This window comes from Pholis gunnellus (genome assembly GCF_910591455.1).
Source record: "Pholis gunnellus genome assembly, chromosome: 21".
NCBI lineage: Eukaryota > Metazoa > Chordata > Actinopteri > Perciformes > Pholidae > Pholis > Pholis gunnellus.
The window spans coordinates 15,266,684-15,410,862 of record NC_136548.1 but is presented as its reverse complement, the minus strand read 5'-3'; the positions used below and the strand labels follow the sequence as shown (position 1 = coordinate 15,410,862).

The 144,179-nt window shown below is 43.2% G+C and overlaps 4 protein-coding genes across 4 annotated transcripts; all 4 read left to right on the top strand.

The window, feature by feature from the left end:
* Nucleotides 1-48,688: 48,688 nt before the first annotated feature.
* On the top strand, nt 48,689-52,513 carry rpl38 (ribosomal protein L38). Its single transcript, XM_079182689.1, has 5 exons — nt 48,689-48,743; nt 48,951-48,977; nt 49,658-49,718; nt 50,267-50,389; nt 51,962-52,513. The coding sequence occupies exons 2-5, from the start codon at nt 48,975-48,977 to the stop codon at nt 51,985-51,987; spliced, it is 213 nt and encodes a 70-aa protein (XP_079038815.1). The 5' UTR covers nt 48,689-48,743; nt 48,951-48,974; the 3' UTR covers nt 51,988-52,513.
* A 783-nt stretch (nt 52,514-53,296) lies between these two features.
* On the top strand, nt 53,297-105,589 carry ttyh2 (tweety family member 2; the record flags this gene model as incomplete). The annotated part of the gene is made up of 14 exons (XM_079182687.1): nt 53,297-53,425; nt 66,217-66,389; nt 74,967-75,078; nt 81,849-82,069; nt 86,845-86,940; nt 93,649-93,721; nt 98,086-98,155; nt 98,281-98,336; nt 100,927-101,019; nt 101,111-101,203; nt 101,456-101,598; nt 102,544-102,729; nt 102,818-102,896; nt 105,509-105,589. The coding sequence occupies 14 exons, from the start codon at nt 53,297-53,299 to the stop codon at nt 105,587-105,589; spliced, it is 1,605 nt and encodes a 534-aa protein (XP_079038813.1).
* Nucleotides 105,590-108,177: 2,588 nt separating this feature from the next.
* On the top strand, nt 108,178-138,124 carry kif19 (kinesin family member 19; the record flags this gene model as incomplete). The annotated part of the gene is made up of 20 exons (XM_079182686.1): nt 108,178-108,300; nt 110,574-110,654; nt 126,573-126,683; nt 126,805-126,892; nt 127,596-127,732; nt 131,009-131,134; nt 131,259-131,453; nt 133,224-133,367; nt 133,471-133,593; nt 133,781-133,937; nt 134,070-134,244; nt 134,431-134,629; nt 134,727-134,997; nt 135,671-135,795; nt 135,898-136,061; nt 136,195-136,300; nt 136,769-136,892; nt 137,085-137,473; nt 137,732-137,900; nt 137,997-138,124. Exons 1-20 carry the CDS (start codon nt 108,262-108,264, stop codon nt 138,122-138,124), a joined length of 3,051 nt encoding a protein of 1,016 aa, XP_079038812.1. The 5' UTR covers nt 108,178-108,261.
* A 1,736-nt stretch (nt 138,125-139,860) lies between these two features.
* On the top strand, nt 139,861-143,944 carry LOC306713109 (uncharacterized protein). Its single transcript, XM_079182688.1, has 5 exons — nt 139,861-139,957; nt 141,136-141,752; nt 141,840-142,040; nt 142,146-142,275; nt 142,376-143,944. Exons 2-5 carry the CDS (start codon nt 141,356-141,358, stop codon nt 142,845-142,847), a joined length of 1,200 nt encoding a protein of 399 aa, XP_079038814.1. The 5' UTR covers nt 139,861-139,957; nt 141,136-141,355; the 3' UTR covers nt 142,848-143,944.
* The last annotated feature ends 235 nt before the right edge of the window (nt 143,945-144,179 follow it).

Below are 144,179 nucleotides of genomic sequence, written 5' to 3'. Positions count from 1 at the left end.
TTTGGATGCTCACATGCATGAACATGCACTACAAGCGTGCACGGCCGACACGGCTGTGTGAACAAAGCAAGGAGAAGCTCGGATGAAAACACACAAAGAGGGGGAGCGACTTCATTCTCTGCTCAGGTAGACATTACATATTCACATAAATAATAGTTGTAGCTATACTATATTAATGTTTAGAATGTTACATAAAGCTCCTTTAAGGACGTAAAAATGTGTTGGTGCTACTTAATCGAACTGATTGACCGGTTATCTTATAATAAATTGTATATTGTTGCTACCAGGGTAGCAGCAGGGTAGTTACATTAATCTCTATACACAGATTCTGCATGTACAGGGAACAGGACAAGATTTTGGTATCGAAAGCGTTCTGGTTATTCTTTTGTGATCCCAGTAGTTTTGTCCAATAAGAGCAGATTTGAGTTGAATGCAGGTAAATCTTGCCGTACAGGTCGTCTCTTAATTACAGTCTCACATCTCAAGTTGCTCATCGGTCAGCTGTCTAAGAATGCCAATTAATTATCATTCTGTAACTTTTTACCGCCACCAGCGACCCTACAGTGTGATGGAAAGCTGTACAGCTGTCCTCAACGTGATAAACTGGTCCGGACATGTCCCGTCTACCGATGATGAGGCACATTTCACTGTTCACACATTGTCACCAGAAGGACCAGAGACACACCAGCGGGCTGTACACAAACCATTATAAGTATCGGTTCATCAAGGAGGAAGAAATTAAAGACAACAATCTTACTCAAACTGAGCCACATGGATATCCAAACAGTCACAGCTGAAATATCAAAGCAGCTGCTTCTGCAAAATTGATGTATATTCTGCATATGCTGTTGCTTTGAGTGTGAAAATGATACGTTGTGTCTTGTGGGCTCATCCGTGAGGGATGTGCAAGAGCTGCAGCGAATAGTAATTGCTGTAGGTGATGTATGGCAGAGTTTAGCATTCCTCTGCTGTTTGATATGTGCACGGCATAGAGGCACGCTGGTTCATAGTTGACTGACAGCATACGACGATCTCATGTTTGCAGAACATGTCAGACTGCAGCTGTGGATCCCCCCCCCCCCCCATGTGTGCGCTGCATTGCTTCTGTTCTAGTCAATAGAAGAAAGGTTCAGTCAATCACATGTAAACTGTCAGAGGGGTCCCTCCAGAGCTCTTCTCGTGCTCCTTGCCTTGCTGATTGGATCAATTAAGCAAGCGTATAGGATTTCTACACTGGAAAGCAAATCTAGGAGGTGCATTAACATCTTATGGGACAGCAATACATGCCACATCAGTGGAACCTCGGTTATACCTCAGAGGCATGGATAAAACTCCTCATAAAATCAAGTGACTGTTTAATGAGAGTTGTATGGCAAGCTAGCTGCTGTAAAAACCAGGGGGTTTTACAACATATATTTTTATAACTTTTTATTTTATTTTTATTCATACCACAGTAACACATCTCAAAGAGATCTATACATCTACCTCTTCATTTATTTTATTTCCTCCCCCCCTCGCTCAAAAATGAGAAATCATAAAACTAGTTTTATCAGCTCAACAGTCTTTTCACTTACACGGCGGTAAAGCCTGCCAGCCCGGCACGAGGCTGTTTGCTCTGCTCCGCAGGTCTAGACAGTTGTGAAGCAGCTACATCTTTAATGCTAATCACTGGTGTTTGTTCGCCGTCTCCCAAGTGTCCCCTAGCTACAGCGCAGGTGACAGCCCCCGTTTGAACAGCGTGACTCATCGGCATACCATAATAGCAGCTTCAATGCAAGACGCTCGGCCGGCTCTGACGCGGACGCTGTGTGATGTATGCAGAAAGTCCCCCGGAGCTGTTGCACCCGTGTCATCGCACTTTGGTGGACTGAGCTGCTTTTCACCTTTTCCAGCAGGTACCTGTCTCATTCCCACCTCCGACGCCTTCGTCCCTGGGCTGCCGCCCCGAACCCTTCAGAGACCAAGAGAAAAAAAGACATCGGTCCAAAGTGTTAATTAATAGAATCATCTCATGTGTCAGTGAGGTGGCAGACTTGGCAATCTTCTGCTGCAAGAAAGGATGGGAGAGTGTGGCGGAGGGAGGGTATAGCTGAACAACTGAGACTCATCTCTCCTCATTCCCTGTACTGTAGACATCCTCTTTCTTCACAATTCATTGTTTGTCATTTCCCAGCACATGAACGCACAGTTGCTCATCCATTCCCAGCTGTCACCTCACATGCCCTTATGCTAACGCAGCCCCCCCCCTTCTTCCGCCATTACCTGATGTGTTGTGGTGACAGCGCCACAGCGGGAGTGGTGTGATAGATGCAGGGCCACGCTTTGAATATCATCCATAAAGCACGGTAACTGAAGACATCAGTCTTCTTGTTTGTTCATTCCCTTACTCATGCGCAGTCAGGCGCAGTCTCCCCCCCCCCCATCCTCTTGTTCTGGCGGTGCCACGCTCGCTCCTCTGTCATCATTTTCAACCTGCTTGCTTCCTTTGCTGTCGCCATCCCAATTATTTATGGGGTCCCCAGTTGTCCAGGCTCCGGAGGTGGCGGGCGAGACTGCATCTTTAAGAGCAGCACTGTCGACTCTCTAAAACGGCTGAAGACTGATTTAATCTTTCCCTTGCTGATATATCTAAATCATACCATGTCACTATAGATACACCACTGTATATATACACTGTTACCACTGTTGCATGTTTACATCATAAAGTTGCATGATAGGGGTTAATTAACTATATTTTGCACTTGCTGTTTATTTAACATTCATGGGGTAGTATTTACAGTTGCCATATGAATGCATAAAAACACACACACACACACACACACACACACACACACACACACACACACACACACACACACACACACACACACACACACACACACACACACACACATATATATATAGACATGTACAAGGTAGTTTATCCTACCTAGCTTTACCAAAGTCCTGTACATGCTTTGCAGTACAACACTATCTTCACCTTGCAAGACTGCAAATTGATTCAAATGACAAACAACTTAGTTGCAGCGTTGTCTGGTTCCGGTTCTGTCTTTAAAAGCAATATTTAAATATCCCTAATGCCAAAAAAAGTGTTACAAGAAACTATCTTGGGGGCCAGGTTTTGCTGTCTGGTTAAACAGTGCTTGCCATCGATGGCAACCAAAGACCAAGAATTGGTTGCCAATTTCCCATTGGCAACCTGGCAACCCTTACTGTGGAGCCCTGCGTGTTGCCTCTCATTCATCAATGTAAAAGAAACCATTTATTTCTTAGCCTTAACTCCAATCATCTGAGTGCTGAGGGGTTTGTTTTTTTCAGCATAAAGCCCCATTTACCCCCCGAGCCAATTCCCTGAAAGCATTCAACATCAATTAATCAGAGTAATGGAATTGTTTTGTTGGTCTGTTTAATTCTTCCTTCCTAAAGGTCAGCAATGCCCTGGAGACTGTAGACGATGTGTTATAAACTGTGCAGCCAACTTCTTGACTGACCAGTGATAAAAACAAAAAACTCTCAATGGTCAAGTCACACAGTAATGTACTTTCTGTGTCTACCATTGGAGTGCATTCAGAGGTCCAAAGGTCCATAGAACTCTGTCCGGATGGAAATGTGGCCTTCGGCTGCGATGTGGACTTGCAGAACAAAGGTTTAGCAAGTGAATAAAAGTCCACAAGCACAGAGAAAAGATGTAAAGAGCAGGAGATAGGAAGGACACTGAAAGAGCAAAGCCTGAGCAACGAGGGAGCCAAACATTATGCACAGCAGCCACCGCTTTATTCAAAATCAGGCTTTTAGTGTTTAAACGGGTAGTTAAGCAGATAGCAGGTAGTGACAACAGAGTCTCTCTCTCTCTGAAGACGTCCAGCGGCAAATGCCTTTTTCGGTTTCAGAATGTCAAAACTGTCTGCACACAAGTGGAGAAAAAGTGGAAGAAGGAGAGGCAGCATTAGGTTAACTGTGCAGCATTGGCCTTGAATAGGCACAGCAGTTGCTTACATTTAACATGCCTGCACTTTCAACTAACGAGTTATGTATTTTGGTGCATTTTGCAGTATTGATTAGGAGAAATCAAACGACTCTAGTGGCAATACTAATAATGAACTCTTGCTAGCAGGTCTGTGTGTGTGCATACGCAAGGATTTCTTTTCACCTCTCTCAATGTACTTACACAGAAATACAAATAACTAAGAGAGATAGAGAGTTACAAAAATGTACTACAGGAATGCACTTCTGTTTTGTTTAGTCACGTTTGTTTTGTGCTGAAACTGCATTTCTTTGTGCAACCCTGTGTGTGCGAAGTTATCCTTGAACATAAAGTGTTCTTTCATAAAATTACTTTACACACACACACACACACACACACACACACACACACACACACACACACACACACACACACACACACACACACACACACACACACACACACACACACACACACACACACACACACACACACACGTGTGTATCATCAGCATGCTTAAAATTACAATGCTAATGCGTATGCCGATGCTTTATGCAGTGATAATGATTAACATGCTTGCCACTTTAAGCATGCTAACATTTCCTAATGAGCATTAAACAACAAATACAGCTGAGGCTGATGGGGATGTCATTAGTTCTGCAGGTGTTTGGTCATAAACCAAAGTTTTTTATTGATCCTGAGGGGGACATAAACGTCGGAACCGCATCGCAGGACAATCCATCTAGTTGTCGAGACATTTGCTTCATGGTGGCGCGAGAGGAAAAGTCAGGGGATCATGAAACTCAGCTGGCTTCGTCCACTGGGAACCATGAATGTTTGTCCAAAATATCATAGCCATGTATGTAATACTTGCTCATATATTTCACTGTGTACTAAAGTAGTTGACCTAACAACAGACAGACATTGCCATCCCTATGAGCCATGCAGCTATGATGGCTAAAAAGGCAACTAACCGTGCTCCAATTTCTTTAATAGCCATCGCATCTATTTTTAGATGCATTTTTCATGCACTATTATTCTGCACAAATATATTTAAATATACGAAAGCTGATCTGAGTGCGGCGAGCCTTCAGCCCGGTTCTTTCTCTTCCACTCTCCCAGTCGGACAGACTCGTGATGAACTCTCATGCTGAATTGATTACAGCAGCTGTTTGATTGCTGGCCATCCATCTGCTCCGCCCTCTAAATTGTAACCCCTCCAAGAAACGGCGGCTGCCCGCTCTCACATCCTCGTCCCCCTTCTGTGCCACTTCCATCAACAGCCTTATTCAATTCCCCTGGAGCACATGAAATCAAATTTGCACACAGTTCTGAGCTTTGCCCCCGTTGATTTTTAGTGCGGGACAAATTATGTCTGCTTTTCGGAGAATAATGTAAACCCAATTACTTTTTGTGCTTGTGAGTGATTGCAAAAGAAAGAAAAAAAGAAACACACACACACACTCACTCTTTCCTTTTTGTTTTCATGATTCAACATAGTTGCTTGTTTGGTTGTAGCATTTGTGTTCACTGTTACTCTCTGCAATGTGCTATTTTCCAGCTGTTATACAGTATGTGTCTACTGAGAATAAAGAGATAACAAGGCGGGTGGTTTCAGTATTTAAAGGCAAAGCTGAGGGTTTTGTTTATCAAACAGTGTGTACACGCTAGTTATGAAAATACTCTCCTGCAGATATTTACATGTATATCCCCCCATTAGTCTCTGCTCTCAAAAAGCTTTTTGTTTATCTTTTCATGTGGTCAGGTTGCTAGAATATATCACGTTGTTCTCGTTACGGTCTCGAGCAGATCTTTCAGCCACACAAAGAAGTGACCTCCTCTGAACTTTTTTGCATGGTAATAGCGTCAATTTGTGTTGCCCCGTCATGTGTGTAATGTTTATATTGTTCAGTAATGGCCTACCATTTGCTGCCTGCATCCCACAATGCCAAAGCTATGGCTTTGTGAAACGAAAAAGAACAAAGAGATAAAAAAGAAAGATACACACAGAAAAAGTTTTTATGCCATACACATTGGTATGAATCAGAGAGAAAATGGCAGATAGTGCTACCCGTGTCATACCTAGAAGAGCCATTAATTTGACGACCGTACCTTGTTAGAAACTGCTGCTGGAGGCATTTGTCAGTCTCTTTGTAAAGACTGTGTTCGTCTCTTTCAATGGATTGATGCCTGTTTTTTTTTTTTTTGCTGCTTGTTCCAGGTGCTCATGCAGGGCTCCACCTGCTGTTTGCCGACGTTGGGTGGCAGCCACCCACGCTGCACAACTACAGCCGCGGACATCAGAACACACCGACAGGAATGGGCGATACAGTACAGCATACCAATCATTATTTTGTGGCAAGTGCAATGGAAGTCTCACACCTTTCAGAACATGTCAGAACGTGCCTTTAGAGCCGAATAAAGGAGAGACAGAAAGGTCTCTATATCTAGTAGCACTATATTCATGCCTTTGAATGCAATTGTGTCACCTGGGTCGCTTTGAGATCGTCTGCCCTGCGACAGTGGAAGTCACCTACTAGAGAATTGTATGGTCAGGGCTGAAAAAACAACAACAAGCTTGTTACTTTGTCTCCAACATCAATTTTCAACATGCATAAGCTGGGCGCTAGCTGTCAGGCTGCGTGTTTCCATATCAATCAAATCAGTCACAGCTGAAGGAATACTTTGACATTTAAGAAACTCATTAACAGGGGCGACACTTTCATGTCCGTACGGTAAATATTAAGCTTCCGCGATTTGCCAGTTCGCTTAGCTTAGCACAAATCATGAAAACGGGGAAAAATACTTAGCCTGGTTGGTTCTCTCCAACAGCGATACAATCTACCTGCACTAGACTCAACTGGTTATTTTTTTTATTAAAATGATGACTCATATGGTAAATTCGAGCCAAAGGAGCAAACTATAATGATGCCTGCATCTAAGTCAGTGGTGAATCTTGTTAGCACAGTAAGCTACAATACGGTGCGTGAGAACAGGATGTGGGCAAGAGTGCCTCAGTGAGAGTAGAGCCTGTGTCATCTGTAACTCCACGCAACAGTAACAGCCAGCTGTAGTCCACTCGGTTACACACTCCCTGGGGCGAGAACTCCTTAGAGAGAGAAAATTGGGAGGATAGCTATGACTGAACTGCATAGCGGCAGCTCCACCTCAAACATCCCATTCCAAACTCAATTACCACACATCTGCACCCCCACCGACATCCCTGGCAATCTCAGGAAACTTTGGGACGGTTGGCCAAAAAAGAGAAACTTTATCTTTGGCTGCTCAAGTGGCAGAACTCCTAAGGCTTGGAGTCTGTTGAGCACTGGGACTAAGACTGCAAATGAGGTCTGTCACATCAGTATTTGCAGCTTTTCATAGCTCTAAAATGTCATAAATCCCGGGAGAATAGGGAAAACGCGAGTTGATTTGAGGGGGAAATGCAGTTTAAGAATGGAGACATGGAGTCCAGCAGGACTGTGCTGAATCCTGACATTTTCTCATCGGGTATAGGATGAGGAAAAATACTTGACACCGACTCGTTTAAGAGCAATACCTCGCCTCTCTACGGGCTGCAGAGAAAGCAAACATGCAGCTCTGAGACACCATTGAAGATGCCGTGCTGCTGGACTAAACACTTTCCACCCAACTGAATGGCTCTGTGATGGAGTTGTGTGGGAGGCGGGGGTCCCATGAAAGTCAGAACATCATGGCGCCAGCCAGGGCCCCGTTTAATTACCTTCTCTCTTTCTGCCCCATTGATTTACATTGTGAGCCCTTTAATTATACAATTCATCACCTTTTAAACATGAAAAACGGTGTAAAACGCACACTAATGAGCCTCGTGGAAAGGATTTCTGCAAGGGCCCCGGTAAATCATGCAAATGTCCTGTGAGGACTGCATGTATGTTTTGTTGTATATATTTTTTTTCACTTAATCGTCAGTGGCAAGCCGCCGGAGGCTCGATATCTTAGGAAGCAGGTGCCATGAATTCTTTTGAATTACTTTGCTTGCAATGTCTTGTGTGTGCGTGCGTGCGTGCGTGCGTGCGTGTGTCATTTTTTGGGTTCTGTGTCATAATGAGAAGAAAGCTAATAAGGAGACCAAATCTCATTTTCATCCAACATAGATGGAGAAGAAGCACTGATGGCTGGAAAAGTTCCATCATTCAGGACGGCTCATGGCTAGCTGGTTAGCATGCTCTTTTCAGTAGATATCTCTGCAACACAACACATAGCAACTTCTTCACAGTCTGTTGATAAAGTTTGTTCCCTTTTTGAATGTTTTAAACTAAAATTCTGGTCGGATCTCACCTTTAAAACTTCCCTTTTGTTTTTGAGAGCACTGCAAGAGAGTATTGAGGACACGCCGTCTTCTACCCTCGTTCATATTGCCGATACATTATGCAATTTCACAAAACGCATGGTCTGTGGAGGCCCTAATAAAATGCTGTCTCTAATATCCAGACGTCAGATAGTGTGAAATACTTTGTCTCTCAGATTCAGTCACTGGTGCGAGGATGATGAAAGGTTTGGGGGGAGAACTCGCCTCCCCTGTTGGAAATGATGGCTCTCTCTCCTTCCCGACTGTCACCGGCTGTCACCGGCGCGGCGCACAGAAATGAAATGGTCACGGCAACGACAAACAGTACAAAACTCATAACAACAGCAGCTCATGCAATTTTGTTAAGGCCGCTCGGCATACAGGCTTCCTCGCAAAAAAGGTTTCGAGCGTCTCTGAGCTTCGACATTGAGAAGCAGAGGTCAGCTGCTCAGCTGGGAACACGGCTCAAAATGAGATCTCAAACTCTATATTCTTTCTATCACATACGAGGACATAAGGTATGCTCACCATGGATGAGGTATAGCTGAATACATTGTTTAATGTAGGTGAGAGGTCTAAGATCAGTGATGTGCCACTGTATAGAGAATGTCAATCAAGCTTGATTCCACAAGGACACACACACACACACACTAATATCAACCACTGCAGTGTCGTTTTGAAGTCTTTCGTTTCAGCCAAGGAAAACAGAAGCCGACGGTGCTTCTCCGTAACCTTGCCTGGTGTGTCATAATTTTCAGAAAATTCCTCCCGTATTGTTATGTTGTGCGGCTCGTATCCAAAGGCAAGTCATCAGTGGATTAATTTGAGCAACTGGCGAAATATTTGGCGTCGACGGGAGAACATGGGGGCTTTTTAAATGTCACCTTCTCTATATTCTGGGGATACGGAGGCTTTTTAAATGGCACCGCATTAATGATCTGCGATTAAATGCTCAATATCAAATAGAGGCTGCTCCAATTACGGTTTGCTCAGTTTTGCTGTTGTGTGGCCTTCAGTTTCCCTGAATGGAAAAACATCTCATAAAGACGCACGCTGCTGTGGCGCACGTTGGCAGCTGTGAAATTCTCCCAAGATGATGTGTGCCATTTCCAGTGAACCCCTTTGCTGGAACAAAGACTTCTTTTGTGTCTTCCCTCTCTTGATCCAACATCAGTGACCAAATTGAAATCCTCTCCTCTGTAGTGACCTGCAAATATCTGGGGACACAAGATAGGAGCGCTCACTGCCTTGAACAATGCCACAGAGTTAGGCTCCGATTCATGCTGAAAACGGATTAATTTCTCCACAAATTAACTGCTAATTCCCCTTATCTTTGCCCCAGACTCTCATTGAGTGAGTCGCCTTTCTCTCTCCCGCTCTCCCGTTTCCCCTCTCCCGCTCGTGGCTTTGACTTTGTGTGACTGGGCTCTGCCATGACTGGCACTACTACCCTTTTGGCAGTCTTTCCCGCGACTCTGTTCTGCGGAGCACAGAGACATGTCCCATATGTCCTCATTCCCCTTTTTTTTCCGAGAGATGTCTACGAGCTAATTTGCCCCCTTGAGCTGCTTAAGTATTTAATGACAGTGACCAATGCAATTAGATGTGTGAAGTGCATGCACGGCAACAAACGGGTGCAATGCACTTAAATGTAGAACTCGGTACATGCAATAGCCTGACGCGATTTACAACTTGGCGAGAAATGGGAGAGACTGTGACCTTTTGTTTTGTAAAGATGACCACATTATTCTTTCATGTTGCAGGGTGGCATTTCTTCTTATATCACAGAACGAGAGAACGCCACAAATCAAATTCCGGCGAGCAGAAAGCGAGGAGCAGCGGCTACCATGTAGCACTACAATTTATACTGGCTGCCGTACCTTCCAAGCCCCGTTTGATACGGTACCTTTTAGGCTATCTGCAGCCTCCATCCGAGGAAGCCCACGTAACAAGGGGATACAGAGAATAGCCCGTTCTCGTAACGCCCCACCATCAGATTAGCAGCACCTAGCTCGTACCGCCGTGTCTGCCATTTAGCGAACTTTAGAAAGGACACCAAGAAAGGACACGGATTCATTCAAACGCACCTCATCATTTATTCATGAAAAGTGCGCAGGGAATTGAAAGCTTTCTTCCTTTTATTTAAAGCGGTCTTATAGAGAATAATATATTTCTCGCCGGGCGATCGCGGTTTATCTACCTACCGCTCCTCATCTGACAGCCCTAATGGGCTGGCGGGTGAAATTAGAATGTGCCAAAAGAAATGTGTGCATGTGCGCGCACGCAAGAGCATTAATATGCACACGTGCCCTCCTCCCACCCTCCCCACACGCAGGTGACGGGTAATAGACTGACAGGTGAACTGCTGGGGAGTGCACTTCGCCACACGAGCGTCACACTCACACACACATTCAGAATAAGTGGGCTCATTGTGTTCGGGAGATGTTGACGTTTCCATGCACAATCTAGCAAATTTCTAAAGAAAAATCTCAGGGGTTACGAGTCCCATTGCGACGCTGGCGTCTCCATAAATACTGTGACACGATTCAGGTGAAATGTCCTTTGAAGTCAAAAGTGACTCATGCGGAGATTGACAGCGGCATTTAACTTCACTCGGCTGCTCCTTACCCTTATACCCTCCCTACCCCATACTTTGATTAATAAGCCAAAGTTATTATTCCCTCAAACTCCCTTAATATTGAGATAATGTGTCACATCGGGTTTTTTCAGGAGTCATTTTTCATAATCGTTGCGATAACCCTCCTTGAAAGGGTTGGCTGGGCGCGTGGGTCGGCGAGGTAGCAGCCAGGGACAGCTGTAGCACTCTATAAATGAGTATGCTAATGCTGACTGACATTTCCTTGAACAGCGGAGAGGGAGGAAATGCTTGCTCCCAATTATCCTAAACGTCAGTGTGAAATAAGAGTCTGTACCCATCGGGGAATAATTCAAACAAACAGGTATGAGGAAATGGTGAAACAATTGCAAAAAACAATATGTACATTTTAGAATAAATGCTCTATTACCTGGCTTTTCCTTATAATTTTCCACGATGGACAACTAATATAAACTCTCCCACATACTTTATATATAAATAGAGCAGTTGATATTTGTTAATGTTATTGTGTCTTTTATGTATTCAAATGCTGAATGCCAACACTTACCAGTTGTATCACAAGTCACTAAGATGTTAAATAACATCCAATTATTGCTTGTTGCTCTGTTCACAAGGACCCCTGTGAGAACTGCAAGAGGTGAGAACTGTGCGGTGACAAGAAGGTGATGTACTGTATACAGTCTATGTGCCAGCATGATTAGGTGGGTGTCAAAGAAATTATTCATTATGCCAGAGTGAATATACGTATATCAGTGTGACTGTCACCTATGGGGAGAGTAATTGCAATACTTCACGGACACAGGACTCGAATGAGTATAAAAGGTTAAGAGTGAGTTATTTTCCGGAAGCAGGTTTGTATATTATATGTGTATGTGTATTACTTACAATGCTAGCTTTTAAATGAACTTTTCAGGCAAATCCACAGAGCTACTAAGACTTTAAACACTCTCTGTGGTTTTGGGCTTTTGAGTCAATGAATGCCATCGGATTTCATCCTTGACATTGAGCCAAAAGCGTCTCAAATTGTGCGCACGTGTTGGATGCGCTGTATGGCAGAGTCTCAAATAAATTAGGTTCTAAGACAGCCGACCTTTGAGCATTGTATTTCTCTAGCTTAGATATGTTGAATGGGTGTGTTGTGCTGGCTGTGCAACTGAACTTCAATCTTTGGTTTGAAGTGTCTTTATCTCCATCAGAGCCTGAAGGGCAGCTCCATGTGAGAAAGGTACCGTGGCACACAGCCTTCCACCAAACCGACGATGTGAATGAACACCAGAGGCTCGGGGCTTTTAATAGGAGCTGTCCGCTAGATGTGGTGCTGAACTGCTGACGGGAAAGCAGCATTTCAGTCATAAGACTATTTCAGTGTGCACTTTAAGCGCACACACTATCGGTTGACATTGGGCGGCCTTTGCTGTACACGGAGCTGCACTAATCAATATTTCTTTTATATTTACCTTGGTTCAAGTGTTTGTGTCTAATGGAGAAACGGCCGCTCCTAGAAGCCACAGAGAATTATCAGCCAAGCTCAGCTCTACACCACCTTTTTAGTTTATTTTCAATCATTGTTTTGGTTTTGTGGCCCGCAAATCTGCTCTAACAAGCCGTCTTAATATATGAATATTGTATAGGAGTATCTGTAAAATACAAAACTTTTGCATAATAGCAAACTTTTCCTAAACTACTGCTCGCTCTGCGATGTTGGCGTTTCATATCTGATGCCTGCAGTGCGCCTCAGGAGCAACAGTCGGTACGCGTCAAATGAGGCGCGCCGCTTGTCGTGTTCGGTGCATTTGGGCCTTTAAGCATATTTGCCTAAATGATATGAAACGTTGATTGCTTATCAACAGAAGTGACAATTCATTTTCTGTTGATTTACTGATTGATGGAAGGACCATTTCAGCCCAGCAGCACATCACAACAGATAGACAAGGCTAGCGACTTGCTAGTGAACACGGTGAGATAGTGTTTATAAATAGAGCTAGAAAGCGAGCGAATACTGGACTTGTGATCTGTTCACAGAGAGTTTGGCACCATGAGTCATCCTAACAAATACTGCATCAAATGTTTAATTATGTTACGGTTTTCCTTCTTTTCTCATTCTGTTTGGAGGAGCGCTCGTCTCTTTCGTGACTCGAGCGGAGCGGGGAGATTTTCTCCCCTTGACCCGATGATTAAAGAGCTCCACATACGTTATTTCAGTTGGACTGCAGCCTATTCATCTGGCTGACAGAAAGTTGTGCATATTCCACATCAGGCAAGTTATTAATCCTCGTGTCATGCTCGTAGATTAGGGTCAGCAGAATTGATTTGGTCTGTGCAGGTTAGCGGGAGAAACAAGAAACAGAAAGGATGAAAGTGCACAGCTATCATTTCTCATCGTCACATATCTGGGAAATTCACACATATACATATATTCATACACATGCATTTATGCATATATTATATGCATATATGCAATGAGGTCATCACTCACTACATGAAAAACAATTATTGGCTCTTTTAACGTTTGGAATCAATCCACAGGTACCTGTGAAAGACACCCTGTTTGGAATAGAGGGCCATGTCGGCGTGGGTGCTCATTTCTCCTGCTGTTCCCAATATGTTGTCTTTGTCTTGCAGATGGAAGAGAATTTACTCCTCCTGCATTTCCCTTTGTCTTCGTCTCTAATTCATGGAGAGTGTTTCACGCCAACGAGTGGCCACGCTTGTAGATTTTCCAGATTGCGGTGCAGAGAGCTGTTGTAAATGGTTCAGACTTTAAGAGTAACTAGACCCCAGAGTTTTGGCTGAAGTGCCTTTAGACTAGAAATTCAATTGGTTTGTGCGGTAAAGGGTCTGTTATAGTGACACAATACAGTATGAACCCTACAGTGGTTTCTATCAAAAATATTTTGAAATTTCCTCTATCATCCTGTTGGTGTTTGAGCATGTAGGTCTAACTATTGACCAGAGAGACAAAAGAAAAGGGAATAGCTGTTTCATACCTCATTTCTAAACAGAATCAGCAGACACTATCTAACTAAAGTATGGCAGTTGGAGAGGGATGTATGTAACATGTGGTCCTGTGGTCCTTTGCCTGCAGGAAGGGGTTTATCGATCAGAACAGACTTTGCACCTGATTAAACAAGACAAGACGCGTTAACTCATGGACGTGACATGTAGCTGCAGCCTTTGTGGCTTTGTTTCTCTCCCTGTCTTTGTCTCCGATAATGGATTTATTTATTAGTTGTGGAGAAGGTCATTACAGGAAGTCACTTTTTTTTTCCCCCGCGGTGAAAAGAGCCTTCTTGAATTACACCTGTGAGACTCGTGGCAGCACACAAGGCAGTCACTCTGTGTAACAAGCAGTTGAGCCCAACTGTTTCGAAAATTGGCATTGCAATGATTCATTGCTTCATGAGCGACTGTCACTCGAATTCCCTCATTAGGAGCTCAAGTCTCAGCAAAGAGATCTGCAAGTGTTTTACTCGTGAGAGCTGTAGTGATTGTGTGAAACGTCCTGTTGTTGATTGGTTCTGTGTTTGTCTCTATTTTTGTCATCGCGACATCGGAAAACCAAATGAAAGAGGACATGAAAACTCTTTGACGCCATTAGGCTGCATCCCTCATGGTGCCAGTTATATCATTTGGACTCGAGCAGTATCAGCATATGAAAAATATATTACATTTGCTTTTATTGAATTCAAGGCAGCTGAGCTCTGTTTTGTCACAATTCTCCCACAGTGAATGATTCAGTTAGAGCGTACACCGGATTGCTTGCTGGCTGCCTGGCTATCGGGGCGCGGTTTTATTCAGGTATGTTAAAAAAAATACTCTGTGGCGCTTTCAAGCTGAAATTCTTGTTTAAAGAGATTTTTCTGCTGCATGCGCTCCATTCTGTATCTTTGATGGAGCAGGAGAGGAAGGAGGGGGATGTCTGAAGCGGAGTGGGATGGGGGGGGGTTTTAGGGAAAAGACAAATGGGAGTGAGAAATGGGCCGTCGAGCCCTGTGCTCAGCTAATGGATCATGCGCCTTCCCCTGGAGTGGTTGGCCTCGCCTTTTACTGACCACGGTGCCGCTGCACTGTAATTACCTGCAGCGGAGGGATAGCTTTTGAGAGAGGGGCCGGCGAAAACAGCGGATAGCGAGGATGTGAGTAAAGACCGACGGGATGGAGGACCACTTGTCAAGCCATTCTCACCTGCTGGAGGACTTTCTACAGAAATGGTCCGATTCATCCGATGCGGGTTCGCGACCTTTTAGATTATTCATATGAAAATGGGGAGGGTTACATGTCAAGGGCTCTTACTGGATAACTTCCTGTTTTTTTTCGGAGGCAAATCATGACTTCTTTTCACATCACCACTCAAACCTCGTCCGCATTTTGTAATCTCTCATGATGATACAAGTTGACCTGGTTCGCTCCGTCCACAAAGTAAAGTTTCTCTTTGAAAGGCTGGTCACAAAAGAAAGTGGTACAGCGAAATGACTCTGCGCCCCTTGCAAAATAGTTGGTTCTAGAAGCTTTGCCATATATTTGCACAGCGCTGAGCCGCTGTAGCTGGCTAACTCATTACCTGGTTAGCTTAGCTCAGTGGCCAACAGGACATTCAAGTTCACACAGTTCACTGAAAAGACGTCTTTGGACCAAGGAGTCCTGTTTCGTAGCCGTCTGCAAACCATTGCTCTTTTGTGGAGCAGTTAATACGCCAACAAAGGACGGTAGAAAACGGGAACGATGTAACACAGCTAATGAGCTACGATGGCTTCCTGTACTTTAGGCTGAGGTTTGCATCATCAATGGCATAAATTCGGGGGTCAAAAATCTAATTTTACTTCCCGATTCCATGAGAACAAAATTTGAAATTTTGCAGTTTTAAATGGTGGTATGACCTTCAGTTTCTGTCCAATTTTATTAGTAATTGGCTCGTCTGCTGCATGAGCAGAGTGATCTTTTAGCTCATAATTTTCTTCTTTTTTTTGTAGCAGTGAATTAGGCTGTTCATATTATCTACAAAAGGTTGCAAGAATGATATTTCGACCCAGTAGCCCTCGTGCTTTTCCGTGACCTCTGCAGCTCTAACAGTCTATCTTTGGGGCACACAGCAACTCATTCTCAGCCTTTGTTCCAAAATGTCTCCCTACAGCCAGCTGTAACTCACTGTTGAAAGTGAACAATACTCCAGAGTTTCTTTAGAAAAAGAAATAAAATACATCAGAATAGGCCATTTGATAACCTTCCCTGACATGCCGTTTTATTTTTCTATAGGAGACTGGAGATAACAATCCCGAGACAAAATAAAACTGAGCTAAGAAAAGACAAGAGCAGAGAATAATAAAAACCCAACTGTACAGACTTGCGCTCGCCCTCCGACACTTTCTTTCTGCTCCTAATGAAGGCGAAGGGAGACGGCTTCTTGGTATTCACAGAGAAAGGAGAATGCTCGGACAGGCAGGCTTGCCGTGGGCTCAGGGTTAGCTCAATTAAACGGCTGTCTTGTTGGATTATTGTGAAGGTTACCTGGGCAAAATTAATAGCAGCCAATCCTTTTGTGCTCCCTGATCTCTTCCAACACACGGGGGTCGTGGCTGCCTAAGTGACCAAAGGAGCGATACGAAGGGCAGGGCAGAGGGAGGGAGAGAGAGACGACCAATGAGCCAGAGGAAGGAGAATATTGAGGCGGACACGCTGAAAAGAAAGAGTAACCCTCCCATTTTAATAGACAGACACACACACACACACACACACACACACAGCAGCTACATAAGCAGCAATGTTGTTAAGCCTGAAGATGCTTTCCCATGCCATGTCTCAAAGGGCTCAGCTTTAGAGATTGTTTTTTCGCTTCTGTGTGCATGTGATAAGAGTTCAAGTTAAAAAGGTGCTAAATTCGAAATTTAGAGCATGTCTAATTGCCTCCACGAGGCTCTCAGCACGGAGACGGCTGAGCTGGCGGCTTGCAGCTAACGGTGCTACAGTGTGTCCCGCAGGATATTGTGAGACTGTGGTAGCTGGACTGATGGACCCTCTGCAAAAAGTTTCAATTCTTAAGTTAAATGCATCAATCTGTTGCACTTTGAGAGAAAAAACTAAGTGGCTTGATCTATGAGAAAACTATGTGCTCTTCTGAACAATTTACCGCTCAAGCGGTGGTGGAATGCAACTAAGTACATTCTGGCTACGAGGGGGCCTTCTCCATTGCTGCTCCCTCCCTCTGGAACGCTCCACCTCCGGCACCTCAGACATTCTCCGTCACTCTCTACTTTCAAAAACTGCACTTAAGACTTGTAGTTTACTTGAGTATTTCCATTTGATGTGACTTTATCATTATTTATCAAAATAGCTACACCTGGCTTACATGGTGTTACATCAACACTCAAGAGGATCTAAGGGATTGATATTGGGGCGGCTGTGGCTCAGAGGTAAAGTGGGCAGTTCCATCCCCGGATCAAGTCCATGTCAATGTCTCCTGGGGGTAAGACACTTAACCCCAAATTGAAATATGAATGGGTTACTTAGTCCTGATGGGCAGGTGGCACCTTGCATGTTTGGTTGTGAATGGGTGAATGACATGTAGTGTTAAAGCGCTTTGAGTGGTCGGAAAAGTTTTATCTGCAGTACAAAGTGTCTCTTCCTTTGTAACCAGAGCCGCTCAAAGAAGCCTATGTCGCATAAAAGAGACTCATATTAGTAAATCAGGATTAAGCTATTCTTAATTGGTAATTGAAATGCCAGAAGTGAATTATCTCAGATTTTGGTTCACATTAAAATGGATATAGTCGCGTGTATTTTACATTGTACGATTTCACTCCCTTTGCCATGAATTCTGAAAGTTGTGAAAATGAGTCAGTCACAATACCGGCATGGTGCTGTATCACATGTTGGCCGTTCACCTTTTAATGGGCTCTGGAGATCGTTCGACCAGTGGCCGTGCCAGGATGGTCTCCATTACTCCACTCCTTGCAGTGTAGGTTGGAGTCAAAATTGATCTTTAGGTCATAAAAGTAACCTTTTAAATATTTGTGGACTGGAACAGTAGTGCATTAGGTGGTGCAGGAGACATGCAAGTACCTCAGTAATGGGTTTTTATAGGCAGTAATACACTCGGGAGATGTATTGTCATTTAAAAGGCCGAATCGATACCTGAAATCTGGCGCCATGTGACACCAATAAAAGTTGTGCTTGTGTCCTAACTTAAAAGACATTTTGACAATTTTACAAAGTTATCCATTCAACTGAGCAGAGCAGAGAGTATACTGACATTGTCACTTCATAAAAAAACTTTGGCATAAAAAGCCTGAAATTCTATTCTATCAAGAAGTTTTTCTGTATATACTTAGCCAATGTACCTGCAGTGATATGACGGATAAACTTTCCAATCAAGAAGCTGTAGTAATTATGACGGGAGCAAAAAAGAAGTCAGGTCATGTAATTATAGATTGTCGGTTCATTAATGTAACCAAAACCAAAATGTCCCTATCCTTAAACATATTTTACCGACAACTCGATCTTTCCCTGAACCTAACCAAACCTTAACATACTCACATCGTAAAAATGATGCAGTTGTCAACAGTATTATGGATTTTGTTGGTTAATTTGGAAATAAATAAGATTTAAATGTAATTTCACCCTGCTTTTTATTAGTTTGCAATGTTTATTTATTCCGTTCTACAGCTGGTCGATAAGGCCAACTATCACATTAAAAGTAATTTAATATCTCGATAATGACATATATCAAGATTAAGCATGTTTTCTGGTAATAAATAAACCGTCTACATTAAACAACCACAGAGTAAAGCCTTCTTTGTCTACTCCTGTGTGAGCATTTTCTCATCAGAAACTTGATTTGGTTTGTGTTTATTGTTATCAATTGCTGTTGTCTATCACGATATCACCAGATATGATTTAATCACGATACGATTCCATTGAAAGACAATAAATTCTTATCATATTGAATTATGGCCCAACCATACAAAGTCCCTGTTCATGCAGCGTTAATGTTATTGTGTCCCGCTACCTGCTCGTCTTCATTTTCTCGAGTGTGTTCAGGTCGTTGCATTATTTGTCGAACACAACAGAGTGAAACATTTGTGTTGCTCCTTTCACATTAAAGCAAGAGCGGCACAGTGGAAGGAAGGTGGTTTTGGAGGAGCAGTGGCTTATTTATGTATTTTTTATCTTTTTATTAAATCAATTTTAATCTTCCTTCCTTGTTTTCTGTTTAAAAAAAAGAATAGGAATCAATGCAATAATCCATATCTGTATGATTTTCCCATCAGAGTTGGGAGATAGCGCGTCGCATTCAGAGTTTATTTTCCAGGCCTATTTGATTATGACGGACTTGTCTTTTTGCTCAGACAGATATTGTCTTGAACTCTGTCAGAGTGGATAGATGGAATGAAAGCAGGCCTCTTCCTGAGAGAATAAGTAAAAGGTTCAACAAAGGTCAATGCCGTGAATTATTAAATCTCTTTATTTCGGGAACGCAGTCCATCATTTGAGAGACGAGGGTTGCGCAACCTACACGATGATTAATTTGCCAATTTTGATGGAAAGCCTGCGGGATGAAACTTGAATCAATTGTTTTATATGTTTGCAGTGTTTTCTCTCACTTTTGATGTCTTCAGAGACTCATTATAAGCTCCGAATTTCCCTCAGATTCCACTTTCACAGCTGCAATGAATTTTTTACAAGGCCGGCAGATCTTCAGGTGGTACCAGCATCTTTAAATCCATTGAGCATGCATTGCTCCGTGTCTCTGGTATGTCTATACATATTAAATGGAGTGAGACTGAGAGTGACGTGCCCTGCAGCAGAGTACTTATGGTAGTGCTAAAGTGCTTATGACAAAAAAATACTGAAGTGTTACCCTATATCAAAACTGTTGTTTTTTGGTTTTACTTTTATAATAATTGTTAAAATATTTTTTAAGAGGTCTGAATACCAAAACGCATTATTACATTACATTACAGTCATTTAGCAGACGCTTTTCTCCAAAGCGACTTACAATAAGTGTATTCAACATAGGTATTCAAGAGAACTACTAGTCACCAGAAGTCCTGAGTACATCTCCTTTTTTAAACAAGCATCTAATAGCATAAACCAGAGAAAACGTACAGTGCAGAAACGAACCAGTAGGAATAGAATGCAACAAACTAGTATGAATAGAATGCACCAAACTAGTATGAATACAATAAATGCTGAGTGGAAGGCTCAAGGTAGTACTTCTTGAAGAGGTGAGTTTCTCAGCCTGCACCAAAAGATGGGCAGCGCCTCACTGTGCCGTCCTGACGTCAGTGGGGAGTTCATTCCACCACTGTGGGGCCAGGAGAGAAAACAGCCGGCCGCGACCGGGTCGATCGGCCGCAGGGACCTCTGAGCGACGGGGGAACCAGTCGCCCCGAGGCAGCAGAGGGAAGAGGTCAGGCGTGGGGTGTAGGGCTTGACCATGGCCTGAAATGCATTTTAAGTTTTCATCCTTTCACTGTTTTAATACTGGTTGCTTCTCTGGCTGCAGGAGAAAAATGTTGATTTCTATATTTATTCAACAAATGGTGTTTAATTAATTGCTCGAATAAATGTAGTCTTCAAGGATCTCAAGTTTCTCCTCTCTCAACCCCAGGCTTCTGCAACCCTTCACCCATTAACACACACACACACACACACACACACACACACACACACACACACACACACACACACACAAACACACACACCAACGGGCACATGCGAATCTCTATGAGCATAATTTAAAGAGTGCTTGTTAGGAGAAGTTCAATCCACTCCGTCAGTGTTTACACTCTCCAGGCGGGAGCGAAAAAGCCATTGAGCCGGAGAGGATTCGCTGTGAAGGACTAGAACGGCTACCAGCGGAGGTGCTGTAGTGGTCCGAGTGCGCCAGTCAGACGTCAGCGCAAACACCGCTCTGTTTACGTCTGGAGTTCAGTGTCTAACAGGCCATGAAATTACATTTCCACTCTGCGAGTTGAGGTCATCTCTTCAGTGCTACACCTGAAGACAGCAAGCCAATACGGCGTCAAACTGTCATTTTAATTAGTGTCTCCTGTCTTGTATTAAAACACCTATCTCAGATCATACACGCACCCACTGATCTGTCCCCGAAGGGTTTTTTTTTTAGGAGGTATGGCAACGGGAGTAATTGACACACTGAGGCAGTGTTCACAAATGTTCTGAGAGGATTCTTTAAAAGATAAACTGATAACGCCGTGTGACCCTCTGTAATTTTTAATCTGGTCACTTTAAAGAACAACCTACAAAAATGCCGTTATATTGCCAATCTCAACCGCTTATATTAAGACATAAACAGCAGTGGTATAGCTCTTAGAAGCTTAGTTCGTCAACTGCCACACGCACACCCAAAAATCTTAACCCCTCTCCTCGCTGATAATGCACACCCAGAAAAAAAAACCCATCATGAGGATAAACCGGTGAGTAATTGCTTAATAAATCAAAACTGTCAAGCCAGTCAGATCCTGTCACACTCAGGCCAGGTTGCAGACCTGTAGCCCGGCCAGCAAATTCCACTACCTCATCTTTGGAATGATTTATTTGAGTTCTTACATGAAGCCGTAGATTGACAGAAACTCAAGTGTCTGTTCGACCACCAGGGCTCCCAATGTACGATGCTGTCAATGCTGCGAATGCTGCAAACACAGACACAATACGTTGATGCAAGCCGAGTGCTCAACAGGGCTATACACGCTTGGCATTTTAGACACCAGCGTCTTTTCTAGGGAATTATTTGGTGACAAGTGAAACTCTTTGCACATTACCAGTTCTGAGCCTGGTGTGCACCGCTGGAAACCCCAAAGAAATGCAAGCGTTATCCTCCTGCTAACAGGCCCTGTATGTAAAAGATATGCACAATAATGACGAGGATGAACGTATATTTAACAACCAAAACACAGAATGTTATTCATAACTGAACTTTCATCTGTATTCACTTTGTCTGTAGGCAACAACACTACAAAGTAAGAAATAACAACAATAAACACAGTTAAAACAGACAAAAAAACAACTAGCAACTAGTAGACAACTACGTAGCCTAACTACTTAAACTACTTATGGAAGGAAAAATGACCAAGTGAACAAAATCTGAAAGTCATTCAAATTGGGATGGCAAAACACTCAAAAAAATCGATTATATTTTAAAATAAATAGCATATATATTTATTCATTTCACCAATAGTTGTACTATGTATTCAAACTAAAATCATCCTCCAGCCTTAAGTTGAATGATTCATTTCCGTGGGCTTGCTGTCCTGACATTTGGCCTTCGTGCCCTCAAGAAATTGACAACACCAAAGGCCGTGTGTCCGTGCCTCTGCAGGGATGGGATTCTAGGCCTGCTCGCTGTGATCTTTCACGGACATCTGAGGCTACATTCTGTCTCTCGTCTGCACAGTGAAAATGTGGGTTGCGTGTACTCCCAGCACATCCTTTCGCCTGCAATACATTAGATCCGTTATACATACATGGTTCCCTTTCATGCATTCCACACATTGTGTTTATGCGTTTGTGCCTAGATACAAATGCGGCCTCTTCACCCTTTGAGCGCTTGAAGGAAATAGCTGATTTCAGTTAAAAATCCGACAGAGGACGCCAGCCGTCGCTGATCAAATATTCATTGATCGGTTCCACAATCTGTTGGATGCGTCGTGTCTGTGTTTCTCCGTTGCATTCCGTTCACAGCCAAAGTGGCCTTTGCTATTCAGATCAATGCACGCAGGCCCGACGCATGCTTTTAATATTTCCAACCACATCATTCAAGCTGCCAAGCGCTAATGAAATACACATACTGTAATATTCAACACTTGCGCTTCAACTCCCCCGGTGGGTCTCACAATCTCCTTATATATTCAGGTTTCAGGGAAATGGCGATATTCACCTCTGAAGATTACCGGAGGTCATTCTGAGCCGAGGCAAAAATAAGACGGAATAGGAATGAGAAGAGGAGGCTCTTAAAAATTCATCCTGTGTTTATCCCTGACGTGATTTCACCCGATCACAATGGAAGACAAGACAATGCATAGGCGATAAGATCTATTGGGTTTATTTTCATTGTCTCTGAACTCACGGTCTCCTCTGAGGCGCCGCCCGCCCCCAGCCATGACCTTCTCTTCACTTACATCACAAGTTTTCACTTCACTTGTATTCCTTCCGTTTTTCACTTTCTTTTATTAATTATACGGAGCGATAACTTGACAATTCCCTCGTTGCCTTCAGGTTCGAGGAGCAACGCTGGGGGAATGCAGGTTGAACCCGAGGTACCAATCAAGAAAGCTGCGCGTGAGATTTCGATTCAACGTTGGCGTGCAGCGGCTGATGAAATATTAAAGATAATGCAGCTCATGTAAAGTGGGCTTCATTGCCCTTGTTGTCCGACTGCAACAGTGCAAGCGGAGCAATTAAGACAAGCTCCCCTTGAAATCGGCATTATGTTTTTAAGAAGTGCACTGGTTTGAATCCACCATCCTACATAACTTTTGTATTAATTTTCCCGTGCACAAGCCTTGATTTAAAAAGTCCAATCGACGTGATACACCAAGCATTTCACTGCTGGTATTTTAAGCAAATAATTGCCAAGTAAACCACACCCCCACAGATACGACTACTGTTTTAAAACAAGGAAGTAATTGACTCTCAAAAGTTCACAGCGGCATCTTCTGCTGTGTGTGTGTGTGCTGGATTTGAAAGCAAGCGGTCCTGATTTGGTGTTTGACTTCACACACACTTGCAGAATCCCACGATAGAGGAGCTTTGTTAGCGGCTGTTCCTCAATAAAAACAAGTCTAATACCGCAGCGAGGAAGAGTAAGCGGTAAACACAACGGGGGACTTCTATCGTGACGTATTTATAAGAAACGAAACGCGTTCATCAAACCGTTTTACAGTCTTTTGACCACGAAATATATCCGATCACAATCCGATCAGGCAGGTCGCATTGTGGATACACACCATGCGGACACGGCTGAGTTACAATCTGGTATATTCGATCACAAAAGTTGCATTGAAAAGACAAGCGACTTAGACTTCCAAACAACTAACCGTAAAATAAAAAGGTAAAAAAGATTAACGACATTTCTTGCAGTTGCAGTAATTACTGAACCCAGAGCCACTTCCTCTTCCTGTATATGCTCAAGCCATCACCTCCGCCTACAACTCCTCTCCTTCATACTAAATATTGGTCTTTATCACATGTTTTAGTTTTCTTGTATTGAGTTATGTACTGAGAGCACTCTGTGTGTAATTAGTAGTTGTACTTAAATAACAGCTTCCACATTCCACTTAGGGCTGAACTCCTGACCATAGTTATTTTAAGGACAGTGCCAGTGGCTCACATTCAGGGGGACGGCTTGTGATGAGGAGGGATCCACATCCGTTTTGAGCAGATACTTGAGACCAATCTTTGCTCCCAGTCAAGATAATAAGAAGTTCTTTTCCTTATCACCAAAGAAATGCTCCTCTTATTTAAATGGAGGGGCAATTTCCCCTAATAACTCTTATACTATTGTTATCTTAATCTCCATTAGCAGAGAGGAGAGACCACGTCTAATCAAGACCAGGACCAAAACCAGAAGAAATGTTAAGATCTTCCGTCTTTGAGGGAGCGAGCAGCAGGACAGCGAGTGAACCTGGCTCTCACTTCATTCTAATCTCTCAGTCAAATTGTTTAAGAAAGGACACAAAATTACTTTCCAAATGAAAAATAGGGAAAACTTTCATGCTACTTTATGAATACTATTCCATTTTCAGCGTGACTTCACCCTTAAAAATGTCACCCAAATTGAAAGAGAGCTTGGCGAAAAGTAAAATAGTGCAAACTGAAAAATTGGGGAATAAGTAATGAAGGTTCAGCAAAGAGTAAGTTATGATCCCTTGCTGAATTCTAAGACCATTAATTATCAGGGCTCCATTAATAATACAAATCTATCCTTATAGTGAGTCAGCTACAGCACTTGAACACCACAAGTTGAGAGTGTCCTGAAAGCGAGAATTTGAAACCATTGTTAATGGATAAATGATGAAAATAGTTGCTAAAAGTACTCACAAATGTTCGATCTAAATGTCAGTGTTGATGAATGGTGCTGGTTGATCTGACAGCACTGCAGGGGTCCATCAGGGAAAAGAATAAAGGTTGAGAACCACTGCTTTATAGAGAACGAAATAAAAACAGAAACTTTTGGACTTAAGCAAACACGTCAAACAGCCAATACGACGTCTTCCTCACGCTGCCTTTTCCACCCCCGTCTGCCTCGCACAGACACATTGTTTTCCGCGCTTTCATTTTTGACATTTCGGTTTGACGCACACGTGCAGTGATTCACCTCAGCTGTAGACAAGCGTGATGCCAGGTGTTTACTCCAGCACTGCAATCAGCTGTCTAGCTTGACACTGAGTCTCCATGATCTTGTCAACAGGCGCACATATTGCACGCTACATCGAAACGCGCACAGACACACGCGCGCACACACACACACACACACAACCGTACCGGTTGTTAGGCTCGCGGCTTGAATCAGTGGGATGGATCTGTTCGGCATCGGGCCTCGTCATTGCTGTCATCTTAATTTGGGGCTTGGCGCATTCCCCAAGTCGCCCCCACCCTCTGCCACCGCGCACCACAACCACAACTAGCTTCCTCATGTGCCATCTTCATCGGAGTGGAAAATGGATGGGACACCCGACCACAGACACTTCTACATGGTTGTGCCTCCCTCTCCCAATCAACACAGAGCAAACTTCTTATGACTCCCCGGCAAAAATGTCTAGGGGGGAAAAGGGGAAAAAAACCCAGCACGTTTTATCTCACTTTTGCAAATGCTCGGCCCTCGTTTCATCGAGCTCCCCTCTGTGAAATATATCCCTCCCTACTCAAGCCAAAGCCCACAGGGGCCAAAAAGCCAGCGAAGCCTCTTATTGAAATTGCCATCTTATCAGACAAAATATCGCCGAGACATCGCTTCACAAATAGAGTGGCCTCGGTCAAGTGAGGTGTCGTTTTATATCCCCCCCCCCCCCCACACACACACACCCTCAGCATACAGTGACGCAGTCTGTATATTACTCAGATGTTTGGAGGATAAAGTGGCATAGCAGCGGTGGACGACTCTCCGGGCTGCTTCAGGGACCAGCTGAGAGGGGAAGAGAGCGAGAACACACACACACACACACACACACACACACACACACACACACACACACACACACACACACACACACACACACACACACACACACACACAGTCCGTCAAAAGTTATGCTATTATACAGTATATTGGATTGTCTTTTCTTTTCTTTTTCCTCTCCAACTGAATAGAGCCGATACGAGAATAGAGCAGGAAATTAGTCTCGATGGAAAACTTGTGTCCACACAAAGTGGAAAGCAAGTCATACTCCTGTCAAGAAATGTATCTAAATTTCACAGAGAGCCGAAGGAGGGAAGGCTCGCTGTTACACTTTTTCCGCATCATCTTTATTGAATTCCAGTCACTTCTTGAAAACATCTCTGCTCCGATCCCTCGACGACGCCGCCGATCGAAATCTAAACAGGTCTATACGCATTTTCTGCTGTGTGCTTTGAAACAGTTGCATGAAGATTTTTTGCCTTTTTCCCCCTCGGCCTCTCACCAACGTGCTCGCTCGCTCAGGCCCCTCTCAATGCTCTCTGATTCGGGCTATGCTCAAATCTCAAACCCCTATCTTCAAAAGGCCATATGCCATTGCCTCTCTTTTGGGGGCTGCCTTAGATTGCCTCCTGGTAAGCACTTTCTGGGGAGCTCTGTGGGGATTGCTCTGTTTGATCTATGCTACCTGAACTACAATGGAGCCGCCGAGGAGGATCCCCTCGCTCTGATCTCTTCAACGCGCCGGCAGCACGTCTCTGTCTCCCTGTGGGCTGCAGGCTAGTGCCTTCTGAGAAATACAAGCCATTTCATAGGCGCTCAATTCCAGCTATTTCAATTCCAATAGCTCACTGTCTTTAATCCAATTGGAGAGCTTTGAGATATCTGTGGCTCCGGCTAAAGTCAAGCAGTCGTTCTTCAGGGTCAGTTCACAGGCGATAAGAAAACCCCCGTCCTGATGAAATACTGGTCTTGCGCTCACTTTTCTTCTTCAAAATCTAGGAGTTTTATTTTAACAAATGAGTGGTGGGAAAGTGCAGCGCATGGGACTTTGTGGTCATTTTGTGGCCAGCTTTGCTTGCTATGTAATCACAGGTAAAAAAAAAAAGATGAGATGATATCAGAGGCTTCAGGCTGCAGGAGGCATATGAGAAATGTGTGTGATTTTACTGCAGCGTTTGGTTTGGCGTCATTCATGACCGATCTAATCATCTTTACCTTTCCTTTAGAAACATCAATGGAGCTCTGACAATTTTGTGACACAAACAGTTTATCCCAACAGTATACTAACGTATACATTGAGCAACTTAAATTAGCTTGGAGGGAGATTACACATTGGATTTCTCGGCAGTTCTGTTTCTGAAAGAACTTTTGCCCAGCGTAGGAAGTTGTTCACTGTTAAGAGTTAAACAGAACCTTGAACTTTGCAGCATTGTGGATACATGCACACATTGCGGGGTGAGTGCACGGTAGCTCCCATAAACGTCGCTAGAGTTTATGTTTTAATTTGTTGTCTTTTCGTGTTTATTACTGGAGCGCGTATGGCATAAGACAGAGACACGCTCATCAATATCAGAGGAATGAAGCGATGGGATTGGATTCTGAGTGCAGCGGCCGTTGAGACGATCGCCGAAAGCAGAGTGGATGGCTCCAGGAGGAGAGGGAGGAGAACAGAGATGGAAGCTAAGCTAACCCAGCTAGGACCTAAGGCTGCTCCTGATGGACAGAGCGCAGGACTCCGGTGGGATGAGAGGAGGCGATGTTTACATCCTGATCCGTGGTGCTCAAACTGAGTCAAAGTGGAAAGACAACATTTCCCTGATGTCGACTGGTTTGATGTCAAGATGCTGTTAAAATCATCTGCCCAGAAAATTGTATTGTTGCTGCCAAATCTTCCTGACAAAATGCACTACAGGAATCCACAACTTTTTGTTGTTTTTGTGTTGTTTTTCATGTGTAGCAAATGGGCTACAGCTGCATTTCATTGTGCAGCCCTGTGTTGCATAATCAAAATACATTATCCTTGAATCCTTGGCTAATATTGTTTTGTGGAGGTCAACAGAATGGAGCAGAGAGCGAATGGCCCCAGACCAGCTTACAGACACCATTAGCTGCTGGTGCCTCTCTTTCTCTCTGCTCCGTAATGTCAAAGCAGCCCAATGCTTGAATACTAAGAGGGGCAGGTGAAGAATCTGGTAGAAAACAGACTGCAGCGGGGTCTCTTTAATGCAAGAGAAAAGCCATGTAGTGTCACAGATGCCGGGCGTAGCATTTACACCGAAAACGTAGCTCACTACTGGAAATGTTATACGACTTTGTAAATATCTATGCAACCCAAACATTACAGGGAAATTAAATTAAACTAGTAGCACACTCCTGAACACTGTGCAGAGGATATAACACTTGTTTACAGCGTTACTAATTGACGTGTTTGCTTTGTTGAAAAAGAGCTGTTGCATTCCTTAACCCGTGGAACTTGGATTTATTTTCAGCTGCAGAGCTGTGACTAAATTGAGTTCAGTAAAGCACACACACACACAAACCAGATGGACAACAGTGGGAAGAAAAGACAATGGCTACATTCAGTTCCCGAAGTGGACAAGCAATGGCAGCCTCGACCCTGCATCATCCTGAACAAACATTTCTATGTTGCATGTTCATGATGATGACCCGATGGATTATAGGACTGTGGACTTTAGGCCCAGCAAGAAAACTGTTGGTTAAAAAAGATGGTTGTTTTGGATTGTGGGTCAGAGAACGGTTTCATAACTAATAAATAAAAGATGTTTGAGGACATTTAGGAGACACGCGCACACTAATTGGACTTTCACGTTTTTGTAAGACAAACGCCGCACTAGTTGTGAGTGATGAATCAGTTTTATCGATAGTAAACAAGTTCTCTTCAGACATGTAAAATATCAACATGGCAGCATGAGCGAACGACCTGGCCAAGAAATACCTTTTCATCGAAAGTACCCCATCAGAGGCACTAACTTTATCTTAAATGTGATAAAACCTGAGCCAGCCCTACGTAACACCACTGTTTTAAAGAATTCATAGGCCTCAAGTAAGGAATTTGACCCAACGTTCAGCTAAAACAAACTACTTAAAGCTGGTGAAATGATCTGAATGGCTCAGCAGTGCCAGATGCACTGAATAGATTATAGAGCTCACATACACTGATAAATTAGGCTGATTAAAAGATGCAAAGCCAGGCGCTTCGGCAGCAGCTGAGCCTCTCATCAACCTCCAGTCAGTGTGTACATTTAAGCTGACCAATGCCAGCTACTCTAAATGAGGCAGTTTGGATCAATGACCAAACCATTAACCTTAACTATACAATTCATTCCTCTTCTATACAGTTGCGCCACATTTAAAACACAATACCAATCAACGTTTGGACTATAAAACCTCAAAGTCCGAAGTCTAATCACAACAAAGGAATGGCATGTGTATATCAGCTCTCAGTTACACAGGCTTTGACCCCCCACAACAATTAGCAAGCAATGCTACGTTTACTAGTTTTCCTTCAGCGGGGGGGGGGGGGGGGGGGGGGGGGGGCTGCTGCAAGAACAGCCGTTTGGTCTTTCTTGTAGAACTTTCCCCTACAGGACAAAATGATGAATGAGCTCAGAGTCATTTCAAGGACAAGCATGCAGAGTCAGAGCTGTGTTGGATTAAAAGTTGAGGTTGTGTGTATGCATGTGTCTTAGTGAGCAATCTGTTGTTTAATGTCGTAGCCTGTGCAATAAATAGTACAGTTATGGTCGTACAGAGTGGTTAACTTGATGGCCAGTGTAATAATGAGGCTGTCTGCTCCGTCTCTTTTTTTTTTTTTATACAAACCCACTCAATTGTAAAATGCCCTTTCTGCATAACAATTAAAATTCAATTACCTGCAGATGCAGAGAGACGACTTTGCTTCTGGAACATACGTTTTACACATTTATTTCCCTTCTGTCGCTCTTAATGCAATTACAGAAAAGCGTTAATGGGAGTGAAGATTGGAAATGGAGCCGTTTAGGAGGGGCAGTGGAAGGGCGGGAAGACGAGAGTCAGAAAACTGATAATTGATATTGATGTCTGAGGTTAAATGATATTGCCACATGCTCCTCTTGGTGCCCGAGGAAAAGATGACCATCGTCAGGGAATTTAAATTATCGGAAGTTTAGGAAATGGGCAACATTTCTTTCCTGCAGCTTGTTTTATTATAGTTTTGACATTCATGAATTTGTTCGAGGGATTTACAATCAAAGTGCAAATTCTTTTATTTTATACCAGGTTTCCGAAGGGCTCTTCAATAAATCACCGGGTACAAATCAGCCGTTACTTTGGTTAGTACACCGTTATCATAACCACTAAAAGTGATGGCTAAAAACACAAAGATGAGAACAAATCTGCAATCGGAAAACACAAGTTTATGATACAAACACGTTTTGTTCAGCAAGATCATCTTGACAGATGAACACTGCACTTTTATGATTTTTGAAGTGTTAACGCAATCACCAGAACTAAAAAGCCAAGTTTAGGCTATAACCTACCTACACCACTGTGAGTGTGATGATGTTCTGACCACTGAGTAGACCGTAGAAGGCTGCAGTGTTGTGGCTCAATAATATATATACACATACATACATATCTCTTTTATAAATAACCTGTAATCGGGAGTTTGCCTCTGCTCTTTTCTCTGCTGTACCATAAGTTTCTGCCTCCGACACTTTTCAAAAGCTTACTCCAGAGATGGAAATGAGGAAGCGCCGTTTCCTGTAATTCATCGCGTGAGCTTCAAAAGCCGCGGCATTGGCTGGTTTCCTGCCCCCCCACGGAGACTTTCGCCACGGCGAGTGTTGTGCACCATGACACAGACCCGATTTCATCAAATGTCAAACTATTTATTATAATCGATTTAGTTGTTGCAGGCCGACTAAATTGATTGACTTATTATAATGTGTTAGATTGTTCCAGACAATTAATCTCAGACCTTCACCGCCACTGCTGAGAACACACAAAAGCTACCGAACGCAAAGCGGATAAACGCGGGGGAGTGCATGAACGTCCTCAGAAAGAGACTCCCTTTTATTAGCAACATCTGATCTACAGTACAAGAGCAAACATGTCTTGTACATGATGTTTAAATGTGTGTATTGACTTTTCGAAGTGGTCTAGGATCCCGGGGCAGTGGAGCATGACGCTTTATGTTCGGAGATTACAACGAGAACTGGGCCTCCATATCTCTGCTCAAGCCTAGAGGGGCTCAATGGTTATCTGGCCTTTTCTCATTAACTGAGAGATGAAAGCGGGGGCTCTGCTTCGGTCATGCGTCCCTTAGAGAGAACCTGAACTGGGACATTAATAAAGGACTGAAGTCTGAAGGGAATCACTCTGGTCCTATCTTTCACGGCCGAAGAGGAGTCATTTCTCAGGGCGCCGTAAGCCTCGGCTTCCACTTCGGTCTTTTCGCATTTCCACGAAACCCCGTCTCAGACCAACTCCTAACTCAAACGAGAGCCCCGTCACCCTGAACCAGAAGAGGGGTTAAATCACCCAAAGCCCCCGAGACTCTTATAATATGTTACATTTTACCGAGGCGGATATGGTTGGCTGCTTTGTGTTTAACATGAAAATATTATATATCATATGTGTGCAATTGTCCTAAGGCAGCGAATACACTTCTAATGAAGAGAAAACCCTTAACCACGGAAAGAGCAGATATGCAATATGCGACCAGAATATGTCGCCATTATTAAAATGAGAAGTAACATAAGTCTTAAATAGGTCATGCATTGAGTACAGAGATAAAAGAGCGAGAATCAATGGTTGCAAAACATGCAGGCCCAAGCAACGTTGGAATAAACACCACATGAGGTTTAATTAGGTTTTCACACAAACTTCCCCCTGGTCCATTTAAAGAAACTAACTCTTTTGTACCTCGACCTGGGTCTGACTCTCATAATTGACCATGATGACTATGGGTTATTTGAACTCAGCATCTTTGGCAAAACAATTTGCTGAAGTCGACAAGAGACCTAAAGCCTCTCACGTGCAAGCACACCGGCGTACACAGATTAATTGGCAGCTACTTTAGCTATTATGTAAGTTTTAAGTAAGAATGTCCTTTCTCCTCCCATCCTATTTCTATGGTTACAGTTACACGAGTTGATCACAACAAGCACGTTCAGTTCACGCACACACGCATTATTTACTGGTTTCTCTCGTTTCCAACATGGAGCTCCATTTGAGCCGATGTAAGTTGTTCACGCAGCTCAAACATTGATCAGGCTTTACATTCCTGGTCAAATTACCATTGAAATAAGCTGACTAGACATGTTAAAGGGTTAAATATTGGGAAAGTTATGTCCTTTTTAGTTTTTCCTTTTGCATTTGATGTCTACAGCAAAAAGTCTTAAAAGGGCCAGACACCCCCACATGACCTTTTGCTCCATGCAAGACCCGAGTTGTCTGACATACAAGGAAGAACTCGGCAGTATTTGAACAAAAACTGAATGCCACATTTCCTACTTCTGTGCACAGGTTCAGAAGTCATTCATGCCCGGACTGCAAACCTGGCCACAATACAAGGATAAGACAAACTTAAAAGATGGCAGCGGAGTTAAGGCTTGGCAGAGTAAATGTTCCGAGATGGATGTCTGGAAAGCTTTAAAAGCACATCTTGGGAATTTTAACGGCTCTCACCTGCAATCTGTCTGGGCAAGACAAAATAGAGAAACACAATGTTGTTGCACCTTGAAAGTTTGACAGAGATATCAAAAATACTTTGCCGATTGATGTGTGATTCCACCAATTAGGCCAAGAGAGCCAGAGGAAACGTCCTGACAGCATGACTGATCTCAACTGTTTTTAATTAGGCCTATAGTTTTGACTTCTTGGCAGTCAGGGTGTATATTTGCATTTGCCTTAACAATTATCCACATCGTGTATGGAAATCTCATTCTGATTGGTTTTAGGTGAAGTAATGAATCCACGATTGGAATACAGCAGGTCAGACAAAAGAAGAAACGGGTTATACAATGAAGACAGAGAAGGGAAATTGACATTTTCCGAGCCAAAGCACAGGGGAATGAAAATGTTGATTCCGGTAGAGAAGGGAAATGTGGATACAATATTACAAAATCTCTACAGATAAATGTCGGGCTTTACTTGACTTTTGAAGAACATCTTCCCATCCCCATGTTGAATTTGGTGCCCGGATTGTCTGGTGAACTCGTATCATCAAATAACACAAAGCAATCTTAAAAAATAATGGAGCTTGCAATGAAAGATGGAAGCCAATAAGCCATGAATAGAAATAGATTCACATCGTGATTATAATTTGAAATAGAAGTTTGTGGTCAATGTAGAGTACAAATATACATTAGAAGAGCGTACTCTGTGTAAAACTCAATAAGCACCACTGAATGACACCAACATAATGGCTTCCCAGAGTTCGATAATAGTTTCTGCCTTTGTGAGGCAAATCATTTTGAGAACAGCTGTCCTCTCTCTCTTGTACCAAGGCCTTGTTTGCTCTCTCTTTTATCTGGTTAATGTTAAAGTCCTGGACGTTGCCAGACAACATATGACTTAATTAAACGGAGTAATTACCCTGCAAATAAGTTTGAGCTTTTCTCAGAATATCGCCTGTTTGATGAGAAAATGCCAGAAGAAATGAAGCCCATCTTTCCAAATGACAAAGATTTAGCTCAGAGACAGGAGATTGTGGGGGAGCTTTCTCACTTGGGCAATTTGATATAATAACTCCATCTAATAACAGTCATTTCTTCAGTCGGAGCCCTTCCTGGGTTCTAACTGGGTTTTGAATGACTACCTTGTGAATTACCTGCGAGAGTCGTATCGCTAATGGCTTTTTAATCACCTTGAAAATCACTATATCCACCGCAAAAAACAGCTCTCTTTTACTTGTAGAGAAACTTCTCGCTTCGCCTTAATGATCCTTCCCGAGCACACACTGTTATTGTTTTCCCGCTGGTGCGTGTTTCTGTTTGGAGTGAAGATGGCTCGTTCTTAATTGCGTCTTCCTTTGCCAATCTCCAATTTATTCACTGGTTCACCTACATCATCCCTGACAAAGCAAAGAGAAGCCACTGGGAAAAAAAGGAAGGAGAAACAGAAGGAGACAGTGTGATCCCCTTTGCTGAATGGTAATCTAAATTGAGTCTAATCCATAAAAAGATGGTATTAGACTTCGGTGGAGTAGCATCACTGCAGAGAGTAACTCATAAGGGAATTAATTCTCCTGCCACGGCTCGCAGGCCTCGTCCTGCTTTCCCAATCTATCATTTCCTCCTCTTACAAACAAATAATATGCTCATTCTCTCATGTCATTGTGTATGTAATCGAGTAAACCCAAAAGCATGAAAATGCCACCAGTGTAGGTGTCAACTCCGGTTAGTGTAAGACTTGTATATCTAAAAGCGCAGCTTGCGGAGGCTTGGCATCGTGTCTGAGGAGGGCAGCTGAAAGAGAGTCACATTTTTTGCTCTTGAGTGTTTGCCAAAATCCTCACAACCATTACAGTGATGGCGTTATGGTTTGGGAAAGGGCCAGAGGCCTCGATCCACAGTGTCACATGAGCACACCGACAAAAACATTTAACCGGTTCAATGGTATCCGTTATTACATTCTCAGAAAATAAAAGACTGCTCAGGCGTCAGCAGGGAGCGCCGATACCGCTATCAGGCAGATACTGACTCAAGCGGCTGGATCGGGCCCATCTATTCAATTCACTTCTATAATGATGTACTAATTCCGGTGTACATTTTGACAAATCTGTTGCTGTAAAGGTTTACACTTGAATTGGAATTCCTGTTAATTCGGAAAGATTTATCACCAAGTTGCTGGTGTACAATTTATTTTAATAATAATAAATAATTCAGTGAATGTAAATCTATGTATTTATATTAAAAAAATGTTTTTTACAACGTTAGAAAAGCAATGTTTAAGTCAAGCCTGATGTTGCCTTACACATGACATCGTATTGATCGATAAGCAACGTATCAGAGCTGAAGAAGTCTGTGCATCCCCATAAGTCAGCAGCAAAGGAATCTGAAGTGCTTCTTAGACACATAAATACAGTAGCGGTGCACTATTAGCAGAGCAGAGGAGCTGGAATTGATGAATGTCAGTCCAATTTCAAGAAGCACAGTGTGACTAATGTGAGAATAATGACAATTCACCAAGTAGCACAGACAATATGAGAGAAAATAAAGTAAAGTCAGACTTCTTTCTTTCCTAACTTTTGGTTTAAAAAAAAAGACTCAATGTTGACGTCTTGCACACGTTAAAAAGTGATCAAACCAAGAGTCTCACAATTTTATGCACCATTTGGCCCGAATGCTAACATAGCATGAACAGCGACCTTAACTTCGGGTCATGAAGGACAGCCCATTGTCAGTTTTGACTGGGAGTGAATTTGTATGGAGTGAGGGATGTCACACATAGAGGGCCGCGGGGCCTAACAGCTTTTTGGCCCAGTGTTCGTCCCTCGGGATGATCCATAATTCATGTGGGAGTCGTGCACTTGTCACAGTGGCTCTGTATAGTGACTTCCACAAAGAGAAGAGGTGTGTGTGAATGGCAAACACAAATGCGATGCATCTTCCAGGCCCAGCTCGGCACCTTCACTTGTCCGCACGGTAAAATGTCGAACTGGTGGTGTACGCAGGGGTGGCCTTGTTGTGCACGTTTCGCGTATAACATACGATTGTCGAGTCGCTCGCATAACACACAAGGAAATACTTGAGGAGGGGTTTTATGAATAAATTACATTTAAAATGTATTTATTGAATACATGCACATACCTGCATATTATTTCATAATGTTGCAAGGGATGGACACAATGACACAAACACCTGTACGATATAATGCAATCTAATAGAACGCCACAGAGTTTCAAACATTACCATAAGGCTCAGTCAACACCTTTCTGGCACGATCTCATCAGAAAATTTGCATTGTGAGCCTCACAAAAGGGTAGTATGTATCGTGCAGGTGTTCATTTTATTCTGTCACCACCTGTTCACGCTCTGTTCTCAGGGTGAATTAATATATTCGTGGAAGAGAGCGGACAACATATGCATCATGGCTAGATGTAAACACACACACACACACACACACACACACACACACACACACACACACACACACACACACACACACACACACACACACACACACACACACACACACACACACACACAGTTCAACCTCTGGAGAAGCACGTATCGCTAACCTGAGCTGCCGCTAGCGATCTAGGTTCATTGGTGTCATTTGCACTTTAGGTCAGTTGATTTTCTTCATCTGCTTTACTCACGCTTCACAATCAGTGGCTCATTCACCAGCCGAGTGGCTGACAGCTCAGTAAAGTCCAAATCATATTTCTGTGTCCTTACGATAAAAGAACGTGAACCTAGCCTCCTGCTCTTATTAAAACATTGTCATTCCAAAAGAACCGGTACTGATGGCGTATTGTACCGTTATTAATGGCAGGGTATTGTGATAACTTTCTACTATTAGTAAACCGTGCAACGCCACCTCTATTAAGCCTTGTTTATACTCACACATGGCACCGTAGCACTCACTAAAGAGTTTATGCCCATAAGCGCCATAAACATAAATATAAACAGCGATTACGTTATTTTTTAGCTCACGCACCTCGCGCCAGCTTCACTACAGTGAGGACAAACAAATCTGTTTGGATTGACAGACAGCGCTGAAGTCACATTTAATGTTAAAGTAAGGTGACTCTTAACATGTAATGAATTGTGTTTACAAAACATTATTGTAATATTCTTATTTAATTGTTTAGGGTAATGGTATTCTATTTTATCACATCTATGCACATTTTTAAACCGCTTCTTTCTCTTCTGAATCCCCTTATATATAGTTTGTAGAATTACCCAATTTCCTCAGAGAGACCCGCAATATTTCTTTGTAATATTATTCTCTTTGATCTCTCCTGCCAGAGTTGCTATTCTAATACATTACCACTCCTTTCCATGATGAATTATAGTTATCGCTGTCTTGCACTTTCAGGGGGTTCCCGCTGAATGTTAAAATATGCGCAGCATATTCCAAACGGCTTCTTACTTCCCGTGATCTGTAGCTGAACAATTCCTATTTGTGTGAACTCCAGCTCTCCTCGCTCTCCTACAAAACCAGACACAAGAGGATTGAGACAGCTGCGATGAACCGCTATTGAACAAAAAAAAAAAGAAAAGAGAAATAGGACGAATCGTGCATGAATGACTGAGAAACCAGCAAACATACCGCTGAAAGCTTTTCCAAGGATTTTCTTTGAGTTACCCTCAGAATAAACTTCTCCATTTCCTCTAAATGCATATATGCCATTCAGCAACGATGTTTTCACAGATCAGGAGACGGTGAGGAAGTTAGAGTTTAATGCATGAAGCACAAATGAACAGGAAATATTTAACTTTTTAAAAGGCAGCGTTGACATTTCTGCTTTTTTTTTTTGGAACACTTTTACAGCTTTTACCGTATATTCTTTTTACAATGAAGCTCCCCATCGTACTCACTTGGCACATATTAACACATGTGTCCACAGGTCGATCCTCATCTGTGTTGCCATGGAGAAAATAACTCAATGCCTGGAGGTCACCACTGGGTCAGTAATGGAAAAAACGACTGCAGTTATCACCCTTTAAAGACGTGACATTTTGCCTGTCAACTCTTTCCCTTGCATGCCTCCCTAATATCTGCTGCTAGGAGACAACGTCTGAAAATATGTTAATGTAAAATTTCTCATTTTTAAGCAAGGACACCTAAACGAAAACAAAAACTCCGCCCCCGAGAAAGAAATGTGTTTACATTCCTCCACTGGCAGTCGGTGAGTGGAGAACTACAGAATGGATAAATAGATACATTTTGTTTCAGAGATCATAAATATCTCTTCTGACTATCACAGTATGGTGGAGGAGAGATTGGATAAATATTCAGCGACGCGAGGGAGGGAGTAGGTGGGAAGTGAGAGATTTCAATATACCTCCATAAAGCAATAGACTGCAGCAGCAATATGCTCGATGCACAGAAATGACACGTGCTGATGGACTGTTTTTGGCGTTTGGGAAGATGGGACAGAGAATCCATTTTCAAAGTACCCCGAAGCCATTTTATAGCTTTATAACCGGGGCATTGGAGGAAGGACTTCTCTCACTCTGTGATAACACTAATTGCCCTTAGAATTCATCTTAATATGTTTTGCTGCAGATCATCACCTAATTACCGCTAACAAAGAGCAGCTGGAAGGTACATGGTATTAGTGGAAGTAATGACCCAACGGTAATGAGAACGGCGAGTTAGACATAGACACGAGAGTTGAATACGGCCATGCTAGTTTCAAGAATAGAAAGTACAAAAAGCATACATACAACGCGAGGCAGGAGTGCGGTGCTTCAGCACGATACACTGCAAAGGGTCATTTGTATATAGTAGTCATAGCAACTACCGTCTTCACAGGCTTTAAGTGGTATGAAAATAGTATGATGGATAAAGTCTAAATGACAATGAAAGCAGATCGTATTCAAGGGGCTCTCCATCTATTTTACACGTGGAGATCAGTATATTCGTCACAATACTGAAGGGCTTGAGAAGACAACCTTGATGATGTCTTCGGAGTTATCTCACGTTGGGTTTGAGACTACAAAGCTCTTGACTCAAAGCTTGTGTTACCAACTAGGTGGTGTGGAGCTTGTAAGACATGGACACCATGCAGGCATGGGAGGCCTAATGAGAGACACTGATGCGTGATTTTGGTGCAATACTTACGCAGGGTATAGTGCCCCTTTAAGAGATGAAAGTACTAAGCAGGGCTTGTTGAAATGTATCTTGAGAGAAGAAAATGCTAATTCTTTCCCAGTAATGGTGGATTTGTTGCTAATGGAGGCCCATCTCACAGTAGAAGTTAGTACTTGGAATGACAGCGATGCTTCCAGACTAAAGATGTGCTTAATGCAAGTGGAGTCCCGTCATAGATGCCTACATCAGAGGTTTGGATTTAAACTTCAGCATTGGATTTTGCCGTTGATAGCACCACTGCCATTCTACATGTAGTTACGGCTGTGAGTAGAAGGTTTGGGTGGAGATGTTTGTTATTAGATGCGTTACTAAAGAGCAGCAGATTACCGAGGTTTTCTTTAGTTTTATTTAACAGCGTCTTCACTATCAACAATTTCTGCCACCTTCAGAAGCTTGTCGGAAAGAACACCAGCAGCCAATCACAGCCCTTGCAGACCCCACATCACATCTCCGTAGCCGCCGTAGCACAGTGTAGCTTCGGCGTGCTACATGCGTAGAGTCCGAGACTACACGGTAACCCCTTGACATGCATTTAAAAATCAAGCTTAACTTCACACTTGTAACCGAGCAGAAACCTTTGGCAGAAACACAGATTCACAAAACCTGTGACATTTGTCAGCTGAACCGCTGCGCTTGTTGTAAGCTGCTCTGATGCAAAGAGGTGAGGTGAGTTTCGGCGCAGCGTCCGGGCCAACGGCTCTATCCGTGCTGAGCAAACGGGAGGCCAGGAAATGTTAGCTGGCTAATGCGGGCCTGCAGTCAGCCAAGACTGACAGTGTGGGTGCAGAGTGGAGCAGAGGCAAAGACAATCTGACTGAGGGCATGAGGGACGATAGACATCCTGGCACTGCAGGCTGGGGGTGTGTGTGTGTGTGTGTGTGTGTGTGTGTGTGTGTGTGTGTGTGTGTGTGTGTGTGTGTGTGCGCTGGCTGGAGGGGAGCAAGTGGAAATTAATGGTTGTACAGACACCAAATGGCAGCTGGGCAGGTCTCCGGCACGGTCCAGAGGACTGTCGGAGAAAACCTGTTTATGATGTAGCCTACTGGACTCTGCTGAACAGCCAGATAAAAAAAAAGTGTTCCTCCCCACAAGCAAGAGATAAGGTGAAATGTCATCGTGTTGCTAGGGAACTTCCATGCGAGTTTAGTACAAGCCCTCACACTAACGTGGAATAATTAGTCATACTACACGGATCTAATCCAAAAGGGAAGAAGATTAGCGGATTAGCCCAGCGGTTAAGAGTTCACGTCCCTCATCTTCTGCGCCTGCTCCAAGCTGGACCCAGAACCAGAATGACTCGTCACTCTAATCATTCTTTGAATGAAACAGTTGGGATTGATTGTGATTGATCACTGCTTAAATTGTGAGTAGACTTGAACTGTTATGGAATTGTTTTAATCCAGAGAAAAAACATCTGTGTAAAAGTAAAAATACAAAAACAAATGATAAAAAAAAATTAATGTGAGAGGATCCTCTTTCAAAGTTTTCTTGTTATTCTTGTATTTTTTAAACCCCCCTTTTTTTCTCACCACTTACGCCACAGCCAATCAAAATTAACTTTGTTCTCATGCCCAATCACATTTAACCAGCAAGTTTTGAGTCACATGTTTAAACTGTTCCCATCCACCTTGCACGTACACATTGATGGCTAATTTTTGCTTAATATTATGTTCACATTATCAGCATATTGATGTATTGATGTGCAGTATTGACACATGAAAGCTTAGTACCAAAAAACCCGCTTTTACAGACCGTAAAATGTAGCGCTGATCTAACTAGCCAATGAGGAAGTGTCTTAAACTTGCATTCTCTCTACTGACCAGCAGGGGGCGACTCCTCTTGTTGCAAAAAGAAGTCTTTTTGTATAGAAGTCGATGAGAAAATGACTCTACTTATCACTTAATTTATTACCTCAGTAAACATTGTAAACATGAGTTTAAGGTCCCAATTGCTAGTTTAATATTTTCCTCAATGCACCATGATGTTCATTTAGTAAATGATGGTCCTTTTATAGTAAAATAGACCATAAAGCAGAGTATGCTTTAGGGCGGGGTACCTTGTGATTAACAGGTTGAATACATTGTCTTGACATCACTCCTCCGCATTCCAAATATGGTCACTTCTGTTCACTGGTTGCAAAAAGCCGCGACAGCAATGACCGTTATCCAAGATTACCGAACTCGAGGCTTCATAGCGGCAGTCCACAAACCAATGGGTGACGTCACAATGACTACGTTCACTTCTTCTATACAGTCTTTGGCTCTAAGCCTGGGCCAATGACAAAGGCTGAAAGTCACACATTCATATTATTTTTCAATTCATTTCAACAGCTTCTGTCATCAGAATACTTAAAAAGATGGTGCGGGCAGTACTTAAACTGGCTTTAAAGTTATAAAACACCACTTGCAAATAGTCTTTTCGACCTTGCTGCCACTCAATAAATCCTTCGTATCTGCTCTTGAGTCTTCTGACTACCTTCAATGTACCATTCAATCACCACCACAAAGTGTCTCAGCATAAATCAAGGGGCAGTGGGTCAGCCCTCGGGCCCTGCACGGTGGGGAAACTGGAAATAGCCTGAGGGATAACAAGTGGGTTTGATGAATGCATGGACTGGATGGAATAGGTGACACACATCTATGTATTCTTCTCTAGAAGTGTGTCTTTCAGTTCTAATATTTGTATTTTCCTACTGCGAAACATTTGCTGAAACCTTCAACTTCTCCGTTTTTGAGAAAATGTGAACCAATATTTTATATTCGTTGCAATAGGGATATTTAAATATTGTAGTTACAGTCAGAACCGAAACTATGGGATGTCAGTCATTGACTCTGTTGGAGACGATGGCGAAGCAAATGAAGTTGTTTGACTGTGGGGTTTGTATTTCGACTGAACCGTCAACATCACACATGAAAGTGCAAATTTGACAAAGAACCACGACGACGAGCACTGGAGCTCAAAGCCACTCAAGCTGGCAGCTCACAGACATGATGAGGGACCATTGACGAGCCAATGATCAAAGCCATTCACAAGATTTTCATTATTAAGCTGACGAATGGCTGCATATTAACAGCTCAAAATATAAGGTGACTGAAAACGCCGGCCATCGTTAGTAAAAGTTGATGCCTGGTTGCCAGCCAAACGCTTTTAAAAGTTAGTGTTGAGCCTCGCTGTGACCTCTGTGACCTCGTCCGTAAAAGCTCTCAATGCAGCAGGATATCTGCACAATACTCATAACTGTGTGGCCAAACTGTCTTCCTCCTCCTCCTCCTCCTCCTCCTCCTCCTCCTCCTCCTCCTCCTCCTCCTCCTCCTCCTCCTCCTCCTCCTCCTCCTCCTCCTCCTCCTCCTCCTTTTCTCTATTCTATTCTGCTTTTCTTTCTAACTGAACGGGCCTGAACGGCAGCGAGTCGTAACGAAGGCCGACATTGCTCTTCCGGGACATAATTGAGAACATACAGTAAACTTTCTCAATAGTTTGTGGCGACTCTGACAAGTCTTAGTATATCCACATTGAGATTCTGTCAGGGTAAACCCTCAGACTCGCTAATAATCTCCCCTCGTCTGCAGATGTACTTTACGTTTGCCTCTGATAAGGCTGCCGGAAAAGGGATCAATACTTGACAAATCAATCTGATCAATAATCAGGGAGATTAGGGAGGCGGTGCGGTAGAGAGGATTTTGAAGCACTCTCCCCTTGCATTCCTAATGACGGGCGCACTTGAACACAACTTCAATGACACCGAAATTCATTTTAATTTCACGTCAACTTTTAAGCCTTTGTGCTTCCTCCCACATTATCACTGGAGGTGGTTTCCTGCAGTGAATAACAACTCTTTAGGTACAGCTAATCCTTTACATAAAAAAAAAAAAAATACACGCTACCACCTCTGCTCTATTTTACAGTGCTAGACGTTTAAAACAGACTTCATGACCGAAGTAAATCCAATAATGGCGGCTCAACAAACTATATCGGGGGACCTTTTGTTGGCTTTTAATGCGTAGATCAAGTCGTGATGAATAACAGACAAACTGCTGCTGCATTAGCTCTCAGGTAGAGTCGCTTCTACTGTCAACCTCACAGGCCCCGCAGGCAGAAAGGATGTGTCACGACCCACAATGTCCATGGCTCCATCATCCACGCTCTACATGTCTGTTACAGGTAAAAAAGCCAAGATCATTTTTCTTCCTTCAACCCCCTCCACTATGCCTTTTTAATAAGCCGGCGCACAGTCACAAAGTGCGAGCATCCCTCTGCCTGAGGGTACATATTTGTTTTACTAACTAAACATAAAAAAGGGGATTATAGTTTCTTTGGGGTACTGTTTTAATACCAGGTGTGTCCAAAAATGAAAGGACTTCAAATGAGTTTTGCGTGCAGAATAAATTAAATCACAAAGTAAATAAATTAACAGTTGCCCGAGGCTCAATAAATCCATCTTTTGTAAACACAACTAATAAGAGAGGCAGAAAAAACGTCCATATCTCTAAAGACACAAATATCTTGAGGCTGAAACAGCTTAGTTGTATTCACAAGAAGAGTCTTAGTGTGTTTTTGGCCAAATATCCCATGTTATAGAGGATTGTAGGGCTTGAGTCTGATTATATGGGATCTATTTAAATGACATCAAATGTGTTTGTTTTCGTCCTGCATCAAATCCAGCCCTGCGATCACTCCCTCTTTCCAGAGCGATGAGAGCCGGTGACTAGTGGAGTCCATTCCTTGATACACAGCGTCTCCCGCCGTCACGGTGAGGATGAGACACGGTCAGAACCCCGTTTGAGCGGTTACCCGCTGCCCTCTTCTGCCAGGAAGGCAGAGCTGCAAGTGTCAGAAATGTGTATTTTAGAACCACGTTTGGGTTTTTACAAAGAGCTCAGGCACGGAGGAGCACGTCCGTTTCTGTGCGAGCAAATGGAATAACGATCATGCCGGTGCAGAGCTTTAGTTAAACCGAGCATGGTCATTTGTTGTAATCTGTGAGGCTGAGCTGATCCTCCCTGTGCACTATTACTGAAATACATCCATCCCTCTCAGACACTCAATAAAGACAACAAATAACATAACTAGGAGAGATACTGAAAAAGCACACCCTCACATACATGAATTAATAAGATATAATCAACATGGGGCCTGTGTAGCAACTCAAAAAAAGCATACTCAGCATTGTTTTATCAGCTTGATACATCATGACGTTTCCTAATTTTATCAGAATTGCTTCTAAACATGATTTTGAACTGATATGTTTCAAAAGACGCTTTTCGTCTTTTTGGGGTCACAGAGACCCCAGCAGTTAAACATGGTTAAATACGATTATTATAAAAAGTACTTTTACGCTGCAAAACCCGTCCAAATCATAGATTTTACCAATCAAACTCCAATAACAATTTGTGTTATCGGAGTTTTATAGCTGTTTGTTCACATCGACATATCTGACTGACCCCAAACATAAGTACCATAACAATTTAGAGTCCATTTATTTGCCTGTAAATGACATCTTGGCAAACTAAAGGAATATATCGGTTTACGCTTAAACCATATCAAACTTTAAACATGAAACATTTCTATATTCTTATAATAACATTGGTTTTTGGTCATTTCTGTATTTTGTCACCTTCATCAAGCCCAGTTTGTGGCAAATAAATATTCTCCAACATTGATATATGTTGGACCCCAGACAATAAGAAAAGTAAAACCAATAAGAACTAAACATGTATAAAGATATTCACCATCCATGTTGATTTTATATTTTATGATGTATTCTATAAGCTCCTCACTATCCATCTCTAAATCAGATTCCATACAATCCTATAACAATGAAACCCCGCAGTTCCATCACACCTCACTCTCTGAGCAGTGATGGAGGAGATCTTTCTCCATCTTAAAGAATGGAGTAACGATCCAGCGTCCTTTTGCTGAAGCTGAGAGTTGCCCTCACGCCCCCTCAGCTGTGTCAAGGAGCGGTGGGACTGAAGGTCAGTTGGACAAAAAATATAGAGCTGCAAGCAGTATACACAACTGTTAATTCTAGTCCCTGTTGTGGTGAGGAACACGGTTCAAAACTGTAAAACAAGGCACACAGAGCAACAAGGGACGACGGCATGAAAACATCTCACGGTGTGTTTCCAGCTTGTGTTGCAGGAGGTAACAGAGGCGCCGAGGTCCTGAACAATTACCGGCAGAAACCTAACTCCATCTTTCACCGTGATTGACAAGAAGCTGCTGAAAATGTAAAAACTCGGGAGTGAAACGTGTCCGATAGCGCGAGCGCTGATTGAGCGCTGATTGAGCACCTGGGGTGAAGATGGCCTGTGGACACGTAGACAGCAGGTTGATTAAAAACGACTGATCTGGTGTCTCCTGTCTTTATGAATTAATGTCCGTGTCTAGGTGGATCTCCGCGGAAATGGACTGAGGTGTCACTCAAAACTTTAACGACCAAATATGCTCGGCTCGCGCGGAGCTCCCGGTGTAAATTATTGACAACGCTCGCCTGTCGTGTTTGAAACGTGAATACTAAAAGCGCTCTTCGGCTGATGGGGCTCGTTAACGAACTCGGTTCCAGGAGAAACATCTATACTGGAATCTGTATTCAATAGTGCAGCGAGAGCATTGCCATTTCCTGAGCAACAACCATTTCGTCCAAAAACAAAGTGTATGTGCAAGAAATTACCTGAAGCCAAAGAAAAGGAAAAGGAAACTGACACCCACCGAGCAGCGATGTGTTTCACCATCTTGCAGGATTGGCCCATTAATTGTGCTCTGCTGTTGGAGATATATATCGAATAATTTTTTTTGTCAAGAAGTGGGGATAATAGATGGGAATACCTTTCCGTGTGAGCCATTTATGTACTTAAAGGCTTATTACTCTGGCAGCGTTTGGATGTATCTGTCTTGACTGTAAAAGATAATTGAACCCATAAGTCAGCGGGTTTGTGTGTGTGTGTGTGTGTGTGTGTGTGTGTGTGTGTGTGTGTGTGTGTGTGTGTGTGCGCGCGCGTCTCAGAGGCGTCTCGGGCGAATCTTTTAGCTTTTTTTTGAGGCACCATAAATTACGGTTAGTCTAGGAACAAAAAGAAATACCTGACAGAATGTATACAAGTAAAACAAATAACACAAGCAGTCTTGCAGGAAACAAACTGGGCCTCTGGGCTTACAGCCTCTTTGTACTTTAACTCAGTTTAAGAAGAGAAAAACAAAAGAAAACGTACATGTAAATACAGATAGATGCTTAATTTCACATAGCACATAAACCATTTCACCAGTCAAACCCACTTAGTAAAATGGACTGAATTCAGCCTACTGTGGCTGCTTTATCTTTATCTTAAAACAGGAATGTTGCATCACCCAGAGGCAGTCTGACCTTGGGTTTGCTTGAGAAACCTGGAGCACCGACACCGCGTCTGCTGAGCGAATAAAATCCTGAAAGCTTTTTAATACGACTTGAAGTTTCCCTTCACCTTTGCCTTCCTGGCAAGATCCACTTTTTGGAGGTGCCCCTAAGAGGTTTTATTGTCTAGGAGAGGAGCTTTAATTGACTTTTGAACTGGCTCTGTGGTTTATCTACCCTCTTCTGCTCCATATTTTTACTTTAAGCACTGTATTTTAGGCCTATCAGTGGTGTTTTTAGGTGGGGAAAAAAAAGGTGGGCAACAACTACTTTGCACAGGTGTAAAAGACATTTATCCTATCATGTAGGTGATAACCTAACAGGGCACATACCTCCTCAACTTCCCGTTGTACTTCTCAATTCCCCCGTTTGTACAGGCGCTGTCCTGCTGCGAGATGCAGACAGCCAGGTCTTGACCAGGTCACCATCATGAATCCGAACAACACACACCGGAAGCGACAGAGCATCTTCTCCGGCAAAGCCAGTGTTAGCAGTTAGCCACTTTAGCACTCCATCGAGGTGTTGAGTCTCACATTTTTCTCGCGCAGTAGAAGATAATCCACACAGTTCACGGTGATGACAGTTAGCCTACTTTAAAAGATATAATGACTTCTGCAAACTAGGAGCAAGTGCAGGCAACGATACTTTTCAATTAGCCAATCAAATTGCAGCTGTGCAACAGGAAATCAGCCCCATGTGGCATCACATTTCAACCACCTGCTTTCAAATACTTTGGGAGCCAAACACAATATAACACCATTTCAAATCTATTACATTCAGCCACTGACCTTACATTGTCGAAATCATTAAATAACAATAGCTGATGTTTTATGTCATGCATTAATCCAAAATGATATTCATTTCTGAATGACCTTTTTCCCACTTTTTATTTTCTGTTGCCAGGGGGTGGGACTTTTTTTGGGAATCTTGTAAATTAACTGACCTGAGCAGGAGTTTACAGAAATTGCCCATGATTCATTTTGAGGCTGATTCTGATGTGCTGCCCTTTATCACTCACTACATCTGAAATTAAACTGCTTCTGGACAAAAAAGATCTGCTTTTACAGAGATTTAGTTATTTTTCCAGCAGAATTGTGTTCCTGACAGTGTGGAGAAGGCTTTGAAACAGACCATCAGTGCTTCCACACAAAGTCGGCCGGGAGTCACAAATTCAAGACAGTAAATAGGATAGTAAATATGAAATAAAAACAGCTACACATAAAAAAGGGATTCCCTGAATTTTCTTTAATGCATGCCGTTTCTTGTGAAATGCTACAAAGTTCTATCTCTTGTGCCCAAATAAAATTAGGTTTTGCTTCAAGTCACCATAGGGTGGCGCACCAGCTCTACAGGGGAGCCTCAGTATTTTGGAGCCAATGTGGAATCAGTTTGGAAGAGTTAATTCCTTGAACGTTCAGTGAAAATACACTTTGTCCAGAGTTACTTTTCAAAGACCTCAGTTCAGGGCAAGGGATTGATTCACTCTAGTGCATCCACTTCTGCATACAGTCAGTGTCAAACTGTTCTCCCTGAGGCTGTCACCAGCAGCTTACATGGCCAGAAGAAAGGGCATGTGAGGTGTAATGATCACTCACTGAGGTAAAGGCACAGGAAACCGTCTATGGCCTATTGCTGCTTCACTGGTAGAGCTCGATGAAAAACAATGTAATGAATTGGAGGATGACAAAAGCACCACACAGAAGGTGAGTAATAGCCTTCATAATAATCACGCTTTATGGGCATTATATCCTGCACGATACCATGCTGGTCAAGAAAAATGCCCGTGGTTATGATCTGTGTCCAGTTAAGCACCAAATGAAACACGTAGTGATATGCCAGAGGCAAACAAATAATTGACAAGCAGCAGGCTGAGATGGAAAGCACATTATACAACCCTCTCATAGCTCCAACATGGATGAGATTAAAATGAAAAAAAAGCAATCAGTATATTCATATAAACACATTTCCCTTTTATGTACATTTAAAGGCTCCTTGGACCTCTATATCTTATTGTTACTGGATGGAAATCTGGTGGTGTCTTGATGTGATAGATTAAATTAGACTATTTCTCTGGGCAAAGAAAGGCAACATTTAATTTGAAAACTTTTCTTTGAATAGGTTAAATTACTTTAGTATAATCTTAAAGTGGCCTTTTGGCATAATCACAATTCAGTCAGTTTCCTAATCTGTTTTGTTTTCTTCTTTTGTCTGTATAAATGCCATAAAGCCAAACACTTTTTGCTTACAAATAATAGAGTGTATCAAAACAGTACAGAGGTCCAATAGTTAACCCCCTATTTGTAATAAACTAACCTCTAATATTGGTAGCCCTTTTAAAACACATTTTCTATTTGACCTTACTAACTACAACGGGTAAATCGCTTTTCTTTCTGAACATTGGCTCTCTGCACTTGCCGTAGTGTTGTATAAATTCCTCCATAACCGGAAGTTCAACCCCTTTTCATCCCCTCTCTGGCAGACTGAGTGAGTGAAACATTGACACAAAAACGAAATCACAATTTCTATCATCATCCATCCTCTTTAATACTAATAATCATACCCCCGGTTGTGTTAATGTACGCATAATCAATATAGGAGCAAGATGACCAGATAATTATTTGCTTTCCAACACTTTTCTCCCCGTTGTTATAACCGATGAACTGACTCCATCTTTTTTCTGTCTTTCCACAGCGTTCAGTCCGCTGACACGGCAGCATGGTAAGCACTACTTCTCAATTAAATACTTGGAAAAGCTACGTCTGCATACCTGAAATGGTTGAATATTGTTCCCGTGGACATTGCTCGACGTGAGATGTGTTTGTGGTGATTTATAAATAAAGCGTCACGGTATAAAGCGGCTAGCAATTGTGATTAGCATTAGCATGTTGCTGCTCGCTTGGGCCAACCGTCTACAACCTGTTTCACAAGAATGGCATGTCCACGAGCCCATAGCGGTTTGACTTAAGCTAGTAAATACGTTAAAACTAATAGGCTAAATATGTTAGCTGTAGCAGTTCCGAACTAGAATGAAACTACCAGTTTGTTCCGGAGGTAAATACTCTTAAAACTACTATGCTAAAGATGTTAGCTAACTGATGTAGGCTTCAACGCCACTTGTCTTAATGTAGCCTTGGGTGCCCAGGGTCAGTTACTAATAGAGACTTTGAGTAAAAGTCCTGATTTTGCCCTTCAGCAAGACATGCAAACATCTCAGGCTGATGTGCTCGTGATGCTTTTAAAGTCTTGCTAGAGTAACGATGGACCTAGTGCTGGGTTTCGATTTCTAGCAGAAACATCAGTTCCACCGGTCCCCTAACATCACTTTATTGTTGATTCTCAATCTGTGGATTTTTGTTGCCCTCCAGAATAACTGTGCCTTCTCTGATCTTCATTTGTAGCCTCGCAAAATTGAAGAAATCAAAGATTTCCTGCTGACAGCCAGGAGGAAGGATGCCAAGTGTAAGTTGACAGTCCGTCTCTGTACTAGTTGTAAATGACAGTTTACTTAATGTATACACATAAGTACATTTAACTACAAGGTGGATGGACAGGTGAACACTTGCAGTTTAGCAGCTGCAAGATATGAAACTGTACACTTGAGCTTTGTTCAAGTAAAACAGCCCAGACATGTCATTCCTAATTGACTCTTCCGTACAGAAGAAGTAGACAGTGTGATATAGTTATTAAAATTATGTTAAATGATTGCAAGTGTAACCTGGAGTCGTCCACCGCGGGTCAACTGAACATGCTGAAATGTGTCTAAAGGCAAACAAACACGTTTATATATGTGGAGGATAACTATAAACTGTAGGCTTTCTTTGTCTTGAATGGTGGTTTTCTTTTTAAGGATTCTTCCTAGTTCCAATTGTCAAGCAGATGTGGGAAATCATTCAGAAATGATTGACCTTCAGAATTGATCGTTAATACTGTCTGTTTTGGAAATCGTTCAAATACTCATTGTGATTTTAATCAAAGCTAATTTTGCTGTCTCGTTTGTCCTCCTTCAGCCGTAAAGATCAAGAAGAACAAGGACAATGTAAAGTTCAAGGTGCGCTGCAGCAGGTACCTGTACACCCTGGTCATCACAGACAAGGAGAAGGCGGAGAAGCTCAAGCAGTCCCTGCCCCCAGGTCAGTGTTCTGCTTTCACTTTTTATTTAGTTTCAGGTGTTATTGACGAGATGTCGGCTTGTGGAGCAAATGCAACACGCCTGAAAAATACAGTCTCTGCTAAAACATAGAAATAGTAGTCAATGACATTTGACTTAGCGTGTTCTGTTTTTAAGAAGGCTGCATCTTCCCTGGGTCTGATTAAAGATACTTTGTGGAGTTTTTGAAGCACTACTGGCTTAGAACATGTTTGTACGAGTGGTTCTGAGTGTTTTGTTTAACTTGCATGTGCACAAGAATGCACATGCATGTGACCATCACAGGCATGGCGTGATAAAACTGCTGACAGCAGAGGAGGATTATCCTGGTATAGTGATGCCCTGTAAAAGGAAAGAATGAGCTAATAATACATATAAGTCAAACTGATGTAAACAAGGCTGTTTGCTGAGCATTCAGAGGAACGCATTGCAGATGTTCTACAACGTAGGAAATGAATTCAATGTGTTTATTGGGCTTAAGGAACATAACCAGTGCATACATTGTAGAAATATTTGTATAAAACTGTAGTTGTTTACAGTATAAACTGGGTTTTGTAGTATTTTAAATATGAACAGTCCTTGGGGGTAGATGTTGGGTTCTAATGGAGGATTTTTAACTGACTTGGTTGTGCTAACTTGCCATGTTGGTTTATTTTATAATTGAAAGTCTTGGGACTGATGACCACTGAACTTTGTGCAGGAGCAACAGTCAGAATAAATCATTAAGAGAAACGGTATACACGTTTAATGATGACTACAGATCTATGATACAAAGGAGGAGTAGATGTTTGGGTGTGTAGCCCAATGAATCACCTTTTTTGTGGAGTTAGCAGTTGACGCCAAGTCTGTAAAGGCCTAGTTGTCCAATTAAATATTGCTGTTATGATCTACTTAATGATTTTTGCATCTAACGGTCACCTGTGTCTGACCTCAGGTGCATGTTGGGTTTCTCACTTTTTAATTCTGTCAATCTGAATGTGCTCGTGACCAATGAAGAGTATGAAAATAGTGAACATTTTAAGCCAATGAGCTCAGAAATTGTGCTTCTGGTGACGTTGTTCTAGTCAAACAAAAACCACAAAGTTGTGCAAATAAAACATTGGGTTGCGTCTGTCATCTTTGGAGATCTGCCAAGCTGTGATGGAAATATAATTGGACGGACTTCTATGATTACTTAAGATGTATTATGTGTCTAGTTGTGTGCATTCAGTTGTTTTTTAAAGTAATTTGACAGAAATCATGCACTAATCCTCCATAGTAGCCTCCTTGTTAAAATATTTCTATCAACTTAATTATGGCTGGCAACTGTTTTTAAAGGTAACTGCACGACAGAAGCCAGTCTGTATGTTTGTTAGATTTTCAATGAAGGTTTAGTGTTTGTGATAATTAAACTTCTTCAACGGATTCTCAATGGTGTTCATTAGTGTGTATTCATGACACATTCCATCAAACACTTTGGAGGAATATTCACAAGAGGAAAATGAATTCCTGTCTTTGCTGGTGTGACGTTTTACTTCAGTGGATATGTTCTAATCTGTCGTCTTTGTGTTTGCAGGTCTGGCTGTGAAGGAGCTCAAGTAAATCCGTGATGTACAGATAATTGTAATAAAAATTGGAAAAAAAACTAGTAATTTCTCTGTAGTTTTGTGTCCACTGCATTGAATGCAGACATGATGGATTTGACAAACTGAAATGCATCATGTTGCATTAATGTCAATGTCCTGAGTATAGTGTTCCTGCTTGTTAAAATATTATAGGTCACGTGGTGTTTGGACATCTTTCCACACGATGTCAGATTTGAGTTTTCCTTAGACATGGTAAAATAAACCCACGATATATCGAACATTTTTTGTAGGAGGTTTAAGTCTTTGTGTCATATGTCACATTTCACTCTGATAATCAAATGCCCCTTTAGTACATGTATGTACTTATATCACCACTGGTGAATTATGAGGATTCGACCAGTAAATGTTGCACACAATTAGAAATTCATGTTTGATAAGTACTTGATTTGATCAATACACGTGTAAATGTTTCAGCCCCGGTGTTGCATCACACAAACATGTTACTACAGCCTCAGTAAATACTCACTCCTAACTGCATGATCATAATAAAACCAGAGATTACAGAATGTATGAACTGACCAGTCAATGGGATGAAAACCAGCACTGGTTTGATTTCACTAGTGTAGTTACAAAGTGTCCACATATGTGAAGACAGCCCCATATATAATGACCACTTTCTGTTTGTTTTACAGGTGAAGATAAAAGTAGCTAAAATCGGACATAAACTGTCTTCTGCAATTGTCTCCGTTGACCACTAGGTGGCAGTGCTGTAGTTTAATCCGCAGATAAACTAATGGAGCAACGCTTAAAACAATGAAACATGTCAGAATTAAAATGGTATTACAACACATTGAATAAGTGTATCTGTTTAACACTCAGGCCACAAACATGCCGGCATATTTTTGAAACTCCTCAAAGGGGCGTCTTTGCGCGCTCCCGCACGCTATCTCCTCCTGTCCTGACTCGGTGCGCGTTCCCGCTGGTGACTGTTGTGCGAGTCTGGAGCAGCTGTCGGTCGGATAGGAGCTCGGGGTCCTCACGCAGACGCGGAGACATCGTCTGAGTGTGATTTATTTCTTCTTCCATGTAAAAAAAAATATACTCTCCGTCGGATTTCACTTTGCAACAACACCGTTGACTCTGCAGGACTTCTTCTACGGTTTCCCTCACGTGCAGCTGAGAGTGTGTTTCCACAAACGAGCATGCTTTAATCATTGCCTTTGTCTGATATGAGACCGGGTTAAGATCTCCGGAGCCCGCTTTAGTGAAGGGAGGCTAATTCAGGTTGTGGCCGAACTTTTTTTTTTTCTTCCTCGGGGTTAGGGATGTCTTCGGCTCGGGTGGATTACATTGCGCCCTGGTGGACTTACTGGCTTCACAATTTCCCTCATATCAACCTGAGGTTGCAGCCCATCGACAACAGCTTCCAGCCCGAAGAAGAGAACTACCAGCAGGTCAGTAGAAGAAGATGGGACACAGGCTTTATCAGGAGCCCAGTGATGAAGGACACGAGTAAAACAGGGGCACAATATGCCAGTGTGTGATACCCAGTAATGAGTTTTTAACGGTATTGTGACCTCTTTATATAACAACCCTTCAATATATGGCTCATCATCTTCCTGACACTCCTGTGCTATCACTAAAACCAGTTATCAGGCTCTCTGCTGCCTTCAGATTACATGTTTGCACTATTGATGGAACAAGTTGCCCATAATGTCTCTCTGAATGTCATCCAGTCCTCTTGAACCTCCTTGAGGCTGAGTCCACCACATTTATTAGGAGCTACCTCCAGTCCCATTCATCAGTGAAGTACAAAAACAAACAACCTTGCTGTCTGTTGTAGGTGTTCTTTCTAAAAGCAGCTCATCTTTGCAAAACAACTGGCATGAAACCATTGAGTTGATAGCTCAAGAAGGGTTCTCCCCTTCAGAAATATTACAGAAATGTTGTTTTGCATAAGAGACATAACATGCACATCTTGTAAATACTGCTCTCACTTGGGCTTGGTTACATTTTTCATTCATTATTAAATTGGACAAATCAAGTAAGTCCATGTCCTTTGGGGGGCCGGAGAGTGGATCAGGGAGCCCACTTGTGTGCGAGTGTTGGCATAGATTTGTTTCCCCCATGGGACTTACAGTGGTTCCCGTCTGACTCCGGAGGCGATGACGGGACCGTTTCACACAGTTTGGAAGTGGCTTTGGTTTCAACTGTTGGATGGCTAATGACCCGCTTGTGAACACATGTCGAATACCATGAATGATTTATGATTTCAACGTTTAATTTTTCAGTGTTACAGCTGAGCTCCTGTCAGTGCACGTGGTGGGCACATCATGCTGAGAACAGATGACATTTTAAGTTCATCGCTGCCACGCAGAGTCTTAGCACAGCGGTTTTCAGGGGGAGGTCAGGGGTCCAAGGGAGTCAGAGAGAGGCCTTGTGAAGATGTGGAAGCGATTAATTTCACAAGAAGTGACAGACAACAGAAGAACCAGTCATTGGAGCGTTGTGTGCTGTCAGTCGAATGTAAAAGAAACATCTGATACAGGATAAATCAGTTACATTTAGGCTCAAAATGCCTGGAGGAAAGGAAGGATACCAGGCAATAATATCACAGAAAGAAGTGAGATATTGCTTGATATTACTTTGCAATTCCGCTTTCACTTTCTCCATCGACTGTACGCAAATATGGACAACAAGACATAATCAATGAAAGACGTCTTTAAAAACAAGCCTATGTAACGTTTACTGAGTAACAGCCACTACAGCCATCAGTGACTATTACAGGACGATGTTAGCGTTACAATAACAAACTGACTTTAATAATGTCAGTTACACAGCTAACGTTTGCTAAAATTAGCTAACGTTTGCTAAAATTAGCTAACATTAGCCACTAGCCGTTTCGACTTGTCTCAGCAGGAAAGGCACTGTTACTAATAACGTTGACGATGGCTCCGTTCTAATGGAAGTAAGACGATATTATTTTGATAATTTCCATATACTTTTCCTGCTGTTACATTTTCTTGCAGTAGAAACAAGCTGTAAACACAACACTGGCATATTGTCGCCTTTTATATCGATATAGCGACCGTGTAAGCAAAAAGTTGCCTATTTACACATCCAGCGACATTAACGGTATCATTCATTTAGACTCGTGCATCTGGCGACTTTTAGTAGCTCATTTTTCACCAACTCCATTTAGCAACCCGATGGCATCTTAAAGGGAAAAGTGATCACGAATGCAGAGTTCGCAGCTGCAAAATCAGTCGGTTCTCCCGCGTGCAGCGGTCATTTTACGTGACATTAGACACGAGGAAGAACTACTGGCGGTTTGAGCTCGCGTTTTCGTTGGGCTCAAACCCTGAACTTCCTTGTTTTCTTTGCTCGTATTGCAAGCTAGCTACGTTTTCAACAGCGAAATTGGCATCTTAAAATATGAGTGCAGAGGACGTTATGGAGGAGGAAACTTTCAGCCACAGCGTACGGGCGAATAAATACGGCGTTAGAAAGGCCGAGGTTGTGGCGGTATTAGCCGTGAAAGACAAAATGGCCGACAGGGACCTTCCGGTACTCTGTAAATTTAGTATTCACATTTGACTACATTTACTATCAACACTGATTGGACATCCCCTAAACATTGGCTTCGACATTAGCTGTGATGCTACACTTAGCTTTTAACGCTACCACCAACAGTAGCAGTTTGATGCATTTCTGCTCTACAACATTTCGCATGGCGGCACAACTACATTGGTTTTTTTGGTCGTGTTGGTATCAGGTAAGAGGCGGAGAGCCAGGCAAAGTGAAGGTCATTTTTTTTCTTCCTCGGTGGTATTATGGAAGTAGAGTCAGGGCCGCGGGGGTGTTGGAGGGGAGCAGCGCTGCTCCGTCTGAGAGTCTGAGAAGACTGTCAACCACAGAGCGGGAAACCCCGATCATCGCTACCATCATCCCGCCTCGATCTCCGACTTTACCATCTCCGTTTCTCTCTTCTCTCGAGGCGACTCAGCCGCGATGCTGCTCTCTTTTGTTTGTTTCTGTTTGTTTCACAGATGTAGGTCAGGTCCTTCCTGCTCCCACTTTGTAGAACTATGTTCCCGCAGAGCACCAGAGCTAATGACACAATTTCAAGCTGATGCAATGCTACTTATGCTACTTACATTCCCTGTCCTGTGTGGGCTGTCAAACTTCATTCTGATCACCACCTCCTTGGTTGACTGCATTAGTAGCCGTGATGATATACTGCATCCTGCATAGCATGAAGAACTAGGAATGTGTGTATACATATATATATATATATATAGTTGTGAATTATACGTGAATGATAGAGACGCTGTGGTATTAGTGAACGTTTTATCCAGTTTGTTTGTGCACTGGGGTGATTAACAGCATTGCAGCTGTGTTTAATGCAGAAGAATTCAGTCTAACGGAACAAAAATTAAGCTTTTATATAATGGAGCCGTGTAATGTTGAGTCCTCTCTTTTGTTCAGGAATTGCTGAATCGATGTTTAGCTGGTCGCTGCGGCGCTGGAGAGTATCGAGCCTTTTAATCCAGACAGTACGCCTTTTCAGGGGGAGACTGTAATTGGCCGGTTGTAGTGTGGGCAATCCTGGTGGATTCCTCCGTTGGCTTTGGGCCATTGAATGTGATGGAATGCAAGGGGTCATGATCTTCCACTGTTCTTTGTCTGCACGTGTGTGTGTGTGTGTGTGTGTGTCTGGTAGTTGGTTTCTTCCCTCTTTTGGATTGTTAGTAAAGGAATGTCTGAATCACCTGACTAGAGTACTTCTCTAATTTCTGTCTTCTGACAATAAGCAAGCTATTCTTCTTCATCTCTCCCACACACACACACACACACACACACACAAACACACACACACACACACACACACACACACACACACGTTTTGGAAAATCTCGTGAAGCATCACGAGACATCATCGGGTTCTGAGTGCGGTTGAAACAACTTACAGTAGGTAAATCGTTGTTTAGGAAGTCACTCATGACAAGCACAGAGAGGCCTTTACTGACTTCTCCATGAGAAAGTGACACCCCAGCGTTGTTGAGGATTGTGTGGGTCTGCTGCTCTCCTCAGCGATCACTCGGTCCTCCTCAGCCAGGTCTGTCTCATGTGTTTCATGTATTTCTCTGCTCCTAATCATCTCCCTGTCCCGAGGCCTGGAGGACGGAAAGAGGGCAAAAACTGAAAAAGTTCATCCCAAAATAGGACAGGGGCCTAGTTTTTCTAATGTGTGTGTGTGTGTGTGTGTGTGTGTGTGTTGAGCCAGACATCATGTGTAGATCAGCAGGTCGTAATCTATCTGACTTCCCTTCCTGTTTCCTGCTTTGTGACCCAAACAAGTTTGTGCCAAATGTTTTTTCTGTGTCCATCACGTGGACTGCTGGCGCTCACACCCTGGTACCATCCAAGCAGCCGGGGTCACAACGGTTCATGGAGTGGTGCAGGGATGAGTCCTAAAACCACAAATGAGTCAGCATTTTTGCACTTACGCTTCCCTCGTCTTCAAGTTGATGTTTATTTTTCGAATGGGCTTCAAAAACGCACAAAATATGGTCACAAGCTTCAGAGATTTTAGCGTTTTGTTCTGATGTAAAAAAGATAAAAACGTCGGTAGATGCCCGTCACGATTTCTGAAGCTTTTACGTGTCTTCAAAATAAATGAGACAACGTCATCACGCCAACGCTAGCTTTGTACTTCTGCGGATCGCATTCACGCTTCAACAACTCTAAAAGTGTTTGTCCTCTGTGAAGATGATCTTTCTGAAGAAAACGCACAAGTATTTTCTTCAATAAGACTTCAGCTCACTTTATAGAACTAACAGCTTCGGTTACTCAGCAATTGCATTGGAGTTCAAGGCAAAAATAAATCAGTTTTATGTCCTTAACTATCATGGACATCTCGGTAGACTTCCCACTTCCTGTACATCATTGGAGATAATGAAAGAACATTTGTCCATCAGGGTAACAAAGGCTCTTTGTCCTTTACAAAACGATCTGCACTTTTGTCGTCTCGCCACTGATCACTTCAACGTCGCGCTCAGACAAGTTTCTTTTGTAAGCCTTTATCTTGCTGTTACCGCGGCCTACAATGATACGGGATAAATGAACGAGCCACAGACTAGGATATTCAATTACGGGAGCAAACGCACACTCTTAACACCCTCGACGTTTCTGCTTCATTGGCATTTCTTACAGAGATTCTCTGTGAACAATGTTCCACCCGAGCGCATGCAAACAGCCTCCTCCTCCAGACCGCTCTGTTTCTTCTGTTGTCTTTGGTCCCCCCCCCCCCCCCCCCCCCCCCCCCCCAAGCTCTCCTTTTCTGTGTTCATCAGCATTTCCTTAACCTTCCCCTCTATGTGCACTGATGTTAGACCTTCGCATACCGATCTAAATGTTGTGTGTGGAGGACAGAGAAGTCATGAGAAGTCATGAGGCTAAAATATGTATTTTCCCACTTTTAGAAAAAAGATAACGTCCTTCAAGTCATGCGTTTACTGCTGCTCTGATTTCCCAATTTTTTTGTTCTCAAACATTGAATTGTCTTTGTTGGAGCCCATCTTCACACGAAGCCTTTCCCTGATCACAGCTGATTTTACAACTGGACGCGGAAGCTGTCGTGATAGAAAATGGGAAATTCTGCATACCAAGTGGTAGAAGAAAAAAAATCCATTATCTGTTCAGCTCTCACAGCCGCTCTGATTACATTGGAAATTTAACAACCGCTGTCGCCGCCTCCTCAAGAAAAATCAATCCTAAATCTGTCGTTCTTGATTTCCATGCTTCTTGTCCCAACTCAGCCGTTTGTGTGAATGACTGTGAGACCTTATTGTTAAAACAGGGATCCTCCTCAGCTCAGCCTCTGTAGCAGTCTCTCTTTTTTTGTTTTGGTCTTCGTTTGTGTCCTGCATGCATCCAGAAAGATGCACTCAGAGTGTCCCCTCTGGCTCTCCAGAAGGTCATTAACCCCAATCGGAGTGATTAGCATCACCCTATTGGTTACTAGATGGCATGGCCGAGGTCTGTACTAATCAGGCGGTACGTCCATCCCTCGTGCTGATCCAACAACATCTAAACAGGATATGGCAGCACTGATGCCGGGGGTTTATCAGTGTTTGGTGGTCCTCTGTGTGTCGTGATGCGAGTGTGGCGATAAAGAACTGAACTGGGACAATCGGATTCATGCAGCCACATTCCCCTCCAGCAGAAACAACAATGAGAGTGTGCTCTTCATAGGAAGCTTGAGGTGGGGGGGTTGGGTTTCCTTTGTTGTGGGGGTGCGGCATCCAAACCCCGACCTCTGACTCCCCCGGGGGAAAGGTTTGGGCTTGGGGTTGGCAGAGGGTGTCAAGGAAAAAACGGAGATGACTCGCTTCACTGCACCCCAAAGGTGTCCCAGTAAGCATGGCCCCCGCACAGAAGCGGTTCCAAGAAAGAGATTTTTTATTTTTTTTGGGAATAACAGGAATAAGCCAAACATTTCTCTCGCCAAAGCCGAATGGAAAAATCTCAGAAAACGAGCAGGCACTAGACCTCGCAAAGCTCCAGAGACCCTCAGGTTGTTGTGGCAAAATGTTCAGGGCAACAAAGTAGTGCAGTGTAACAGATAGGATCCTTTACCAACGAAGCCCCCCTTCTTCCTCCTCCTCCTCCTCCTCCTCCCCCCTGTCATCCATAACCCATGGGTCGCTTTGCTGGGACTTAATGGCGTCCCAGCTGTGAACATGGGCAGGCCCGGCCGAGTGCACTCTGCCGGAAAGAGCCCCGGTCCCTGGGGCGCTCACCCGAATGTCAAGAGTGCGACAGGCAGCAGCATGGAGGAGGACAGTGAGTCGGACTGCTCCATTGATCTTTTGGGGGGGGGGGGGCGTTTCTTCATAGTGATGATGCCATTTCTCAAGGCATTCGGCAGCCTAATTCAGCCCTTTGTGGCAGTACAAATTCTTTAAATAAAGTGCTGTTATTATACTGTGCGGCATGTTAAATGTATCAAAGGAGGAACTGTCTGCTGCTGTAAGATTTCTAAAAGGAACCTGTCTGTTTTTTGCTCTTCGAAGGGGAACTCTACCAATTCATGAAGATCAGTTTACACGAAAAGTACTGAAGCCGGTTGGATGATGTCCGGGGGAGCTTTGAGAAAATAACTGATCATGCCATTAGTGTTATCTCAGCTTGAGCTTGCATTATGGGAATTGTATTGAATCCATTGCTTTCGGAGATTTACTTCCAACTAAAAGTCAGGATGTTGTCCCGTGATTTTTGAAACCTGAAAAGAAAATCAAGACCGAATTACAGTAGTTAAATGTAAAAGACTAAATCCATCTCTACTGATTTCCAACAGCAAGAAGAGGCTCCTTCTGCTCACTTTAAGGTGGAATTTCTGTCTTTGTCCATGTCTTCTTCCATCTCTAACTGACCTGACACCCGTTTAACCCCTTTCGAGTCGAGGGAACGTCACTGTCCATCCGGTCCGCACACTGACACACATTGCACATCGGTGCACGCTGTGCGCCTGGAGACCTCCTCCACCTACGCACAGCTGTCTGCCACCTGCCGGGGAGCAGCCATGCTTGCGGAAGGCACTTCGTATCGCTTAGCGTGCAGTTAAACACGACTCCAAGCTTGTGGAATTCCACTGTATGCCTTCGCTCTGCTCTGCAGATGCATCGCAACAGATGGAGGAGCTCTCCAGCTCTATCTATTAATTATGGTCACTACGTGTTTATTAAAAATAGATTCATAATGGGCGCTCAGCGTAAGGCACAGACTATATACCACTTAGACTTAGACACCTCCTGTGTTTTCTGTTGGTTCCATTCTGCTCCAGTGAACAACCTGGAATAACAGTGGAGTGCCCATCAGGAGGCATCTATTTAGGTCAGATTTTGTTGTTCATCTTTCCTTCTGATGAAATGATGGCGCGTGACTATGAGGCTTTATAGGACCAGTGTGTTGCATTTTTGGAGATCTATTACTAATAATTACTGTTTTCATTAGTGTATAACCACCTGAAATAGTCGTTAATATATACATAGGTAGCGGGCCGTCTTCACGGAGTCCGCCATGTTGCACCGCCATATTTCTACAGTAGCCCACAACGGACAAACTAAACACTGGCTCTAGACGGAGCCTTACTTGTTTTTTATGTCACCTGAAGGCCACCGTATAGTAGATAGAGCTGGAGAGCTCCTCCATCTGTTTCACGCTTGTGAAACTGCAGCAAACACGAGCAAAACTGAAGAGAAAAAAAAGCCGCCGTCTGACATTTGTGGCTCCTAAAGTCGTTTTATTATGGTGAGGATGGCCTCTGAGCAAGTTGAAGAGAGCTACCACGGTCTCGCACTCAGTTTAACGTTAACCATCACAGTATGAAATTAAGTTTTACTAACTTTGTTAACCGACAATATTCAGTAAAATATGTGATGAGGACATCGTTATTCATGCTTTTCTAGTCTCCGATAACGTTACATTGTAACTAATTTGTGTTTAAATTAACAGAAGGAGAACGAAGGTTCGGTTCAGTAAAAAGGAAAAAGATATAACTGACTTCACAGCGGTTGAAATGATTTTTTGGATGGGGGCAAAGAAATAGTCTGGAGCCTTGTAGACCAGCCCTTATCATCAATAAACAAAGGGATCTTAATCTGCCAATGTGGATCATCAATGATCGTCAATTAGTATCAGCGGCGAAAGGGATCTCCAAAAGTTATATTTGCTCCCTTTTTTATTTTGTACTGATCAGATCTGTGATCTGATCCATGACTCTGATCGGTGATCCGATCCGTGAGTTTTATGATCTGTTGCACCTCTATAGTTTTCAGTGGGTTGCAATCTGCAATCACACTGCTGGATGCCACCAACTCCGACACGCTATCCCTTTAAACACGGGTACATGGACCACGACGACGCTTGATGTATTGCAGGGCTTCAGTAGTTTAATCAATTACTTTAACAGAAGCTTGATTGACAATTATGATTATGATTTTTCATTACTTTTTACAGTTTATAGATGAAACGAATTATCGATTGATTGAATAAACAACAGATGGAAAACTTAATGAGTTGAATAATAATTAGCTGTAACTGGATTACATTGGATGTACTTCATCTTCAGCTTCGTATTTATGAGCACCGGCTGGAAAGTTCCTCTTGTGTTAACTTTGCTGAGTTCACCTACATGTCACCCCTTAAGTTAGTCATCCTTTCGGGCATGAGCGTATGGCTGATTTTTCTTGCCACGCTCTTGTGTGTTTATTTTTGCACATTCAACAATGAGATTCGTAGGTTTGCTCATTATATTGGGGGGGGAGAGAGGAAAAAACGTAGCGTTACGCAACGCTCCAGCCTCAGGGGGAAGGCATCTACAATGGACTCTTAATAGGAGAAAAACTAGGCCGTGCACTGAGTGATGAAGAGTGTGTCTGAGGTAGCCATGTGGATGAGGAAGCTGTGTCTTTGTCTTCCCATTGTGTGCACAGGAACGGCCAAAACACACACTTTCGTCATTCAGGCGTTCTTTCCTGTGCCTTCACTCCTTCTCATTCACACACTGCCGTCTCACTGTTTTCATTACCATCAACAGTCCCTCCATCACACTGTCACCCGCTCTTCCTCTTTCTCTTCCCCCCTCATCTTCTACTCCACATCCTCACCTCAGGGATTGCCTTTCCGCTCAGTTAGATCTTCCTTCCTTTCTTTCCTCGTGTCATTGCCTCCAGCCTCGTGCCCCCCCCCCCCCCCCCCTCCATAGAGGAAACAAAACCGAAGAGACAGTGGAGTGGGCCTCTTGAGTTAAGAATGAGTAAGTAAGGAGAAGGTTGTTAACATATCGAGTCTGCTTCTATGGGAGACTACTCAGACCTAATTCAGGTAGCGATAAAGTGGCCAGAGCTGCCAATTTGATTATTTACCAAAGAGCGAATGTGTGCACACTCCGGTCGGTGAAAGATAAGTGTTTTTAAGCTAAATGGAAGGTTGGGAAGTGATGGTTCATGGATGGAGTTGTGCTGTGTGTCTTTGTGCAGGCACAGTGTGTATGTGTGTATGTGTGTGTGTGTGTGTGTGTGTGTGTGTGTGTGTGTGTGTGTGTGTGTGTGTGTGTGTGTGTGTGTGTGTGTGTGTGTGTGTGTGTGTGTGTGTGTGTGTGTGTGATCGTCCACTGAATGGCTGCTACATAATTCAGGAGCCATTACTTTTGCGTCCTACTACTGAGAAAGAAAGGACAGTAAAGAGAGAGAGAGATGGACAGAAAGAAAGAAAGAAAGTGGAGAGTGTTGTTGGCCATAACTGCGTTAAAAGCTACCTTTGGAATAAATCTTTCACCAAATACATTTGTGATTTCCTTCTAAAGGTCTGCGAGCACTTTTTACAGACGAACAACCCCGAAAACTGCCGCTGGCACGGAGGTATTATATTATTGACGGTTGTACGTCTGTCCGTCCAAAACTTGTCAACGCGATATCTCAGGAACGGGTCGAGGGAATCTCTCCAAATTTGGCACAAACGTCCGCTTGGACTCGAGGATGAACTGATTAGAATGTGGTGATCTATGGTCACAATAGTCTCACCAAAACTCCCCAAATTCACATGCTAATTATGACAATTTCAGTATCTGAGTATCTAATTGGATAACATGAGGAAGTGGTGACATGGATGTAAAACTGCAACTTGACGGGTTGGCGGGGGAATACAACCCCGAGGCTGGTTAAAATATACAAGGGGTTTTCGGCAGGTCTGGAGGCTCAAACACCATGAAACTTAAAGCTAAAGCAAAGTTAATTCTTTTTAAATGATCTGTGTGAGGCCTAAGGAGCCCCACCACACACACATTCCCTCCTTTCTCTGCATTGCCTGGCTGCAGGGGAATCACAAGGCAGAGGCACGGCATTTCAAGCAGGCCCGTCACATGCTGCTCCATTCAAATAGGCTGCGATTAATTCGCCCTTTCACTCGTCCTCCATCCCTGCCGCAAGGGGAACCTAACTAACCTGCGCGTTACCATGACGATACCAGCGGCTGGGTGGCCCCCCCCCCCCCCTCCCCCGTGCTCTATTATCCACCTGAACCCCACATCTCCATCTCATTTAACACGTTCACCTCAATTACACCCGGTTTATGCCAACTCTCATCACTCCCAAACCCCGAGCCCGCCTTCGAGACGACACGAGGGGAGCGCCTCTTTGTCTCACCTTGGCTCCGCCATCCATCTGTCTGAGCACACCCATTAACACATTTACCATCCCGCCTCTTTAAACCCGCGGCGCTAAATTTCAGCTAATCGCCACACCTTTTTCACGGGGCACTGGAGAATATGAGCGAACGGACGGGGTCAATGAGAGGAGATCCTTCCTTTTGACGCTGCTTCTGCGTTTTCCTTTTTTGTTTTTTTTGTCTCTGTCAGCAGATGCGTGGCCATGTACATGAAAGGCATGTAGCCGTGAAATGGGACAAGATGAGGCACTGCGCCCCAACAGATGGAGCTAGGTCGAGGAGCGAGGATATATTATTTTTAGGAGAGGGGGAGCAAGTGACAAAGACGAAGATTCAAAGTGCAAAATGAGTGAACACACATGATCATGATGTCCACAAATATCCTGCAGTCGTGTTTTTTGCTTTTCTATTAGCGAAGTCGGCAGCAGAGGGAATGTGTCGGATGATAAACAGCTGTTTTGAGGCTTCTGGAGGATTAGTCAATTGGCGATTTACCTGCCTCTCTCGTGGCAATCGTTGACATATATCCTTCCATTTTTGGATTTTAATCCCACACATCACAGCATGAGAACAGATGGCTCAGCAATGAAAAGATTTCAGATAAACTTAAAAAAAAAAAAAGGAAGAGTAAAGGGGGGAGGGACCGAGCTTCAATAAACCCATCTGCTCACAGATGGATGCAGAATTCATGCGAGGCTGTTAGGCCGGTCTCGCAGAAGGTGGGATGGGGGCTAAAGGAGGAAGGGGACGGGGAGGATAACAAGCCCGCAGAATGCAGCTGCTCTTGTTTTCGGGGCTGTTGAAGACGTTCATTCGTATTTTTTTTTTGGTGTCTTATTACTGCGTTAATCACAGTAACTGTTTGCGTTAGTTTGAAATTGTTTGTTTTTGTCTTCAGAGGCATTTAGCAGAGGATGGGGATTTATCTAATACTACAGTGGAATATGTTAAATGGAAGCTAAAGGAAAAATGAAGGATCTGTTATTTTGTTACTTCAGTCCATTTCACTAATACTTTTTCTGTACTTTCAAGTAAGTAGATGTTTGAATGCAAGAGTTTAAATGGGTACATAACTGGGGAATTTGGGTATTCATGGTGCCTACCAGCCCACAAACTATCAAATAAGACAGCCCAGTCAGCTTTTTGTGGGCTGTCCCATTCAGAAAATAAGCAACTCAACAAGCCAATCGGATTTGACGTCCCCCTTTCTATGTCACATGCAGACTCATTTAGAGTATTACCCCCCTCCCCCGAGTCATCTGAGTATCTCCACAAACTACCTTTGCAAAGGTGCAAAACATATTTTTCTCGCAAGCAAATCAAGAGCAGACTGGGCTTTTTTGGGAGGCGGGGCTTAAAGAGACAGGAGCTAAAACGGAGCGTTTCAGACGGAGGGTGAATACGGGTATATTCAGACAGACAGTATGAGAAAAATAATGTGTATTTTGAACATCAAAGCATGCAAACATTTTCTAGTAGAAACCTCAAATTCAAGTATGAACCTGGAAAAGGAGCATGAGATGTCCCCTTTAAGTAGGTTCACACGCTGGTTTTGCTACTTTTATTTAGGTAAAGGATCTTTCACCGCTGTGTACCTGTTCACAAGTCGCTGCATGCATTTTGCATACAATATCCCACTATTGCCATTATTGTGCGTGCACTATATCATGTGCACGCTCTTTCTTTTAGCGAATGTAACTGCTGCACACATCTTTATATATTCTAAACTCACCACTCACTGTTTATTCCGTTTATATATTATCCATATACATGTGCATTACTATGCACTTCTGGTTAGATGCTCAACTGCATTCTCATTCTAATCTAATTATCATGTAAAGCACATTTAGTTTACTTTGTAGTTAAATGTGCTACGTGACCTGAAAATGACTGCATTGCCTTGACTTTAACGGGTTAAGTTACGTAACACTTGTGAATTATCTTGGATGTTTAATGCTGGGAATGCATTAGTCACAAGTGACCCTACATCCCCCTCTTCTCTCCCTCCCCCTAGTCCCTGATATTCCTGGGCTGCGTGGCGGCTGCGGGGCTCGGCCTCAACCTGCTGTGTCTGGCCATCTACCTGAGCTGCTTGTGCTGCTGCCAAAAAGACGAAGAGGAGGAGAGCAAGAAGCCCAACTCCTGCTGCGTCACCTGGTCCGCCGTCGCTGCCGGCCTCATCACATGGTGAGGGAGTCAAGACGAGATGTCAGGACTAACTGCTGATCACAGTGCACACACACAAACGCGCATACGCTCTGTTGATGTCTGCTGTGCTGCGTGTTTTCACGTTTTTCACTGTATTCCCACACGAGATCCATAACATATTACACTTCATAGTGCTCAGGCTCCTTGTCCATGCTGTGTGTCTGTCTGTCTCGGTTCTCACATTTTGTATTCTCTATGTGTTCAGCGTCTCTCTTTTTCTTGTCTACATGCCTTTCAGGCCACCTCTCTTTTTGAAATACCCTCAGCTTCTATTTGCAGTTGTGCAGACACTTGTGGTCTGGGTTTAGAATAGCATAGGCAGTCGTCTTTATTTCCTTCCTTTTGATGAGATCAGCCGTCTGATCTGTCTCCACTAAGTCTCTTTTACTTCTGTGAGACATTGATGTGGCTGATGTGGAGGAAATCTCTCTGATAACCCTTAGCCATTCCACATTTCTGTGTGATTTTAAAAAAAGAAAGAAGAGAGATATAAAATGCACAAAAGAGTGGGAGTTTTTGACATTTGCACAAGCAGTGTTTTCTTTGAACATCCGTCTGTGTTTTACACACACAAAACCGTCCCCGATAGGAAGCTGCGGCCTCTGGTTTCGGGAAGGATGTCGTGCTAGAAGCCGTCCCGATGTGGGTGTATTGTGAATATTCTGCTGACAATGTGCATCGCTGCCTGTGACGGACAACTGGCAGACAAATCTCATCACCTTGATGTCCTGAACCTCTGGATGGGATGCATCAACTGAGTCTGCAAAAAAGAAATGCAAAAATAAAAATGGCATTTGGGCGAATAGGTAACTCTGCAGTATACAAGATACATATAAATAATATATATATATACAAATGCAGCTCTCTGTTGAGAAGCAGCACTGTTTGTTACTTCAAGTGCAGAATAACGGATATATACAGAAAATAAGACAGAGCTAAAATATAAAATTCTAGGAATATTTTAGAAATATTACAGGGATCATATACACTTGACTTGAGATAATAGTCCATGCAGGTCACTACCCTGCATACTCTCTAAAGAACTTTACTCAGGTCTTGAAACTAACTACAGCTCAGAAATGATAATGGACTTTTCTTTTTTTTTTAAACGCTTACAACACTTGTAAACAACATTCCCCTCCAGCTTGACGCTGGCCTGAACCAGCCGACTGTTAAGTTTATCAAGCGTAGCCTATTTATTTAGCTTCTATAAAAACCTCCCGTTCACATCGCTGGCTGGATAATGCAGCACAAATAATGGAAAACAGGTCACACAGGTTGCTCACGGTGAGTGCAATTTACATTTTCATTAGTCCCATTAGCACAGATCCGTTGTCACCATCACAAAACAGAAGAGAAAAAAAATGAATTTAAAGCCTTATTATCATGTCTTATGTATGAGGAAGTGGGAATTGTTCAATAAACCACTTAAAGGATTTAAATGAGACTATTTTAGAGGAGAAATGCATTTTTCGGATGATATCTGACCCAGTGTGATTTAACAGTGGAGGAGCCGTGCAATAAGATGCAATTTCTTTGGGCTGGAGGCTGCTGGATCTCATCGAGTCTGCGGTGAGCTGAACACTTTCCTGATGTGAAATGACATGATGTTTAGTTGCTCTAAAGGTTAATAATATCAGTGTTACAGCCGTTAGCTGGTGTGCAGGGCAGCCTGGAGCAGTTCATTATTTCTACCTGGACCCAACTTTTCATTCCGCTGCCGTCTCAAACCTGCAAAATCAACCCGCGACGCTGCGGACGAACATTAACTGTTGCTAAGATTCATTTAGTCTGCTAAAGGTGCCAAAACACATGTACTGATGCAACGCAGTCAGCACTTCCGTCACCAGAGAGATCCTATTAAGCCAGTCAGTGAGATGCAGCTCTCCCTTCAAAGTAGCTAATTGAATTTGTTGCCAGCAGAGTGGATACTTTTCTCAACCATGTGACAGTCATGTTTTAGCAACCAGCAGTGGGTAATATTAAATTAAGCCTCGAGCGTTATCGTACATCCATCCATCCGTCGTGTTTCGGAGAACGTTAATTGATAAATGGATACGCTGAGAGCTCAGCGCTGCCGGCTAAGTGCTCGTGTTCTGTGCCACCTGTAGGCGAACCACAACAATGGCTTCCATCCCCCGTCTTCTTTGTCATATAGATGTGCCTCTGCCCACATCTACTGAATGCAATTTAATACAGTGTATATGAAAAAAAAATTAAGAAAAGAAATGCATATCCATGGAAACATTTAAAAAATAATGAACCCCCTCAATTTAAAGCTAAATGCCGGTCGCTAAAAGCAGGATGATGAATATTCAGTATGTCAAATAAGCTTCGAATTGAACTCTGGAAAAAACGCCACTAAAGCACTATTCATACAACACTTTAACATTTATTCGACTTCTGCTCCCACCCAGTCAACCCGTCTTCATTATGTGACATTTAATTATGCATGTGCAGTTTCTCCTCACATTAAAGATGTATTATGTTGCCAGAGTCACAATAAGAAAAAGTGAGAATACAGCAGCAAGTAGAAGAAGAAGCCAAGGACTATGGGAACTGTTGTGTAATGACGTACGGTGTATTCACACACACAGTACGTTTAAAGTCTTGTTGCGTTTTGCTTCTGACAGATTGGCCCAAGATGGTGGATTCTGTCGGAAGCCCCTGTGAGTCGATTATCTGGGTGGTGGATTAGATTTTAAACCGATCTGCAAGAATTCTCCCCTCTAAAGGAAATCATATCCATCTGCCTGGTCTTCACTGCATGTTAGATACAGAAAAATATACCTTGAGTACCATGAAAAATCACGTGCGTGTCATATACTTTGGCTGAATAGTAATCCCATTAGTGACATGTTTTGGTCTGGAGTAGATTTAAAGAGCTCGCATGGCCCCGACTTGATGAGTTGTAAGACTTAATAGTGTGAGATGAATGAAGAAACATCCTGTGGGAAATCAACTCTCCTTCATGCGATTCCTAACTTTGATGACGACAGTCCTCTGGATGTTTGGAGCGATAGTCCAGTGGGGGTTTGACTTGGACTTGGGAACCGGAAAACTAGCTTCATTTTAATCTCATCAGTCCAGATCCTCTTTTCACCCTCACTTTATCCCCGACCTCTGCTCCCTTTGTCCTCTCTCTGTTCACCTCCCCTCGTCCTTCTGTCTCTGCTTAATCTCGCCGTCATCCACTCTAATTGTTGTGTGTCGGTGGCTGGAGCTGTCCGTCCTAATTAACACCGGTGAACCCAGAGCAGATGTCACATTTAGCTGTGGTTGCGGCCCCGTACACATTAATTACAATATCGACTTATCGTTCAATAAATGGACATGATTTTGATAATTTTTATTATCGAGGTTGTTCTGGACTTTTTGTAAGACTTAGCTTGATAACTTTGACATTATCGTCTTAGCATATGATATATGTGTGTGGACTTGATCACATTTATGTTATTGACTTATCGTACGATTTATGGTCATTACCTCGATTGTTTTTGCTCACCTCGATGTAGCCCGTTGTGTTTACATTTGTGTTTGTTTCCATAAGAATGTCGCCAACATGCCGCCAGAATAAACAGCAGGGTTTTCTCTACCATTATAAGTTTTGGACATTGCAGGAGTTTTCATTTTATTTATTGTTTTATTTATTAACAATATATTATTTATTTTTTTCCAATTCCAATGTCATATTTCTAACATATTTTGGAAGACTTGTATTAAGCACTGCGAGGGTTCTTTAGTTCAGCAGAGACTGCCTACTGCCAACTGGATCCTCAGAAATTGTTCTTCTTTCCAGGACACTTGAAATATTTATTTGTGTGTGTTTATTATGATAAGTGTCTGTTGCCAAGTGGAAATGAGAATGGAGGAAACATGAAAAGGGTGAGAGAGAGAGAGAGAGAGAGAGAGAGAGAGAGAGAGAGAGAGAGAGAGAGAGAGAGAGAGAGAGAGAGAGAGAGAGAGAGAGAGAGAGAGAGAGAGAGATGTCTGTTTACATGAGATCACTGTCCTCTATTGGATCCCATACAGAAATGATTTGGCACACATAAAGCTTTTCATAGAACAGCATTAGCAATAGAAATCGCATCAACAGTAGTGTTTTAAAGCCCTCGTTTCACTTTTTTTTTGGGGTCATGTATTTTTAGTAACTCACACTGTACAACTTTCACTTCATCTCAGGCCTTAAATTGGGTATTTTGAAAGTTCTCTAGCTCTGAAAGTGGAGATGTGTTCATGCAAAATTCAGGTAGGAGCTACTTGTATGGTATATTCTAGGCCTGCTGCATATTAAGGGGCATTTTTCTTTTCGGGTGGCTCTTGTTGAGACTTCAAGAGGACGGGGTAAAATATAAAATGTCTATATTTGTCGTATCAGGAGAGTCATTGCTGCCATTTTGGGGCAAAATCTCAAATATTCAAACACGTCTGAGTCTATTAATAGTTGCCGAGGGCATTCTTTCTGCTGCAGGCTTTTGGTTCCTTTTTCTGAATCCCCCTCAATGTCTTTTATCCACTTTCTCATTTATCAACATGACAGTTGGGATTTTTGCTCAGTACATTTCAGCGTGTCTACTCCGATCTATGATATTCTTTCTCTTTGAATTAGACCGTAGATATGTGAAGGAGCGGCACTGGAAGGGGTAGAGGAGGAGACCTATTCTCTTTCTCTGCACATGCCTCTCTGGTCCTCCCAGTTCACTTATAAAATAATTAGATTCCACCATTAAAATATTTGCACGCTTCAAAGAAGGCCGTGTTTCTCCCGGCTACTTTTTACCCGATACATTTTTCTGTGTTCAGACACAAAGAGATGAAAGGAGAGAAACTCCTGTGGTGTGTTTCCGTTTTGTAGGTGATGTTTTGGTGGGAAACAAAACACAAAAACATCCAACAAAGAAAGATTATTATTAAATGTGGGTGCATTAAGGAAGGAAAATCTTTTTTCTGCTTTTTTTCTGTCTTGCTCTGTTTGTCCCATTGTCTGTGTTGTTTGTTGTAAACTGCCTCCCTGCCTACATGTATATTCAGCCTACACCGCCTGCTTGTATCACTGTCAGTCTGTCTCTTTTGGTCTGTCTGCATCCTTTACTTGCTGTCTCTCTTCAAACTGATGCTTTCTTTTTCACGTCTATTCTGCCTTAAATGCACCCCCCCACCCCCCCCACCCCCTCCCCCTCTTTTCTCCCTGCCTCTCCCTGAGGTTTATGTTAAAACCTGCAGAGTGGGTGGTTTACCTGCAGGGGGTCAGTTAATGAGGCTCGGTCCTTGTTTTACTAAGTAGGAAAATAGCCCCTGTTGTTCTGCCCCACACTGCGCTCAGCATCCACCACCACACTGCTGCTGCTGCACAGGTACAGCAGCTCTGCCAGACCCCAGCGGTTCCATACCAACGTTGCAGGAAACGTCATTGACCGTGGATTCATGTTTTCTCTTTTTCTGCTTAACGCTTATCCGGAAGATTAGAGAGGAGTCGAGAGAAACCATGAGGTTAAGTAGGCTGCTCTCAAGCCCCCTCCATTAAATCACGGCTCTTGAACGCAGGCTGACCAATCATACAAAGCTGTGGCCTGCTCCAACCAGGGTCTGGCAACAGTTTGGCTCTGCTCCATGGACTCTCGTGCAACACTTTTAGATTGACTTTATTTTTAAGCTGGTGTTGTGGATTTGAAGCCAGTCACGGTTAAGCGTTGAGTAATAGTGACACTCGTTACCTGGAGAGGTTGGAAGGAGATATATATACGTTTCTAAAAACGTTACGTTTCTACCTAAAAGCTTGTGGAGCTAACATTAGCAGAGTACGTTAGCACATCATTAACTAGCATTAGCACTTCTATGCTCTGCTAGCTACTGAAGATGTACTGAATGCAGAGACCAGCTGCTCTTGCTTTTTAATGTAACGGTGAATAAAAACCTACTTGGCTTTACAGGAACAGTATTTCATTGTCTTCTGTCTCGATCTGCACTTTTACATCGTGATCAGTCGGCTTTAGCTTCTTCTTTTTAACCGTTTTTTGCTGATGAATCAGTTTTACACCCTGGATATTTCCTTCAAATTCAAATCTGTGACTATTAGTATTAGTATTTGATAAAATATATGTAGGGAGTGCAGTTTGTGACAGTGTGGGCTCCGTGGTAGCTCTGACAGCTTGGTGGAGTAGCAGGCGGGAGGCGAGGCTTTGTAAAGGGTCGGCTGGAGCACATTTTGTGACGGGACAGTGGTGGTTTCTAGCAGCCAGGAGTACACCAGGGAGTACTTTCTCAGTTGCTCGAGCATATACGTGGAAAGATTGAGGAGTCACAAATGTAATGTTAACACCTGAACACCATCGAGTGTGCATGGAAACCGGTTATCAGAGAAGATGTAACGGATGTTTAAAAGAGATAGCTAAAAGTAAGACATGATTAGTTATCTGAGAGTAATGGATGAGCAGCCGGGATAGAGGTAATGGATACATACTTGAATTAAATTAGCTATACGTGGATGTGGTAATTACGAGATCAGATAAATCTGTATTGATGTTTTATGGTTTATTAAAGAAGTGAAGAGGCAGCCACACTCACGCAACCTTGCAGAATTAACGAGGTCATAAAATATAGTCCTTTAATAAATCATAAAATCAAACGCTGCATCTGCTCAACTCTAAGCAGTGAAATTGATCCCAGTTAAGCAGTTTGCCTCCCTGGTTAATATTGACTGGCATTGATCATCGGATAAAGCACTGAGCTCTGTCTCTTTGTAACAAATGGCTCCAATGTAATACAATAAACACCTTTTGAATGTAACTCAGTATAATTTAGGGAATTATACTGGGAAGACCTGAATAAATGAGGAAAACAAAGAATGCAGATTGTTGCATACAAAGAGGTACAAGGGTTTGCCAGTTATGTGAACTATATCTACTACACATTCACCAGATCTCAAACCAGTTAAACCATCATGAGACATTTGACAGCAGAAGTAACCTCCATCAAAACAAAATGAGCCGTGATTGTGTTCAGTTTCAGACACTTCTCTGGCAAAGAGCATTGAAAATGGAGGCTGGTGGTGGCCAAACACCTTTTACTGAGACACTTCACGTTGGGTTTACCTCTCAATTTGACAGCCATGTTAACCTGAATCAACACTTCTGAACATTACTATTTCATAACAGTAGGATTTGCTTCAGGGCTGTTGAATTGGATTTTTTTTACACATGTTAAATAGGTGTATAATATGACCAGATGGTTTCAAGGGACTAAAAAGGCATTTCTTTTCACGTCATCTCTATTTTAATAAACTGGTGACTCAGTGTGACCCAGGAAATATGTCAGCGGAGGTGTAGGCCAAGTCATATCCTGTGTCTCAGAGACCCGGACCGCATCTCTCGTCTTATGATCAATTTAGTGTGGTGAGTGTGTGTGTGTTGGTCGACCAAAAAGTTTTACTCATCACGGTAACTTTATGTCCTTTTGCTGTGTCATTCAGAGACTCCTTTTTCCTTGGAGCTTTATCTTAAGTTCCATAAAAGGGTAATCATTTCCTCTGAAGTTATCACAGGTGGTTTTTATTTCAGACGAGGGACTATGGGAACTATAAAACACACCTGGCATTTTACCGCACTGGGACTGCTGTCTGTTCATTCGTCCCTAACGGACATCTTTGCCGTCAGAGTGTGCTGAGAGGCATTACGTGTCCACGTCTGATATATTTGCGGGGTTTGTCGAGAACGATTTTGTGGCGGCTCTCAAATCCCATTGTGCAGCAGTACAATGCCACGGCACTTTGGGGAGAAAAGAAGCTCAAAGAGACTACTTAAGAGTGCGGGTTGATGGTTATTCTGTCTGTCCCGATGCTCCTGCTGAACAAATGGAATCCTTGGATGACTGAAGCAGTTTCAAAATGATGCATACACACACGTGCCAAGAACCTGTATTGTATAATATCTGGTTCAAAGAGTTGTTGTTTATGGAAATGAACACGGAAATCCAAACAGTTTCTCGCGGCTCCACTGCTGTAAAGACGCCTTCGCTTTCTGCTGCAAACCATTCGTTTCTTTGCAGGTTTTCTGCTCGCAGATTTCGCTTTCAGTCACTTACACATCTCGGAAAGCGATGCACGAGTCACTCTTGGAGTGGAACATGGAGGTGCAGCACAGACACATTTAATGGGAGAAGCACAAACTCGGGATGAATCACATTTTGATCCCTCCCACAACCTCAATTGCCTGTCTCCAAGATGCTCCCGCAAGACGCACACACGGCAACTTTCCCCAATCTGGCATTCATTCTGTTTGGATGATAATTACCTGTTTCTTCCGTGTCCTTTTCAGGAATTGTCCCAAAGTGCCTCATTACCTTTGCATTTCTTTTTCCCTCTTCATGCAACAGTCTGTGTTGACAGAGAAATTGATGATGAAACCCAAACGCCAGAATGACAATGAAAGGACTGAAAAATTCATAAATGTTGTGTATGTGCTGTGATACCTTGCAGGTATTCTCTCTCTATGCACCCAGCTCCCCTCATTCATATCTAAAAAGGCTTACCTGTGCTTCCGCACCTTCTTCTCTCTGCAGCATCGCGGTGGGCGTGGGTTTCTATGGCAACAGCGAGACCAATGACGGCGTGTACCAGTTGACCTACTCCCTGTACAACGCCAACCACACGCTGGGCGGCGTGGACAGCCTGGTGGGTAAAACATTAGCGTCGTATGTATGAAATGTGTCGCGCACATAAACGCCTCACAATGTCCTCGTGTGTGTGTGATTTAAGTGGCAATCGTGTTTCTAGTTTGTCGAACAGCTCAGTTTGTGCCGTGTCATGAGACGTACAGATTATAGATGAGAGGCCCGTCCGTCCAGGAAACAAACAGCTCAGAGTGAGCTTCAGAAGAGCCGGTTGTGATATATTCATACACACAAACGCACACAGGAGGAGGAAAGCCCAGAGGACTCAGTTTAGTATGCCTTTAAATGTTTTTTTTATAGTCTTTTTATGGCTTTTTACTGCTACAAATTCGACAGCCACACAAAAACTCCTTTCTCCCCGACACACAGCTCTCACCCTCCTTGCTCCACCTTCTCTCAGCCGCTGTGGCCTCGGCAGAAACTCAGTATATGTGCGTGATCCTTCTTCTATTTTTACCTGCCTCACTTCCCATCACACAAATGTAGCTCGCTGTTTTACAAATTGAACTCTAAAGATGAGACGTTTTCTTTCCCCCTTTCAGTCAAGAGTCAAACTTAAGTTAAATCAGTTTGATATTGTCTCTCTCTTGACTCCCCCCCCCCCCCCACCACCAGTGTTTATGAAAAGTTGTCTTTGAAGTTATATGTAATATTAAAGAGACTGGTAAAGATTAACTTGAGACTTGTCAAGATTAATTTAAGATTTGGAAACATTTCAAGATATTCCCTTAGAGAGCCACATGAACACATTTTTGAGATAGCAGGTCAACATGTATATGTAATATGTATAAATCAGAAAAGAAAAAATCATGAATTCATACCGAAAGCCGTACATCCTCTGAACGGTCTCTAGCTTGTGGTGTTGAAGTTTCACGAGGCTGTGATTATCCTAGAGGACATTTCAGACTTGTTAAGATTAACTTCAGACTCATAAATACTGATTTGAGACTTGTACAGATTAATTTGACACTTGGAAATATTACCTTGAGACTTGACATGAAGCTGTGACAAACGACACAACCTGCAGTGAAGTTGTTGGTACACATCAGCCGCGCGTTGTCGCCTCAGCGCTGTGTGACCTGCAATGATCCTGTGACGTGTCGGCGCTGGCAGAGACCCCGGGTGACTTGCTGTCGAAGAGTCGGGATTAAGTCTCCATCTGTGTTAATGGAGATTAATGTGGTGGTATGTGAACCATTTAGTGCGCTGACTCCACATGGTCTCAGTAATAAACACTTTGCAGAGAGGGTGAAGAGCCCACAGCACGATGTCAGGACTTGACTTGCACAGATTTTAAGGGAACACAATCCCAGATTTGAATGCAGGGTAGTTCTCAGCTGTCTGGCTCTGATTGATGCACTTTATAAATAATTTAAACTGAAAACATGTAAGAACTCTGCGATTACTGATGTTGAAAGATCAGTAGTGCTGCTTTAGATTGTCAGTTGGGATTAGTTCTCACGTGACATGTTTGCCTTTTTGATTTAACACGGAGAGGTTGATACACTTCTTTGTCACACTTCTAGAGTGTATGAATTGTCCTCTCATCGTCTTCTCGTGAAGCACTTAGCCACGTTCATCTCTCAAAGTCATATTAGCAGGCGGTGAGAAATCATTAACATATAGCTCATCTTGAAAGCTTGTCGGTGTGTCCCTCTGGGACGTGTGAACCCGTGCAGGCCCATAATTGGACATGGTGGCCTTTTATTTTAGCAGTGTATGCGCGTGAGTGCGCTCGCCTGCGTGTAAGTGTGTGTGTGCATGAGTGAGTTCATTGCACGCAGCTATAGACTGTTAAGGAGTCCGGTTCTCGGGCGGGACAAAGAGCCCAGTGTGCCACACACAGTTCCCAGTCTCCCCCCACCTAATCAACCATGAGCCCCGCAGACAAAGCCGCTTGATGGGGAAGAACAAGGAGCAGTGCTCGCCCGTCTGATTGGCAGAGTCGGGATTGAGATCTGCATTGAAATCATCGACAATGAAGGCCTCACTGCCCTCTCTCCCCACACAAATGCCTTTTTTAGCGCGGCTCCAAGAGAGTTTAGAAGTGAGTTCGCTTCTAAAGACTCCGTCTATAAGAGAGGAAAGGAAGGAAGTTAGACTCATTATCATCAGATGCTTTTTTTTTCTGGGCTACTGTTGAGACCTTGATTAGTTACGGTCTGGAATATATGCATATGATGTGTTTATGCGCACAGGAACACACTGTCTCTCTGAGCGAGAATGTCAATTTGACAAAACACTTTCATACCGAGAGAGGTGCAATTTGGAGACGGCTAAAAACATCACCAGGGCTGTTGGAAGATATCTGGGAACTGGCCAACCGGGATGCTTTATTGATGCTGTAATGGGACTGACATTTGAAGTGTTTAGCCACACTAATAATAACTCTATTGTTTGGAGATGGGTGTTGTGAGAGGTTTTGGCAGACAGCAGTGACCCAGTGGACTGGGTCGATGTCTGGTTCGGTCCCTCAGCGTTTGGCCGGAGCTCAAACACTGTTTGGAAGTTGGCCCACTACATAATTATAAACATGCACATTTCCACAGCATTCTCATCATAGATTTAATACAAAATAACAAGGTTTCATAATGTGAAAGAACGATAGTAGATGGTACTTTGTGTTTGTGCATGTTCCCAGTGTGACCCTGGGTTTTGTATAGAAAAAAATCTGTTTTGTGAGAAATGGTTCTCGTCAAAGGAGTTCAATTATCTCGGGGTCTTGGTGTATTGTTCATGAGGGATGGGTGTGACATCCACAGACGGATCAGTGCAGTAAAACATGATTTATGGTCGATGCAAGAGGTTAACTGGAGTCCATCTGTGGTTACTTACAGCAAAGGTCTTTATTTACAGTTCAGCATCATATTTCTGCTGTCGATGTCACCGCAACAACACTGGCTGGATACATCGTATGTGACCAGGTTTCTGCCTGTAATACAGAGAGCAGGCCAGGGCATCATCATCTCTGAAGGTACTATTAAACCGCTGCCGTCCCAGGGTTCAAATGTAAAGACCCCTTTGATGAACACATTCTCTCTCCCAGCCAGTCAAGTGATGTCAGTGGCCCTACGGTTCATACTGTGACGCTGTAGGTGCCCTGCTAGTGTCGGTTTGTGATGTGTCAAGAACGATGTGTCACTATACGGTCGTTACATACATACAGTCTCTTTTCAAAATACATTTCTTCTGTAGGTTTACTTAGTTTTTAGGTTTACTGATTTGGTTAGGTTTAGGGAAAAACACTTTAAACTAAGCTTCGTTACCCAGCGGTGAAGATGCGGTCTTCATCTTCGTGGTGACCGAGCTGCTGAGGCACTTCGGAGTTCAGACCCATGTTCCATTTCACGCTCTAGCTCCCACATTCAATTTTAATCAAAGAAAAGTCTCTTCACTGTCGAGCAGAGACGAGACGAATTGGAGCAGTGAAAAAAAGGTTTAATCCTATATTTCAACCGTTGTTTACTTTAACAAATGCGCACATTTTGTCATTTATCAAGCGATTACGGGACGATTACGTAATGTACAGTGGAAGTGATCCTTGGATGCTTGCTCGGTCTCTGGAGGATGATTCACACCTTTTCATGATACGGCATGAAAATCGACTTTGCCCAGCAATTTTCCGTCTCAACTCCGAGAACGACACTCTGGGAAGTTTGCGTCTTGAATTTGAAAATGTTTTTTTTTTTACAGCCTCTCTGTTGTATGTGCTCAGAGAGGCATCGCTGAAGAATCGCTTCCTCTGACATCGTGTACAAGCCTCAACGGGCGTAAAGATAAAGATCCAGTTCTAGTGAAGGGAGTAGTATTCATATTCTGAGACAGTATTGTAGTGTTGCAGGGAAACAATACACACATCATTTCACAAAGAGATATTTGCAATCATTGTTGTTAAAGGACCAGTGTGTAGCATTTTGGGGGATCTATTAGCAGAAATGAAATATAATATTCATTAGTATGTTTTCATTAGCGTAACATAATATATAATAATAATTACACTTTAATTACTATAAGTAGAAATTATAAGTGTTGATAGTAATACTGTTTTTGCCATCAATAATGCACAAACTTCTTTGAAATGGCATATTAAATATATGAAACAATAACCAAGTGGTTCTATGTCACTATAGATTATATTTTATTATTTTATGGTTGAACCAATGAGGCAAGGAGAAGGATGTGTGACTAGCTGACCACCCCCACCCTGTTTATTCCCTTTCCTCAAGCTTTAAATCTGATATTTCACTTTTATATATTTTTTTCCAGCCCAAGGCCACTTGTCATTTGTCACATCTGAGTCATTTATTGTGATTTCTTATGTTTTCTACATTGTGGTGTTCGCCCTCTGGCGTGTGGAAATGTAGATCCCACAGTAAAGTAGCTCTGCGCCAAAACACACTCTGCTGCAAATTGTTTGTTTTGAAGGATGTGTGGAAGAGAATGCTTCTCCGTGCCATCAAAACATCCGACTGAGATAAAGACTGAGAGGACTGGGAATCTATATCTTCTTGATCGGTGTGGATCCCTTACACGGTGAGGTTTAGACCGAGACCGAGGAGAGATTAGCTGGAGTGGTTGTCTCCCCGGGCGTCTTAGATAAGATTCTCACACAAGAGGCATGGATCAGATACGCGCCTTCATTTCTCATCTGCGATTCCAGTCTGAGGAGGAAGCGATCAATGAGTGATCAGATAACAAACTACGGAGCACCACCGGCCTGTGAATGTGCTCTCCTGGGCTGCCTCGGTATATGGTTCTTTGTTTGTCATTTAAAAATAACCAAGTGAGTGTGGGATCATTGTGGTTATAACTTGGGCTGCACAAGATGTATCATTTCAGAATCAACATTTTGATGTGCGCGTGTTCATATCTATGCAGCCACTGTGTTTATGGTTATATTGTTTACTAGAGCACAAAGTTCTTCAGAGATCTAGCCGCCTAATTTAGCTCCAGACGCAAAAGTGTGCACCAGATTGATGCATCTAACTTTAAAATGCACAATATTTTTTTGGGAGCATGAGCCCAGGCCCCTGTAGAGGGTTAACATTTCTGTCTTTTTTTTCACATCACAATATATATCGCAGAAATAAAAATACGATGTCCGTTTTCTTCAATAGTGTGCAGCCCTAATCGTAATTTTCAAATAAATCAGTTTTTAGGGAGCTAATCTCAGTGATATGTTGCTTAAAGTGTCATTAACATCTTGATGGATTTCTATTGACTTTGGCGCACACATTCGTGGTCTCCAGAGAGTGTATCCTAATGCAATTTGTGATCCCCTGATTTCTTTTCTTTAGCACCACAATGACATTGTTGAACATCCTAAACACTGTTTGCGTCACATAATCCCAAGAGGATGCATTTTAATAACTTTGGTGATCCTGTGACTTTTAATCATCAGAAAGAAAAAAAAGACATTTGTCCAAAACTTTGGTTTAATACTAGATTCCTGCAAAACTAATGGCATTCCCATTAACCTCAACTGTACATTGTGTTTCGTGCTAATTAGCAAAGTTAGCACGCTAGCAACTCAACTCAGACGTTGAACCTGGTCAGTGTTACTGTTAGTATTTTTGCATTGTCACTTTGAGCGTGTTAGCAAGCTGATGTTAGCATTAAGCTCAAAGCACAACTGTGCCAATGAACCGCCTCGCTGAGCCGCGAGAGAGGCCGCGGACTCTCAGTCTTGTTTGCAGCCATCTAGTGTGGCTCGCTCTTAGAATTCAAACCCAACTAATTACTTCCACCCAACCTCCCCTCGCCTCAGCCCCAGAAAATCCGCTGCCTGACAAACACAGCAACAATATGAGTTTTCTCTCCTGTGAATGCCAAGTACCCAGAGCTGAATGGAAGCGTTTATTACCCTTTTTAATTATCAAATAGCGGGATGTCTCTGTGAATGCCATTTCCCTGTAAACAACTTCTCCCTTCAAGCAAAGTACAGAGTAATTAAAGCCAAGGAATTGGGTAGGTTCTGTACTCCCCACAGATAATGTGGTTTTGCGGTACTTGGCCGACGAGGTAAAAACCTGATGTGTGAAGATAAACGAGTCAATCTGTACAACTTTTGTTTGTCTTAGAGGATCACGCTTCCCCTCGGGGAGTAAATCAGTTGCTCTATGATTACATGGCTTGAATAGCTAGTGAGGTATCAATTTGGAAATAAAGTCGGACAAACGGCAGCAGTCATGGAATACAAATCTCCAGCACCAGCAAGCCTCTACTATTTCACCTCTGTGCTCTCCACTTTTGGCTGATTTCCAAGCTGAACTGTTTACTTAAAACGAACCTCTTCACCGACACCCACACTCAGCTCTCCCACACTGTGCCCCCCCCCCCCCCCCCCCCCTCCCCCCCTCTCCCCTCTTTCTGCTCTGCTGCACAGACCAGCCTCATGTATAGGCTAATCTCACCTCTGCCCACTCTTTTTTTTCTATTTCGGGGAAACTTTCTCAGGCAGAAAAGCTGACCAAAGGCACCTAAGAAAAAGTCTGTCAATACATTATTATTTTAGCAGCAACGCGGAGGATATAAAACATTAGTGTATCCTCAAACTGGCATGTTTTTTCTCCTGGCAGTTTTACGAAACTGTGCCTTACTGTTACCGGAATCGTGCTCAATCATCGCTCGCCTGTAATTTCTCAATGCGTACATTATTATGCCTCATGAATAGTTCAGTTCATTAGCTTTCATGCTTGATGTTCCACTTCCAGCGGCAGCGCATGGTGTACCATTCATCTCTTTTCCTTCCTCTCCTCTTGTGCCCTCCAGGTGACTGGAACCATGGGCAGCATGAAGAGCGGCCTGCACCAGCACCTCGCCAGGCTGGACGAGATCTTCGCCACGCGGGGCGACTACGTGCAGACCCTGCAGTTCATGCAGCAGATGGCCGACAACGTGATCAAACAGCTGCTGGGCCTGCCTGACTGGGAGGAGGCTAAGGTGGACCTGGCATCCATCGCTGATCAAACAGCGAACATGGAGTACTACAGGTGAGGAGCAGATACATGTGTCGGGCTTGTTCAGTGCAGGGTGGCCACGTAGCTCGGTTCATGATGCCACAGATGTGCAGGTTTCTGAAGAGATAACACATCCAGATCTCAGAGGAAGACATTCAGGAAGTGAAGTGGAAATGTTGTTTACTGCTGCCATGAATATTTTTCAAGGGTTAAGTGCATCAAGAATTTTGTGGGAGTCAAAAATCCCATCACACATGCGTTTCAAAAATGCAAATCAGCAGAGAGATGTTTAATGAATATAGTTATTTATATCTTGGCAACAAGTTGCATCTTCATACACTGGTTTGTTTGGGAAAAGCCGTCTTAAAGGCGCGGTCCCACATGTGCAGATGAGACGATACTCGTGTTGAATGTGGGCCGCGCCAATTTGGGTCAACCATACACACACACACACTTCTTTGATATGCGAATAAACCTAAACAATCGTTTCACGTTAACTGCTTGGCATTGTGCGTTTTTGCATGCGTGATACAAGGCTGCATATTCAACGTGTCCCGTGGCAGAAATATAGAATGCAACATTTGACGTGAGCACAACATAAACAAGAGCGAAGATGGATGTAGATCAACCAGGAAGGATCTATCACATTTCTATGATCATTTGTAAATAACACAAATTCAAGTCAAATATAGATATATCTCCATCTTAAGCTTATAATATCATGTCTCTTTTATCGCTGCAATCACTGAGCAACTTGCCAGTTGAACATGCAGTTGAATAGATAATTCATGTTAGTTACATACTTTATGACCTTAATATATCACATGATATTTAGTGGATGGGATGAAACTTGGTGCTTGACCATGTGTATAATCCGTGGATGTGAAGGAGCAGAGGCTGTGCTGTGGGGCGTTTGAAAGTAGCAGAATCCAATGAAATGATTAGCAATCTTTGCATCAACACCACAGACCCTAATGAACAGCTCCAGTATGTTAAGCACTGTTATCCTAGGACGTGTCTCGTTACAGATTAACTCACACTCTTATCTCAAAGCAGAAACGGGCCCATTGCCATTTTTTTTTAGCCCTTGTGTAAGCTCGATGGGATTTATGTGCAGTCTGCAGTAACAGACAGGCTGGTGTGTTTGTATTGATCTGCAATGTGACTCCTCTCCTCAGCCGATAATTCAATGCCCCACATAGCTCCGCACTAATAGAGAGCAGACAGCCGGACACTGTAAGCTGTTAATAGACTCGTTATCGCTGCCTCATGGCCCCCAACACATAGCTGTGGTCGGGCGTGCATGTGTGTGTGTGTGTGTGTCTGTGTGTGCGCGTCTGTGTTTGCGTGTTTTGGATTTGACTCATCAAAGTTGGCTGTCTGTCGTCAACGTTCTCGTCCTTGAATATTTTGTTTACTCGTCGAACTTGCTCAAAGTGTCATCTTACTTAACTGAGAAACAAACCAAAAAAGACTCTTTTCTATTTTTATTCATTCTTTAATCACATTTTCTCTCAGTTTTTGACGTTGTCAGCACGAGGACAGTTTTTTTTACTGCAGCTTTGCAGTGCTCAGGTATTTTAAGATGGGGTCTGTCAACCTTTTGTGTCTTAAGGCACACTTAAAAAATGTACTTGACAAAAAAAGGAGAAAAATAAACCGGGCTGTGAATATGTATCACGTCGGGTTCAAAGTGGTCGCGGACGCGGAAAAGTGCTGCCGGGGTTATTTTGGCTTCTATAGACCAATTGTGCTGCTCACTGGCCTCTGGTGAATGAATAAGTGAGTGATTCATTATCTCGCGTAAACAATATGAATTCTATATATGTGGTATAAATGATGTGATTTACATAAATGATGAAATATGCATCCCACGTACTTAACTTTCCTCGCCTCTCTCCCTGATGTTCTCCGTCAGTTTAAATTCCTGCGATTCCCCTCCCACATGATCAAACTTCAAAATTATATTTATTATATATATATAGCCCAGAGCACATATTTATCAGCCGTGTCTAAACAGAGTGACGAGCAGACACACACACACACACACACACAGACAGACGGTCAGAGGGGGAGATTAGCTGTAAAGAACACAGCAGAGGAGCAGAAATGCATGCTGACCGTGAACAGACCGGCTGTCATGGTGCTTTTGCATCCCGTGTGAATCAGGCTCAGTGAGACACTTGACTTTTGGTTCATCACTGCCTCCAGAAATTATGGATCCAAACGTAATGTCTTCAGGGTCGTATTTCCTCACCACACGCTTTGGGGCTTTTACATCACTTTTTGTCATTCTTGTCACTGCATCTGAGCGAACTTTAGCTTGCTAGCAGGCTAACGGTGGTTTGACTCTACCTGATGATGTGTCGTGATTGGTCACCGCTACCTGCCACTAGATCATACACACTGTCCCTTTAAGTTACTTGTAGCATTTTATCTTTTTTTAATTTTCATCTTTTTTCAATTTTTTCATTTACTTATATATTTTAATTTATAAGTAATTATTCAGTTAATTCCAAACACACTAAATACAAGTTAATGTCCAGTTGCAGATGTCTATCCATTTCTGTTTCATTCTGACAAACCTGACTCATAAAAAAATGTAATGAACACACACACACACACACACACACACACACACACACACACACACACACACACACACACACACACACACACACACACACAGAATAAGGTTAAATGGCTAAATAAGGTTCTGCCTTAATGCGACTGGATGTTGCTCCTCGTTCCACTGAGCAGTAGCTTAGCTCTTGTAATGTGTTGTGTAGCACAGTGGAACCAACTATACCTGGAAAAAAAAAATCCTGCCAGCAAAAGATTTGAACAAAATACCACATCAAATGTATTCTGCAACTTGTATAACTCACTCAATAATATACCATTCAATTGATTATGTTTTTACTCTGAGAATACAGTCATTTAAAATCAGTAATAAAAACTGTAAAATGTAATTTATGTTACATAGAAGTGTGATGTCATTGTACGAGCTCATTAATGGGGTCCCTCTGTGAGTGTGGGCCCTGGGTCAGTTGGCCCCCTGCTATCCCATAAAACCCAGTATTGATAGACTGTGACCTCTGACCTCTCTGTGGTGAATGAAATGCCTTTTCTATTATCGCTATCAACCGTTCAAACTGAAGACAGGCACATTTGGATCTGCTTCTTGATATGCAACACAATTTCTTGAAGACGTACTTTTCTATCGTGCGTAAATCTAACCCCCGTGTCCCCATGCGTGTCTCTATGCTGCACTCGGTCTGACTCTAATTGGATTAAGACGACACAGACAAACACGGTGGCGGTGTCACCCGAGAGCCTCCGTGTGCACGTTGACGTCCTAGGCTCCCGTGCTGTATACCACTGCCAAGAGGGGGGGGGGGGGGGATGAAACGAGGAAGAAATATCAAGGAGGTGGTGGCGAAGGAGAGACATGTAGGGGGAGAGAAAAGGGGGCTGGAAGGCAGAGAGAGACAGAGGGGAGGGAGATTAAAGAGCGTGAAAAAGAGGAGGATAGAGGGGTGCATGCGGGTGAGCGATGAGGGAGATATGGGAAGGCCTAGTGCAGCTTGATGGAGACACAGATGGGCGGGGAATAAAAGGAAAAAAAGACTGAACGAAGTGAGAATGATGTAGCGCCGATGGGTGCAGGAGGTACAACGGAAAAAGAGAGTAAGATGCACACTGATGAAGATGAAATGAGAAAAAAGTAGGTGACTTTAATTAGGTGTATCGATTGATAAAGAGTGAAAAGGTGATATATAACTGCCCCTCCCCCCCCCCCCCCCCCCCCCCCCCCCCCGTTTGTTTCACAGCATGAAACATTCAGCCATATGGATTTGAGTCCATCCATTATTAACCATCTGCACAGACTGTATGTCCGGTCCCAGACTGACCACCGCTCACATAACAGATGGGTACACTGAGGCGGGCAATACCGGACAGGATTACACCCTCAAGCATCAACCCTCTCTCTCACACACACACACCTCAGATGACAGCATGTATCTGTTGAGGTGAAAATAAGTGGGACTCTCTCCTGGTCGTTGGAAGCGAGGCTCTCCAACGCTGTTGCAAAAAGGTCGCTGCCGCTACCAGAGCTGTGTACGACTTCTCTATGTCCCTCCTGCGCATTCTAAATGGGGTCTAAGGGCTACTGGATTGTTCTTACTGGGAAGTTGATTCATCTAAAACAATTATCTGCTGAGTTACAGATGTCTCTTTCTCAATGTAAGTCTATGGGGAAAAGTCTTTTAAGGACCCCATGGCATCACATGACGGACCCAGAAGTTGTAATTCCACAGTTTGACCACTATGTAAAGCCTGGCGCTCCTCCTGGGGACCTCACCTCCATTTCTTTTTTTTACTTCTACATGTTTTCTTCAAGTAATTTTTTAAGTCACAGTGCTTTAATGACTTACAATTCTGTTTTTATTCTTTTCAAGTCAAGATTTTGTTCTGGCATGCTCAAAGACTACCACTCAAATTCTTAGTCAATTTAGTCTCTTTCATTTTAAAACAACAGTGTTTGGATGCTGACCACAGAAAAACATACTTGAACAAGCAACACATTAGATTGATGTTTTATTGTTTGTATTTTGCATAATTTTGTTTAAATTTTACAATGGATACAGTGGTATTGTTACTGATAGGGAATAAAGCGAAAAACCGATACCAATAACACCCAGGTGACATGAAGCCGTGATTCCCCCTTCAACAAAACTCCTCTTACTTTGCCACAACAAGCATTCAGCAGCAGTTTGATTTTGTGTCCCTGTCTGTCTCTGCAGGTGGCTCACCTACCTGCTGCTCCTCATCCTGGACCTGATCATCTGCCTGCTGGCCTGTCTGGGGCTGGCCAAGCAGTCTCGCTGGCTGCTCACCACGTGAGTCTAATAGGTCCTGTAAAACTGAGCTATTTACGGAGCCGAGAGCTGTTTTTATGTTCACAGAGAAAAGAAGCGATGCTTTGGTTTTATGTGTTATTTTTCTAAAGGCAGGAGAGGGAAGGATGAATGAGAGAAGGAGTGGATTGGGAGACTAGCTGACTTCAGTAAATCCCAGCTAACTGGGAAACATTCATTTAGTTTTAGTCACATTTGTGCTGCAGCAGCTGCTACAGATTCCATTCGTCCAGATGTTACAACATTACATTATGCACACATTGTATAATGCTCACTTCTCCAAACACTAGATAATTACTTGTACATTGTCTTAGCTAAAAGCAGACCAAACTTCTTCCAGTTACTCCTAGATTTATTTTACTTAACTTCATATAGGTATAAAAGACAAAGTGGATCTAAAAGACAGAGTTCCTACCACCTTTGTGGCAGTTAAACACGCTCTCGTCCACATCTTGTTATCCTGATGATCATTTTTAGATGTGCTTCACATTAATCTTTTGCACCGAACAGGAAACAAACAGATACGATTTACCAGAGGACGAGATGAATAAGTATGAGTTGGTGTGGACAGAGGAAGGTGGGGGCGGGAGTTGCTTCACTTCTCGTGGGAAATCGCCCGTGAACGAGGCAGCAAAGTATTGGATCATGTCGCTGTGCAAACACTGCCCTGCGAGCCCTGTTGTATTTCACCATTTGCCTTTCAGCGTTGCCAGCGGTAGGTCGAACTCGCTCGGAGCGTTTGCCGCGTCAATAGCTTTGCTCTACAAATTGGATTTGAGCGCTGTGGAGAGATGGGAGCGAAGCCGTTTGATGTTATCAACAATATAACTTCCTGCAGATCGTTGTTCCGGTTTAACACTCGACCCGCTTTAAATGGCTTGCGACATGAATTACATCCGATAACGGACGCAACGTACTGTACCTCCTCACCCTTGTATGGCACGCCGTTAATTATTTAGCACTGTATTTTTAGACCTTTTTTTTTTCAGATTAATATTTTATTGATTTTACCTTTTCATGAGTGACAAGAAAAATGAAAGCACATGCAGGGTTCATTAAAACATAACCAAACATAATATAAGAAATGTAAATGATGATCATTGTTGTTCATGCATCAAAACATCCTCTAGCTAGAAAACAATAATACAATTCATATATTTTGTGTTTCTTGGAGAAGGAGGCAGGAAGTGTTGAAAATAAATTGAACTGAAAACAGGATGTTGATATGACAGAATTATAAATAACGCTCCCACACGTCATATGTTACGCTGAAAAGCAATTTAAAACTGTACTGTAGAAACGGTATATTTATATCACATGCAGTGCCTCTGCTTTCATTTAATCTCCTCACAGTATCTATAACTTAATTGTATCCATCTCCTCTGGAATGGGGATTTTTCTTTTTTTTTTCTCGCTGTAAAGGAGCTTTTCACGGGGCATGAAATCCACCCGGGCCTCCGCTCATCCAGCCCTCTCACTCCCAGTCACTCTGTCTCTCGTAATCAGTCAGTTCAGGGTGTGAGCCGCTCTAAACTCGCCCTACTAACCACAACCCCCCCCACACACACTTCCCTCTTCCCAGCCCCTTTGCACACACAAGATGAGTCAGTGTCAAGAGTGTCTTCCCTCCCAAAGCATGCTCTCTTCCAGCAGAGTGGAAGTGGTCGGAGGCTGTCGGGAGCAGATTACACTCACGGCCCTGCCGACTCTTCCTGGTGCTTCTAACTGGCTGACTCGGTGTTAGCGTGACACACAGTAACCTCTTAGAATAGAAGATACTCCCACATGTGAGGGAGGAAGAGACATCCGTTGACCTCGCTGTCAGCAGTTTACCCCATGGATTTCTTTTGGTTCTGCATGTAGCTGCTGAATTTTTTTCAATTTGGGCAATTGCAAACAAATTTCCATTCACCTGGGAACACAACACAACATCGATTGGGTGAAATGAACCCTAAAATGTCATGATGTAAATACAGCGTAAGCCTATTTCCAGGTTTAATGTCGTGGATGTGCAAGATTGCCCGTGCACCTCGTGCACTAGAAAAATAAAGGAGAGCAGAAACTAATTTCCCTGGATGACAGAAATCATTTGAGCGAGGACGTACACCAAGAAGAATTGTCATGTAAACAGACAAAGCGAATGGTTTGTATGCGCTGAAATTATAATGAAACACAATCGCGGCATTGAGAAGAAAGGAGAAGGAAAGAAAAAGCCATTATTTACTGCCCGAAGGAAGCAAATGGAAATAGAAGTTCTGTGTGTAAAGTAATATACAGTTTTACAGAAAGAGTTCAGGTAATCTCAAATGTCCAAAGCATGGGCGGATTATGAGACAACGGGTCTCTGGGCACAGACATGTATAAGACCCCTCCATAAGAGCAAAACACACACTTTAGAGTTGTTTGGCCTCTTTTTGTTGTTGCGCATTTTTGTAGTTTTATGTCTCCTTAAGTCTCTTTTGTAGTTGTTTTGAGCATCTGGCTAGTCATTTCGCATCTCTCTGTAGTTTAGTCTTGTAGTCATTTTGTGTCTGTGTTGTCATTTTGAGTTTCTTTGTAGTTGCTTTTTGTCTCTTTGTGGTTGTTTTTCCCATTTTCATAGTTGTGTGTCTTTGTAGTTGTTTAGAATATGTTTGTAGTAGTTTTATGATTCTTGTGGTCTTTTTGTGTCTCTTTGTAGTCCTTTTATGTTTCTTAATGCTCATTTTGAGGCTCTTCCTTGTTGGTACGTGTCTCTTCGAGTTCCTTTAGCTTTAGAGTTAGCTGGCCCGGAGGGGCCCCTGACACTTTGGGGCCCTAGGCCTCGGGTCCAGTAGCTGCAAATCCAGGTGAAAGCAGGTTGTTTAATACATTTCTTTAATTCATTAAAAATGCAGCTCTTCAAACTTGGAAGAGGTGCACAAAGCTCTACAGTGGTTTGTGTACAATGACTACTATACATCTCATATAGTCAGTATATGGTTAGACACACGCAAACCAGTAAAGGCGAGCAAGCTCAGGAGCCAAGCGCTCATCAAGTCCATGTGATCGGTGTCGTCTGCAGAAACTCTGCACATCAAAATCACGATCAGTTGAGAAAGCTTGTTCAAGACACCTGAACATAATATCCTGAGCGGAGTACAAAGGTGTGAGAGGTGACGATCACAAGGCAGAGGCCAACATTAGAACGTGAGAGAACGATGTGATTATAATTAGAACTTGAGAGAACGATGTGATTATAATGAGCATGAGGCTAATTGGCGTCATATTATGATGCAATTTTTGTACGAGATTGATCGAGATGTTTCTATGTTTTATTCGTTTGTAACGACATCCCTCCCGTTGCTGCCTTTTAGGCCAGGTCGTCATTGTAAATGAGAACTGGTTCTCAATTAACTTATCTGGTGAAATAAAGGTAAAATAAAGAAATGGGGGCAACATGTCCCCAGTATTTCTCCTACTTCTCTGCTTTTTTTTCCTGACTTCCTTGTATCCTTATATAATCTGGACATAACAGCAGTTTAGAGGAAATAAAGCTGTGTTCTTTAATGCCTCCACGCCAGCCACAGCCGTGGCCGGAGGCATTGTGTTTTTGGGTTGCACGTACGTGCGCCCGTCCCCATTCTCGTTAACACGACATCTCAGGAACGTCCACTTGAACTCGAGGATGAACTGATTAGAATTTGGTCATCAAGTCACTGTCACTTCACAAAACATGCTTTGGGCATGAATAAGAAGTCATATGCTAATATCAAGAGTCAAAATGATGAAGTGATGACATTTTGGACGGACACGTCGATGTAAAGTGCAACATGATTGGCTGGCGGAGGCCGACAACCGCGAGGCGGCATTTCGATGTTCAGTAAAGAAGAAAATGTACTTCCCACACTGATTTAATTCAGAGTGACTCGACCTCATCCTCGGCGAATGCATACGCTGTAGCATAATCTGCCCTGCTCATTTGCATCTGTGAATTTTTAACTTGATGTGCTTTGCGTCAGGTTTACACCCGAACTCCTGCTGCTCTGTGGAGCTCAGTGAATCCCCTTTGACCACCAGAGCGCAAAACTGAACGCATTCTTGGTTTCTGTCGACGTGGAAGAGGCAGTCAGAGGGCATTTCTCCCTTTTGCCCTGACAGCCGGTGTCAAAGAAGCTCCAACAATAAACTGTCAAACATACATAGGCAAATAGTACCCAACCTTTTTGGTTTATGACCTTTTTAAAACCAGCTCAGACAAAGACGTTTTTTCCTGTTTCGCTTTTTATGAATTAGAGAGAAGTCAGAAATACAAAACATCATTTTTTTAACAGACTTTTTTTTTCTTGGTCATCTTGTGATGCCTCAGATTTATCATGGAGGGCACTAACTAACAGATCTGATCAGGTTCAGGGACCACTGAGATAGAGATGCAGTATGTGTGGACAGACACACTTGTGTATTGGTCTCAGAAAAAACGAACTTCCCATGTGACCGTAGGCACATTACTGCGGTAAAACCATGCTGAGCCACTCAGACAAGTCGAGCAACCTTTGCATCTGTCCTGCTTCCTGCTTCCTGATTTTAAATCAAGATAAGGACGCGGATGTGACGCCTTGCTCTCCTTCCCATCTAGCCCCTTGTGAAGAGTCAGGGCTCGGTATCGGAGAGGTGTAAAGAGTGAAAAACTGATAAAGAGGGAGGCAGAAGGCTGAGAGGAGATAGGGGAGGCCGGGTGAGGGAATAGAGAGAGTAAAGAAATGGTAGGAAAAAAAAGATAAAGGAAGAGTGCGAACAGAAGTGGTGGCTTGTAAATTCAGTGTTGGGAGCTCAGTATCTTCTCAGCACATTGAATTGAATGGGATTAGCCCGAGTGTTGAGAAATGAGTGGGTTCTGTACATGCATACTCAAATTATATTTAATCACAGGTGACATGCTGAAAGGGGAATATCTGCAAAGTGCCACAGTGGTGAAATCAACAGGGGCTTATTGGATTATTTCACATAACAATAGCTCAGCGAGGACCAGTGTTCATCTTTAATGCGTATTGATCTTCTGTGCTGTTTTATACACAAAGACAGACCTATCGACGCTCCCCTGCATGCAGAAACGCTCACCAGAAACCCTCCCATCTCTCCCCCTTTACTGTCACATGTCTCTGATGTCATTTGGGGATACTGTGAGCTCATCAGGGAGGGAGCCCTCGGTAAAACAAAACCCCCATTTTGATGTCCTCGTGGGTGCAGGGAGTAGTCACCCTCCCAGGGGAGCGTAATCGAATGTAGGCCAGCGGAGCGGATACGCCATAACGTAGCCTCTGACTTCCTCTGTCGATGACGGGACAATGACATCACCACTCCGGGTCCCTCGGGGCTCACGCTGTTTCCTTTCAGTAACAGAAACCGTTATGAAAATATCTCTGTTCGCGTCACTGTACTCCCCCTGGATGCTCTGCAAAATTCCACCTTTTTTTGTTTTGTTTTTGAGATTTTCCACTCATTAGTCATCTGTACTGCAACGTGTTAATTCTTCCTCATGTCGTTGGACTCGTATTTGTAAGAACAGATTCGTTCTTAAGTGGCGTGTACAAGAACTTCACCAATTTACTCGTATTTAGAGTTTTATCTTAGGTACGAACACAATGTACAAGTCGTCCAGACCTGTCATAGGAGACATGCAATTAGTCCGTTTTTTACAAATGGATAAAATAGTTCAGTACTTTGAAGCAGTCTTGAGTTTGAAAACCACACATTCCATAGTTATGTTATTATTACAAATTACAGGCTAATTCAAAATGTATTAATGTAGCCTAACGCTATCACCATTAATTGAAATTGGCCGTTGATGCTTTTGTATAACACTACAATATCAACACGAAAATCTGAAATGATTTGACTCCCTCCCATTGTATTCATCAATGGCATTTCTGTGGCCAGACGTTTTTCACATCGTACCATTTCCTCTTTATTTCAGTGACAGTACGACCCTCAGGTGACACGGCGGAGGTTGTCATTTGTCCCTTCTCCTTTGCTTCAGCGGGTCTCCTATTTCTGCTGCTGTTGAACTTGATATACTTTCCTTTATGGATCTCTGGAAGCGGGACTTTCATTTAGGACGCCGAGCCTTATATGGTATTCGTGAGGTGGTAATTATGATAATTTACAACTATCAAGAACTTGCAAAAAGCTTTAAAAAATACCAACACAATTGACTACCTGTCCAATACCAATCAAATGCACCGAGCAGGTCAACATAGTGCAGCATTTACCAGCTGAAGTGAGAGATGCCTTTTTGTTTGTGTAGAGCAAAATAGAGCTGAAAGAGAGCGGACTTCCATTCATTAGTTTGGACACAAATCACGTCAAACGAATGCTCCTTATCCGTAAATAAGCGTCTGTTTGCTAGCAAGTCCTGCATATTCACTTCAAAGATCTGTCAGTGTTATGTTTGCACCTTGTTTCTGCCTCCCATCAATTATTGCAGGTTAAAATGACAAACATGAAGTACTCTCCCAGTTTTATAATGATGTGATTTAATCAATACAAATTATTGGAACGAACTTACTGGAACAAGCGATTCAAATCATGAATTATTGTGTTATAATTGGACTAATTTAGAAAAAAACAATGACAAGCCTTGCCGAGCCATCGTGTCCTGGTTGCGTGGCTTCAGCTAACACGCGTCCGGTGGTTATTTTACTGTGGCCTTGCTGTTGCTTTGTGTCCCTGCAGGATGATGGTGTTTGGAGTGCTGACGCTGGTCCTGAGCTGGACCTCTCTGGGAGCTGACCTGGCCACTGCTGTGGTAAGCTGCTCCTCCTCCTCGCCCCCTGACTGCTGCGCTCACCCTAATATGAACGAGCGTGAACCGGTCTGCAATCAATTCTTGTCGTGGCTGACAGTGATGATGAATCGCTTTAACTGCACGCACATCGCACTTGAGAAATGTCTTTTAATGTGTGTGGGTGAGGGAGGAGAGATGATTATATACACTGCTGCACATGTGCTTATATGTACCTGCACGTGTCTTTGGATCCGTTTTAAAATATCTGCAGTGTGTCATTGCAGAAAGGATGGGGAACAATTGTCAGATCAATCACATCTCAGCCAATGTTCTCACTGATGGTCTCACCTTTTTACCAAACAAGAAAAAGGGCTTGACGCAGCTGCAGTTTGTTGCATGTCTCAGCTGCATAGCTGCTGATGGAGGGTCTTTTATAGCCTTCATTTTTTTATTTTGCCTTCTCAGTAAAGAGAACTGACTGCCCCGATCTTCTTCTGAACTTTTGTCTGAGGTTCGTCTTTTCTGTCACCTCGTACGCTTTTTGATCTCTTTCAAAACGGCACGCTGCTGAAAATAGGCCGACAAAAGAACAAAATCCCAAACACAAACCATGTCGGCTGCATTATACAGCACAAGCCTGTAGAACTTGATTCGAAGTCAAGGATTATGACAACAGGAATCCAATTGCGGCTTTTCAAAGCCCATCATGCTGAATAGGTGAATAATTTCTGTGTTTCGCTCCATTATCGTCCCCAAAATAACTGCGACCTAGAGGCCAAGAATTAGAGTGATATGCAAAAAACACAGAGATGCATTTGAAAGAATATTAGATGGAGCACTGGTGTTTGACTCACCTGCCTCAGGCAAGTGTGCTATTTCTCTCAGGTTTGTTGTTGGATGTTGTGTTTTGACTCGAGGCCATAGAGGATTTAACAAGAGGGAGTTTAAGTTGGCGATAACGAGCATCGGGTGGAAAGCAGCAGGAGGTGCGATCAGTTGCAACAAATTAGTCTCTGGTTTCATCTTCCTTTTTAATCATCCGTCTCCTTTACAAGTCTCCACTCTCTGTGGTCAATGTTTGCCTGATCGATGGTTGAAATCCCGGTGATGCCGGTGCTATGAAACCAAAACAGGTTGCACAATACAGAACTACCCAAATCAAAAGTGTTTTTCTACCGGGTAACATGAATATCACGAGACATGTCATGGCAGTCCAGCATTAGTTACCTACTATAACAAATGTAGTTTGAGCGTAGCCCTTTAAGGAGCACGAAAGCCTCCAATAGAGTGCTGCAGGAATTAGTCCAATAACCCAGAAATTAGTATTATTGCACATCCGGTTCTCTCGTTTTGAAGTCAATGGGTTTTTCAAATGTCTTTTTTTTGAGAAGCCTGAAATGAGGTCTGTGGTTAATACAAGTTTAAGAGATTTTCAGCATTTTGTTCTACGATATAGAATAAGTCAGTAAATAGCCGTCTCGTGGATTCAAGCTTTTACGTTTCTTTGAAGAGAAGGTTGCTCTCAGCCAAATGAGCCTACAGAAAGTCATTACACTGACTAGTCCGGCTTTACAGCCTCGTTGTGTTTGTACTCGCGCTCATGTGTGAGTGGTTTAGGGCATTTATAGCCTAACGTTAGCTTTTTACTTCGGCGATTGCATTCATGCTTCTAAAAATCATAAAAATGGAGTTCATTTGTGATGATTATTTGAACAGAACATTGCCACAGAGTTTATTATCTGCAATAATCCAAAATCCAATGAAAAAATCACATTGGCTTTTTGTCACGTGAACCAGTGCGATGCTAACTTCCGGCGTCGGCCTACAAAAATGCAGCTTTCTATGGTTTCATCGAAATCTGGCCGTTCGATTAATGTGAACGAATAGTAATGGTTGCCTGTAGGAAGCAGCAGAGGAAAAGTCAGAGAACGTCAGGAACATCTGCAGCCATCTTTTACCAAAAAGTGAGGCCGTCAAAATGATTGGAAATGATCATTGGGGACCATATTTCAAAATGTCATAGCAATCCGAGCAGAAGTTATCGAGATATTTCACTCTCTACTAAAGTGAACTAATGGTGGACAGAAATCATTCTTACATGTTGTCCTCTCAGTGTGAGTCACAAACTCATGACATTTGCACCGGCCTGTTATGTAATCTGTCTGAGGCTGACCCTGACTGGACTGTATGGTTAATGTCCACCGGGCCTTTTCTCCACTTTGAGAGCAAAACACCTCCGCTCAAAAAGGCCTCATAATTGCTCAGGCGTCGATACAAACAGCTGTGGGGGAAAAAAAGCAATTATATGAGCAATCTGCAGTAGCTCCATCATCAGACCGCATGTCTTTGTGTGAATAATTGTGTGTTGCGTATGTGTGTCTTCTCTATTTTGTGTTAATGTGAGGGGTACAGTCCTGTGTATGTGTGTGCGTTTGTCTCGGTAGAGTGTGTGCAACCTGCTTGCATTAAGGTTATACAGAAAGTGTGTGTGTGTGTGTGTGTGTGTGCGTGTGTGTGTGTGTGTGTGTGTGTGTGTGTAAGTTCTGCTCTGTGACTCAGCACAGACTGCACTGCTCTGAATACGAATTACACTTTTTTTGCCATACACATAATACTCTGTAGGGCTGTCAATTGTTTAATAATTTAGTCTCTAAAATGTGGGAAAATGTCCACGGTTTTCAAAATAGCTTTTTTGTCCGACCTAGTCTCAAAGATATTACATTTAAAATGATAGAGAAAAGACGAGTATGACTATATTTCCAATTATTTCAGTAATGGTTAAACCATTCCGAAATCTGAAAAGTGAAGCCAATGCAGACGTTCCTTAAACTTGTATTATTTCTAATGGCCAGCAGGGGGCGACTCCTCTGGTTGTACAAAGAAGTCTGATTGTATAGAAGTCTATGAGAAAATGATCCTACTCCTCACTTGATTTAAACATCGTAAACATGAGTTTATGGTCTCAATCTCTAGTTTCAAGTCTTCTTCAATACATTTAGTAAATGACGGTCCATTTAGAGTCAAATAGATGATAGAGCAGGGTATGCTTTTGGGCGTGGCTACCTTGTGATTGACAGGTCACTACCATCGTATACGGCGTCTCAATGTCACTCCTCCGCAGTCCAAATATATAGTCACTTAAGTTCCCTGGTTACCAAAAACCAAGATGGCGACGGCCAGATTGCCGACCTCAATACTTCAAAAATGCAGTCCACAAACCAACTTCACGACGACCACGGTCGATGGGGTTTAATTCAGGCTCTTGATGCCATATCTGGGGAACTGACATTCACGCCTATATGTGCAACTGTCCACGTAAACTGGTTTAATGGTGTCGGCCCGTTGAGGGGACGTGGTGCGACCCAGTGGTGTGTAAACTGGGAGAGTATTCCAGCAGACGGTGGCCACTTAGCCATCGAATCTCCCCAAACATACTGCCATCTGAAAATCACCGCGGCCTCCTCCACCCCGACTCAGAGTTTTAACTTGTGAGAATGTACTTGCCGCTGCAGCCAGACCGCCGTGTCCCACTTTAAATGAGAACGATCGTGTTGCCGCTGCGCTCTAATGATGTCGGACAGCTGACACAATCCACAGAAATACCCAGCATGCCGGTGTGGCGCGTTGACGGTGCATTTGTTTGTCTTCCTGAGGATCTTCGTGTGTGTGGCTACAGTCTGTGTTCACAGGTGTGCATGTCAGATGTTTTTGTGCTTGAGTGGTTGACGATGTTTGTGTGCGCGCATGGGAATTTTTAAATTGTGTGTGTGTGTGTGTGTAGGCTGCAGTCAGATTAGTGCATAATGCATCAATGCATAATAAATGCAGCCCTTCGCAGAACTTTTAATTACATCATCTCTCAGAGAATCACTGGTTTCCCTTCAGGAATTCAAACAAACTTGCTCCTCCATTGCAGAGCTCCTTTTTTCTTTTCCCACTATTTCTAACAAACTAGCTCCAGTTTGCCGAGGAACTCTGCTCGCTGCATCTCACCCCTCCGGAGAAGGTTAGGCTACACGCAGTGTGTTTGACCCGAGCCCGAGGGACATTTAACATTCAGACAGCGCAGTTCGGAGGAGACCTCCGCTCCTCACTTTCGTTATTTCGCCGAGGCGGGTTTCTAGTTGGTGCGGTGGAGTGAAAGTGCTCGTGAGTGACAGAACCGAAAAGTATTCCTGTCTAGACATGTTAAAGAGGATTATAAGAGCAGAATGATGTCAGAAAGAACTATTAATGTAGTAATGTCAGAGTATTTGGCACTCTGATTCATTTCTTCCCTGAAATTTCTATCTTCAACCTCCTCATTTTACGGATGATTCATTCTTTTTTAGCCGGTTTCCGTTTCGCTGCTCTCACACGTCTCCTGTTTTTTTTTTTTATTTCAGGGCACAAGTGATTTCTGCGTGTCCCCCGACAAGTTCCTCTTGAGCCAGACAAAGGGCATCATCGGCTCTGGTGAGTCATGTGGCGTTAATGGAGTTGTGATTACGAGAGCCTGAAGCTGTGGCTGTGACACTAACTGCACTTCAATGAAATAAAAAAAACCAGACTGATGATTAGTTTGTGTTTTTTTTTCACAGATATCGTTCATTACTACCTTTACTGCAACCAGACCCTCTCCAACCCCTTCCAGCAGGTAGGACACAGGAGGCTTCACAGGAGGCACAGGAGCTCCTAAATGAATGTTGACTGATGAGGTTTAGTGGAACATCCGGTCATAAAACGTCCACATGTTTAGGTTAAAACTGCTTCATTTAGTTGAAAAATGTCGTAGACATCTATTAGCGAGGCCAGTAGCTAACGCTGTAGTCATGTCATTGATATTATTTTTAATATTCTACAGTAAAGAAAATGTACACAGAGGGTATTTACAGGCCGACTGGAGTATGTTTAGACTCAATATACTTAAATTTGACTTTTTTTATGCCAACAAAATAATCCCACAGTGGGCTAGTGATGGTATTACTTCTGGGGAATACAATGATAATGTTTTGACCCCTTGCTTTTGCATTTAACAAAATAAATCAAAACGTTTCGCTGAATTCAAATGTGGTCTGAAGTTAGAAATGTGTCCGAGAATCTGACCAATAACTCAATACTTAAAATGAACAGTTTCTTAAATTTCAGTCAGTACTCCGAATAATACTAACACCATTAACACTAATGCATTAATGTTCAATAACCAGCTCTATAGAGGATGAATTTCCACACCAGGTCTAGTCTTGGCAGAATAAAGAAGGGATTTTGACTGACCTGTATTTTGGGAAATAATACAATATTCGTAATATCATTATAAAATCATATAAGTCAACAGTTGCTTGATTAAATAAAATGTGAAAAATCCAAATAATGACGGGGGTATTTGCTACAATCTGGGTTTTTAAATGACTGTATGTAAATGTGGAGCAGGACCTCGCCACATACTGAAATATAATCATTGAAATGATGATGCAGAGGTGGGTTTATGTAACCTAGGAGTTCTAACATAAATGTATAAACAAATTTTGACATGCAATTGACTAAATCAGTGCTGGGTGAGGAGTTCATCTCTTCTTTCTCTCTATCCGGTCCTGTCTGTCTGACTTCCATCCTAACTTCACCTCACACGTCTGCGTCACAAGCCTCCGAACACTTCCTCCACCGGCTGTCACCTTCATCCTTCTCTCTCTCTCCTGTTGTTCTTCAGTCAAGGAAACAAAACACGCCAAAAATGTTGCAAAGCTCCGAAAAAAACAAAGGCTTTGAATGTGCGACAGTTTGGTTAACCCTCCTCTCTCCCCTCCTCTTCTGCGAGGTTGCTCTTTGGAGAAGCGGAGTAGATGTTACGGGTCACCTCACTGGCCTCAGCGCTGACATCAGTCAGTGGCAAAGTCAATTTGTGCGTAGCTCAGATCTTATTATCTGGCTCGGGCTAGACGTGCCCCGAGGATAACAAGAGCGCAGCAGCAGAGGGCAGACAGCCGTCACCCCGCCTGCTAAACAAACGTCGGCACTCTTCTTCTCTGCCACACAGATACCCAACAGGTGCAAAGTTCGCCAGCGAGCTGCCAGATGCATGAATTCACTTTCGCTTGGCAAACAAACAAGCTCTCCCTCTCTCTCCCTCATGTGTCTCTCTCTCATGTATTCTCAGTCTGAACTGCAGCACTGCCCTGCAGTTCCACCCTCCGCGGCCCTCGTGCTTCAGCGCTCCGGGGCATCTCTCCTGCGTCAGCTCTGCTTCTTACCGCAGCTCTTTTCTCTATTCTCATCATCGTCATCTCTTGCTTCTTTTCTTCACCGTCCTCCTCCATCCACTTTCTCTCCGTTCCTATTTTTACTTTCAACTTGATTTGGTCGAGAACAAGCTGAAAGCCAAAATGCGATCAGGCTTTAGATTGTGCTGCAGAGAGCAGTTTGACCACGGTGAGATCCAGAGGAAGAAAAACTGTCAGATCATAGGAAAGCAATTACATTTATGAATGGTTGAGGTAATTGACCATATCCTGTTTCAATTTTAATATTGTGCCACACGCCAGGGGGTTTCCAGGCCGCTTTTCTTAGGTTGGGTGACTGTGAAGGTACAGTTTTACTTTGGAGATGTGACAGATTCATTCATTTATGGTCGTGTGTAATTTAAAAAGAGGCTTTGAGCAGAAGGTGCCGTCTTTCAGGTGGGTTGAGATGATCCACTTATTGTACTGTACTGAATGTGGAGGCTTATTTTGCCCCCTGTTGGTGGGAACATAAACCTACAGCACAAAGACTTGAATGTTGTAATATAGTAAAAGGATATTTTATATATATATTCACTACAAAGTCATGACATAATAATATATTTGGTCAAAAGACTAAATTGACAATTTCCACGTACCTTTTTTTGGCTCTCTGTTGTATTTGTGCTTGTGTTTTGTGTTGCACATCCTGCTCCTTTATACATGTTAACATTCACTCTGGCCCACTTGTGGTTCTTGCTATTCATCTATCTTGAGAGTTCCTTTTGAATAAACGAACAAAATAAATGAGAAAAAAACAGTTTTCACTGTGTGAAAGGACAAGATGTCTGGATATTCTTTTATAAAATGCAGGTGCGCCGTGTCTTCTCACAAACGCTCCGTTGAACAGCCTTGAGAAACTTACCTTTCATTGATTTCTGTCATCGTGCCGCTTTATTCAAGACTTCCACTCAGAATAATCTGCACGCTCTTTACTCTGCATGCGTTCAACACACACTTTATTGTTTGCAGCCTCTGACCATCTTCCAGAGGTCCCTGACCACCATGCAGATCCAGATCCAGGGTCTGCTGCAGTTCGCCGTGCCTCTGTTCCCCACAGCTGAGGTACCGTCACGCAACACAAACACCCGGCTATGACTTTTAACGCTGGAGGACAACAGAGTTTGATACTGTCTGTCTGGTGACCTCCCCACAGAGAGACCTGCTGGGCATCCAGCATGTGCTCAACTCGTCGGAGGCCAGCCTGCACCAGCTGACCGCCCTGTTGGACTGCAGGGGGCTCAACAAGGTTCGTTCGCTGCATCCTAATTGGCATCACAGCAGCACAACTAGGTCATCGGGAGAAAGCGGAACCGGGAACGGAGCAATGCGGAGCGGAAAGAATTTCATATTTAATGAGAATACCTTTTCTAAACTGTGTTTTCCTACTAACGTTATGTGCACTGATAAACCTGTGCAGTGTGGCTCATGACTGCACAGCAGTTCACACGAACACTTTCTTCCCTTTTTGTCTGTGATATTATTTGTTTGACCTCTTCAGGACTACCTGGACGCGATGGTGGGGGTGTGCTATGACGGGGTGGAGGGCGTCCTCTACCTCTGCCTCTTTTCCATCCTGGCAGCCTGTGCCTTCACTGTCATGCTGTGTGCCATTCCCAGGGCGTGGAGGCAAATTGCATGCAGGTCAGTTCGCTCTCTGCTTCTCTGCTTCTCTGCCCGAGCGCTCTCATTTCCCCAGGCTGCAGCCATTTCTACGCAGCTTCCCTTCCCCTACTGAGCCAACCAGTACGAGGATCCAAGGATCATTTATTGTCATTATGCAACACAGGGACGCACAACGAAATTCAGATGTAGCCCATATTCAACACAACAAACGCAAAATAAAATCAGTATTACACACGCCTTGTAGTGCATTTTTTTGAATTTGCATAATAAGAAACAACAAAAACAATTCTCTGGTGCAGATAATACGGCCGACATCTTCACATTATTAATGAAACATGAGAGAAAAAAACATTGTCCATTAACTTTGACTGTGTTTGAGCACCAAGTGTGCGTGTGTGTGTGTGTGTGAACATTCTGTACAATTTCTACAAATACAACTTAAATTGTGAGCGCAAGGTGGCATTCAGTGGCATTAATCTATGTTCACTGTGTTTCCTTCTCGTAAACGCTTCCTTCACTTTGCAGTCTGACACTGATGACTGATTCTGCAACCCTCATCAGTCTGTTAACGCACGGTCAGCATTAGTTTTGAGCTGAAACAGGCACGATATCCTGTGAGAGTGGTGGTATACACTGTAAGTTCCACTGAATTTAAAAATGTGCGTCATGTCTGTAGTTCAGATCTGACTGATAACTGAGTTGTGACTCAGAGAGGAAGTAGTTTAAGTACCTTAATTGTCTCCATGAGCTGTGTGACACAGCCTCTGCTGCTGCTACCGCTCACCATGTTGATTAGCAGCCAAATCAGCAGCCAGACTATAACAATTAACTTTTCTGTTTTTTTGAACACCAGCATGCACCAGCCCCCCCTCTTTTTACCTCTACACCGTATATATCTCTGCCTCACGTCTCTCCCTCCGGCAGCACCTCACAGTTTTAAAACCTCCTCTCTTCCTCCTCTAGGGAACGAGATTACGACGACATCGACGAGGAGGATCCATTCAACCCGCGGGCGAGGAGGATGGCCTCTCAGAACCCCAACCTCACCAACATGCACAGCTTCTGCAGCTACAGCAGCAGCATGGGCAGCCAGAACAGCCTTCACCCGCCCGCCCCGGCTGTCTCCAACGCCCCCGTGTCGGAGTACATGTGAGTGAGCGATGAGTGACGCAGTGGATGCAAACTTCTAAAGTTCTTTGTTTCCTCTGAGCCGCTTCTTTCGCTCTCTCTTTCTCAGGAACCAGGCGGCTCTGTTCGGGGGGAACCCGCGGTACGAGAACGTCCCTCTGATAGGACGAGGCTCTCCACCCCCCTCGGTGCGTTGGGTCCCAGAGGCCAAGTCCTTCCTATGATGTCACTTCCCCTCTTACCTAAACAGACAGATTTAGCCTTCAAAGCTCAGGAAATTGTTTTATTAGAAGTAACTGCTGGTAATTTCATTCATATTTTGACTGCAGGCTCACGTCCTCGCTCAAATGTTAAGCCATATCTAATAACCTTTGCTTAATTGAATCAACTTTTAAAAAATGATTTCTTTTATTTAACGAGATACTCTTTCGTGCCTTCCTCTGCCCTCCATAACTCACTGAGGCTGACTTACAGTAGCAGCGCAAGGAGAGGAGAAGTAATGTGGTTAATATTTCATATTTAATCATGAAGTGAACATCATTTAGCCTGAGAGAGGTCCAGGTCTTAAACCATAAACTCACTCGCTGTTGACTCTAAAGCTTTTTTTTCCTCGTTGAATTAATTCGCCCCTCGCTGGGCCACTTGTCTCCCGTTACTCTACACCACGGGGATACAAATAGAAACATTCTGTATTACATTTCCATCGGGCAGAGCCTCTTATTAACATGCTGTACGAGTGTGAGATGAAATACAGCAGTTAAATGCATTCTGCAGGTATTGGATCAGTGTTTTGTATTAAACAACAACTAAGAGAGACGTTGTTGTCATCATCAGGTCAGGAAGTTTTGTATAACTTGCATGGTGTTTGTTGTTGAGTGTAGAGGTTTATATTTCACATATGTAACAAAGATGAATATATTTTGTACTTTTTATGTTGTGTATTACCACAGTTTTATTGTGGTATTGTGGTATTTATTACAGTGTGTAGATGAAGAAAATGATTTTGTTAATGTCGTAACTTTCATTGACCTTTAGTTCCGATTTGAGTTAAGCAAACAATATGATGTACTTTGCTTTAAGACTTAATTAATGCCAGCAAGTAATGTATAATGATCTTCTCCTCATGACTTCAAATGTGCAGCATCATGCAGTAGTCTGCGGCTAACAGCTTCTTTTTATATATTTTTTGTCTGTCCGTTTGTCATGTGTATGTTTGTATCTTTCATTTCTATATTTCCTCTTTTTTTTTTTACTCAACTTTTGGAGATATACTCCCAGCAGTATAGAAACCGAGTAAGTCTTTTCAACTCTTCCTCTGGGTTAACTCACTCACTTTTACCTCTGTTGCATCTTTTCCTTCACCTCGCATCACTTCGTTTGGTTCCTGTGCAGTTTTCCTGTTCGGCATGGCCTTTTTTCAAACTCGCAACCTGTTGTCCTCATTCCAAGAGAGTCTGTTTGAGTCAGCGAGGGCGTGTCTGCCCCCTGGCGTTCACGGGGTGCTACTGCAGTCATGTCCCTGGGTTTCCTCACAGTTAGCCTCCTCCCTGTGCATGCAGTTCTGCTCCACTCATTCAATTCTACAGCTTGCACTGCCGCAAGGTGTTCTGCACCAGTCGTAGTGTACTGCTATAGAATTTATTTTATCTGGGTAGCGACAGATTAAAAAATGACGCCACTGTTAATGTCAAAGTGATTGACGTGTTACTAATTGGTTTGCTATGCCATGAGTCAGTTTTGTAGGTATGAGTTAAAGGAGTACTCCGCAGAAAAATCTCTCTTTTTGTTGGCTTGAAGGTGTCTCTGAAATGTCTGTGACGTGCTTCTTTGTGGAAGATGACAGCTGTAGTCAGAGTGCCAGCGGTTACGGCGGATTCCGAAAGGCGGCCCAAAGTTTCTTCTGAAAGAAACTTCTGAAAACCACTCCTGTGAGAATTTAAGTCCACATCCTGCTTGCTTCAGTATAAGGTCAAAGGCAGAGAGGTGGATGATGCTGCAGCAGTAACAGGGACAAGCAAACAAGTCCAGAGGGGCGCAAGCAGACAGGCGGAAGTCGAAAAAGGCAGACAGTGGGGAATAAAACAAAACAACAAGAACTAAAAAAAGGCTAAACATTGTGTAGTACTCAGTGGGTGAAGGGCAGGTATAAACCTGCCCTTTAGCCAGTAGCTGATGCGCTGATGAGTAAATCGGGAGCATTGGTGCAGGTGGGTGTGGGGGGTCAGGTGGTGAAAGCTGGTGAGAGCATATCTGGAACAACTGCTGGAATGGCAGGAAATATTACAGGAATAGCTCGACATTTTGGGAAAACTGTTCGCTTTCTTGCCAAGAGTTGATGAGATCCATACCGCCCTCAAATCTGCATCATGCAAGTTTGCATTCTGCAAAAGATGGAGCTTAATGACACAGTTAGCTTATAAGACTGGTAAAAAGGGAACCGCTAGGATTGCTACGTCCGAAGTAGCATGTTTATTTGTTTATTTATTGGTGAAATGACAACACTGCCATAGTCTGGGTCGCCAATTCAATCCATCGTAGCTTCTGCGTATCCAAGCTGACTACACCTGCTAAGCCTCACTCTTTACAGAGTCACCTTTCAATCCTACACGTGGTGGCAAATTGATGGGTTTTCAGTGGACTATTCCTTTAAACCCCCCATGGCATTTTATTTCTTTCTTACTAGCTGATGATTAGGTTCAGTTTGTGAAACCTCACCCTGATCTCGTAGAATCAGCTCGTAACATCCTCTGTGTGTGTGTGTGTGTGTGTGTCTGTGTGTGTTTACCTTTTTCCTCCACAGTACTCACCCAGCATGCGGGCCACCTATCTGTCCATGACGGAGGAACAGATTAGACACTTTGGGAACGACTTCCAAGCATAGACTTCTTTATCTGACCGAGGATGGAAACAGCATCACACACTCTCTCTCACACACACACACACACACACACACACACACACACACACAGGCTCTGCAGACAAACAGTGTGTGGCCACTCCAAGCATCCCAGAGGAGCAGTGTGTGACATCTCATCAGTCCAGGACTCCGAAGTCTGTGCGGTGTTGGGACAGTAGAACCATATCGGTACTCTACTCTGTGCTCATAAATGATCAACCACTCTTGTCTGCCCCGAGGCATTTTTTTTTTTTTGGAGGGAACTTGCTAAATATTCCTGAGACGTGCTGTCGAACTTAACCTGCTGTTGATACGTTGTGTTCGTCATGCTGTGTCCTCTATTGGGGAGGCATTGAGGGAAGATCTGTCTTCATATACCTGAGGATTCATTTCTCACTGCAGTAAAACGTAGCAAAGTGTTCACTATAAAGTCAGAAAGAAACCTGACAATTACAAAATAATTCAGCCCTCCCTTTCTTTCTTTTTTTACATCACGGAACTTTACATTCAGGTCTCCAAAGAGAAACATGTGAACATGACAGCTGGTGTAAACATACTATTTCATGTGTGTTACGCTTCGTCCTTGATATTTGTGAAGCACAAACCCAGCACAGGCAGCACACAGCGGGAGGTATTGTTGAGGTATTTATTTACATTCCCACACAGACACGCCTGCAAGTGAAGCTTTATGTTTCTAAATCTCCCGGAGACGAGACTACCTTCAGACCGCGGCTTTTGTATATATATATATTGTACAATAACAGACAGTTGTCTCATTCGGATGTGGTTTATTTTGATTTTGTTTAAACAATGTGCCAATTTTATATATTATTTTTTTTCTAGTTTTATGTGGCGATCTCACATAGATCACTATTTTTTTGTACTTTCTAAAGGGCCATTAATTCATGTTCTCTACATATCTAATCCCGCTAATAAAGTTGCCGTTTATGTCATAACTTGGGAAGCTGTGCTGCTCTAACAATGATTAATGAGAATATTGAGGTAATTATTTTCAGCGATTCAAACCATCCAAACAATACATCTTTGTATTGCTTAACAATGATTTTCTGTGGGGATTAAATACTTGCAGTTCTCTTTCATTATGTTTAAGCAGTGTCATTTCTTTAAGCATGTTGCATTGTACAGGCACTGAAAATGGTGCTTAATTTGATGTGTGACCCCAAAACTATGGGGTGTAATTGTGAGTTGAATAAATCGGTTTTCAGTACAACTTGATGCGTCTTTGTTGTTGGGTGTTGATGTCCAAACAAAGGGTCCTCTAAAGTCTTATGGGCATGATGAGGTATTGTATTCTTCCAGCAGATGTCAGCATAGTGGAGCAAAAAAGTGCAGCTCAGTGGGAACTTCATTAACTCCTTGTTGGAACTGCTATGAGTGATACCACCGCTTATACCACGATACTTTGAGGTTAACTTTAAAGAAGATGCATAAACACAAAATGTATACATGTTCGCTTCTGCTTTGACAGAAGTATTACAATATTTTTCATTAGTAAAATAAAGTTATACTACACTGTACAACATGCTCTGATTCAAGTAAAAGTCCTAACTGCATTTAATAGTAAAAATACACAATAAAAAATATACTCAGGCGTCTCTGATTTTCGGAACATAAAGTAGCAAAAGATTAAAGTAGTACTCAATCAAAATAGCTAATTTCTGAAAAATAAATAAAAGTATATAAATAATACATATAATTACAATAAGTAGAGTTTCAGCTTTACACTAACGTTACCATGTTACTTAATCTTTATCAATACATCATCATTTATCAATTGATTTATTATTTGTAATATAAATCGACATAGTAACTAAAGCTGCGTTAGTGGAGTAACGTTACTATATTTTCCTCCAAAATGAAGTGACGTAGAAGTATTAAGCATAACAATGGAAAAACCCAAGTACAGTAAGTTACCTCAACGTTGTATTTAAGTACAGTACTTGAGTAAATGTACTTAAATCCCCCCACTGTGCATCTGTGAAAGAAAAAAACAACAGTGATATTGGAAAATCCAGGTTTTATGTTTATAATCGGAGGTTTGTTAGCGTTGTTTATCTCGCTTTAACTCTAGTCAGCTTGGATAGAACACCGCTGCTCCGCGGAATCTCCAGGGACGACGACGCACACGTGCGTACACACACATAGCAACCCGCGGCAGCGGAGCGAGGGACAGACGAGGAAGTGACTGTAGCAGGTGGGCAGATACCGGTGTTACCACCACCACCACCACTACCACCATCTCTGCAGCTCTTCGTCTGATAAATTATTCCCGTGTTTCCAACCTGCGTGAGTTACGCACAGGACGCGCAGGACGAGGTGGCTGACCGTCGACGCAATTTAAAAAAGAAAGAAAAAAAGGGAGACAAACATTAATAGCTGACCGTGAGACGAGAGAGAGGTCGTTAAGTGACCACGACACGACGTGAGGTCGCTTAGCTCCGTGGTCGCTGTTGTCAGAGACCATTACACCAGCTGCAGAGTCCATTTCAAGCTGGTTGTTGATTGTGAGAGCGCAGGGCTGCAGGTGTTCGTTTCTTCTTCAGAGGAGTTGACATGCAGGTACGGACAGTGAGGAGGAGGAGGAGGATGGTCCAGTGTCCCGTCTGTTGACTCTCTTCACCCTTCACTCTGTGACCATGAAGGACACGGGGGAGTCCAAGGAACACCAACTAACGGTGAGTACAAACTACACTTATGACCTTTTTAAATGTTGCCTTTTCAACAGCGGCCACTTTATTAGGCGCACCTCTGCAATCTGCAATCCAAATGCAGTTTTAGCCACAACGTGTGTGATGCCTGTATACGGTCCAGTTTGTGTTGACACTGTTTGAAATGTTCTTATTGATGGTCCCAGTTAAAGGTGGCGTTACATCTCATGAAGAGGTGATTCTAACTGTTTGTCCTGCCTATTTACGTTCAAGAGGGAAAACACGAAGACAAAGGGTCTTTGTGGTGATCACATACAGGTGTTTTTTTTGTTTTTTTATCTTTCAGGTGCTTTTTTACATCTTGTGAAGAGCTCACTGCATGGGTGGAATACAGTTAGAAAAGCATTAAATACAAGTCTCCTTTATAATGCCTTTATTGTATATGTACCTTTATTTATATAATTCCCAATGCACAAACCCTTCAGTGTTCCTTGTATTATTTTGTAAGAACTTGCATTTTATGCTTTTTTGTGAAATCTTATTCCACCTATGCAATGAGCCCTTCCCGAGATTGAATACGGGGAAACACCTCTGAATGTAATGCAGTGTAGCCTAACACCAGCACCTGCTATGACCTCATTGCTAAAACACATAATTAACATATTAACACCTCTATGACAGTGTCAAAAAAACCAAACCTGCACAGTTTTCATGCTTTGGATTGCATCACATTGCACAACAATGTATTTTTAATTTAAATTTTTTTATTTTAGTTTTTTCAATAACTAGATCTTTCTTTTTCTATTCCTAACAACATCCATTGTTGGTGTTGTATTTTCGATTGGCCGGCCTTACAAGACCTGCACCGTGTTCTGCAGCTCATATCTGAATAATTGAAGTGGCTGTTTCACTTGCCTGGCCTCTCCCTTGTCCAGCGTGTAATACACTTTCTACAGGGTGCTGACAGACAGAGCGCTGCATTATTCCCCTTTGCATTCCCCCCTTTAACTGTCTGTCTGTGGGTCACGTGCATGTGAGCCTCTGGGTAGGTGACACCCCCGCTGGGGTTGTTATTTACTTTTTTCATTGTATTTGCTCTGATCAGAAGCTTTCTTATTGATCTCTGAATGTTGTCATGGAAAGAATCCATGCAGGGAGGTAAAGTGTAAAACACAAGGAGGCTGTGCATGAGTGTATTGATGTAATAATAATACAATGTTCTTCTCAATTGGGGGTTTTTCTATCTGCCAAATACTACCCAGTGTTTTAAAAGGGAAGGCTAATATTCCCTCTGAAACTACAGGTGTTTGTTTGATTGTTGCAAAATGTCATCGCTCCGATTAGTTTCTGAGAAATTGACATTAATCAGGCTGTGAAGTGGTTAAATGTGGAATCTTGAGTTTAATTGGATAGTCAATCCATTCACACATCTGTTTCCTACACCTATTTATCACATCACCAGTCCACACACATACAGTCACACACACTCATACCCATTATTACGTTTGTTAGCTTAGGTTTGAGCACAGGACCCTCTAAATGAGAGTATTCTTTATTATCTGGTTGACTGTGGGGAAAAAAAGAAATCTTACATCCTGTGCTTGACATTTCAAAGATTACTCATGCAATGTTTCTATTGCACTTCCATACATTTGGGCAACTCTTGAGAGATTTCTGTTTCCTTTTTTCTTAAATACTCAAAACTCCAAATGGATGAGGACATCTAGACTTTTAGTCCTCACTCTTTGGTCGAGCTTTGATAAGCCGACACCTTCGTTAGACCATCTCTGTCCGGTTATTTGTCCACATCTTTCCACAAGTTCTACATCCCCTTTATTGTAGTACATTTAATGGTCTAAAGTCTCAAAGATACTCTCGATGTAATCTTCATCGGTTATTTCCTTAAACTGAAAACATTATTTACCTGGCTTCACAACTAATGAACTGATTAACATTAAAGGAGTTCTCCTTCGAGACAACAGAGTTCTATTCACATGTATGCTGCTACTGATGAATGAACCCAGCTGTTCTCCTGTACCACACACTCTTACTAAGTCTAATAAGTACTCTCAACTCATTTGCATATTCAATTACACCTCTCGCTCCACCTGAATCAACACAGACTCCAGACACATGTATTGGAGAAGCAAATACTATTGTGTGCCGTCAATAATGTTCCTACGCATCAAGGCAAAGTCCAATTCATTTTTTTTTTTTAAACTTACATTTTCTGTATATTGAATATTTCTGTCTTGATTGAATTCAAGGAGGACTAAAATTGCCTCTCTGTTGCCTCGCAGGTTGCCTTGAGGATCCGACCCGTCAGCGATGCTGAGCAGGAGGAGGCGGCTACGATCGTGGCCCACAGAGTGGACGACCAGGTGAGAGGGCCGTCCTTTATTCTACTGCTGTGTGTGTGTGTGTGTGTGTGTGTGTGTGTGTGTGTCATTAACCTGTTTACCTCTGTGTGCATACAGTATGCAATGCACGTGAGTGTGAGTGATGGGGTCAGTGTGTGTGTGTGTGTGTGTGCGCTGTTGTCTCTGCCTGCCTGTGATCAGGCTGCACAGATAAGGTATCTGCAGGGACCTCTGTAATGCCAACGGCTCTTTTTTAACAACAACTCATTTGTAAAGCTCAAATGTCACATTTCATTCAGAACTCAATGCCGGATGACTCACACCCGTAGCAAAGAGAGCGACCTTTCTAACGACTCAGATTCTTTCGTAAGCTTGCGGCTGAAAGCTTCGCCGCAGTGAACGCCCGGGGTTTAATTGGACATCAACCACTGCAGAGCTGGACTTGCATAAGTCATTCGTTTTGGTGGTAGTTCAGTCTCCTTGTGTTTTGTCTGACTTGAATGATAACAAAGAGCTAAAAACAAGGGCCAGCAGTCGTCATCTCTTTGATGGATTCATCTCACAGTGACGGAGTACTTCCAGTCAGTCAGTTAGTTGTTTGAAAGAGTACTTCATCAATGTTGCCCTTTTCATAACACTGCCGGACTCAGAATGGACGGTTCAAGAATACAAAAATGAAAGAACAGAAATCAATGCAGCAGAACCAGATTGGTCTCCACACTACCCACAATGCAACGTGACCAACAAGAGTTCCGTCATCGGCGCGTTATTGTAGTGACAGTTAATGTAGTCTCAAGTAGAGATGAGTAGCAGCTACAAGGGTCTGGTGAGCTCACTTTCTGCTAGTTCTACACCCCCACGTTTATATTTTCATCTTTCAAACTACTCTTCTGCCCAAACCCACAATTTATCAGACTCAACACAGCTCCCTTCTGGAGCCACGAACGGCTTTAGACAACTTGTGTTCACATCTCCAAGACCTGTTAACGGACTTTAATGTGTGAAACCACTTAACCTTTGAGATGTGTTGCCATTTCTCAGAGTTTGTTCTGAGTACATGTTTCACTGCTTGGAGAGGAAAGTCTTGTCAGATCAGTCTTGAAATGTGTTTTGCTTTTCAGACATTATTAATGCCGCCCTCTGCATAAACTGCACTACAGACATCTGTAATAGCATCCATATGTTACACAATGTAAGCTGATTAGAGTACGAGACTGATGATCCTCTTCTTTCCTGTTAGACTCGGACCAGACACGGACATTTTCAACATTATAAAAACAGTCGTGCATTCCTGCAGTGCATACTTTGAATTTGCATCAGAAGGAATGTTAACGGCAGCAACAAAACAACTCTCCTGGCAGATAATATGGCCGTCATCTTCACATAAAAAATTCAAACAATTCACTGTTAATGTTCAGTCGGCAATTTCCCTGAAGCCAGCTCTTTCTGCTCTCTTTGCTCTGAAGAAGACTACTTCTTCACTTATCAGTCATTTCAGTCATTTGAAAAGAACCTTTTTACCATCTTAATGTTCTCCTACTCGCCCCAACCAAGAATCCGTCCGAGTCAAGTTTAATTGCCTTTATATGATCAAAGAGTCCAGAGAAATGTCCCGCCTGTGGCATTTTTGACTTGGTGTTGGCGACCATTGACAATTGCTTGTATTCGCGGTCAGAAGAAACTTTACATATTTCTAAATATGACTAAATTAGGCCTGACTGTTCACTGTATTCCCAACAGTCTTGTTTTGTGTTCATCTCTACTTAATACGAGCTGGCTGTCTCATTTATTTGGCAGGTAAACTGCTTTGAATAGCTCCATTGTGCTGATTGTGTTTTCCATAAGAGTAAACCGTGACAGGAGTGTTTGCGCACCAACAGAATGTAGATTGGTTATGATGGCCACAGTCATACCTCATATGAATTTCAACAGAGACATGGGTTTATCTAATCCAACAATGACAAAAAATAAATAAACAAATTGTATTGCTGTCCCTGAGAGGATCTTGTCCTTAGAGCACCACCTATGCACAACATGTAATGAGGTTGTTACCATGTGACCATATGAGAGGCACGTACGAACTCCACGAGGACCGTGTTTACCAGCAGCCCTGGCTTTTGAACGGGCCCCTCTTGGAGACCATTTAGCAGCGCTAACAGTGTGAGTGTGTGATGATGATCAGGGAGTGCAAATGATTATGAGCCGGGCGCCTGCTGAGGTGTCTCTCGCTCTCGGTGTGGGCTGATTGCGATGGTAGTGGGCGTGCAGGTGGTGGGCAGACGAATCCAGAGAAGGAGCAGCGTGGCAACAGCTGACATGGTGGCTCACATTTGCCTCGGTGTAACAGTGCTGGAGGGAAGCGTTCTATTCATGAATAGTAGGGGCCGTTACAAGCTCTTGAAAGATCGTACAAGAGCACACTTCTAGAAACCGATAATCCACGGCGCTGAGGCAGGACTTGTTTGTGTTCTCGGAAGTAATTGAATTACGGCCAGGTCTAGAGGACAACATCAGCACTTCTGACTGCCGTGACATCATTAAAACAGGCTTGGACTCAGGGGATTAGAGCACAGCGGTAGGCAGGTGGCAATGGTGCTGACACAGCCACCGTAACACGGCTTTGTTATTGTCTCCAGCACAACCGAACCTCCGCTAGAAACAAAAACACGTTTTATTGTGTGTCTCCTGTTCACCTTTACCTGCAGTGTGTTGATGTTATACATATATAGCATAGTTCATAATGTATTATGTCTGTGGAGAGAACTACAAACTATCTCACGTTCACCGCCAAGGATTAGCGGAGATTACAATCCACACACTTGTTATTGAGACAGTGTTCTGTTTACTTATGTGTTGACAAAGTCTTACCTGGGCTGCTATAGTAGTGAGGACGCAACAACAGCACGGGCATGTTGTGAGATTTTAGCCCACCGGAAGGCTGAATCTGTTAATACATGCAGATATGTGCCGTTACTACGATCCCTGCCACGCGCCGTCTCTCCACAAATACACACCACTGTGCACTGCTAACTTTGTTTGCGAGACATATGGCCTACATGTAGTGCTCAGACAGATTAGCAGGGCGCTCGTGGCTCGACTGGTACGACGAGTGGGTGAGAGTACCCAGATCTGGCTCTCCTGGCAGAAAACGGACAACTTGAAGCTGACTAAGCCTGCAGAGATGAGCTCATTGGATGGGTTTTAGCTCAAGTTAAGCCTTCTGCCACCTGCTCTCTCTCTCTCTCTCTCTCTGTCTCTCTCTCTCTCTCTCTCTCTCTCGCTCTCTGTCTCCCTCACTGACAGACTCGGGCGATCCAGCCTCTGCCTTTCATGGACCACCTGTTATGCTCAAAGGCCTTTTCTCGTCCTTGAGTGATTATCACACAGTTCAGAGGTGGATTTACGAATAAGATATTAAACGGCTCAGGTTGAACTATGTTTTTATCCGTTCAAGGTCATAATATTATAAAAAAAAAAAGAGTAGGCAGGCATACTGTAGGAAAGCGTCTTTTATTCCAAACCGTATACAAGATACAAGTTGGCTTTGCTATATCTAAGCAGCAAAGCATGGTGCTGGTGGAATTCTGTCTTGGAAACTGATGGAGGAAATAGCTTGATTTCAAGTGTAATGTAGGAACAGATTCATTTTGGCAGGAGATGAAGCGTCCTGGCCGACTTTATAAAGACGGGGATATTAAGAAACCAGCCCAACCGGTGTTGTCTTGGACACTATGGACAGTGAAAACGACAAAAGAACAACAATGGAGAACAGGTTTAGTTCAGAAAATCTGAACATTTTATTTTGAAGAGGAGAAGAGGAGAAAGGATCAATTTATATATTTATATCACTCTACTGAATTCACTCTACATGTTGAGGCCTTGGGCTGTACATGTACTTGTAAAGGATCCATAGCAAACATTACATCTATACACTACAGAATACACTTCATTTAAAGCATCTTTTTTTTAGCTTAAGTGCCTTTACACAGATCCAAGGTTTCTTATTCAAAATCTGTTTTTGGAGGTCTTGCGAGTGGCGATTGAGTCAGTGCAGTAATCAAGTGTGTAAATGTGTTCGTACACATATCGATCTAAATGTCTTGCTAGTAGGAGTGAGTGTTTACACCCTGCAGGATGTGTGTTACTTAGCACTGGGACTTGTGGAGCACGGGCTGGCCTATCGGTAACTCACAGTGGGGAATGCTTTATGGTGAGGCCTCGTCTCCATGGAGGCACATAGACAAGGTCGGGGCCATTGTTTTGTTTTTTATTCGTGTCCCTCAGTAGTACAGTCCTACGTATGGAAGAAGAAAGAAAAACAACAGGAAAGAAGGCTCTGTTTTGGTTGGGCATGAATTTTATACGTAAATAAGAAATGTTTGTTCGACTCGATTGTTGGCAGGCTTCTCAAGCCAATTCCAGGTGGACTTTAAATATAGTAACAATAAATAAATCACAAGATATTGATGGAGGCATTTCATGGTCATCTCTTCAGAGTGATAATTGTGTGGTGTGCAGATAATCGAGGACTTTAAAAGCCCTTCTTTATAGCAATAAGAGGAGCAGAGACTGAAAAAGAAAAAGATCAAGTCCTTTAAATCAATAAGCATGAAGCCTGTTCCAAGTACAAGTCTACTTGATTACAGTATGCCATGAATTAGCCCATTTTCTGCATTGGTGGAGTACAAAGCACCTCACCTCAAGTGCTCCGTGTAGACTTTTCTCCACCCTCCACACAGATCCGTCAGTGAGAGGAGATTCTAATTGCCTTCACCTCAGAGGCTGCGCTGGAGTTCGCCTGATTCAGCTAAACCAGCTCCCCCTGGAAAACACACTGGTGTGAATGAGAGAGGCGTGCTCCAAATACGATGTCATTTATATCTGTATATAGGAAATGCAATGCATAGACTAGGGATGTCACGAGAACCGTAGAGACTATTGACGACCAAATTACAGGTATTGTGACATTCCTAGTCCCTAAAATTGTGAGAAGTTCCGGTATCCATTGAATGAAAAATGCCCTTGTTTACTTGTGCAAACACAGAAAGTGTGATTTAATTAGAAGAACGCTGAGAGAGTGGACAGTGAGTAAAATGCATCGGAAATGCTCACAGTCTGCATAAAAAACGACCCAGTTCCCTCGTTGTCTTAATGCTCCCCGGCCCCCTGGCTGAAGGAAATGTTCTCTCCATCACGATAATAGCCTGGTTCAAAAATCTGGGCGAAAACATGAAAAAGGGCCCACTTTGTCCACGCAGAGGCTTTTTTTTATTTTTACGAGGCTGAGTGTTTGAATAGCCTCGCGGTTGAACAAGAGAGGGACAGGAACTACAAATAGCAAATGTCCCTCTTAGCTGTGAAGATTTAACCTCCACACAGAGCCAGGAATGAGACCTGCGACCCAGAACGGTGAGTGTGGCACAGCGGAGACGCAGGAATGAAGCACTACAGAGTTTATTTTGGGTCACGCGCGTAAGTTAGTCCTACTTTCTCGCCACGCTAGGTTAACATGTCAGTCGCAAATAGACTGTCTGACCCCAGAAAAGTGGCTAATCTAATTTTCTCTCAACTCCACTTCCACTTCTCTGCTTCCGATGCGACGCTCTCTCCGACTCCTCTGACCGCCGCTGCCCCTCCCTTTGAGTCTCTTTTACAAACGAGGAGCCGACGTGCGTGTCGGTGTGCGCGTGGTTTGAGTGAGTAGTACGCGATCCCTCTCAATGCCACGTCTGCTCTTCCACTCCTAATCTCGTCGAGAGGGCAGGGCGTGGCGGCTCGCCACAAGCGGCCTCTGAAGGAGACTAGACGCTAAAGTGGCCCCGCTGTGAGTTCTTCTCAACAGCTTTTAGTACTCAAGAAAACACACTCATTGCCCCTGACTAAGCACAGCTATAGGCCTGCGCTGCAAAGACCAGGAGACACCAAGGAATCACAATGAGTTTATTCAGCAATTAAAAAAAAAAAAAGCAGTATAATATAGTCCAGGTGTTACAAAACCATCCGGTGTCCTTGGGCGTATCGTGAGTCATTCAGTCCACAGGGGGTTGATGAAAAGGAGGGAAGTACCCAAAGGGCTTTTGCTGTAACCTCACCAACTAATTGTGTTGCAGATTACACAAGCAGAATTGTGAAAGGAGCAGATCATTTGGTGTGTGTGCTCTGCTCTGTGTAATAGAATCAGGAGTGCAGTGTTTTCCTGCTTTCTTTTATGACCACCTGAAGCAGGAAGTGGAGCCCGGCCGCAGGGCCATCGATGTGCCGTCTTTATTGGACTCCTGGCCAGAAAAGCAGGCAGGGAAATGGTCAACTGTAACACAGCTAATGGGTCCTAAGTTGATTCTCACAACAACCGAAATGCACGTGATCGGCAATCGTCCTCTCTGAGTCCCCTTAAGACACAGACAAATTCAACTGAATGAGAGCTAAACAAATGTACAGAGAATGTGAGATGTGAGTGTGGTGAGGTGGAAGAGCAACAGATGGCAAATTAGGACGGAGGACCGAGGTGGCACCGAGGAAGGACAGATTGAAGCTACGCATTGAAGCCTGTTTACAGAGACAACATCTCCCATAAGTCCTCGGTTTTAAGGCAGCAGTGGGAGTAAATCTCTGAGGGTGTTTTTCTTCCTAATAACCCAGTCATAACAACATGTTGTTTGTCTGGTAAGGCTCGTCCATGGGACTACCTTTCCAGAAAACAAAAACGATGGAAATGTAATCAGGAAGCAGTGCGAGCCGACCGTACGTCATCCAGAGCAGAAAAAGCATCATTAGAGTCAATAAAAGTCATTTTAGGAAACAACAGCCTTTTGTTGTTTAGTTTTGAGGGCTGCATCTGGAAATCAAGAAAATACAATTTTACAAAAATAGTCCCGAATCTCCATGCAAACATGCTAATGAATTGTGCCGAAGGCACTTAACACTATTGTACCCAATCATCTGAGTGATTACACTGAGAATTAAACTAAAGATACATACAATATATGAGTCTAGCTGCTTAGACTACAAGTTTTCATTCTGGTTTCAAAGTTACAAATGATCAACGTGCATGATTGTTGTGTCATAACAGGAAATGATTCATTAGTGCCAGCAGATGTCAATCAAAACCTTGGAACACTACTGAAAATACAACTCAACAGTGACAAAGCAAAATGTTTTTCCAAAGCTTCAATACTATTTGTCTCCATCTGCATACTAAATGATATCAGCAGGCTGATGTCTTTAGGGGATACTTCATTTTGGCTGTCTGCGTATTCAAACCCCCTTTTTTTTGTGTGTCTGTTTTTCATCCATCCAACAATTTTGTTTTTCCGTGTAATGAGCTTCTCTGTCTCGCGGGGCAGCTACGACGCTGTTCTTTATTCTACGTACGTGAGCTCTTTCATCTTCAGAAAACAGAGTGCTGTGTGTTTTTAAAAAAACCCAGTGGAAAGTTCAGCGCGTGCTGTGGCCGCCGAAGACATGAAGCTATATACTTGAAAACACTAATGGCTGCTTTTGTGTTTCACATCTCTTGCTCTGTCATGTCTGATGGAAGCAAAATGGACTAAAATGCCTGAAAATAGCACGCTCTCTAGGGCCATTCTATTACTGACGTCAGTGCGTGTGAACACGGGCGGGAAGTTAACTTGACACTGTACTCAATGGCTCTCTGCACAGCTTGCTGCTACCAGCGTCTGAAAAGACCCTCCACAGGGCATTAGTCAGCAAAGCTTCAAAACAATATAATAGATAAATGGAGAGATTTATATCATTATGATGGATTAAATCATAACACTATATAATGTTGATATATTATCATTAAAATGGGAAAAGATGCTGCTCTGTTATAATTAGACAAATTGTTCATGTGATATGGATGATGCACATTCATCTTTACTAAATGTTTTATGTGCTCTGATGGATACAAAATTCATTTTTGTTTGTTATTACATATCTGTACTGCTATACTAGGAACAAAAACTGAACATAAGATCCACCGAATGGAGAAATACCGGCACTACGTTCAATTAAAATAAGACGGTTATGAGTTTATGTTTATTTAAGCTTTAGCTGAAAGGTTTCAGTTTCGAAGAACTCCAAAGCGGTACTAGCTGTGGTGTTTTGGCATCTTACCTTCTATGTGTGCGCCGCTTTTTAAAATAGTTTGAGAATATTCTTCATCAGGCTTCTTCTGCTACTCCGTGTTATCGTAGTCATCGAGAGAAGTCATCGGAGCGGTAGTCGAACGCTGTCACAAGTTTTTGAGGTGTGACGTAAGCTGATTTGTTTGAAAGCACATGGAAGTTATTTATTTCATTATTTATCGGTATTAAGATAAGTCTGCTGTTTTACTGAAATGCAAAAAAAAAAAAACCTATCATTCAACCATTTTTTTGCAGTCAGTCGCCTAGCAACAGTGTTCTCACGACTTAGACCACCTGAAAGTGAAGCATATACTGACTTCCATTTCACAATTAGTGCCTCGCATGTTTCATTTGAAGGCAGCAATTATTCCTGGTTCACAGCTGCTCCGATGAAACTGTTTGAGTGCTCACACTTGTTGGCAGACTATAATTCCAGCATTGCAGGATGTTTATCAGTTATTATTGTTTTCACTTCATAATGAATTGTTATGAACACGGATGCGGATACGGAAGGAGATTTTTTCCGAATATCTTACCTGATATTTTTTAATTTTTACAGGATTTTGAGAGAAATGTTACGTATCACACTTTATTTTGTAGCAGTGCACACATTAATATTTTGAACAATATGTCACATATGAGTCTGAGGAAAGGCAGCCTTCTGCTTTGGGGTTCATTTGCAGAATATCTCAAAACGTTTTAAAATGTGTTATAAATAGCAATGACGTTTGTTACACGAGGAAAAGGAAGAAGTTTGATATTTTTGCACTTGTTTGAAATAAGAACATCTGGCACATGGATACTTAATATATTGTATTATTAAAACACATTACTAGGACACGTTAATAGCGACATTAGGACATCCTGCACCCGCCACATCTTCACACTTAACTGAGATCCCTTGGGGGGGTTGAATGAATTGCTTTCATGGATGACAAACTGTATTGTTCCTCTTATCCTTTGTAACCAGCTGTGCCTGTGCTGTCCAATAATACATCTGTGCGACATGCTTCAAAAAACGGAAATGATGAGGGTAATGAGCGAGGAGCAGAAAAAAGAAGAGAGACAAATTGACAGCTGGCAGAAAGAAAGAAAGAAAATCAATTTCTGTCACCCAGTTCTTGATCTTTAGAGATCTCTTGTTAAGTGTGTGTGTGTGTGTCTGCAGGTGCATATATGAGTGTGTGAGTCTGAATTACAGCGTCTGACTGTACTGATCTGGCATTCGATTGCCACAGCCAGACGTCTGACGTAACCACAAATGTAGAGCAGACGTTGCCATCAGGCACCCAGTATCAGGTACGCCGTGATCCAACACACACCTCCGATCACCGAGAGCCCCTGAAACGGGATCTACAGCGGCATTGTTGGGGGGCAGAGAGGGCAGCTCCGAGGTTTTCTATCGGATAACCAGCCGCAATTGTGCCCTTTGGACTTTCCAAAGCTTCGGTTGCGTCTCTGAAAGAGCAGCTTGAAAGGTTGCCCCGTAAAGGTCACCGCTTAGACCTGATTGCTTTCTTTTTGTGATCTTGATCCTTTTATTCTTGACCCGGCGCACAGATGTCATCGCTGAACGACTCTACGGGTATGTCATTGTGCAACCCAAAGATAAGGGGTGGATGGGGGGCATGGTGCAACGCATGCAGAGAGAGCCCAGCTGTCCACGCACCCAATGTAGCCATTTGCCCAACTATATTCTAAAGAATTTACATTTTTTTAAACTATTTTCCCACCTATACATCCCACTCTTTTTCTATGCAGATCTATATCCAATTGTAAATATATTCTAGGATTAAAATAGAACAGCCTTAGTGGCACCTTGATGATTGTCACTGAATTGGAAACATTCATGGCAACAACAAAGTCGCATGGAGATGAGGCTTGAATACGACGGCGTCTCTGGGGAAAAAACGAGATGCACTTTAGATATTACCCACTGATACATGACCCACGGTTAAAAGCCTGTCTCTTAATCTCTCCGATACATGCATGTTCAACCCTGTGAGCTTGATAAAAAAGGAGGTTGTAACCTCATGACCCTTTGAAACCAAAAGCAATAAAGACTAAACAAAGCTATAAATGTGACACCGGTGTGTACAGGTGGTATCGCTCCCATTCAGATTCCTTCTCCATCTGCGGTCTTCCTGTCTCTGGGTTTTATTTTCATCATTTTATCAGGCTTGTAGCAGCATGTGTAGCTGCTTAAGTGGCAATTTATCTTCTTGTTAATTACACTTAAAATGTTGAACAAGATATGTCTTCAGTTTCTCTCCAGTCGTACCTGCTGGCAATGAGAGCAGATGGAAGCCTGTTTTTGATGAATAAATAAAAGACAGGGAACCATTACTTTAGCCTCTAACCTAACTTTGTGTGTTATTGAGTGAGTGAGTGACGGCCAGTGAACCGTAGGCCGTTTATATGATTGAGATTCCCAATTGCTCTTTTGTCATTTTACTAGTGATCCGAGCCATCATTTAGGTGTAATGAAACCAGTGCCTATAAAAGCGGCCGATGTCTACACGACCGCTGACTTTTGTTGGTTGTCTTGGCAGCGTTTGCCACTTGGCACACGATAGTGGAGCGAGTCGGGGAGAAGCAACCGGGGGCAGGCATGTGCTTGTGAAACCGTACCACATCCAGGCTTTGAATTATGGATCGGCGATGGGAGCTAGCAGCGCTATAATCAGCAAGAAGGCCAACCGAGTCAACCCTGCTGCTTTAACGAGCAGAACAGCAGGTCCTGTTGATTAGAAAAGCCATCAGCCGGGAAAGGTGCCGGGACGAGGGTGCTCCATCGCACCCCACTGCGTTTCATGGCGTTTACGTAACTCCATCCCGCTAATTGGTTTCATGTCGCTGCATAAGCAAGCTGTTGTTTTGACTTTGGCTGATCCTTGTGAGGATATGAATATTTTAGGAGCCCCTCTCTTTCACAGCCACAGAGTGTAAATTCACGGTCTGACCATTTGTTTTGTCAGCCCCCGGGGTCACGTTTTAAAAGTGAGACAAGTCCCGCATCCAAATGCAAAGTGGCAGTAGCTCGCGATGTCCTTTTGTGAAAGGGGGCGGCGTGATTAAAACGGTTAAAAGTGACACCACGTTTACAGAAGCTGTCAACCAGGAAATTGCTTTCCTTTCCACTTCATGTGGATTGTTGGCTCCCTCCGGTCCGCTTTTTTAAAAACTGAAGTCTCCTTTAGCGCCGGCCACGAATTAGTCAGCAGTCAATGGAAAAGAGCTGATTGGTCCCAGTAGAAAGAGCGACTAACTAGAACCCAATTTAGATCCCAGCGGAAAATCTGACCATGACGTCCCTGAACTGGACCATAATTGAGAGATTTCTTTGTATAGTAAAGATCATTGTTAACAAGTCACTGCTTTTTCCTGATAGAAGTGCAGATATAATGGCTAAAGGTCAGATAGAATTAACTACCATCATGTACCAAATCACACTGAGGACTCGCACTTCTATTTCTGTTTCTCACTGTCCAATGATTATTGATCACAGTCTGGCCTAGACTGTCTTTCAACATCTTGAAGTTTAGACGATGAATAAGAGGTTAGAGAAGCAGAAACGTTGGCAAAACGACACAGAGAGCTGATGAATGTGCTCTTGTGCCCGAGTCTTGTATTAGAGTCTCAGCCAAATGTCCCAGTAATTAATTATCATTGCCATAGTTACAGCTTGCCCACTATTTTGTTAATTAACAGCAACACCAGAACATTTCTATTAATCTTATCAGCTTCTGTGTGTTTGCTGTATTGTGCCCAGTGGTGTTTATAGAGTGGTTGCTGTGCAGCTGTCCACTGAGTCCCAGTTGATTCAGGTACAGCAAATAAGAGGGGTGAACCGGTCAGCTTCACTAGCACTGAGTCTGCCCGTTCCAACTGCCTGATGAATAAGTGACAGTTGGACCAGCTGATCAGGTCCTGCTTTGATCTGAGGCTGTGTGATATTGTTGGTCAGTCCAAGTGGAGATAAATCATCGGCTACATGCAAACACGTGTTCACAGCTGACCAGCATCGCCTGCAGACCTCCGGTAATTTCTGATGAGTGCGGAGGTCGTCTGTGATCTTAATTATGTCCGTAATTGGTCAAGGAAAAATTCCACCACAAATGACCTGCCATATTTTCACCAAACACAGAGGTCATGTGATCATTTTTGTCCCGTGCAAATTGGCATCTGGGTGATTTGGGGTCGTAAGTTGTTTTTTGTTTTCTCCGCACCTTTTTTTTGCCTTTTTCCTGGTGGAGAATTATGAATGCTGCGTTGGTGAGAGAGGGGAGCAGGATTTCTAAATCACATGCTAGTCCCATGCAACTAGGGCGATAGAAATAATCCATTAATCTACCAACCCATTTCTCAATTAATAATTTAGTCTGTCAAATTTTCAAATATCCTGTTTTATCTGATCAACAGTTCAAAACAGTATGAAAACCAGAACATATTCACAATTGAGAAGCTGGAACCAGTTCATTTTGCCAACTTTTTGCCAGGTCACAGCTAAATAAAGTCGCCACTGCCTGAAAATGTTTTTAGTGCAACATATACAGCCAACGACGCCTCCTCTCGTGCACACACTCGAGCCGAGCGCACCGACTGCGTTGGAGTGCGCCGGCCTCAGCTCTTGTGGTCAGTCATGCCTTTTGCCACCCGGCTTGCACAAACGAGCTTGTTGCAGAGGACATGAAATGCTGCCTGCTTAGTTGCCATGCATGTGTGAGTTAACGTTTCCACGCAACTGTGTATGAGAGAGAGAGAGAGAGAGAGAGAGAGAGAGAGGATGTGTGGGAGACTTAATGGTTTCCATGAGACCGCCGTGTTTCCACATACTTCCTCAACCTGTTCTGTACTCTAGAAGTCTGACCCATACTTCACCACTCGCTGTCTAACAGCAGCCTCTTCATTAACCTTATAGGACTGAGAAAGCCACCTATGTTGGCAAAGTCTAATGACCGGGAGGTAACCTGTAGTCCATTATTGGCATCAAAACCCTGAGGCACATGCCAAGACATCCAGTATTATGTTGCCACACAGTGTACTGTCATTAGGGTCAGCATCTTAGAGTCTTATCAGAAGACGTATTAGTGGTATAGAATGTGCCCAAAGCAGCAGCTGCTGTGTGTGGAAGGTTCTGTAACTTAAGAAACACAGACGGCAGATGGGACCAGAGGTGTTATCAACACCCTGGACCTATAATGATCTCCCCCAAGTGCATGCGCACGGACAAAACTGCATGGATGAGCACACTATTTGATACCTACCATACATGCATTTATGTAAGAGCATTGTTGCAAGGAACACACACACACACACACACACACACCATGCATATATACTCACAGGCGCTGTTCACATTAAGTTTGAAAATGCATCTTTTTTTCTCCTTGCATCCACGATTAACTGTTATTTTTTACATCGTAAACACCGCTCTTCACAATGACCCAGATTTGAAAACACCATCGTCACATTTGAGTGTCAATGAGGACGTTGAAGCTTTTCCAAAACGATGATGCATGTTGTTGCAGACACAATTTGATGTCGTGTGGAAGCTCTGCTATGCAGACGTCGTCATCGATCTGTGTTTCTGTTCATGTTGTCAGACTGTGAACATAAAGTACTGACTGTAGGACAGTCTTGGTGCAGCAGCTCAGGAGTTAGTTTTCCTTAGTAAAGAGATTACTACTTTATACTCAGTATGAGAACAGAATCACAGAAATAAGATGAAAACGGCAAAATTGTGTTTTCTGCGGTAATTACGACTAATGTTACACAAACTCGAATCTTTAATAGTCTATAATATTGTATAGAACAGCCCAAGGTCTCTCCTTCTAGTGTATTTTCAATTTGTATCCCTCAATATCATTACACATCTGACAGTGGGCTCCTGCAGCACATCAACTCTGTCTGGTTGCTGCTCTTACAAACTGCTGTGAAGTCCCATGTTGGGAAGACAATGGCTAATATGGCTGAAAGACGGACCAAACTCAGTGTCTCGTAATGACTAAAGCTTCAGACGGCGCACCGTCAGGGACGACAGTGATTGAACTACAGGCTGCTGCCAACTGTTCTCCTAATGTGGACACGTTTTTAAATGAATCCGCCTTCATGTAGAACATCATTGAGCTGCAAGTCACGTCCTCTTGCAACTCAAGAAACTCGTCACTCTGCCATTTATTCTCCTGACGACACTCACGTTAACTCTGAAGGTCATCAGATTGGTTTAAGTGGCTTAAAAGTGCCTCTGAGACCGAGAGAAGTACTCCCTCGTTCACAATATCTACCGTGTGAAATGCGATCAGAACACGTACGTCATTGCAGCTGGAAAGAAATGTTAGAGGAGAAGCAGGAAGTTAAGAGGATGGGAAAGGAAACGAGCATGCTGCTCACCGCTCCTCGTGTGCTCTCCTCGTGTCTCGAGCACAATTGGTGAAATATGTGAAAATGCCTATTTTGAGCGCAGTCAACGACCGAACTGGAAAGACAACCAAGTGTTGCTTCATCTCTTCCATCTTTCCTCTCCCTCCGTATATATCGCTCCCCTTGAATTTCAATCGAGGGGCTTCAAAGTGAGCGGCTCAGCGGTTGAGGGGGGGGGGGGGGCATCAAACACGCCGGGTGATTCGGCGTTGCAGTCCTCAGAGGGCTCTCCAGGCCCGCTGCTGAACAAAAGCTGGTCCGCTTATAAAAAAACAACAACTGCCAAACTCCCAGCTGCCCCGTTGTCGCATCTGAAATGAACTCAAGGGTTCTCTACCTACTATTATTGACTTTTCTGCCAATTGCATAGCAGGAGATTCAAACCCACAACTCTGTGAATTGGGGGTAATTTTCCTGTCACTGTGGGCAACCCGTCAAGCCAACTGCACCCAGTGTGACTCGACGGTTTGTCACCAGCATTATGGTATTTTCTTCTGACGCCGTGCTGTTCAGAATTTGTCCCTGAAATGTTCTTTTTGGAGAGATGGGATTTACTGATGATGGGTGGGTGAGGCGTACGCTTTGTCCAACAGCACGATCGGAACAATGAGACGTGTCAGTCTCTGTGTATTCATATACACGTACTGCTCAGGCTGTCGTGTGCACACACACAAAAAAACATATTTTCATCAATCGCAAGCTGCGCTGACCTCTCTTCTCTGGATGCTACAGTCTGAAGGTGCTTGACACATGGGCTGATGGTTGGGTCATTATGTTCTATAGCCAGGATTTAGAGTAAGGCCGATGGCTTTAGTGGATTCCCGTTTGCATACATACTGGCTATGAAGTGTCCCTGATGGAAACGGGGGCTGTTTTTCTGTCATACACTAGAGCAGACATCCTTCCTTGACATTTCCATTGTTTTTTTTGACGATTCTTCTTCCAATCCGTGGTAATGAAATGTTACAAAAAGAAACACTGAGTGCAGTGTTTCAGCAGAAATAGAGATCTGCTTTTTGTGTTCGCTCGTCCTGCCAGCTGACTCTCCAGCTGTGCGCTGTACATGTTTTATATAGTGTAAATGATAACAGCAGCTCCCAGTGAGACCGTCCTTTGCAAATCGATGAGCCGTCCAAGTTAATTGTGACGGTATTCTTATATTTCAGTAACCCTTCGTCCGTCCTTTTGTTCGCGTACTTTTTTCAAACTGAACCTCAGCTCCCTGAATTGAATTGCTCATTAGCTCAGCTGTGATTCACGAGAGACATATCATTAAGTTAATTGGCAGCTCAGATGGCAATATGGGCTTTAAAGACTTAACACCCGCTCAAACTCTGTGCCTCTTTTTCCACCTCTCTTTCCCCATCTTTGCCTTCCTCGTCATCATCAGATGGTGGTTCTGATGGACCCCATGGAGGACCCCGACGACATCCTGCGTGCCAACCGCTCCAGGGAGAAAACGTACATGTTTGACGTGGCGTTCGACTACTCGGCCAATCAGGTCAGCCATAAAACTTAAAAGAAAACTAAAAGAAATCAAATCTAAACAAATATGCCTCAGCACTTGTGTCCTTAGGATATGGAATTAATCGTTTTACGGTTATTTTCTTCTTTCTGTGCAGGAGGAGGTGTACCGAGCCACAACCAAAGGGCTGATTGAGGGCCTCATATCAGGCTACAATGCCACCGTGTTTGCCTACGGACCCACAGGTTTGTGTGTGTGTGTGTGTGTGTGTGTGTTGCACAGAACCCACAAAGTTAACTGAGCACTCTCTCTGAGGTAGATCAACCACCACGTGTTAGCTTTCTGGTGCATAATCTCTGGTCAGCTCGCCAGCACACTCTCAGGAAAAGAGTGAGACATCTTATTCACTTCTGGGTTTTTGTTCTTTTTCAGTGCAGGTTGAATCAGAAGATGAGTCATGCTTTACCTCCCATGTTTCCAGCGGTTGGGAGGCAGATTGTCAAAGACTAGTTGAGAGCTATTGCTCTATTAAGTCATTTATCCGTCTCACTGACTTCCTCTGCCTTCTGACTGTCCATCGGTCTCAGAGGTTCTCAGCTCCTAGTCTCCTCTTGTGGGGAAGTAAATCACAGGTTTTAGTGAGTGACTGAGTGTGTGTGTGTGATTAGGTGTGTGTGTGTGTGTGTGTGTGTGTGTGTGTGTGTGTGTGTGTGTGTGTGTGTGTGAAGAAAAATGAAGACAGCACACCGTGAACATTCAGTCATACGGACGCAGTAAACATTTAGCTTTAACATTCAGCTTTCTTACGGTGGTTTGGTTTAAAATACAGTATTTACTTTGGTTACTAATACTATTTATATATCTTATAATTCACTTTCTTAGTCCTACGGGCCTGCAGGATTGACACATTATCTCCTTATCAAGCTGTTGTGGGAAACATGTTTTCAGGTTGTGGGAAGACATACACCATGCTGGGGACGGACAAGGAGCCGGGCATCTACGTACGAACGCTGAACGACCTGTTCCGTGCCATCGAGGAGACCAGTGACGACATGATGTACAGCGTCTCCATGTCCTACCTGGAGGTCAGAATTTCACTTTCCACAGCTCGTCTCCAGACGTTTTATTATCATCACGAGCAGATCACAGAATCTAAAGCGACAGTGATGACACACATTTTACGGATTAACCTGAAGTGGAGCTTGAAATGTTGTAGCTATTAACACGAGTGCTCACTCAGAGCTTGAAGATTTCTTGTGATTTCTTCACATTTGATTTGTTTCTGTTCTTCTCCTGTCACCGTCATCTGTTCACACTGATAAGATCTGCGGTTGTTAGCTAATGCCAATTGCAGGAAGATACTACGAGTGGCCTTTTATTTTTGCCTGGCATTTGTTTCACATCTGAAAAGAGCAGAACATGCGCCCTTATACACAGCACTGTAGAGAAGCCCAGACCTTGCAGAAGTGTGTGTTTTTAAAAGCCTTGTGTTTCTTTTATATCTTGTTTCGATGCCTTTATGTCTCACTTTGAATTGCCTTTTGAATTTTTGAAATGCGCTGCAGAAACACACTTGCCTTGCCTCTCGCTGCCTCTTCTAAAACATTTAAGGCTTTCTTTTTTGTATTTTCTTATTTTTTTCTTCAACGGAAAAAAAGATCACAGGCAAAAAAAAAACCACCATGTGAAACAATCAAACACTTTCTATATTGGTATTCCGCGCAAACATAACACGAGCACATTGTGTCTCTCTGTTATATTCTTTGATTGTTTTCTCTCATGCCGACACAGCACGTATGTCCATGCTGTTGATAAGCTGACTATCGGCTGTAGCGTTTACAAGTAAATAAGTGCATCCTTTTTTACAAAAGAAAAAAATTGATGCAAAGCTTTGAATCACTCAGACTTTGTTAGCATTACTTCTTTCAGGTCAGCTTGCTGTGTCAGGGCCTTTTAGATGGAGTTGGTTTTCAAGCATCGTGGCATAAATTGATGCTTATTGAAGACACAACAACACAGCACTACACGTACTGGAGGTGTAGAGGTGCTTTCGTTTGCACAGAAGCCTGCAGCACTTTCAGGTGCGGACAGATCTCTGGTCCTGTTGGCTTGGTGATAATCTCTGCCATTGTCACTCGCGATGAACCGCAGATAAGACGGCAGGCTGATGATGGCGCTTTCTCTGTCTGCCTGCCGGCTGTGGTTCCAAACCTCATTACTGAGACGCAGGTAGAGCTCAGACTGTGTGTTTAATGACAAAGCCCCTAATAGCGCTGGATACAATGGGGTTGGTTCATTTGACTCTGACAGCAGTAACTGAGCCTCACTGGTGTGACTTTGTTCATTTAAAGCGGTTTTCGCTTTTCTTGACTTTTGTCAATTTGAAGTTAGCGTAGTCATTCAAAGTGTTCTTTCTTTATGTGGTATTCCTAGTTATGAATACAGTTCTGATTGCACTTCTTACCTCGCATGTAGCAGCTACTTCATTTTTGTAATAAAATGAATATTATATTGTGTGGAAATTGTCTCATTCAGGATTTAAGTGAATCATTTTTCCATCATAATTTGGTAGTTTAAAATGTTGTCAGGAAATGAGAGAGAGAGAGAGAGACAAAGACAGGCAGAAAGAGGCAGATGATGAAAAAAGAAAAGTGTGAAAAGAGCATTAGATTTAACTGACAATGTAAATGGCACAGTGAAGCACTTGTTGGGTACAAATTGTGCCTATTAGGAGGAGGGTTTGCAACCGACATTTAAATTACATTTTGTCTTTTTCGGTGCCAAAAAGCTATTATTACGTCCGGTGATTGACAATGTTTTTGAAGCACGGCTCTTTAGTAGCTCTCTGGGTGGTTGGAGGTAAATGTTCCTATCAAAATGCCAATCATCATGTCTGGATGTTCTCTGACCATTATAACTCTTCAGGATGAATCCTGACACAAAGCTGTGTGTGACGTGTGTGTTTGCCGTCTCCAGGGAGCAATCTGTTGCCACTGCTGCCTCGCCACAAAGACGTTAAACGCCATTTTACGGCCTGGCTGAGCGATGGGCACACATCTGCTCCGTTTCTTCTTCAAATCGCTCTCTCTTTCATGCGTGCAATCTCTGAAGCACACAAACACACACACACACACACACACACACACACACACACACACACACACACACACACACACACAGTGAATGCAAATAAATATACTCTGTACGGATAAAAAAAGGCACATTCAGTTATTGTTTACCGCTCACATGCACACAGTGCTCCCTCCCCCTTTTCTTTTATCTTCATCCTGTCTTTAGAACTCTTCTCACATTTAGGAACCTCAATGAAGAAACGAGAAACCTTTTTAGAAACGCTGTACGCTAGCGTCTTGGATGGCAAAAGAGATTTTTCCTTTGGATTTGGGATTATTGCAGAAAACAAGCTTTGTGGGAAACATTTGTTCATGATAATCACACGTTTTGTTCAGCAGGATAATCTTCACAAACTTTTTATGATTTTTGAAGTGCGAATGGCAGATGTAAAAAGCTAACGTTAGGCTATAACGTTGACTTCCTCGCCAACAAGCTTTTATGGAGTAGAATAAAATCTGTTACGCTTGTGGTAACCACAGCGTCTAACCAAAAACCCATTCAACAAATCCATTGACTATGTGCTCAGTTTACAACCAAATGATTGACTTTCCCATCAGCCTCAGCTGTGTTGAGTGCTAATTATAAATGTTTATATGCTACTAACATGGTGAACATTATACCCGCTAAACATATTAGTATTGTCTTTTTGAGCATGTTGGCATGCTGACATTCGCTCAAAGCACCATTGTGCCTAAGCACAGCGTTACAGAGCCGCTTACGTGGCTGTTGACTCTTGACTCAATGAAAAAGTATAGATGGAAAAAATAATACTACTCCTCTCAGAGTGTGTGGCTGGGGTCTGCTTGACAAATATAAACGGTGCTCATTGCACCGGCCCCCTCGGCGGTTTGTTGTCCAGTGGTCACTTTCCAGGATGTCACTTCCTGCGCTGAGCTTTTACGTATGTTTAGGGGCTTTCATTGCACCATCAGTGTCGGGCCAGTGAAGGCACATGAATTATTTTTTTCCGTGAAAGAAGAGCACTGACACCGGCTAATGACAGCCTGCCACCCAACAAGCTGCGGTCTCTAAATGACAAGTTGCTGAAAATATAGCACTTGATGTTTTTGTACCAGGCTAGTTCTGTGAAGGAGGCCTGAAAGGCTGAATGGAGCTTTTTCAGAGGACATGAACAACCTCCTGTTGATTCATTTCTCAAAGGAACCTTAAAGATGATCTATAAACTCTACCATTCCTCAGACTTGTACTGTGTTTCTGTGTCTTTTCAGATCTACAATGAGATGATCCGTGACCTGCTGAACCCATCCTCGGGCTTCTTGGACCTGCGAGAAGATTCTAAAGGCGTGATTCAGGTTGCTGGAATCACAGAGGTGTCTACCATCAATGCACAAGAGGTTAGACAAGCTGATCTGAAACTGTGAATGACGTGACTACTCATTTATTCGAATCCAAAAATATTCAGATTACATTCAGCGTACATGCACACCTGACAAAGAACTCTTGCCTTTGTGTTTTCAGATCATGGAGTTGCTGATGAGGGGCAACAAGCAGCGCACCCAGGAGCCGACAGCCGCCAACCAGACGTCCTCTCGCTCCCACGCAGTTCTGCAGGTAGCCGTGAAGCAGCAGAGCCGGTCTCGAGACCTCCTGCAGGAGGTCCGCTTTGCTCGCCTCTTCATGATCGACCTCGCCGGCTCCGAACGAGCAGCACAGGTGAGTGTACATGTGCTCTGTCAAGAGGTGTCTAAATGGCTGGAATTCAACTGGTGGTTTTGCAGGTGGACAATATACTTGGTGTTTTTGTATCTCGGTGGGTGCATTCACTTTTGTCAACTAGTTTTCTGCCAAACTCAAGTTCATGTGTCTGTTGCATACACTGCTTCTTTTAAGCCTGTATAGACACATTACACATTTATAGCCTCAGAACTACAAGGGTCTGCTTTGTGTGTGTCCGCTCACTGGGGATCCTTGGCAGCGGATCCTTAAAACAGTCCACAGGATTGAGGTTCCCATAAACCTTCAGGAGACTTTAATAAAAGCCTCTTTGTATCTGCCGATATGGCCCGCTATGCAGTATATTAAAGTAATACACCGACATTTTGGCAAATGGGATCATGTTATAGTGCAACCCAATGCTTCGCTGTTAAAACCGTGATTGGCTCTTTGGAAAGTACATGCATTTACTTGAGTGTTTTAATTTCATGCCACTTTGTACTTCCACTCCATTTATTTGACAACTGCAGAAACAAGTCACTAGTTGATTAGCATGTAAATGTCTTTGATGCATTGTTATGAATAAAACTACCCAACATAACATGAAATAGTTAAAGGTGCTAAAATCGAAATCCAGAGCATGTCATTGATTAAGAAATGTCTCTCGATCAGCTAACGAAGCTAACAGCGCTAACAGTGCAAACAACTGCAACAGAAGTAAATAAAATGTGCTTTTTACAAAGAAACATATGACGCTAAAGAAAAAGTATTGAAGATGAAGATGAAGACAACTTTCATGAGCACAGCACGTCTCATGCTGTGCTCTGTGGAGAACATTGTCTCTGGCGTCGCACTGCTGCGCTCGATGCTTGTGTGGAGAAGAGCTCGGCGTTGTTGTCGGACAGGAAGAGTAGACTGATCTGTGAGCCGATTCATTTCCTGGGTTTTGTTATTGCTTTGACCTTCTCTTCTTAAAGCAGTCAAGTGAGGATGTTAAACAGTATTTATGTTGTCCGCAGTTTTTCAAGTTTAGTCTGCTTTTTGTCAGATGAATGGCTCGTCATGTCGGCCATGTTAACACTGCCACCTACTTGTAAACCATGAGAACAACACGCCAACAGTCCGTGAGTGAGAGCTATTACCTAACCATGGAGACAGTTTTAAAGGTTCACAGCCATACTATTGATGAATAGCACATATGGCCTCCATTAGGAACTGAGCAGAACAGAGAGTTGTTTGTTGCTTGAAGCAACAGGAAACAGTTTCTCTGTTTTTAAGAAGAGGAGTGCATGTGGTTAGTAAACGTTGAGGAGGTGATGCCATCTCCTGGGCAAGAATGGAAACATGGCAGCTGCTGTGAAAGAAACAGCCAAGAGTCTTCAGAGGTTAGGCTGCCCTAGTTGCAAAGGGGTTATTATGTATTGCTCTGTAACATTAGGCAAAAAGTAAAAACAATATATATAATTGGGTATTATTTATTAAGGTGTTTAAACTCAAAAACTCAGCTAATGTGTTTCATCAGGACTGTGCGAGTGTGATGTCATCAGATTTGATTGACCGAGACTCTATATGACTGAAATAGTAACAATAGAAGAAAATAGTTTTTCATGTGGATCACATCGCTTATAGTAACAAGTTGATAATAAAGTTTTCAGGACATTTGAGGCGCCGATGTTTCCCCCCCCCATCTCTATCTCCCCTCATTTACTAACAGCTGTCTCTGTCTACTCAGAGGTTTCCTCACTCATATCTGTCTTATCTATTTATTAGACTCAGAATAGGGGTCAGCGGTTGAAAGAGGGGGCCCACATCAACCGCTCCCTCCTGGCTCTGGGCAACTGCATCAACGCCCTGAGTGACAAAAATGGCAAATATGTCAACTATCGAGACAGCAAGTTAACTCGACTATTAAAGGTACGGCAATTTAATGATTTATAGGGGAACCAACTCCGGGATAAATCTATCTGTATTTTGTGATTCAGACGTTATCCGTTTATCATTTGACTTTGATTGACAGGACTCGTTGGGCGGGAACAGCCGGACGGTCATGATAGCCCATATTAGCCCCGCCTCCGTGGGCTTTGAGGAGTCTCGTAATACGCTGGCATACGCCGACCGTGCCAAAAGCATTCGAACACGGGTGAGAGCTCCTATTTCATCTTGTCTGTCTTTACTACTGTTGGAATACAGATTTAATGATGCTTTAAAGATTTTATTACATTTCTTGAAATTATACTTCACTGTAAAATATGTTCTCCAGGCGTTATTACACTTTGTTTTAATATATATTTTCTTTTGTTTGTCTTCCTCATCGTTGTGTGCTTCAGGTAAAGAAGAACCTGATAAATGTGTCATACCACATTGCTCAGTACACCAACATCATCTCAGACCTGCGCTGCGAGATCCAGCGGCTCAAGAAGAAGATCGCAGATCAGGCGAGCCGCCAGCTTAACTCGGACCGGGCTGACATCCGCCATGTCCAGGGTAAAGCCTCGTCCACGCTGCCTCCTCCAGCACATGAACAATATCTGCCAAATGAAGCTGTTTCTCAATATTTGTATTATACACTGCCCGTTAATGACTTATCTCCTCATCATCTTTCCTCATCTCTCACAGCGGAGGTCCAGGCCCACTCCAGCCACCAGAGTCGGGCGGAGATGGACCAGTTGAGGGAGCAGCTCCTGGATGCTTTCCGCCAACAGATGGAGATCAGGAGGAACCTGATGGAGCTGGAAAACAGCAACATGGAGGTCCAGATCGACACCTCCAAACACCTGTTAACCATTGCAGAGTCAGTGTTCAGGATTTATCTCTTTCTTTCTTACCCTATCTGATAGCAAACGTACAGTAATATGTGACATTCAATAATACGGGTTGTTGACAAAAAGATTGAAAATTCACTTGCAGTATGTGTACCTCAACCAGTATTTACGGTACAAATATCTGTGTATCTTACTCTCTGTGCTTCTTCTATCAGCTGGGAGCAGGAGCGGAATAGGCGCAGGAGGAAGTGGCGGGCTGAAAGGAGGAAGGAAAGTGTCAATAAGGACGAGAGCGAGAAGGACTCTGACTCCCCGGAGTCTCCTCCAGACAGCACAGAGACCCAGCAGGTGGCGATGGCCCGAGAAAACCTGGTTACACTCATGGCGGAACAGAAAAAGATCCACAAACAGAAGGTAGGATTCTTGATCTACTTTTTAAAACTAAGAGGAAATGGTTCAAGAACTAACCAATTGTTTGCACACATGTTAAACCGTTCTTCTGATCCTGAAGGCGCTGCTCGAGCGCAGATTTCTGGAGCTTCGGGATCGCGCCCGGCGCTTGGAGGAGCTGCTGCCTCGGCGGGTGAGCTCCGAGGAGCAGCGCGAGGTCCTGTGCCTCCTCTGCAAAGTCCACGAGCTGGAGATCGAGAACACGGAGATGCAGTCCAACGCGCTGCTCAAGGACAACGTCATCCGGCACAAAAACTTTGTGGTGCAACGCTTCGAGCAGCACAGACACCTGTGTGACGAGATCATACAGCAGCAGAGACAGTTCATTGTTGGTGAGACAAGCAGCATTCACTCCGAAATTTGTTGAAAAGCCTTTATTTAATATGTGGGGACCTGGGAAATGTACAGGGCATTTTTCTTTTCATCCTATTACACTTTGTGCTTGCCTAATGAGAACACCTGCAGGCTTTATTTTACTTGGTTTATTGGTTTATTTACATTAAAACCCCTTTGTATATAACTGCTTTTTATCGAAGAAGAGACATTTATTGTTGGCATTTTATTATAATTAAAGAGGCATTTTTTCACATTATTAAGAAGTCCCTTTTTTCATTGTGAAGCTATTTGCGATATTTGTTTTTTCCAAGTAAATATTCCTGTATTATGTGGTTGGGAACTGGTTCTCAGTCTTCATACCAATCAGCTGAAATTTGGGGAATCTGTCGTAGAAAGAAAATTGATCTGCACCTGTTTTGATAATCTTGTTAAAAAATGAACTTTTGATGGTTCCTGTTTCTCAGATGAGAGGATTTTCTTCACAGGTTATAGTAAATTAAATACTTTGAACTATTGGTCGGACCAAACAAGACGCTTGATGAAGTTGCAATGATGTATAGACCAACAGAGTAATCGAGAAAATAATCTGGCAGATGAACCGATAATGAATAGTCTGGTTTTTGTTTTAGGCACCGTTTTCTGAATTGTACCCGTGCGCTTGTGTTCCAGACCACAGTCTGTTAGTACCTCCACACCTCCAGGAGCTGTACGAGATGTACATGAGGGAGCTGGATGAGAGGAAACTGGACCGAGCCATGGCCCTGGATAAGGTGACCACCAGACACACCATCAAGGTAGCCCCCTGCCTGACAAATAAAATGTAGAAACTAGATTATACGAAAATAATAACTTGGCCTCGATGAATATTGATCCTAACATTTCATGATCATTTCCAGGAGGGCTCTCTACCCAAGATCACCCTGCCCGGTCATGGTCGTGACAACATGCAGGACATGGACTCGGACCAGGAGAGTGTACGCAACATGTGCTCCGATAACAGACGAGGCCACGCCAAAATCCGTAGGCACACTTTGCCCCCCATTCTGCCTGAGCCGGAGCTGTAAGAGGACATCGTCATACGTTTCCCATTTAGAATCTATACAACAACGCCATTTAATTTTGACAAGCATCACAAAACCTCCATATTCCCATGACCAAGTTAATACCTCAGTGTTGTTCTCTCTCTCTTTCAGCGACAATAACAGAGTTTTTAAGAGCAGTCCTCATGCCAGGCAGATCAAAAACTCTGCTGTAGTGACCCCGCCTCCCATCCACATAAACGGGAAGGGCAACCGAGAGGTGAGGACAATTTTAATGAGCAGTATGTGACTCGATCTCGATTCATTCCGCTTCAATAGCCGTCCCCGAGAGGTGCCTCATGCTGTGAATTAATACAGTCTAGTCAGGTGTTGCTTTTCACTTCAAGCAATGTGGGTTTGTGTTTGAATTAAACTCACTCGGATATTTTGCTCTTGTAAAGCTGTTTAATTTTCAACTCGCATGCCTCCACAAAAGATGTAAGTTTATATAACATTACCTCCGTCTAATTTTCTCTCTACGCAAATGTCTCAGGAGCGTTACTCAGACGAGATGAAGGAAGAAGAGTTATGAGTGCTGGAAGTCAAATGCCCTATTCAAAGTAAAGATGTCATTTTTCGAGAGGCACAGAATTAATTTAGATGGCACTCAATCTGACCTTCTACTGAAAGCAATGGACTGCAGTGAATGTCTGAACATAATGTGGCACTCTGCTTCTCATGTCTGCAGCTACAGCCGCTGGCTCCTGAGAGCTCTCTGAGCTACAGCCATCTCAGCCACAGCGTCAGCAGCCACCTGGACTCATCGCCCGAGAGCAGCGAGGCCGGGGCTGATATCCCCCTCTTACAAAGTGGTAAGCTGTTCAGTATACATGCAGTACAGGTTAGAGAAGGGACAATTGGATTCTTTCAAAAGTCTTTCAACACTAACAAACGGTTAGCTGTGGCCATAAAAGCATGATGAGTGATTCTCTTTCTTTCTTTAATGGCTGGTAAAAGTGGGTAAAGAAAGTAAAAAAAACAAACATGTCCTCTTGTCTCCGCAGAGCGGCAGCAGATCCTGAAGGGGGTGCAGAACATTGTAGTGAAAGCAGCCCGTCGGCGCTCCAAAGCCCTGGAGGTGGACGCCTTGCGGTTGCCCCCTCCCCCCTCTCCCCTGGAGCCCAAGAAGCAGAAGAGTAGCCTCTCTTTGAGCGAAGCCCCCCTAAGAGGTTTGCCAATGCGCCGCGGCAGGCAGCCCAGCCCTGAGCTCAGACACGCCACCTCGGACGATAACCTGTCCAGCAGCACGGGGGAGGGGCCCGGCCTGCAAGTGACCTGGACACGCCCGCGTAACCGTCAGGTCGCCACCAAGAACCAAACGCCCCGCGACGTGGACTTTGAGGCTCGCCGCAAGAAGAGGCGCTCTCGCTCTTTCGAGGTCACTGGTCAGGCGGTGAGTGTTTTCCACGTTTCGCATGGATTGAAACATTTCTGAGTACATCCTCAGGAGACACTGATGTATTTACATTACATATTAAGGAAGTGTTTTTTGGCCACTAAGGGGAAGATTGTTGTATGTATGTTATGGTATCACGTTATATGTATGTGACACCATAAACCCATGAAATAGTTATCACAGGACCAAGCAGCACCATGTTAGATTGTCGGGTACAAGAGAAATTAAATATTTCCTTCCTTCTCTCGCTCGCAGCTGCCTCAAACCAAGACAACCACAGCTCAGAGGTTCCGTCCTCTGGACAGCACATCAGACCACCATCTCTACAACAACGTTCAGCCGCAGGCTCCCATGCTCCGCCCCCAGTACAGAGGGGTCCCTCCTCTCGCCAAAATCAGGGCACCCCACAACATCCAGCAAACAGGTGAGCCGCTGTCCCTGCGGACTAAGACGCGTTCCTCTGCAACGACCTTTTTACCGAGCTTTGCTTTGTTACGCCCCCCCCCCGGTCTTCCCACAGGCTCAAATGCAGAGTCCTCCGCAGCCCACATGAACAACCTGAAGCGAGGGCCCCAGCTGCGTCAGCCCCAGCCCCTCCTCTACATCAGCAACACAGGCACCGGGGGCCAGCGCACACGCAGACACTGAGCCGTCACCCGGATTTATCCTCAACACCAGCACTAACACCCAAAAACCAGCTGAGCCTGGAGAGGGAACCCAGCCCAACAGTTAACCCCTCAGTGGCTGACACGAGGCAGGATCGTGACGCAGTGTGACGGAGACGACCCGGACGGTAGCTGGACCTCCACACAGGTCTCCTCTGTGCTGCGTTGTGGACACTCCGAGACCCACCAGCCTACAGTGCGTGTTCTGTTCTGTCGAGTGTTTCCACTTTAGCTTGCTGTCGTGCTGAATTGTGTGTTATCCTGAAGTCCAGGATGGTGTCGAGCTCACTGTGCTACACTGTACTAATGTTTGTGCGTTACGAGTATATTCGCTTTGGTAATGTTCAGCGCTCGTTATGAAGCATTAAGCTAATGGGGGACGTTTATGAGGACTCAACCTCATCGTAATGACGTATATGAGAATCGGGAAAATGACCCGCTTTATTAGACAAAGCCTGAAAAACAGCTGAGAGGATATTACACTAACGACAATGTAAAAATTGTATAATGAGAAATGGCCTACTGTCAAATTGTTTCAGCATCGTTTTTTTCTTGTAGTGAGGTTGTTTCAATTTAATGACAGACTAATATTTGAGTGAAACTTGGATCATCTTGATTGTTGTGCACTTCTGGATTCAAACTCAATGTTGTATTCTCACACGCCTGGGTCGATGCCTTTCCTTACCCAAACGTGACTGTTTAATGTCTGTTTGTGTAGATGTAGAGTACCACGAGTTGTTGTGCCAGATTAGTTGGCTGTATTTTTAATGAAGTATTTAACTGTTGCCTTTTCTTTTATGTTGTTGTTATCAACATTGTTTTCATAATTGCTACTTTCTATGCTTTATTTTGTACTTTTTTTTTTTTTTCATTTGTACCAAAATAAATTCAAATGAGATAAGTGAAAAAGTTTCTTCTTTCTTTCTCGGTGCAAACACACAATTCACTGGCTGCAATAAAACATTGCACATTGTTTCTTTATAAGCTATTCTGTTACTGGAATACACACTAGAACTATTGTGTTGGCATATGATTGGGTGTAGTTGGGAAATGGCCCGGGTATTATTCTGTCTCCTGGGTCTGTATGCTATCACACAGTGGTTGAAAGGCGATTTGTTTTAACGACGCACTTATTTTGGCAGCAAAACCATTATTTCAGAGATGAGAAACTGCTCTGTGACCATAAACCTTCCATAGATACACATTGAAAGTTCCAATTCACTATTTAGTTAACATATTTCAAAACTCACTGACATGACAATGCTGCAAGTAATGCTGAGTTATTATCAGGCAGGGGCATTCATCACGGATGCAATTTTGTTCCAGATATGAGAGGGTTTAAATTCAGATAACCCAGTAAAACTGACTGCTCCTTGTGCACTCCTGCACCATTTGTTTAAATCATCTCTCAGCCTAAAGCTAGTAAGCAAATCACTCTAAAAAAAAAGTTCTTGCATTTATATACTTTGACATTATAACAAGTTTGTTTCCGACGGCAACTCCAAAAATGAGGTAAAAAGACAAGAAAACACAAGATCTTCAGCCCTTTCTGTCTGGATGAGACTGAATCGGAAATAACGCCTCCTCTGTTCAACTGTCAGCGTTCTTATCCAATGAGGAGTCACCTTCCACGTGATTGACATGTCAATGGACCAATGAGCGGCGAGATTCCGGCTCTCGGGCGGTAGTGCACGTAGAGCTGATTTGCAACCCGCCGAAGCAACAGCAGAGAAGGAGGAAAAATGTCGCTGGCGTCTACACGGACCGTTCTAGGATCAGTGTCCTTTTAGGAAAAAAAAAACCCGACGGCAATTCGGTGAGTGGGACAGCCTTCAACTAGTTGCATCCAAGGTTAGCGATGAAACCGGGTCTGTCCCGTCCAGAACCACAACTCTTCGATACAGTTTTACTCGGGGTTTTTTTATGTGTGCAACATCTCGGGCCTGCTGTGCAGAAACAAAACCCAGCAGCAGCCGTTCCTGGCAGCCATGATGAATGTTATAACTGTGGCATTGTTGATGCAAATTGCATCGTTACTTTGTAACGTAAGCTTTAAAGCCAGCGGGGTTTTTTTTTTTGGTCATAAAGGGACAAGTCAAAAATGTATCTGTTTGTGAATGACAGGTGGAGACAGAAAAGCCTGTATTTATGTTCTATTTACGAAAGTTGTGAACTGACGTTACATCTGTGCAGACGATACCGATTGTTGGCACTAAAACTGACCTAACTCGCTTGCTCAGCTTTTTGTTAGTTTTAACTTTAGCAGGTGCGAATACTCAGACCTCTGTGCTTTGTTTTGAAGCCTTACGTAATGCACCTCCAAGTAAATCTCACAAAATACAAAGTTGAGCAGTGACCAGATGAACTATTTTATTCTGCTTATTTCCCACAGTTACAAACTGTACTGAACCAAAAAGAAAAGCACACAAAACTTTTGTTCATTTTTTGATTAAAATGAACTTGGTATATAAGCATACTTGATATAGTTAAACTATAAGGTATGTTCATTGCCATACAATGACCATGTTGGTCTATTAATCCTAATCATTCTTCCCTGATTTTTTTAAATGCTCAAATACTGAGGTAATTTAACTGAAATCCCCTCAAAGCTTGCTTTTAATTGTTTGAAATTATTAAAAAATGTGTAACAAACTTCAGCTCTCTGGACAGATTAGTTGCAATGACATCAGCTGCTGTAATGAACCTGCTCATGTCTGCCACATGGCATGTGTTTGTGTAGTGACAATAAAGTGAAATCCCAACATGTAAACACAGATTCCACCTAAACTGTTCAAAGACACAATTCAGGTTGAATACATTTTAATCTCCCTAAATATCCCAAACCAAATCCTGTCTCTATATTTCAGTGTGTTATCAAAGATTCAAAGAGTTTGGCTCTCCCACAGACAATTTCAATGTGTAGGAGGTTGGCTACGAAAGTTGAAAAACAACTTAACCGTTTGTGCTAACCATGATTTTTCTTTTTTTTTTCAGATTGGAACGTGCTGTGGTGTTGCTATGAGATATAAGAAGCTTCATCTATCTCTACAGTGAAAGTGACATGCTCTAACACTTTGAATGTTGGAGGTTTCACCTTGACAGAGAGAATTAGTTTACAGTAACACTACATGGGCCTTGAAGGTAACCTGATCTGATAATCACAGCCGCTTGGAGCCTCCTCCCTCATACAGAAAGGTAACATTTCAGTGACGACATGGACCCGTCTACTAGGGTGGTGGGTCTGGATGCCCAGGGGAACATGGTTTTCACTGTGGTAAAACCAGTCATGGGCATCTACCAGGTGTCCTCAGAGCAAACGGGTAGCGTTGCACAAGGGGGCATGGGGCTACAGGGTTTGTCCGAAAACACATTGATCCTCCCTCAAGTGCAAGGCCAGGCTCCGCTGGACCAGAACCAGATGGAAATGCACACCATGCAGCCTCATATTCAGATGCCCCAGATGCAGATTTCTGCCCCAGTCCAGACGGAGGTTGTGTCCCAGATTCAGGACCCTCTACCGAACTCGAGCACCAATCCAGAGTCCGTTACCCACATGCCCTTCGCAGAGGTGTCGTCGCTCCTGGATCCCAACATGAAAGGATCTAAGGCTCGTAAGTGGTCAGCTGTTTGAGGATTTAGCTCAATAGAAAATGAATAATCTTGAGTTCTTGAATTTCATTTCATGTTGTTTATTTTAGGGAAATATCTCATCTCGTATGATGAAATTAAACGGCGCCTGGAGGCCCCGGAGAAGATGTCCCTGCGCTCCTTGGCGGCCTACACTCGGGTCAGCAGAGGCCCGGCCAGCAAGAAAACCCTTCTGGAGTCGCTCAACGCCCTCGGCCTCACGCCAAGCACAACTACCTCTGTGTCCTCCTCCTTCTCCAAACTCACGGAAGGTGACGGAGATGTGTGTTAGTGTGTGGAGGGATGTTTGAACTTGTCAACGTGGAGAAGTTTGCAAAAAGACTAAACTGGGTTTTGACTTGTGTGTGTGTGTTTAGGCGACACCGGGGCTTTGTGTGACGACATGAAGGACTTCGCCCATGACTACATCGACTACAGCAACATGGCTAAGCAGCTGATCCCAGAGACAAACACAGTTCAACACTGGTCCAAAATGATTGAAACTAAGTACGGACTGTGCGTCCTTTTTGTTTCACGGCCTTCAAGCCTGTTTTTTCGAAAGAACCGTTGATAAACCGAGTAATAACACTCTCTCGTTTTCTCTCAGGAACCACCTGGAGGATATGAGAAGATGTTTTAAGGACCCGTTCAACAGCGGCGGGTTTGACAACGTCACTCACGGCCTGGGTTTGGGAATGTTGGACGTTGCGCTGGACATGATCGTCATGGTGGTTGAGCAGCAGATTCGGGTGCTGTCTGGGGCAGCGGCGTCAGACCCGGCCGACTCCGGGCCGCCAATGCGGCGCATCCGCAGGCGCCACCGCAAAACCCGCTCGGCCGACCACGAGAACCCTCACAAGGTGTCTGGAGGGGTCAAAGAGCCGGGGAAGGCCCTCTCAAAAGGCAAAGGGCGAGGCCGAGCCAGGAAGAAGATAAGGCAGGAAGCCCCAGCCGCTGTTCAGATGGAAACCCAAGCAGAACAATGCAAGCCGGATGACGGGGAGAATAACGTCCTAACCCTGGTTTCTGTTGGCTATGAGACCGTTTCCAGTGAACTCAATGTAGTTGGAACCGGTTGACACCTGGTCACATGACGGGTCCAAAGAACCAATCGTAGCCCCATTCAAAAGGGATTCTCAGCGATGGGGGAAAAACAAACGGCACAAGTTGAGCTCCTGCGAGGGAGATCACAGTTGTGACGAGCTCAGCATCAAAGTATAATCTCAAAGTCCAACTGAAAGGAATAGTTTGACATTTTGGGAAAACCCACTTTCTTTCAGGCCAAGAGTTAAATGAGAAAGATGGATGCCACTCTCACGTCTGTACGGTAAATGTGTAGCTGGAGCCAGCAGGCAGTTGGCTTAGCGTAAAGACTGGTAACGGTGGGAAACAGCTAGCCTGGCTCTGTCCAATGTTAACAAAATCAACCTACCATCAACTCTAAAGCTTACAAACTAACACCTGACATCTCATTTGTTTAACCCGCACAGAAAAACCAAAGTGTAAGTCGTGGTTTCGCGTAAAACAATGAATTCTGTTTTTTACGCTATGGTGTTTCATGGATAGTTTCCTTACTCATAGCTCTACTATTCTAACATTGTTGAAACAGAGCAGCTAATATTGGCAGTCAGAGCATCAAGTTAGTGCACTAATTGTGTGTTTGGATGCTGTCTCTCTGCTCAGTGAAACACAGAGATCAAATGAAAGGAGAGAAACTAGCGTGGCAGTAAATGCTAATGCTAGGTTAAACACTGATGCTAATAGGCACATTTCCCTTAATGCCAAACTATTCCTTTAAGTGAATCCTCTGTTTCTTTCATAGACATTTTTGTATGTGTGTAGTCTAACTGAATCCAGTCATATACTGTTTTTTTATGCTTATGTCTTCAGTGAACAGACTGAAATCCACCACCGATGTATGTCGTAAACATGTTGAACGCTGAGAACAGATGATATTAGAGGTCTGGATTATATGTTTTGCTGGTGGAACAATGTCTTCTTGTTCCCTGTTGTATTTATTGGTTAGATTTGCAATTGAACATCTGTTGTTCTGTACTAGATTGTTGAAAATAACTTTGTTTTTACGGGAGAGTTGAGTAAAGTATAAAGATTTAATTTTCATAACTACCTTTATTCTGTTGTTGTGATAATGTCTTAAATAGAGCAAGCTGTGCCTAAATGTGTTGATCACAGAGTGCTGCAGGAATGATAAAAGCTCAGCTTATTTCAGGCATCTAACCAAAATCAATAAAAAAAAAAAAACTTTGAGACGAGGGACCCTGAAGTGCAAAACTACAAAACCGATTTCTGTATTTTAGGACTCATTCATAAAGCAGTTCATTTAGTAAAAAGAGTGGTTTCATATTCTTAATTTGGGAGTTTCAGTGACTCATTGTAGCATGTGTTTAATT

Bases quoted from the DNA above. Each gene is read 5' to 3' on its own strand.
- rpl38 (XM_079182689.1), top strand. The intron at 49,719-50,266 runs GTAAGTTGACAG...GTCCTCCTTCAG, and splicing joins CAGGAGGAAGGATGCCAAGT to CCGTAAAGATCAAGAAGAAC. The intron at 50,390-51,961 runs GTCAGTGTTCTG...TTGTGTTTGCAG, and splicing joins CAAGCAGTCCCTGCCCCCAG to GTCTGGCTGTGAAGGAGCTC.
- LOC306713109 (XM_079182688.1), top strand. From the start codon at position 141,356: ATGGACCCGTCTACTAGGGTGGTGGGTCTGGATGCCCAGGGGAACATG. The intron at 141,753-141,839 runs GTAAGTGGTCAG...TGTTTATTTTAG, and splicing joins CATGAAAGGATCTAAGGCTC to GGAAATATCTCATCTCGTAT. The intron at 142,041-142,145 runs GTGACGGAGATG...GTGTGTGTTTAG, and splicing joins CTTCTCCAAACTCACGGAAG to GCGACACCGGGGCTTTGTGT.